This window comes from Cibotium barometz, chromosome 60 (assembly GCF_041138505.1).
Source record: "Cibotium barometz isolate CiBa-2024 chromosome 60, ASM4113850v1, whole genome shotgun sequence".
NCBI lineage: Eukaryota > Viridiplantae > Streptophyta > Polypodiopsida > Cyatheales > Cibotiaceae > Cibotium > Cibotium barometz.
In genome coordinates, this window is record NC_141105.1 from 17,044,452 (window position 1) to 17,188,630 (window position 144,179).

Below are 144,179 nucleotides of genomic sequence, written 5' to 3' on the forward strand. Positions count from 1 at the left end.
ACCACCATGAAATATTTCTTCAATATGCTTGTCAATCTCATAGTCTTTTTGTAACATGAATCGTGGAAGTGTGGCGGTATCCATGTAAATATTTTGAAAAAGTGCAATCATCAAGTTCAGTGATGGATTCTTTATGAGAGGCCTGCACACGTCGTCAAAAGAGATGCGGAATCTTAGGGAAATAAAAAAAACTAAGGAGATATTTAATGCAAAATCATGTTAGTTAGACAAAAGATTATCTTATTCCTTTCTTTAATGCCTTGCAAAATAGAAAAGGCAAAAAGGATTAATATTCTTAGAAAATTTCATCCCTTGGACATTCCCAATATGAAGTAGGAGTGCATAATCATGGACTTCATTATGGAGTTGCCTTTAGCTTAATGATGGATATGATTCTATCTTAGTTGTGATATATCGATTGACAAAGGTCGGTCATGTCACGGTGATTCCAGTAAAGGAGAATTAATTAACTCTCAATGTTGCTAAAGTTTTTCTGAAGGAAATATTAAAACTTTATGGATTTCCTAAAAGGATTACCAGTGATTGAAATGTGAAGTTTATATCCCACTTTTGGACTTCTTTCTTTGAAAGCTATGAAAAACTCTCTAGATCTCACTATTATCTCTATCATCCAAAGACTGATGGCCAAACCAAGAGAGTAATCTGAGATATTCTTCAAGGAGCTTGTGGACGAGATCCCAAAAGATGGATGACCTATCTTCATTTGATTGAGTTTGCTTTGTTTTTGACATCTTCGATGTACTTGCATACCTTGTGCGAGGGTTATGTCTTTATGTTTAGGTAAGTGCACAAATGTTTTATGTGAAATGCTCAGCTAAGAAGTGATGAGTTGCTGACTCGAGCAAAAAAAAAAACGACGACTTTATAAAGCAACATGAGTTAAAAACAAGGGAAGAGAAGCACGGTTGGTATGGAGATGCAAATAAACCATCATTTTGATGTGCTTTAGGAGCAGTTGCTTCCCTGAGTTCTTACTTACTTTACTTGTGAAATTATGAAATAAGATTGTGACTGCATGTGGAAGGATTCAACAGCACAGATGCCATTGACATAGTTCAGTGCTGCTGAAAATGAGAGATAATTTTGTTGTTATTGAAATTGGACGCACTCGTGAGCAAGGTGATCATCATTAACGATGAGTTTCTTGCTTCTTTCTTGTAAGTGAACTCATGGTCGGTTGACGAGTTTGTTGGGTGAGGCTTCTTCTTGTTGTTTTCTCTTTTTTTCTTTCTCCTATATTTCTTGTCTCTCACTTTGCCTTCTTTCATTATTTTTTTGCTGTCTCTTTGCCTTTCTTTCTTTCCTTGTTCCGCTCCCTTCTTGATCTTATCTTTCCTCTTTTTTCTTCTCCTTCTTTTTCTCCTTCTCCTTCTTCTTCTCTTTCTCCTTCTTCTTCTCCTTATCCTTCTCTTTCTTTTTCTTCTTCTTCTTCTTCTTCTTCTTTTTGTCTTTGTTTTTCTTTACCCCTCTTTCTTCTTCTCCTCCTCCTCCTCCTTCTTTCTCTTATTATTCTTGTTCCCCTACTTCTTCTTTCTCTTCTTCTCCTTCTTCTTCTTCCCCTACTTCTCCTCCTCCTCCTCCTCCTCCTCCCTCCTTCCCCTCCATCTTCTTCTATGTATTTTTTTTCCTTTTTCTCCTCTCCTTCTACAATTTTTTTATTTTTCTATGGGGTTCATGTGGTTGTGATGAGGGGGAGCATTAACGCATGGATGGGACATGTATGTGCCAATTGTGCAGGCATATAGAGAGAGGCACAACTATGGTGTGACTAGAGGCACAAGCAAAGAGGAAAAGGTGCAATTGTTCAAAGGCTAGAGAGATGAAATGTCACTACAAGAGAATAAAGGCCATAGCCATGAAATAGTGAGAGAGTATATAAGTAATGATAACATTGGCATCAAGTATGATGTAGCTTTTTTACGATTATACATGGGGCTATCAGTGTGGAGTGAATAGTCTCTCAAATAGTTTCATTGATTGGAGATTCTCTCTCCCAGTCTATGATGCATTATAGCACCTCTCATTGTATGACCTACCTACCTTGCTTTTCCTTTATCTTATTCATCTTCTTCCTTCCTTGCTCTTCCACAAGCATAGACTCGCAATCACAAGCATAGTGTTCTCTTCCACAAGCGTAGTTTTCTCTTCCACAAGCATAGTGCTCTCAATCTCACAAGGTATGTGTCTTTGCCCTTTTATGTTTTTTAATCAAGATGTCTATATTTTCTATGTTCTTCTTAATTCCTCCTCTCCAATCCCTCTTTCTCTATTGTTTTAGTATTTGTTTTATCATGTGTTTGGTTTTGTGATAATGTAAAGACTCTTTAGGATATACTTAGTATTTCTTCTATTGTGTGTTTGGTTTTGTGCTAACATAAAGACTCTTTAGGATATACTCTCTTTAGCTAGCTCTTGAGGTAAGCCCCAACCCTAAACCCAATGATTTTATTTTATGGTTTTGTACTTTTTTTTTTGTTCTATCTTTAGGGTTTTTTTCCCAAAGCTTTGTGCATGAGCTCTTTAGGCATGCATAGAGTATATTGCATACATAGAGTACAAAGAGATACCTTTTATGCATGAGCTATGAATAAAAGAGAGCTTAAATTAGTTCTCTTATACACATAATGAGAGCTACATATGAGCTCTCATGAGCTACATATAAGAGCTATATATGAGCTCTCATGAGCTATGCATAAAGAGATCTCTATGTGTATAACCTCTCAACAATTTATGCATGAGGTTGCTCCTCTCATAAGCTCTCTTATGAATAACTCATCTTTTTTGTATAACTCATGTTTCTTTGATGTGTAAATCTTCCATCTATCTTGTGCGGTCTCTATTGTCCCTTTCCCTTCTCTTTTAGTAAGCTGTATTCCCAACACTCATTTTTTTAATATCGCAACCTCTAGTGCTATGGGAATTTTTCACATGCATGATTTGACCTCTCTATAAGCTCTATGCATAGAGTGCTCTAAGTATACACAGAGCACTCTATGAGATCTATGGATGCATAGAGTTCTCTATGCATGCAAAAGGCTTTCTATGAGATCTATGCATGCATAGAGTTCTCTCTATGTATGAATTCGGCTCTCTTCTTTATTAGCTTTATGCATGCATAGAGGGCTGTAACTTATGAATAGACCACTCTTTGCATACATAGAGAGCACTCTATTCATGTATAAAGTGCTCTCTATGCATGCATGGAGAGTCCTATACGCTCATAGAGATCCCTATGCATGCATAGGGATCTCTATAATAGATCCCTATTCATGCATAGGGATCTCTATGAGCTCTATGCATGCATAGATTTCTCTACATACATAGGGCTCTCTATGAGCTCTACAAATGGATATAGCTCTCTATGCATGTATCCAGAGTCCTATGCATGCATATAGCTCCATGTATAGAGATCCCTATGCATAGAGCTCATAAAGAGCCCTATCCATGCATATAGCTCCATGTATAGAGATCCCTATGCATGGATAGGGCTCTTTATGAGCTCTATGCATGCATAGAGGACTATACCTTATGGATAGATCTCTCTGATACATATTTTGTTTTCATATAACTATTATTTTCTTGATGTGTAGGTCTTCCATCTATCTTGTTTGCCATCTATTCTCCCTCTCAATTCTAAACTCTAAATCTAACTCTCTTTCTTTTAATGCCGCATCCTCGGGTGCTATGGGAGTAATTTTTAATCCACATGCATGAGAGCTCTCTCTATGAGCTCTAGCATGCGTAAGGCTCGCTATTGGAGTGGATAGATGTCTCTATATCCATGCATAGTGCTCTCTTTATTTTAATGCTCCACCCTCAGGTGCTATGGGATTAATTTTTAATCCACATGCATGAGAGCTCTCTGTATGAGCTCTAGCATGCATAAGGCTCACTATTGGAGTGGATAGATGTCTCTATATCCATGCATAGTGCTCTCTGTGCATGTGTAGGGCTCTCTATGAGCGCTATGCATGCATAAAGGGCTCTACCTTATGGATAGACCTATTTATCCATGTATAGAGTGCTCTCTATGATGCAGAGAGTGCTCTGTATGCATGTGTAGTGAGCACTCTATAAGCTCTATGCATGCATAGAGCTTTTAGGGGGATCTTTTTATGCAAATAAGCATATAAAAATGATGTTCTCTTAGTGTGTTCTCTTCTCTTTTTATAGGTCATCACTTCTCTTTTGTTAGTTCTAGTAAATGTTTTTTCACATGCATAAGAGCTCTCATCCAAATGTATTGAGCCCTTTTATCTCTATGCATAAGGCAAAGCTGCAGAGCCCTTATGCAAATGCATAGAGGGATCTCTACCAAATAAATGAGAGCTCTATGCATTGCATAAGGGCTCTTACCTTATGTAAAGAGCTTATTTGAGCTCTATGAATAAAGATAAGTTCCTCATGCAAATGCATTGAGCTCTGTACATGAAAATTCTGTGACCTCTATGCATAAAGATAGAGCCCTTAGCAAGTGCATTGGTCTCTTTATGAGCTCTATACATAAATAGAGTGCTCTTTGCCTGGATATAACTCTCTATGCATGCATAAATGGTCTCTTACCTTCTTATGCATATAGATCTCTTTGAGCTCTATGCATAAGGTTGCAAAAAAATGCATAAAGGGCTCTACCAAATGCATGAGAGATCTATGCATTTCCATAATGGCTCTTACTTTATGCATAGATATCTCTTTGAGCTGTATACATGCATAGGGATCTCTTTTTGAGCTCTATTCATAAGGTAGAGAACTTATACAAATGCATTGAGATCTATGCATACATAGGCCTCTCTATGAGCTCTATGCATGGATATGGCTCTCTATGCATGTATCGAGCTCTCTTTGATCTCTATGCATGCATAGAGGGCTCCTAAAAATGCATGAAATCTTTATGTATTTTCATAAAACCTTCTTACCTTATTCATAGAGATCTCTTTGAGCTCCATGCATAAGGTAAAGCCCTTATTCGTAGAGAGGGATCTACCAAATTCATGAGAGCTTCATGTTTTTTTGTTGCATTAGGGCTCTTACCTTATGCATAGAGCTCTCTTTAAGCTCTATGCATAAGGTAGATCAATGCATTCTACTCTATGCTGCATTCTACTCTATGCAGCATGCATAGGACACTCTATGAGCTCTATTCATGCATAAAGGGCTATGAATGAGGCTCTTACCTTCTGCATAGACCTCTATGGTAAGAGCCCTTATGCATAGAGCTCTTTTTAAGCTCTATGCATGAGGGCTCTTACCATAGAGCTCTATTTCAATTCTATCCATAAGGTAGAGCAATGCATTATGCTTTATGAATCATGTATAAGACTCTCTATGAGTTGAACGCATATGTAGACGGCTATGCATGAGAGCTCTATACATTTGTATAGGGACTCTTACCTTATGCTTGAGAGCTCTATGTATTTTCATAAAAGCTCTTAACGTATGAGCTCTATTCATGCATAAAGGGCTATGAATGAGGCTCTTACCTTCTGCATAGAGCTCTATGGTAAGAGCCCTTATGCATAGATCTCTTTTTAAGCTCTATGCATGAGGGCTCTTACCATAGAGCTCTATTTCAATTCTATCCATAAGGTAGAGCAATGCATTATGCTTTATGAATCATGTATAAGACTCTCTATGAGTTGAATGCATATGTAGATGGCTATGCATGAGAGCTCTATACATTTGTATAGAGACTCTTACCTTATGCTTGAGAGCTCTATGTATTTTCATAAAAGCTCTTAACGTATGCATATAGCTCTCTTTGAGCTCTATACATAACATAGAGCCCGTATACAAATACATAGAGGGCTCTACAATTCATGAGAGCTCTATGTATTTCTATTAGGGCTCTTATCTTATGTAGAGAGATCTCTTTGAGCTCTATGCATAAGGTTGTTAACACATTTTGGGGTTAACAGGCATTACCATTTTTATAGAGATTTCTCTTTTGAACTCTATACATAAGGTTGTTAACCTATTTTTGGGTTAATAGGAGCTATGATTCTACATCAAATAGCAAATATGGAGACACCAAAAGCATGTGTGATCAAACTATGAAGCAGGGATGTCCAAATATATAACTTAATGGGCGCTCAAAATTGGTTTAACATAATACTTACAACAATTCTTACTCCAAGAGAATGTATGGCAAGAAGCTAGAATGGATTCGTTGTTGTGAATGTACGTCACACATTTATTATGAGATTCATCATTGTATAAGAAATAGGCCACTTATGAGCCTTGGGTGCTCATTGGACATGTCAAAATGGTTTAACAGAATACTTAAACAAAAAAATTTAGTGAAAGAGTTTATATCGGATAAAGTCTTAAAAATCACTATTTCTCTCACAACTCATTAGTAGCTAATGTGCATTCAATGAGAAGATGCCTAGTGGGTTGGGTAATATCCATATTTCATTGTCATTTATGACATGTTTAAGAGGGGTGTAAGAGGGTGTCATGAAGTGTTAGCTTTTTTTCCTCCCACTGTTCTTGTTGGAAAAATCTCTTCTACAAACTAATTTGAAATTCAAAACCATCCCCTCTACACAAACTAAATTCAAAAACCATTATTAAAAATCTCTCTCTCTCTCTCTCTCTCTCTCTCTCTCTCTCTCTCTCTCTCTCTCTCTCTCTCTCTCAAATTTACGCCTAATTTTCTCTATCTAGAAGGTTATTCATGCTGTGAAAAACTCCAAGATAATCATGCCATGAAAAAATTAAAAAAAATACTTAGATATTCATGCCTTGAAAAACTCTAAATTTCTCATGTGTGAAAAACCAGAAAGATACTCATGCCATAAAAAATAAAAAAATGAGATATTCACGCTGTGAAAAATTGTGAGTTTATAATCAATATCAATGATAGGGTTATTTTTCATCTCTTCCAGATCTTAGTCTAGAGGCACTGGCCTATTGTGAACCTTATGCATTCTCGTATATTAAAATGATTAGACAAAGTTTAGACTTCTAATTATATATTTGTAGGAAACTATTTTATGAACTACTTTACAAAGAAGACCATCAACCTCCTTGCTATCCCATGAATACCTAAGCACTCAAGAAAAATATCCTTATCTAAGTTTTTACATATTAGCATAGTTTTTTGTGGCACAAATGCTAGCACTAGAAAAGAAGTCAACAAACACATTGATTGGCATAGGCTAGTCACTCAAGAATCAAATCTTGATTTCATGCTCCTCTATACCTCTTGGCAAACTTTGCACCTGAATCTCCCGCTTATTTGCTGACGAGGGTAATTACCAATCTGGACTTTGGAAATCTAACAATGGTATTTTTCCAGATGGCATAACATTATGTTCTATTATAAGTGACGCAAAAAGTACAGACATAGAAAAAAATACTTGATTGTGTCAACAATTTTGATGTCCCTTTATATCCTATTGCTGCGTGATGATGTCCCTTTATATTGTTGCTCTCCTATTATTGCATGAATCACGTCAAACACTCCAGCTATGGACTCCATAGGTTGCCATTCCAAATAGATTGATGGATCAACATCTATGAAATTCAAAAAAAGCAACAATAAGAAAAAATACATTAAACATCAAAATATAATTGAAATTGCTCAATTGCTATCTTATAAAGTCATTACAATTACGACGATGATAGGTAGGCCTTCTGGCCTTTGTTGAAGTCAAAGTTCCTTGTGCATATAAAGACATGCTATACTAAAACCTCCTTGATTATCTTCTTGCCTTTGCCTTCACATACCCTTTCTAGCTTCAAATAAACTCATTATGTGGCTACACTATCTTCTTTATGCGACTTTCTTAATAAAACCCAACTTCTTTATGTGCCTTTCTTAATAAAACCCAACTTCCTTTGCAAATTATCAAAGGAATCCATTGGTTTTGCACATTCAATATGTTAGCAACATAAATGGTGTGTATCTCTATGGATGGCCTTTTGGCTCATGTTACCATTAGAAAAGAAACTCAAAAAACCTTGCGTCTGTTGCCAAAAGTAGACTCGGTCTCTTTGAAATTAGATGGCGGATTGGTTGAGGAGGGTGGGGACTGAACCACCACGGGCTGAGGGGGGGGAGCTTTGTTAGCTAGGTGAGGAAGAATGATTTGAGGGTTCTTGATAGGACAGTTTCTGATGAGATGACCCTGTTTTCCACAGTGGAAACAGGAGTTAGGAAGGTGCTTGTAGAGAATAGGTTGGGTGAGCGAGAACTCCCCACAGCCAATGGAGATTTCTTTCGGGAGGGGGAGAGACAAGTCGAGCTCAACGAGGACTTGGGGGTGCCATGCAGGATTGTAGTCAGTAAAAGCTTTGGTGCCTAAAACTTGACCTATGGGCGCTAGAATGGATTTGATCCACGGGGTAAGGTGAATGGGTAAGTTAGGGAGCTCTACCCACACTGGGTACACTGAAGATTTTGGGCCATCTGGGTTGAAGTCTTTGGTCCACCTCATAAAGCAGAATGGGAGGTGCCTGAACATCCATTGCCCCGAGTTGATGACTTTCATAGCCATGCTGGCCTCTTTGAACATAAATATGTAGTATCCTTTGGCCAAGGCTTGCGTGAGTGTGACCTCGACCCCTATAGATGACCAGCTGTCTCGGATCCAAGCTTTCAATTCTTCCTTAGACGGACGCGGGCCAAAGAGCAGGCCGACCAGACATCTTTCAGAGTACTCTTCAACTTTGTTCCTGACCTGCTCAATAGGGAGGCTTACTTGAACAGACAGGGGCTGGGGGTTACCTTTTTCAGCTGTGGAGTTAGATTCTTCCTGTTGGCCGCCGTTAGTGTTTTGACTAGCTACCTTTGGGGGGTCGGGGGTTTCTTTGGGCTGAACACCGCTTTTTGTGGATTGGAGCTGCTCTTTAGCTTCCTTGAGTTCTTGCATGAGACGTGAGTTTTCTTCCATTATTGAGTCTATTAAAGCGTCGTCTCCCCAAGGTTTGTCTAGGAGTTGTTGGTTCCACTGGTTTGTTCTAGGACCTTGCAGAGATGAAGAGGGAGAAGCACCGGTAAAGTGACTGCTGAGCATTTGAATGGGTTTTGCAGGTGATGGGAGCTGGGGACGAACAAGGGACGGGCTCCTCCTCTCAGTGCCCATGCACTTGGGAGGGCATCCGCCCGCAGAGAAGGAAAGACGACGATGCAACTTGAAGGTCGAGAAGCAGGAAGCAGGAAGCGGGAAGCTCTCGAGTTCTCCTATAAGCATCCAAAATATCCGAGGCTTCGTGCTTGGTTCATGTGTTCACTCCTCTATTCAAGGGTAGTTGGACTAGTGTTCCTATGGCTAGTACGAACAATGCGGTGGCTTAGGGATTGTAAGGCCTCATGGTGTAGAATAAAACTGCTTTTGTTGATAAAAGGATCATGTACTCCCAAATAGAATTGTGTTTTCCAATACCCATAGGAGTTGTGTTTTCCAAATAGAATTATGTTTTCCTCTACCCATAGAATTATCTTCTCCTATACGTCCCATAGGAGTTGTGTTCTCCATATAGAATCATGTACTTCCAAATAGAATTGTGTTTTCCTATACCCAGAGGAGTTATTTGAAAGTTCTCATAACTTGAAAAATAGACCGCCACTCACAAGGAAGTTCTTATATCAGAAGCTAGAGAAAGAAACAAAGATTTAAAACACCATAAAGCTTACACCCAATGTTGGAGGTCATCTATTCAAAATCCTTACAAGAAAATAGATGATCACAGTTATTGAATCTAGTCCTTCTTAAGAAATACATTGAACATTTTTAACTTTATAAAATGCATGACCTATATTTTTACCTTTGCAAAAGGATATATTTCTTCAAGGTGAAATCAAAGATGAGAATTCGGCAACCTTTTGTTTAATTTGTTAGAAAATCGTATCAAATACCAAATAAAAACCTCAGAGTGTTCTTCTCTCTCTCTCTCTCTCTCTCTCTCTCTCTCTCTCTTTCACACACACACAAATGCACACATGTACATACACACACACACACACACATACATACACACATATGCATGCACATATGTACATACACACACACACACACACACACTCATACGCACATGCACATACACATGCACACAAATGCACACATGTGCATACACATATGCTATGATGCTACTCTAGTTTTTCAAACTAAAAATAACATGACAAGGACCGTTCCAGGTGGTGGCCATGGGTGGTGCGATGCAGTTTTTATGGAGTTATTTACGGTTGTCAAACAGGTCCCATGTGAAGAAGTATTGGCCCTACAAAGAGCAGAGAGAAAGTTGGGATTAGTTTGAGCATAGCGCCTTTTTTTAATTATAGGTCTTTTTTTAATTTCTAAAATTCTAGCCCAATGCCTTTGTCAGCCCAACAAAAATCTCCCTCATCATTATATTGGTAGAAAATCAATGTCCTCATCATTTGTTTTCTCCCTAGTGTGAAGCATCTTGATAGACCCTATAGAAATGTTAGAAACCGATTCTTCAAACAGTCTAAAAAGTCCCTTATAGCCTCCTTGTCAGATCCAAAAATTTGAACCCAATGCATGAAAAGAGAAATACAAATGTCCCAAAACAAAGGTATCCTAGTCTTTACTAGTGGTTTTGTGGGCTATAATATGGCATACCATGTAGTAGCCAAGTTGTAGGTCTCGACCCACCTTGTCCACAACCATGCATTCCCCATACAGTCTATAATCACAATCACTTTGACTAACTACACATTGTTATCAACACCAGTGTGGGGAGGGATTCACTAGGGCATGGGTTGTTATGCTTAGGGGGTAGTTTAAGATCAAGGTATTGCTTGTGTGTGTGTGTGTGTGTGTGTGTGTGTGTGTGTGTGAACCACTTGCTAGAGAGTGGTACTGTCTTGTATGTGTATGAACCACCTCTTAGAGGGGTATCAAATAATATCTAGATGTTTTTGTGTGCATGTTGACATAACTAGTGATGTCATTGGGACAACCTTAGTAACCTATAAAGTGCATGTACTTTATTGAAGAAATCAATTGACAATCACATCATTGATTTATGTACTTCGGTCTCTCTCTAGCATTATATTCTCACTGTACATTATATCTATGTATATGTCTGCTCTCCATAGCTATAGGCTATCACCTTCAAGCCACCATAGTTGCAACTTACCACTGTTTTAACATGGTATTAGAGCTAGCTCCATCCTGCATATGCTGATGCCAACTGTAGATCCTCCTTCCCATAGTTGCCACCAAAAAACGATGTTACGCTAACACGCATCGACTATGTAGACACTTAACCTACTACTACCTGCCTGTCTAAGTCATCATCTGTAGAGTAGAGAGCAGCTAGTTGCTCAACCTGTGCCTATCCAAGTCACACCTGCAAAGTGGCTAGCTACTCAATCTGTGCCTATCTAAATTAGCACGTGCAGAGCAACTAGCTGCTCAACCTCTGCATAAGGTATTGTTGTACCGCCTCTCAGAGTTCTATGCCACCATAGCTGCCCAAGTTGCTATAGCACATACACCTCCTCCGAGCCATCAGGTGACTGCCCTGATCAATGCTGCCTAGACTTGAACTGCAACTGTCTAGTGAGCAGCACGAGTCACCAACTAAAGCATGGGAAAAGCTTGATTCTCTCTCTAGTGACAATGCTAAAAACTCAAATCTATCTTTGAAAATCATTTTCTTTGAGTTACAACTAAAGACACTCAACAAAATGAGGAGTCTCCTATCTTAACTAGCTACAATTTAGTCTCTAGTAATGAAGATGATGTAATGGAAGTGCTTCTCAAAAGCAAGCCTGAGGAGTATGCAACAACCTGGTTGACCACCTTAAAGAACATTCCTAATCGTACCTTGGAGGGAATCATTTGTCCTTTATAGAAAGAAGAAAGAAAGAAGAAGTAAAGGTCAACAAAAGTCATCATAGACAGCAAGCCACTGGGTTAACATGATGTCTTTAGCAAAGTCAGTCTTTAGATTATGGACTAGATTCTGATAGCTAGGAGTAGCCAAACTATCTTTGGTTGGTGAGTTAGGTAAGGTTTACTAACCTTATACAGTTTTCTACTACCTAGAGTTTCTTAGGTAGATTATTACGATGTCCTAGTGGATTTAGGAGATCAAGCATATTACACAGAGAAAAATAAGTAGGAGCATTTGACAGAGTGATGACAATTGTATTTTTATTGATTACATGAAAAGAAGGAAGTATAACTACCCACCAGTGCATGAGACATGAAGAGGCTGTCCTGGTGGATTTAGGAGATCAAGCATATTACACAGAGACAAATAAGTAGGAGCATTTGACAGAGTGATGACAATTGTATTTTGATTGATTATATGAAGAAGGAAGTATAACTACCCAGTGCATGAGACATGAAGAGGCTGTTCATACCGGGGGTGTGGCAGTAGAAAAGTGGGCATCTTGCGCCATTTATCCACCACCCACGACAACACCAACAGTGGAAGAGTACAGATCCTTCCATATAGGAAGCCAACTATTGTATTAATGATTGGGCTTTTTAAGTCCATTGTATTTGTTGTTTTTCTTTGTGTGACCTAATCTCTTATATGTCCTTACCCTTGGGACCCCAGAACTGACATGTGAAACTATAGCCATGTGATTTATCGTTGACCAAAAGAGCTGGGATGAGAAACCATGAGCCTAGACTTATCCTTGACATAGTATGAGGCAATCCCTTGAGAGAGGGCTTGTTGGGATCAAGTTATTACTTGTGTGTTTGTGTGAACCACCTCCTAGAGAGTGGCAGTGTCTTGTCTATGTATGAAACCACCTCTTAGAGGCGTATCAAATAATATCTAGATATTTGTGTGTGCGTGACATAAGTAATGTTGTCATTGTTGGGGAAACCTTTGTAACCAACAAAGGCACACGTATTTCATTGAAGAAATCAATCAAGAGCCACTTTATTGAGTTGTGTACTTCAATCTCTCTAGCTTTATCTTTTCTCTCTAAACTCTCTCTATCTATATATATCTACTCAATAGCTATGTCTACCCACTAGCTGCTCACTCTTGTTTTAAGATAAATGATCTAATCAATAACCAATAGTTGTTGTTGTAGGAAGAAGTCACCATTGAATTGGTTGGAATGTTCTTAATAGGATACATGTTATTGTATGAGGAAGTTGACATTGAAGTGCTTGGAATGGTCAATAAGCTAATGCATGTGAGCCAATGTGTGCCAGACAAGGTGGGTCCTTTATTGGATTACCCTTAGTTTGAGCACTAGGCTTGAGGGACTAGGGTGATAAGGTTTGAGGAGCCCTTGAAATTTTCAGTAAAGTACCACATGGATGATAACACTATGAAGCATACTGAACCAAGTCCCTATAGTTCACACAATGGGAAGAAGGATTTAGAAAGATAGGAGGGCATTTTGGATCTCCTTGACAAATAGGTATGAACAAAGGATTTCCATGGTGCACATGATTTGCCCTTGAGCCCATTTCCTTTGAGTTAAAAGGAATTCAAAGGTGGGAAAAAAACTAGAAATACTCAAGAGATAACCTCAAGAGTGGGAGACCTAATTATGTGTAAGAGATATGTTTTTTCTAGTTTTGTTCTAAGTTAGTTCTAAGTTGTGTGCTAATTACCCATATAGTATACCCTAATTTACTCCTTAAATTGATATAGTTAATTCTTAATTATCTTAATTAACTCCAAACTAATCTCAATTATTATTAGAAGTATTTCTAATTTAATTTATAATCAAATTTAATGTATTTCCTAATTGATCTAAACTAATTAATAAAGTAATGAATTCATAATTTAATTTCTAATTAAATTCATTATATTTCTTAATCAATCTAATATAGTTACTAAAATAGTCTGTAAATGGATTCCTAGTTTAATTTCTAATTAAATTAAATGTATTTCCTAATTGATCTAATCTAATTACTAAAGTATTCTCTAAATGAATTAGTTTTAAAATTCTAACTAAGTGTTAATTTGATCCTATTTATATCTAAATTAATCCTACTTTTTTTTTCATTTTAAGTTCTTAAATATTCTCCAATTGATTGTTACTTATTTAAATTAAACTCCTTCTTCTTTTTCTAATTATTCATAACTTAATGCCTACTTTTTCCCTTAGATTTCTAAGCTATTGTTTATCTAGTCTCATATTTAATAATAATAATAATATTATTATTATTATTATATTTTAATTTAACTTTAAATTAATATTTTATTAATTTTTTAATGATTTCATTTAGTTTGAAAATTATTATTATTTTAAACTACTTTTTGCCTATTTGAAAAGGATTTCTAGTGTTTTTGTAATTATTATAAATTTTTATTTCTATTTTTGAAAACTTTTTTTTAAGACTACTCTTTTGGATTATTTTTGTGAATTATGTATTTAATGCTAGTTTAAATTTAAGTTGAGTTCACTCTACATTATATTAAACTTAAATTGATTAAGCTAAACCTAAATTAGATTAATCTTATTCATTTTAAATTAATATCTTTTTTATTATTCTCAATTAAGTTAGATATAATTCTAAATTATTTATGTCTAACCTAAGTAAGTACATATTAAGACTATTTTTTCCTAATCTAATAGTAATATACCTAAGTTATTCACAATTGTTAACACTCATTTTTTACTCAATTTATATTTACACTAATAATTTTAATTTAACCTAGATTTATTCTAATATAACCTAAATAACCTAGATGATTACTAATTTAATCTATTCAATACCAATTAACACTTAATTAATTAATTTATATTAATTAACACCCAAAGGCAAGTATGTATGCTTAAGATTTTGAGCTACCTATATCGAATATGATTTTTTATATGGAATCTATGATGGTGATGGTTATTAAAAATATTTTCAAAATGTATGTTAAATAAAAATAGTGATGTTTATTAGTGTGTTGATAGTTTAAAAACACAAAATAGAGAGAATCGTGTGTATTCATTGAGCAGCAAAACATAGACTCATAGTGAGCTTTCAAGTTTAAAAAATGAGACAAAAAAATGAGGAGGTAGACAAAAGCTCACAAGGTACACTCAAAAGCTCGTGAAAAAAGCTTGCGGAAAAAACATTCCCCTCCTCAACCTAAAAAATGTGCATACTTTCATAGCCCATATGAGTTTATTTTTATCGCAACCTCCATCATGCTATCTAGGGCCTCTTACTGATATTCCCGCTACTCTCAAGTGATTTTGGAGTAGTTTATGGAGCTAGGAGAATAATTCCCGCTCTCCCAAATTCAAGCCAAGTGTATTGTAAGTAATTTTTTGGCTTTTCTTTGAATTTATAGCAATTAATCTCAATTAAGATTTCCTTAGGGTTTAACTATGATGCTAATGTGCTATGGAGTAGTGGCGTATAGTGCCTCTATAGGCTTTTTCTTAGAGTTTTTTATTCTTCTCCTAGACATCTCTTTTCCACAAATTAACTTAAGAGAATTCCATTAATTAAGATTAGCAATTAGCCTTAATTATTAGGGTAATTAGAGAAGTGAAATTGTGTGATTAAGCTATACTTTAATCAATTCCATGCTGCTAGAGTTAGGTTGTTTGCAACCTAAATTGACACCTAGGCCTCATTACCCATCCCAACACCTTCCAAACAAGCCAAACAACATATTATTCGGAGCTACCATTAAGTAGTTACATCCTATTTTGTGGAGCAGCCCTGTTTTCGTAGTTTGTACACCAAAAGTGATCTCAAAGACTAAACTTAATGGGTATGTAGTACTCCCCAAGAGGATCCTAACAAGCTAAAGAATACCCAAATCGGACTCTTAAGTGGGGAATTATGACCCATTTGTGGTGAAAGCCTCTTTTATATTAAAAAAATATCCAAAACAGAGAATACAAGGGCCTAGAATAAACCTAAAATAATCACTTATTCCTCATCTCACTACCTTTCTCTAAAGAGTCGTAGCTTGTTCAAATCTGATAACCCTAGCTCCACTTATTGCTATTTTCTTGAAAACAGCACTTCTATGGTGGCTAGCAAGGAAGTCTCTTCTTTCCATGGATGAAGTTGAAGGTGAAGGATTGTATGAGCAAGACCTAGGTGCTATGGATGCATTGGGAAAGCATGATGATGCCCTGGGGACAAGCGTCAAGAGAGGTTGAAGAGGAAACCATGATGGGTAGTGCTCAAAAATCCACTTCTCATGGGGCCAATCCTCTCCCAACCATTTCCAATGACATGTTTGTGGATAAATTCCATGCTCTTACTCAAATCATTCATTCCAAAGAGAAAATTGAATACACAAGAAGGATGTCCATCTACTTATAAATAGGGAAAGAAAGCAATGAAGGAACCTCATTGGAAGCCACCATGAAGACACACTACATGTGAGCTTTATGGTAGATGTAAGAAGACCTCATAGGGAAGTACCAAAAATCTTTCCAATTTAGCCCAATTATTCACACATGCATGGGAGACCTCATATTGTTTCCAATGAATCCATGAGCATGGGTTTTGGTGATGTTATGAGGATTCCAATGCCACCCAACCCAATTCAGCCCATACATGTGGATTAAGATGCTATAGGGAGTGATGTGTTACAATTTAATGAATATATTCACATGCAAAGAGTGGCTTATGCTTGTTGGGTGGAGATTCCCCCTTGCATCAAAAAGGAATACAAGGATTTTGCTCAATTCCTATCTTCTTATAACCAATGGCAAAAGCACAAGTCTCCCACAATGTTCAAAGACGATCCCTCTTCCAACACTCCAAAGGATATGAAAGACAAGGTCACCCTATTCAAATTCAAGGAAATGGTTTGGTTCATCCCTTAATGAATTGGAGTGGACTATGAAGATGAACACTTATTTTCAGCTTTACTCAAAGAGTGAAGATGATAAGATGATAAGATGAAATTTGCCTCATTGCATATGGAGACTATACACGACGCCAATGGTGGAGACACTTGGTGAAAGGAGGGAACACACCTCACCCTTGGGGTTTGGTTCATCCCTTAATGAGTTGGAGTCAACTATGAAGATGAACACTTATTTTTGGCTTTACTCAAAGAGTGAAGATGATAAGATGCAATTTGCCTCATTGCATATGGAAGACTATGCACACCAATGGTGGAGACACTTGGTGAAAGGAGGGAACACACCTCACTCTTGGAAAGAGTCGAAAAGAGAGATGAATATGGGATTTGTTTTGCCCTTAATTATTGATAGGTACATGGAACAATGGTATATGATCTTGCTTAGAATGGTGAAATGGTCAAAGACTATATCAAGAGATTCATAAAGCTTTTAATGTATATGGAGGGGCTTAATGATGGCATGAGATTGAGGAAGTTGATTCATGGGTTGGATCCTCTTATAAAAGCAAATGTGAGTGCTCAAACACTTCCCACTTTAAAGAAAGCAATAAGACTTGCAGAGCTATATGAGCCAAAGTACAAGAGGTATCCGTAATTTTCAGCCAATACGAGCTTCCAAAAACCATCCACTACCACATGGAATAATGGGAAGACCTCTTTTCCTATAACACCCTCTTCCATACCCAAATTTCCGACAGTGTATGGGGATGGACAGCCAAGGGTTAGCAACTTTCATCCTTAATTTGATGGTCAAAAGAAGCCCCTTAATCAAGATAAGAAGCCCACCTTTACTCCCAACAAGTCAAAATAAGCCCCTTAATCAAGACAAGAAGCCGACATTTACTCCTAGCAAGTCAAGGCAATTGGACTTCTCAAGGATTCAAGAGTTGAGGAGCAAAGGGCTATACTTCACATGTGGGGAAAAGTGGAGCAAGGAGCATGTTTGCAAGGGCAAGAAAGCTAATGTGAGAATGATTATTATAGAAGAGAATTGCATAGCTGAAAATGATGATGGGGTAGAGGATTCTTATATGGATTGTCAGGAGGAAGTGGTAGAAATCCTTCCTCTGTTGTGGATGATCATGAGTTTCCATTCGATCTCGATGCCAAAACAAACCATGTGTATTCTATAACTCATGATTTGCTTGCGGGGTGGTAAGAGAGCCATTACTTTAAGATTCCAAGACTCCAAGGCACTATCAATGGAATGGTGGCCCATGTTTTGGTGGATTTAGGGAGTACACATAGCTTTATCAACTCGAAATCTATCCAAATTTTTTAAGTTACAACCCATAGAGCTTTTACATGCTATGGAGGTTCAAGTGGAAAATGGGGAGAATAAGGTTGCTTCTATGTTTTCCCATCCACTTCCATAAGCCTCGCACCCGCCGACTACTTGATGCAAGCCAATCTCATTATCCTAGAGTTAGGACCAATTGATGTCATATTGGGATGTTATTGAATCAACACTTGGGTGAGTTCTCATTGGATGTTGATCACAAGTATATCAGGTTTAGGCATGATGGACAGCTTGTAACCCTCAATGGCATTGGATTTTCCAAGCTTTCCCTCATCACTTCCAAGCCATTAAAGAGGGAAATGAAGCATTTCAGTTCTATCTATATGTTGCAACTCATAAAGGATGCTGAAAATTAGGGTGGACAGCCCCTTGACAAGGATATGGCTCAAGTTTTGGAGGAGTACAAAGATGTATTTTAGCCCCCTAAAGTAACAACCACCAAAGTGGGAAGTGGATTATGCGATGGACCTTGAGCCAAGTGCAAAACCTATCAATAAGCCACCCTATAGACTCTAAGTTTGAGAGAGAGGAGGTTGCCAGGCAAGTGCAAGTGCTCATGGACATGGGATTTTTGCAACCAAGCCAATCTTCTTTTGCTTCTCCCATTCTATTGGTTAAGAAGAAGGATGGCAAGTGGAAGAGTTTCTCCCTTTGGTTGAAGAGGGGGGAATACAATACATTCCTGAAAAAATGTTGGGGAGAAGGCATAAAGTTTTAAGGAACCAAACCGTTGAGGAATTCATTATTAAGTAGAAAGGGATGCCTAAAAATGAGTCTATGTGGAAGCCCTTACCTTCTGTGCATGAGCATGGGCTTATTCTTGATGATATTGAGTCATTTGTGGGCATTTTCAGAAATTTGTGGCTTGCTAGAATTTCTAATAAACTTTGCTTTTGGCGGTATTCACACCTACATTTGGGGAGTTTTCAATGATTGGATGGTTTGGCATGATGCCTAGCTGGTACACATGGAGTTTTCAGCCCATTACATGTTCATATACGGATCAAATTTATGATGATGTATGGGGATCAGTACATGTTTAGGGCATGAGTATGTCTATGACTTCTACTTAGAGGTTATTTTGGAGTCTGTGCAAGAAATTACAACCAAGGAAGAGGCCAAAGATGATAGCATATGAAGCTTTGAAGAGGCCAAAGGCCATATCCAAGGAAGAGGTCAATGGAGAGATTGAAGCTAAGGAGGTGGACTACATTTTTAAGAGATTAGTGAATTTGGGGACAAAATCTTATAGGACAAGATGGACTATAATAAAGGGTTATTTTAATGCCCTAAAGTTGTAAATATTAAGATTATGAGTAGTTTTGGGGTAGGATTATAAATAGGTGGCCCATGGAAGAGAACTTTCGGATCATTTTACATTTGACCTTGTGCCACTTCTTGGAGTACTTCTATACTACCACACTTAGGCTTTCATGGGAGCTAGCTCATGACCATTCATGTGAGGGTTATCACATGGCTTCCTTGGTATAACTTAGACCCTCACTTTCATATAATACATAATGGATATACACATGATATGTCTATGGTGTTCTTGATTTACATGTGCGTGAGTATTTTAAGTTTTTATTTTATGGTTCCCACCTTTACAGGTAGTTAGCATCATGTGCAACAAGCAACGTTGGAATAGTGGTAGCTATCTCTAGCATAGTAGTAGTAACACTTATGCACTGGCATAGTGGTAACTAGCACTTGTGTCAAAGTGCTAGCATCACTAGTATTGCACTTACAACCACTAACACTGGTATTTCACAAGATACTTCTGCTGACCATTTGCATTACTGGAAAAGTGGTAGTTAGCATCATGTATAACAATCAGCATTGGGAATAGTGGTAACTACCATTGGCATAGTAGTATTAACACTCACCACTGGCATAGTGGTAACTAGCACTTCTCCCAAGGTGGTCACTAGCACTCACAACCACTACCACTAGTAATTCACAGCCTATCACTATTCCAATGGTCATTGTTACATATAATGCTAACTACCACTTTTGCATGTATGCAGATGCTTAAGTGGTAGTAGCCTACAAACTACTAGTGGTAGTGGTTGTGAGTGATACTAGTGATGATGCGAGTGACCACTTTGACAAAAGTGCTAGTTACCACCACCACTGTGCCAGTGGAGAGAGTTACTACATTTATGCCACTGGTATTTTACCACTATTCTAGTGTTGATTATTGTACATGATGCTAACCACTTTTCTTGTAATGTAGATAGCCACCTTCTCTACTAATTTTTCTCGTAACGTAGATGGCCACCTTCTCTACTAACTTTGGCAAAATCTCAAGTGGTAGGGGAAGCTCTACAAGTGTGAGTTCAGAATGAGATTGGCATGTGCATGTGCACACACATGTACCTCTTGCACATGTACATTCATTCATTTCCATGCGCGTACATGTATTCCTATTTACACCACTCACACGAGTCCCAACCATTCGCATTTTCACATCATGCCCATGTGCACCGACTCTTACACATACACACACTCACACATTCCCTTTGCCAAGTGCACACAATGCAAACGTGCACTCACCTTTACACATCGTACCCACACACTTTTTGCACACATGCGCCCACACCTCTACTCATCGTTGTGCACCCTTTTCATGTGCACAATGATGCACCCACACTCTACTCGTCATCGTGCACCCCTTTTCATGTGCACAATGATGCGCCCACACCTCTACTCATCATTGTGCACCCCTTTTCATGTGCACCCTACTCCATTGCACCTGCATATGCATGCACACCTCACATTTTCACCTTTTGCACACATACATGTATACACTTATTCAAATCCACATTTGCATGTGCACCCACACCCACATTTTTACTTGCATATGCATCCCACACACACACACACACCCACACACACACACGTGTGTGCATGCACTCACCTTTGCACATGCACTCTGTTGGAATTCATCTTCATACGCTGGCTGCCATGTGCGTGGACCTCTCGTTGAATATCCCATAAGCGAATGCGGCCTCCTCCAAGCACAATATAAATAGAAATAAGGGGGGCTCCTTCCCATTATCCCTCCACCTTTATGGTGGGTATAGGGATGAAGGGAGGGGGAGCCCCCGGCCGGTTGGGCCTCGTGCGTCATCGTGTGTTTGCCGGCTGCGCCTGTTTCAACATGGTATCAGAGCCTGTCTCGCCATCCTCTTCGCCGTCTGCTGCTGTTGCTGCCCTGTGTGTACAAGCCTGGCCATGGACAAGCCAAAAAGTGTGCGCCTCTGAGCCTAAGCCCGCCAGTAGAACCTCTGAGCCAAGCCGTGTGTAGTCATGGGTCAAGCCGAAAATTGTGAGCCTCTGAACCCTAAACTCCTCGTGCCTCTAAGCCAAGTCCTGGTGTAGAGCCTCTGTCGTGATGGATGAGTGTCACCAGCATTCGATGACGGGAGGGTGTTGGAATTCATCTTCATACGCTGGCTGCCATGTGCGTGGACCTCTCGTTGAATATCCCATAAGCGAATGCGGCCTCCTCCAAGCACAATATAAATAGAAATAAGGGGGGCTCCTTCCCATTATCCCTCCACCTTTATGGTGGGTATAGGGATGAAGGGAGGGGGAGCCCCCGGCCGGTTGGGCCTCGTGCGTCATCGTGTGTTTGCCGGCTGCGCCTGTTTCAACACACTCACCTTTTCAGGTGCATACCACTCTTCGCTCACACATGTGCACACACCCATTCACGTGTGAGTGCATGATCATTCGCTCACACATGTGCACACACCCATGTTCCCCCATATGCACCTCTTCCGCATGTATCCACATATTTGTAAATGCACGTGTGTGCACACACCTTTGCACTTCATGCACACTCATACATGCACCATTTCATACACATGCTACCTCTTCTTCCCGCCCTTGTGCTCCTCGTTCCTGCCGCACCCAAATGTGGTTGCCCTGCTTGACATTTCTTCCATTCCCAACCTATGTCAGCATTTTTCATTTGGAGAGAAGAACTTGGTGAGAGTGGCTAATAGAGCATGTGAGGGGCGGAGAAGACCAGATCCACCACTTATGCCACCTTTGGGGAAGGTTGTTTGTGAGAGTTTGGACTCTCTCTCTCTCTCTCTCTCTCTCTCTCGCAACATTGCAAGCTTGAGAGAGGAGAGAGGGAAACAAAAGTGTGTGTGGGTGTGTGTCAAAGAAGTATTGGAGGGGTGGTTGAAAAAAGAAGAGAAACAAGCTTGTGAAGAAGCTCGTTTGAGAGCTTGAGAGAAAGAGAGATTTGGTCTCACAAACCCCACGAGTGAGTGAGAGAGAGAGAGAGAGAGAGAGAGAGAGAGAGAGAGAGAGAGAGAGAAAAGAGGTACCGGCCTTTCCAACTTCATCACCACCCACACTGCTATAAACACCTTATGGGGTTCACCTAAAATTATGTAAGTATAGCATGTGAGTTCAGATAAAAGGGTTTTTTAATTCAAAGTTTTAAGGTGAATTCACAGAAGTACATTCAGAGAAGGGGTTTTTTAATCGATTTTGAAAGAAAAACCCAAAATTCTATTAAGAAAAAGGGGTCATTTTATTCATGAAAAATTCACGGGTAAAGGGTTTTTCAAATACCCCTTGAACGCACATGATACATAGGGTTTCTTTAGTAGTGCACCCCCCAAGATAACCACATGCATTCGGCCTCTGCACCAACCTACCCCCAACCTCTTGCAACAACGCCTTCACTGGAACCCCAAAGAATGGCAACCAGCATCTCCAAAAGTTCCATCGACATATGAATACCATGAATCGGCACCACTACTGGGTCGGCGGGCCACCCCCAGCTTCTCCAACAACCACTTGACACTTCACATCAAGAAACTAGCATCCAACCACATTGTGGCACGCCTATAAAAGCACCTAGCCAAGCACCATCATGTCGGCACATTCAAAGCACTATCTTGTTGGCACCACACTTGTAACATAGTAAATGTCCCCATCAACTCCCATTTAAGCTTGTTCAAGAATATCAATGTACTTGTCCTCACACACACACTCTTACGATATCATCCTTCCCATTTTTATATAAAGCTACCCCAAGGTAAGTGTGTAAGGGGTGCTGCCTTTGTGCTGCCTTTACTAGTTGAGGACATTGATTTCTCCAATGAGTATGAAGGGCTCAAGAGTTTAGCAATCTCACAGCTCCATCTTGGAACTAACCTGATTTGGAATAGAGAAACATCTAGAAGATTTTCCTCAATTCCCGTTGTGGTGGATATCCACTCAAGATTCTTGATGTATCATTAGCTCTTACATGTGTTGAAACTTTTCTCGCTAAGACTCGAGAAGAAGAAACAACCAACTTGTGATACGATGCACAGTAGATAGATTAAGGCTTGATTGTGGTCAACATAAAATACAAACTTGTTTTCCAAAACTTAATTGTAAAACTTCTGCACAACATAAACCTTTGAAAAACCTTCTCTAATTCTCATATGGCTCGTTCAATTGTCTATTACATAGCAAACTAGGAAATCCATATTCTTTTCTCTTGATTGACTTAACATGCATCCTCCTATGTCATAAGCCAATGCGTCAGTGTGCACATGGAAGACAATTTACCATCTTGGTGCTCTCAGGTTTAGAGAGCTGAGATCAAGCATAGTCCATGCTACCACCATCTCTTGAACATTGCACAAATGAGGGATATGCTCTCTTCTCAACTTTGAGTTCACACATAAAGGTCATCCATGAAGACCTCTAATAACTCATGTAGGAAATCCTTGTATATGTAGTGGACATCACTCGTTGAAACATAGTTGGCATGTTTATAAGTGCAAACAATATTACTTGAGCATCCTCTATAGCAAAGGAAGATTTATGTTGGTCTTTGGGATCTATTGATACTTGGTTATATCTTAAGAATACATCTAAGAATCTATAATCTTCTTTTTCTTCTACCCTTTCAACCACATGTTTGGTATAAGGCAATGGATAATGATCCCTCACTATGGTTGGATTTACCTTTTTCAAGTTCACGTATACGCTAATCTTGCCAATCTTTTTTAGTACTATAACCATCGGTGATACCCAATCACTGTGCTCAATTTTATATAAGAAACCTATTGAAATAAGTCTATCGCCTTCTTTCCCTTGATCGTATTGGAATAGGTTTCATTAACTGGCCTTGCACTATCCAATCGAATAGTATGCTGGCAAACTACTAGAGGGACTCCCTTCAAATCTAGTTATCTCCAAGAGAATACATCTTTGTACTCTTTAAGTAACTCCATTCATTTAATCTTGATCAGATCCTCGTGTGTTAGAGATCCAAATCTTTTTGGGCACTTCCTTTGGTAGTGCTAGGGCAACTTGTTCGGCGTCTTCAGGTCCATCATAAGACAAACAACCTTGTCTCTTTAGGTTTCTCTCTTTTTGGTGGTTGCACATACAACTTCCTATTCTCAATCTTATAGTTTTTATAATGTGAAGGGACTCGAGTTCTCTTTTTGTGGTCACTATCATTGAAACTAGCTTCTTTCCTGATTTGTCCCACATATAGCTTTGTTTTTTCTTCTCTGTCCTAACTTGGAAGTCTTTTTATAGTTCATTAAGTAGACTGACCCTCTTTGAGAAATTTAATAATAACTGGATGCTCAAGAGAATGAGATCTTATGATTCATCAAAGTTCTGAGGTACGAGATACAATAAAGGAAGAAAGGAGTAAGCTCTAATATCTCGACATTGATGACTAGAGAAAGGTTAAGGTGGAGGTTTGTGAAAGGCTAATGAGTCTTTTCCAAGTGCTAACCCTCTCTGAGCAATTTAATAATACGCGGATGCTCAAGAGAATGAGATCTTATGATCCATCAAAGTTCTGGAGGTACGAGATACAATAAAGGAAGAAAAGAGTAAGCTCTAATATCTCGACATTGATGACTAGAGAAAGGCTAAGGTGGAGGTCTATGGCATCGAAGGCTACTAAAGTTCAATTTAGTACCAAAGTTATCAACAAACAATCCCCTCCAGAAATGGATTGTAAGCTTGGCATCATGGTCTGACACTATGGTCCTGGGACTTCCACCAATTGAGTGCTTATTATTATTAGTAATTCATTATCATTTTCTTAATCTTATTTATAAAGCTTAATTATTTCATCTACAGCATTCCCATGTCTATAGGCTAAAGCGTCTAGGCTCACACTTTTTTATATGAGCTAGGCTCAGGTACTCTATTTTTATAAAATATGCCTACTTAGGACAGAGACTTTTATGTATATAAAAGGCCTATAATAGGGTCGATGCAATTATTATGGGAAATAATTGTACTTTATAATTTCCTAGTAATTACAAAGGATAATAAAAGGCCTATAATAGGGTCGATGTGCAATTATTATAGAAAATAATTGTACTTTATAATTCCCTAATAATTACAAAGGATAATAATTTTCCTTGAAAATTATAGCTAGTACACATTGTATAAAGAGAAAATCCTCAAGGAACATGCGTAGGTATGTCCTTGCAAGTCTTTAAGGTAGTAATAATTGGTTGGTACAATATTAGGTATACCTACCTCTGTCTCCGAACTCACGGCTCACATATCTAGGCTCATGATTCAATATTGGGTATATCTACCTCTCACATCTATGGGCTCATATCTTCAAACTCATGGATCATGTGTCCATGCTCTTTAAGGTAGTAATAATTGGTTGGTACAATATTAAGTCTCATGTTTGGTTGACTCAGATCTGGTTCTCTCACGTCTAGTTGACTCACGTTTGGTTGACTTGTATCTCGTTACCTCTCACATCTAGTTGACTCTCATGTCCGGTTGACTCATATCTATGGACTCATATCTCTAGACTCATGGCTCACATATCCAGGCTCATGACTCCCAACTCATATCTCTAGGCTCACATGACTTGACTCACGTGTTTGATTTGTATCTTTTTTTACACGACTATGGGCTCACATCTCCCAACACGAACGGTTGTTTGGTCTAGTTTTTGGACTTTTTGAGGTTTTTTAGACTTGATGGGAGGTGATTAAGGATCTTAATCCTAGTTAATGGTTGTTTTAGAAGAAATTAAGTTTTTAAATTATTTTTCATTATATTTTCATGCTTCTCATACCAAATCAAACAATGCGTTAAAAAATATAAAATGCATGAATAAAAATTAATTGTCCCACTCTAATCCACACGTGATTGAGCTTAATTAGTTTTCAAAGTGAATTCTACTCCTAATCACAATTACTAAGCTACTCCTTGGCTCCACTCCTAATCACAATTGCTAAGCTACTCCTCGGCTGAATGTAACAAGATCAAAGCCTTATAGGCTACAAAATCGTATAAATCACCAAGAAACCAAGGTTTTTTCCTTCCAATTTATAAAAATAGAATGCCCTAATGTAAATAAACAAAATCAAGAGCAATAAATTGACACATCCAAGTCACCAAAACTATATGTTTTTGGAGTGTGACCTTCTAATCAACATTGGGTAATATTGGGTGATCCCAATAGCTTAGAATGGACGAATGAACAAAGTTAAGCCCTAGGCTAGTCCCCGTCACAATGCCAAATATGTTCAAGTAAAGAGCTTAATTTGTTGAAGCATGTGTCATTGGGCCTTGCCTTATAGCCACAAAAATTTCAACTTCACTATCTATGTGGATACGTTAACTCATCCCCGTATCCTCACTCTGTGTGTCACACTGAATGTTTATTGCTTATGGGGTAAAGGGAGGTCTTCTTGTGCCTAGATGGAGGTAAATAGAGATGTTCCTTATTACGATGGTTCTCTCTCACAAAAGGTGCTGGAAGAAGAAGAAGATAATGCAGCGAGGAAGCCTACAAACAAACATATCTAGCATGCATCCATCAAGAAAGCAAGCTTTAAGAGCATAAAGGCAAGCAAGAGTAGAGAAATAGGGGGACTATTGCAAGGAAATGAATGTGTATTGCTTATTGTCCAAAATGACTTGTATACATGTGACTAGTTTTCACACTATATCGTTAAACTTAAAAATGGTCTAGCCTCTATTATTAATCTTAAGCAAGTATGTACACGAAGCTCTTAGACTTTCCCTATTTGACACTAATCATAAAGCAAGTCCGCTTTCAAATGTTCCAACACCGTCTTACAAAAGGTTTAAGTGGGTAAGATGGAAAAGTACCTTACAATAGGTCGGGTTTTATACATTAAAAAGTACTTTAAAAACATACATATTAAAAATCATCTTGTCAACTATGGAATATCATCCAACTAATAAATAAAAGATTATCTAGTCTTATCCACTACTCTTCCTTTGCATGAGATGATCACATTGCAAACCACAGCATCCACACATAATGTATCAAAGATGTATCAAAGGGACTTAAGACAGTAAAACTCAAGCATCAAGCATAAGAGCCAAAGAAGCCGACACAACAAATAAGAAGATTCTACAAGAAGAAAAGAGCCAAGAGTCAAGCCAAGGAGAAAATACCAAGAGCTAAGAAGCACTCTTAACAAGAAGATGGACAAGACAAAGAGCTAGGATCACAAGGACGAAGCTGCAAGAAGAAACATGGACAAGACAAAGAGCTAGGATCGTAAGGATAAAGCTACATGAAGGTAATCACACAAGGTCTTCATCAAGAAAAGAAAAGGATACCATAAGCACCTCACTTCTGTAAAAGCAAGCAATCTACAAAATCTCACTATCCAAGCCTATATGTCAGCCTACAAGTTGCTAGAAAATAATATCCTTACCATTATCATCAATCAACTGCCTTAGCCACATAGACTATTCTAAGCTATCTCACCCTTATAGGATGCCTTTCCTCATTTCTTAATGGTTATACTTGAGGAAGAATAAACCATTGGCAAATGGAGGAACAGAGTAGTGGCAAGATGTATTTGTCAATCACAATTCTATCTACTCCTAATCCTGATCCTACCACTAGCTTGTCCTCTCATCCATTTCACACTCTCTAGAACCTATGCGTGATGTAAATTTATTTTTAAAAAAAGTTTAAAGAAGATCACTCTCTTTTTAGGAATCTCTTGGTTGTTTTCCATCTTGACGATGTAATAAAATATCATGATAACCAACAATCTTGACTAGGAGCCTTTCTAGGCAACAACACTTTCTCACACCTACAATCATGGGGATGTCACCTTGACTAGGCATAATAATCAAGTATTGCATTGATGTCCTCACATATTATCATTTTTATTTCTATGGATTGTCTCTCAACATTTTGATAAATGGCTCCTGTATATGGATTATAGAAATGCATCATCGACATAAATGGTTTTTAAGTTATTGAATACAGGCCATTCATAACATCCAATCGATTCTACAATTCATGCTCAGTATCAAACACATAATTATGTAAATTGTAATCACCTGCCACCTGCCTAGCTTTCCGAAAGGTCCCCGTGGAGGTCCTTTGTCCCGAATACTTCTAGACATCAAAGCATAAGGGACTTGTTTAGTTTCCTCTGACTGACGAACACAAGAACTATCAACATCAGTACTTGAGAGTTCCTGCCAACAACTGCTGCCATCTACTGGCAAGCTATCCACCATCTGGTCCCGGAAAGCCTGCACCTGCAGCGTATCCACACTTAAGTGGCCATTACTAGACTGCCACTCATCACAAACCTGAGGACCTGGGAGAGAGAGTGCTGAAAGCTTGTAAACTCCATTCTCCACTCCGCCTTCCCACACTACCTGGCCTGTTGCTTTGTCCCGGAGAGCAACAAAATGCTCATCAAACTCCACCCGTACGCCAGTCTTGCAAACTTGATGCACTGACAACAGATGAAAACCAAGTGCCGGAACATACAACACCCGGGAGGAATGCTTCCCCCCTCTGCGATCGGGAACTATCTCCATCCTACCCTCACTGTGAACTGGGATAGTGGATGTATCCCCAGTAAGAATGTGACCAGAAAACCTACAGAGATCCTGTAAACCAGAGCGGGAAGAAGGAGTCATGTGCCTGGAAGCACCACTGTCTAGAATCCACTCCCGAGTATCCGTTGTTGCGGAGAGTCCTCCAATCTCCTCCCTGTCTGAAGAAAATGAAACATCGGTGTCCACCACCTCCAGGTGCACACAAGCCGGAGTCTGCATGATTGCTGCTGAGGAATCTTCACCCTTCTCGGTCTTCCGCTTGGGACATTGCCTCCAATAGTGACCTTTCTCGCCACAATCATTACAGGGCCTCTCTGCCTTTAGTTTCTCGCGGTCAGTAATAACGGACTTCTTCTTAGAAGACTTCTCCGACGAAGCCTTCCCTTTGCCCGTGTTACGGCCTTTCGACTGTTGGCCAGTTAAGGCCTCCGAAACTCCACCCTAAGGAGGGTTCATGAATTATTCCTCCTGGTCCAAGACCATGGGCACAAGCTCCTCCCACGTGATGGTGCTGAGCCTGCCACTAGTAATCAAAGACGAGTAAAATGCAGAGTACGAAGAAGGCAAATGTGATAGCAATGTTATGGCCATGTCCTCCGATGATATCTCCTTCCCAGCTTGAAGAACTTCCTGCTAAAGAGCCTGCAGCTTGTTAATATGCTCCCACATTGTCGACGACTTTGCAGGGCTCATAACCCGCATCTGTACTTCCAAGGAAATCCTCTTCATCATGGGGCAATACCCTGTTGTAAAGAGAGGCGAAATGCTGCCATATACCTCTGGCCAAAGCATCATATGCTTTACATGATTGATTACTTGCGGTGTGCAATTGAGAAAGATAAACGAACAGACCCTGGCGTTGACACGATCCCACATCTGTGTATGAGCCTCCTGGTACTTTCGGATCGACGGTAACTCCCCTTCCTCTACTTTCGACCGTGGAACACCAACGACGAAATCTGCGAGGTCGTAAGACTCCAGAACAGATTCCATCATAACCTTCTATATGCCGTAGTTGCTCCTGTCCAAACTGACGATCCACCGGGAAATGTGGGGAGTGTCGGGATCTTCACTACCTCTCAGCCATCTCAAACAGATCTGCCATTGCGTGGATGTACTCTGAAAAGGGTGGGTAGGTGGGAACAAAGAAGAACTAACACCTACAAGTGGCTGTCCACCAAATCAGCCCACCGTCCTCTTGCTTCTCCTCTTCCCGAACAGTCTCGTACGGTCCACTAATCAGCCACACAATAGTCCCCCTCTTGCTCACACAAATCCCAAGAACTATCTAGAGCCTAGGCTCTGATACCATGTCAGAATATGCAACGGAGATGATGACCAGATTTGGGAACACAAGAGCAAAACGCATGCAAAAAAATACAGCACAAGAGAGAGATAGAGGCGTGTCACTCTGCTCTATATACACAAGAAGATCCCAGAGTATGATACAAAATGGTATGGGGGCTAGGGGCCCTATTTATATGCCCCCCATCAGCAATCGGCCTGCTATAGGGTAGCCGATTGGACACAAGAACCTCCACGACTGAATAATCACAGTCGACCACAGCAGCAAAGTGGGTCGACCAGTATCAGAAGAGTCCCACAACTTATGCAGTGCAGACGGCCATGTCACAGATGCAATCGGCCAGGTTCAGGGTCCTCCTGCCACTACTAGACTGCCTCCCATGCCACAGAAAAATAGGAAAAAAATGGGGAAAAAATACAAAGAGTGGGGAAAAATGAGAAAACACCTCATAAGGGCGAGCACACCCACAACAAAGGCCCTAGTGTATAAAAATAGACAGGAGATGACTTCTAACAGCTTTTGCTGGTCTGTGTGTAGTTTTTTTTCTGACATACATGTTTTACACACGATGCGTATTGTGCTGTGTGATCAACCTCTTCTAAGGCAAAGGCCTTCGAAGAACCTTGCTAGTCTGTGACTTGACCCTTAATTACTAATTAAGCTAATAACCATCTCTCTCTCTCTCTCTTTCTTTTCTTTTGAATTTGTTACAGTCATTGTTGCCAGATTCTAATTTGTATCAAGGGCACAATCTTGAAGTGATATTAGGAATGTAATGCACAATCTCGAATCTTGATGAGTGCCTTAACCCTTCACTCATAAAGATAATAATTACCATGGATGCATGTAAGCACCTGTTAAACGTGTTTATTAATAGCCAAATATTGGATTTTTTTCTCTGGCCATAACTATTGCAAGCCTTTGTGATCACAATTGAGGAGGGGATTTGGTCTTGATAAATTTTTCCAAGACCTAATATGTGGAGTGTTGTAAAACAGTACTTTTAAAGTTAAACATTGTTGAGTCAATAGCGTAGAGAACTTGAGCCAAGGTGTTATGTGTTTCTACATTAGAGATGTTGAGAAGGAAATGTGAAGCCAATGATGTTGCCAAAAGTGGGAAATAAAAATGGTTAGATTGCAAGCCACAAAAAATCATCACATAAACAAGTTAAGATCACTCAATTAATTTGGTTTCCAATATAACACCTCCATTACTCTTATGATAGTTTCAAGTGTCACCCACACTACTCTTCCTATTGGATGTGGTATTGATGTTTTGGTTGCATCCATCCTCTTCTCAAGATTAGGTATGCATCCATCATTCCTACATTCATGACATAAAACATGCCTTCTCGAGACTAGGTATTCATTCATCATTCCTACATTCATGACATAAAACTTGCCTTCCACAAAGTTCTTAATGTGGAAAGCAACATTTAGATATCTGTTAATTTTAACAATGCTAGCTTATGTGTAGTATCCCATCCCAAAGTGGGCCCATAAAGAATGTGGAAAGTAGTAAATAGGGCCTCGCATGGGGTTAAGACTTACCAACACACATTGGTACCAAAAATGCCCATAGAGAATGTGGAAAGTAGTCAATAGGGCATAGCATGGGGTTGAGACTTACCAACACACATTGGTATCAAAAATGCCATCGGTCTCGTAGAAATACGTATTAAAGGGCTTGTGAGAAAGCCATCAATCGATCAACGCATGATCTCAAAGGGCTTCCAAAATCTAGTATCCAAAATTTCTTTGAAAGTGACCACTCTGTGGTCATCGTGTTAATATTTGACCATGCCATAAAGGTCTATCTACTAGCAAAAGAGGTGGGACCTTCATTTAGATCAAAGATTGGCCGCGCTTTGCTTGTCCACCATTGGTCACCTCCTCAAGGAGGAGGAGGATGAACTGAAAGAATTGGCATGTGGTGATGATATTGGGGTCGAGGACCTTGGGGTAGTAGAGGTCATCAAAGTTAATTTGGAGGAGAATCTTCGTGGATGAGGGCCATCCTCTTTACCTTCCATGCACATGAACTTGTGGCACCGGCATGTACTTGGGGTTAATACAAACTTCTCTAGGTGCAGTCATGTATTCTTGCCACATTTAGTGATCATTAAGGAGATAGGGCATGCGCCACTCCGGTTGGACTCCTATGTGACCTACTAGGGCGATTGCATAGTCCCTGGGATTAATAAAAGTGTGAGCCTCCTTTGGTGTCCCGAGGGTGCTCGATCTTTGATTGGGCAAATAGGTGATCCATGTGTTAATTCACCAAATGGATTTCAACCATATCGAAGGGTGCATCTAGGTGTATTTGAGGAAGTTATTTTGGAACGTGTGATCTCACATGGTTAGCAGGTATGTGAGATGATATTCATGCACATGCAAGGATATCCCGGGATATTACACTCTTCGACCCTTTATTATATTCAACTTTTCCCACCAAAAACTTGAGGTTCTTCTCCTTTTCTCATTGATTGTGTTGACACTTTCTCCTAAAAAACAAGCTTAGATCACTCAATTAATTTGGTTTCCAATAGCACCTGCATTACTCTTACAATAGTTTCAAGTGTCACCCACACTACTCTTCCTATTGGATGTGGCATTGATGTTTTGGTTGCATCCATCCTCTTCTCACAATTAGGTATGCATCCATCATTCCTACATTCCTACATCCATCTATCCAGTGATTAAGTGATGGTTGTAAATTTGTATCTTGGATGTGAAGAATTTTATTTTGGACAGCCTTATGAGCCTTTATTTATGACAACCTTATCAACCTTTATTTGTGGTGGCAACATCAATGGGATAAACAACAAGAGGAGTTTATTGTAATATTAGACACAGATTATCTTCTATTTTATGCTTCAAATCTAAGCTTATTGTAATAATAGACATAGTTTATCTTCTGTTTTATGCTTCAAATCTAAGCTTGGCCCATGATTATGGAAATTTTAGATTTTTCAAAGGAATAAAAATTTATGATAGAAGTATTTTCACCCTACATGAGTATTTAGCTAGGCTAAATCATCTCACTCTCTATATCTTCAAGATTGTCTTTTTTAACTTTTTTGACCCTAAAATTGATAACTTTTTATCCTAGCCTAGATTTTATAAAGGAATACAGAATTCCTGGTGAAGTTTTTTCACCCTAGATGAGTATTTAGCCAAGCTAAATCATCTGAATTTGTATCTTCCTTGCACAAAGCTTCTAATTGTAGGGCAGCATCGTCATTTTCAGTTTTTTTGGATTGAGAATTTTGGGTTCTAGTCTAGATTTTGTAAAGGAACTTTTGGATTGAGAACTTTGGGCTCTACTCTAGATTTTGTGAAGGAATTCAGAATTTGTGGTGGAAGCCTTTTTGCCTTAGATGAGTCTTTAGCCGCCAGACTAAATCATTTGATTATGTATCTTACAAAAAGTTTGTAATTATAGAGCAGCATCGTCATTTCCATCTTTTTGAGTCCCATGGATTAAGAATTTTCCCCACCACGTAATAATCTTTTTAAAGAAATGAAGTATATATTTTCTTATGAAGTGATTATTGTTGAAGTATTAAATAAGATGAGTCTTTTATTTCACAAGAATCATGAGGCGTGGGCATCATGATCATATTATTATACCCAAAGAACCCTTGGATAATGATGTTAAAGAAGCTCTCCACATTTCCCAGTCACGTCCCTTCCAAGGTGAAGGTAACAACCTCAATGAGGTAGTGTTAAGCTATTGGATTGACTCTATGGACAAGTATTTTGATATTGCAAGTACAAGGATAAAAGTAAGACATCCCTTGTAGGTAGGTTAAAGATTACAGGTGTAGCTAGAAGTAATTAGAGAAACTATCTTGAATCCAATCATCTTAATCGGGACCACAGTTATGATGGGAAGATATAAGAACTACCTTCATCAAAGATTTTACTATCTCAAGTTTCAAGAAGAAAAGATGAATGAGTTCCTAGAGCTTTCTCAAAATCAAAAACCTATCCCAAGCATATCACCAGTCATATGCGAGCTGGTTAGATATGCCCCAACAATGGATAATGAGTCTCTTCTTTATCAATTTATCAAAATATTGGACCCTCCATTGGATAGATTGGTGAAGAATGCAAAGCCCTTGTCTATTGAAGCAATGGCATAAGATTTTATACAAGTCTTTCCCAAAGAAATGGTCCAATAGAAAACCTTTTTACCTCCTCCCCTAAAGAGAGCTCCTTCAAATTTAAGTATGCCTAAGTCTAAGGGGAGCAAGGGTCCAAATCGAAGTCATATGTTTGAAGCTAGTGGATCTAGAGGTCATGACTTTTCCCCTTGAATGCTAACTGATTTTATAATTCTAACTTAAAAAAGAATGCAAGTGTTTTAGATGCTAGCAACATGATATTTTATGAATGATTGCCCCAACTCTCTAGTTGTTGTCTCCTATCTAGTTAATTATGCTCTAGGATCACATTTTTAGAAGCTGCAGTCTCAAGGACCTCCCCCTCAAAGTTAGAGAAATTAGAGGAGGCCCATTCTAGCCCAACAGCCAACCACTTCCAATGCTATGAGATGAGGAAGAAGGGCTCAGAGGAAAAATGCATGCCGTGATTAAGAACCAAGAACAAAACCACTAGTTCTCTATGATTCAAGCCCCTACCAATTTCCAAGGTAAATATTTTATACTTTTGGTCAATTCAAGTAGCACTCATTCTTTTATTTTAGGAGGATTCATATGTAAGTTAATAATAAACTAGAAGCAATGTAAACCAATGGACTGGAAAAGTTATTTTCACGCACCATGAGATGGACGTAATTCAATGTTCCTTGGATGCTCCTGATCATGAGAAGCATGTATGTAAAGTCTTGGATACTAGAAAGCACAAGATTTTCACCAAGAAGAGCAAGTGTATCTTCTTTATCATGACCAAATTGAATATTTAGGGTTTAGATTGTCAAAAGATAGTATATTGGCCGATCCTGAAAAGGTGCAAGATGAAATCCATATTCCTTTCTCTTGATTGACTTAACATGCATCCTCCTATGGAATAAGCCAATGCGTTAATGTGCACATGGAAGACAATATACCATCTTGGTGCTCTCAAGTTTAGAGAGCTGAGATCAAACCTTACTTTAGTTTGTGGAACACTTCCACGCATTCCTATGTCCAATACCCAATGAGTCTCATAAACCCTTGGTTAACCTTTCATATTTTTTATCTTTTGAGTTCTACAATAACTCGGTCTAAGCTTCAAAATCAATTATGATCCCATTTTTGGACCACATGTCCTAGGATTCTACCATGCCTAACCATGAATTTATACTTTTGTGGATTCAAGCATAGTCCATGCTACCACCATCTCTTGAACATTGCGCAGATAAGAAATATGCTCTCTTCTCAACTTTGAGTTCACACATAAAGGTCATCCATGAAGACCTCTAATATTTTATGTAGGAAATCCTTATATGCAGTGGACATCACTCGTTGAAACATAGTTGGCATGTTTATAAGTGCAAACACTATTACTTAAGCATCCTCTATAGCAAAGGAAGATTTATATTGGTCGTTGGGATTGATTGATACTTGGTTATATCTTAAGAATATACATCTAAGAATCTATAATCTTCTTTTTCTTCTACCCTTTCAATAACATGTTTGGTATAAGGCAATGGATAATGATCCCTCACTATGGTTGGATTTACCTTTTTCAAGTTCACGTTTACGCTAATCTTGCCAATCTTTTTTAGTACTATAACCATCGGTGATACGCAATCACTATGCTCAGTTTTATATATGAATCCTATTGAAATAAGTCTATCGCCTTCTATCCCTTGATGGTATTGGAATAGGTTTCATTAACTAGCCTTGCACCATCCACCAATGGAATAGTATGCTGGCAGACTACTAGAGGGACTCCCTTGAGATCTAGGTAACTCCAAGAGAATACATCTTTGTACTCTTTAAGTAACTCCATTCATTCAATCTTGATAAGATCCTTATGTGTTAGAGATCCAAATCTTTTTGGGCTCTTTCTCTAGTAGTGCTAGGGCAACTTGTTTAGCGTCTTCAGGTCTCTCATAAGACAAACAACCTTGTCTCTTTTGGTTTCTCTCTTTTGGGTGGTTGTACATACAACTTCCTATTCTCAATCTTGTAGTTTCTGTAATGTGAAGGGACTCGAGTTCTCTTTTTGTGGTCACTATCATTGGAACTAGCTTCTTTCCTGATTTGTCCCTCATATATAGCTTTGTTTTGTCTTCTCTGTCCTAACTTGGAAGTCTTTTTAGAGTTCATTGAGGCTGACCCTCTCTAAGCAATTTAATACTAAGTGGATGCTCACAAGACAATGATATCTTATGATCCATCAAAGTTTTGAGGTACGAGATACAATAAAGGAAGAAAAGAGTAAGCTCTAATATCTCGACATTGATGACTAGAGAAAGGCTAAGGTGGAGGTCTTTAAAAGGCTAATGAGTCTTTTTCGAGTGCTAACCCTCTCTTTGAGAAATTTAATAATACGTGGATGCTCAAGAGAATGAGATCTTATGATCCATATAAGTTCTGAGGTACGAGATACAATACAGGAAGAAAAGAGTAAGCTCTAATATCTCGACATTGATGACTAGAGAAAGGCTAAGGTGGAGGTCTATAACATCAAAGGCTACTAAAGTTCAATTTAGTACCAAAGTTATCAACAAACAATCCCCTCTAGAAATGGCTTGTAAGCTTGGCATCATGGTCTGACACTATGGTCCTTGAACTTCCACCAAACAAGTGCTTATTATTATTAGTAATACAGCATTCCCATGTCTATAGGCTCGAGCCTCTAGGCTCACACCTTTTTATATGAGCTAGGCTCAAGTACTCTATTTTAATAAAATATGCCTACTTAGGGCACAAACTTTTATGTATATAAAAGGCCTATAATAGGGTCGATGTGCAATTATTATGAAAAAAATATATATTTTATAATTCCCTAATAATTACAAAGGACAATAATTTTCCTTGAAAATTATAGCTAGTTCACATTGTATAAAGAGAAAATCCTCAAGGAACATGTGTATGCATGTCCTTGCAAGTCTTTAAGGTAGTAATAATTGGTTGGTACAATATTAGGTATACCTGTCTCTATCTCCGAACTCACGGCTCACATATCTAGGCTCATGACTCAATATTAGGTATATCTACCTCTCACATCTATGGGCTCATATCCTCAAACTCACGGATCATGTGTCCAGGCTCTTTAAGGTAGTAATAATTGGTTGGTACAATATTAAGTCTCATGTTTGGTTGACTCAGATCTGGTTGACTCTCACGTCTAGTTGACTCACGTTTGGTTGACTTGTATCTGGTTACCTCTCACATCTAGTTGACTCTCATGTCCGGTTGACTCATGTCTATGGACTCACGGCTCACATATCCAGGCTCATGACTCCCGGCTCATATCTCTAGGCTCACATGTCTTGACTCACGTGTTTGATTTGTATCTTTTCTTACAAGACTATGGGCTCACATCTCCCAACACGAAAGGTTATTTGACCTAGTTTTTGAAACTTTTTAAGGTTTTTTAGACTTGATGGGAGGTGATTAAGGTTCTTAATTCTAGTTAATGGTTGTTATACAAGAAATTAAGTTTTTTAAATCATTTTTCATTAGATTTTCATGCTTCTCATACCAAATCAAACAATGCATTAAAAAATATAAAATGCATGAACAAAAATTAATTGTCCCACTCTACTCCACACGTGATTGAGCTTAATTCTTATGTTTTGAGAGTAAAATCTACTCCTAATCATAATTACTAAGCTACTCCTTGGCTCCACTCCTAATCACAATTGCTAAGCTACTCCTCGGCTCAATGTAACAAGATCAAAGCCTTATAGGTTACAAAATCCTATAAATCACCAAGACACCAAGGTTTTTTTCTTCCAATTTATTAAAATAGAATGCCCTAATGTAAATAAAAAAAATCAAGAGCAATAAATTGACACATCTAAGTCACCAAAACTATATGTTTTTGGAGTGTGACCTTCTAATCAACATTGGGTAATATTGGATGATCCCAATTCCTTAGAATGGACGAATGAACAAAGCTAAGCCCTAGGCTAGTCCACACCACAATGCCAAATATGTTCAAGTCAAGAGCTTAATTTGTTGAAGCATGTGTCATTGGGCCTTGCCTTATAGCCACAAAATTTCAACTTCGCTATGTGGATGCACTCACTCATCCCCGTATCCTCACTCTGTGTGTCACACTGAAATGTTCGTTGCTTATGGGGTGAAGGGAGGTCTTCCTGTGCCTAGATGGAGGTAAATAGAGATGTTCCTTCACAATGGTTCTCCTTCACAAAAGGTGGGGGAAGAAGAAGAAGCTAATGCAATAAGGAAGCCTACAAACAAACATATCTAGCATGCATCCATCAAGAAATTTAGATTTAAGAGCATAAAGGCAAGCAAGAGTAGAGAAGCAAGGGGACTATTACAAGGAAATGAATGTGTATTGCTTATTGTCCAAAATGACTTGTATACAAGTGACTAGTTTTCACACTATATCGTCAAACTTAAAAATGGTCTAGCCTCTATTATTAATCTTAAGCAAGTATGTACACAAAGCTCTTAAACTTTTCCTATTTGACACTAATCATAAAGCAAGGCCGCTTTGTATGTTCCAACACCGTCTTACAAAAGGTTCAAGTGGGTAGGATGAAAAAGTACCTTACAATAGGTCGGGTGTTTTATACATTAAAAAGTACTTTATAAACATACATATTAAAAATCATGCTCTAAACTATGGAATAGCATCCAACTAATAAATAATAGATTATCTAGTCTTATCCACTACTCTTCCTTTGCATGAGATGATCACATTACAAACGAAAACATCCACACATAATGTATCAAATGGACTTAACAAAGTAAAAATCAAGCATTAAGCATAAGAGCCAAAGAAGCCGACACAACAAATACGAAGATGCTACAAGAAGAAAAGAGCCAAGAGTCTAGCCAAGGAGAAAATACCAAGAGCTAAGAAGCAGTCTCAACAAGAAGAGGACAAGACAAAGAGCTAGGACCACAAGGATGAAGTTGTAAGAAGAAACATGGACAAGACAAAGAGTTAGGATCATAAGGACAAAGCTACATGAAGGTAATCACACAAGGTCTTCAACAAGAAAAGCAAAGGACACCATAAGCACCTCACTTCTGTGACCGCAAGCAATCTACAAAATCTCACTATCCAAGCCTATATGTCAGCATACACAAGTGGCTAGAAAATAATATCCTTACCATTATCATCAATCAACTCCCTTAGCCACATAGACTATTCTAAGCTATCTCACCCTTATAGGATGCCTTTCCTCATTTCTTAATGGTTATACTTGAGGAACAATAAACCATTGCCAAATGGAGGAACAGGGGTAAGATGTATTTGTCAATCACAATTCTATCTACTCCTAATCCTGATCCTACCACTAGCTTGTCCTCTCATCCATTTCACACTCTCTAGAACATATGAGTGATGTAAATTTCTTTTAAAAAAAAGTTTAAAGGAGCTCGCTCTCTTATTAGGAATCTCTTGGTTGTTTTCCATCTTGACTATGTAATAAAATATCATGATGACCAACAATCTTGACTAGGAGCCTTCTAGGTAACACTTTGTCACACCTAGAATCATGGGGATGTCACCTTGTCTAGGCATAATAATAAAGTATTGCCTTGATGTGCTCCTATCCACACATATTATCATTTTTATTTCTATGGATTGTCTCTCAACATTCTTATAAATTGCTCCTGCATATGGATTATAGAAATGCATCATCGACATAAATGGTTTTAAAGTTATTGAATTCAAGCCATTCATAACATCCAATTGTTTCTACAATTCATGCTCTGTATCAAACAAATAATTATGTAAATTGAAGAAAATTTTTGCATATACCATACGATGACACTATCGTATATCCTAAAATTGTAGATGGCACTACCGTGAGAGAGACGGTTTCATCGACATTTACACCCAATGAGACAAAAGCCAACACATTATAGTCTCCAATATTCTTCCTGAAAGTTTTACGTCAGTGTAGTCATAGTTGAATAGACCAACTATCACAGTGCACCATGCATACCTCGTATACACGAGGATATTCATAAAGGATAGACAAAATCCCTCATGCACATAACTTAAGCACCCTTAACATCACTCCTTGTCATCACTTAACATGTTCTTCTTCTAAAACTTTTGGTAAATAGATGATACCTCTACATCTTGGTGAAGATTTGTCATATCTCTATCCTCAAGAAGATTTTTTCTTGTCACCTAAACATGTGCTACCTCTTTACTCTAAACAAATGCCACTTTAATATCTTGGTTCCAATTTGGCATTTCTCTATTTTCATGAAGATTATCATTGGGGACACCCTTTAAGTGCATACTACTTCCAATGCTCGCATGCTCACCACAATGGCTACTCCTCATAACGGTGGCCTTACAAAATAGAGCATACATCACCCGCAGAAACAACATGAGGATAGAGCACTAAGCAAATTCTTTTCCAACACCCCCTCTCAATGTCCACCCATAGGTGAACTATCTCTTCAGTCAAATCTTGTAGCAACAAAACCCTTAGTTCAAGATTCCCAAGATAATTTGAACATAGACTAAAAGTTAGTAAAGCCACAAAAATGGCATTTTCATGAGCAAGAAGAGGAAGAACTTGGCTCCCATTGTGAGTCAAGCGATCACTTGATTGATTAAATGCTTGCAACACAAGGAATCAATTATATTCTCCTAGATCACATGATCGTATTGCATGCACATAGCATCTTGACCAAGAACCTCAAACCAAAAGCAAACCACGTGATGCGGCAAGCTCGATTTCCATCTATCTAAGAAGAAAATGCCTATCTCAAGCTCAACCAAGTGACAGTCAATCTAGTCGATCAATTTCCTATAGAGTGGAACCTACACTTATCACATGATGCCATGCAACTTGACTAATACCCTGCCGCCTTCTAATGCTTGATGTGTATAGCCTTTCAGAATCTCCTTCAAAAGATTTTTACAGATGACCTTGGTGTACACTTAAAGTGGAAGGAGCATCTTGCTCATCTTCTTAGACCAGCCTTGGAGTATGCCAACTCTATCGCATCTCATTTGAGCCCACTAAAGTATGGATGCGCATACATAAGACCCATACTAAGAAGCATGAAATCCTTCCATGGTCAACATGCTACAAGACCATAGGGCATTTCTAGTGCCTCTACAAATGGGTTTCGTCCTCTTCACTGAATCATAGAGCATGTGTGCCAAAGATGTGTGGCACTTCGATGCGTAGTCTCAAGAGAGGGCAAAGGAGGCACAAGAGGCATTGTCAAACACTTAGCATATCCTTTCAATGATTTACGGCAAACACACTGGCAAAACCAAAGCAAACCTTGCAAAAAATTCCCATCACAAACTTCAAATAGTTAGTTACATCCTAATAGCCCACATGACTTGTCTGTGGACATCTCCCTCAAATACCGGTAGCCTCATGACCTTGGGATGCTAATAGCCCACACGACTTTGGGATGCTCTAGAGGAATGAGAGATATTTAAAGCACACATCTGCACGTATAGAAGATTCCTCTTGTTTAAGCTCCACCAAAAACTTGAATTGCAACTTCCATTAACGGCTCTTGTAGGCTACGGGGAACAGTCTGGCAAAAGCCTGATGGAGAGGGAGAGAGAGGAGGCATTCCTTATAGGCTTCACTAAGGAAACCCCACAGCACTGAACATTGCCTACATGAGCAAATCCCTACATAAGGATAGCCTAAAACACGAAAGGAGACCCTACAGTTCCAGATTGCCTAAAATAGGCACGTGCGGATTGAAAGGAGTGCAAATATAGACACTTTTGTGTGCTAAAAAGGGTAAAGTTTCAGAAATCACACACAAAGAAACACAAAGCCACACAAAACAAAAAAACAAAAGGTTGTCCTTTCAAAATCAAGGAGCAAAAGATTAAAGGAGTTATAGTGCCCCATATTGGAGTGGGATGATTAGTTGAGGAATGCTTTATTAAGATCCGAATCAAATAAAGCCACATACTCGATTACACGAGGTGTACTTGGAGTGATGCTCTTACACAACGAGTCAGCAATCTGTTGGAGACTATCTGCCTCACACTTGAGTCTCTCAAAACCATGCACAAGGCTTTAGATCCTATAAATTCGAGATTCTCATTGTGAGTCATAGTTTGCAGGTCCACATTGAGCATGTAAAAAGGGCCAAACTTTTGAGAGACCTTTTTTCTGAAAACAAAACCACATTATCTTTTTAATCTGGCACAGGATTATGCACACATTATGCCAGGAATCTAATGGTTTAATTTTTATGTAGAAGGAGCAGGCTAAGGCCCTTGCTCGCTCTGCACATACTTTCCAGTCATTGAAACCTTTGTTTAAGTTGAGACATAGTTGCTACTTTGGGTCACAATCTTACTTATGAGGGTAGTTTATGAGGAACCAATGCTGATATTGTAAGATTAGTGTCCATGCACACAAACACAAACCACCCATTGCCCAAGAGAAACGTTTTGTTTAGAAGGCTTTTGTGAGTGAAGGCTTACTAGCTATTAACGACACACGATGATTAAAACCCCAAAATTTTTATACCTTATTAAGTTCTTAAAAAAGCAAAGAAATAAATACAAAAGCAATTGCCTTGATCAGAGGAAAGGGAAGATTCGATTTGGCCACTATTATTTTCCAATGCAAAATTTACTAAAAATATGAGAAAGCACTTCATCTGAGACGTCATCCCCACTTATCTCACCAAGCGCAATAGCTGCCTCTTTTAAATCAGTTGTCCAAAAATCCATTGGTATATTTTGCTCAATGGAAAGTCTAAGCCTTTCCAAGGCTTTGCTTGCCCTTAAAAGTTGCTCAGCTTGTCTCTGCACAAAAAACCAGTGGCTTGTTAGAATCAAAAATGATGGGAGCATTAATGTAACTAGAAAAGATATAAGAGACAAAAAATTAACATAAAATCATGTGAATACCTACTCTCAAAAAAAAAAAAGTGGATCCTGGGCCTATCCTCATCATAGTGCCAATCATATTAATTCCAATAAGCACATAACATTAATACCTTTTTAAACTGTGAACAACTCTTTCAACGCACAAATTAAGAGATAAATTGCCACTCAAGAATTCAAAATGTATCTAATAACTTGTGTCCCATCCCACTAGAGCCCTTGTCCATCCGTATGGCTACAGCTTGGACTGGGCTTCTATTACTGTTTATGGTTCTCTCCCTGCCTCTCCTTCATCTGTGCCAGTAATAGTGAGCACTCCACTCACTTGTACTGGCTTTCGGTCAATTATGTAGTATGTGATCAATTCTAAGGTCACACCGCATTCACCTGAAAATGTGAGCAATGTTCAAGTCAGTGGCTACTGTGAGGCAATAGTGCTCAACTTACACCCTAAAATGCAAACACCCTTGCAAGTGGCATCTCCCATAATTGTGTCCTCCCAACCTGCAAGAGCACAGCGATCAAGCTTCATATAGCATGGTGTGGCTCCTGCCTGAGAATCAGCTTCTCCTGTGTGCTACAACGGCTGACCTATGGAGAATCTCCATTACAGGCACCTTGCATTGTTGCATTCTAACAAGCCTCTAACTCGTTTTTCAAACAAACGTCTTAACAGAGGGCTCCATACATTTCCCTTGTTAGAAAATCTGCTAAGCCCTCCATGTCACTTTGACCTGTGCCACAAGGAAACTTGTAGGGCGTGAGAGGTGTCAATAAGTTGCTCTGTAATGTGGCAAGGTGTAACATGCAAGGCTTCCTGCTGAGATTCCGTCACTCTTGCCTGCTTCAGATTCTGCACAAGCCTACATCACACGATGGAACTGCTCACACTGGTACCTATCATGGGACTGTTAATGCTTATCAAGCAATTACTTTCTTCTGGCTGGAAAGAACCCTAAGCAGCGAAGTATTGTGTCATGGACCTTTTGCATCCCAAAAGTCCTCTCCCAACATATTTGCAATCTACTGAGTAGTCATTCTCAATCCCAATAAAGGCTTTGGCCTGTAGATCATTATATTCTCGCAAAAGGTGAGAAGCTAATGATCTAGAACAACGTGGTGCAGTGCACAGGAGCACCAATGCAAATACATGAGTTGCACACAGTAAGTGAACCAAGCCCATCAAGGATGAGAAGCCACCCGGCAGCCTGCTCATCCCCACTTTTCACCTCCTGCAGCAACTTAATTTAAGTGATTGGCTATAGAGAAAGCCAGACAGGTAACATCCCAGATGTGCCCTTACTAGACCACCTCATGTGAAGAGGGATTAAAGATGCTTGAAAAAAGACCGAGATATTAGCATGCAATGTCAAAGAAACATTCAGGCTCTTAAGGCATGAGAAAAATATCATGTCAGCAAAGTATCCAAGCAGGGAGTCCAAAAGAGAATAGAATAACGGTGTTAAATATCGGACCTGATTAACAGCCCACATTTGGCCACTGGATATCACGTCCCCTGTGCCAATTAAACCAAGCAATGCTGCTTCGAGATCCTCAAATCCTAATCGGTGTATGGCACATGTCGGAACCACTTTGTCGAAAGACCTTGCAAACTCTGACTCTTGAATTGAGGTGACTGAGGCTTGATCAATTTTGTTGATGACAAGTATCGAAGAAGCCAGCCCAGAGCATGTTTCCTGTGTTTGTAATAACCTCTGGAAAATTTGAGAGTCTCCATGTGTCCAACCATCTTGCGCATTGACTACCATTATGATCACATCTGCCCCTGTCGCAGCAATGACTGACCTTTCAACTCCTGTTTGCAGACACAATCAAATTCTGATATTTTTGAAACCTCTGTAAGGTAAGACTTTACATTACTCAAAAAAAGCAACCATGGCATGGACATCAGTTCTCACCTATGCTCTCAACCACATCATCGGTTTCACGAATTCCGGCAGTATCTAAAAGCCTTACAGGAAACCCGCCCACCACAATACCTGCTTCGACTACATCTCTTGTTGTTCCAGCCACGTCAGTGACTATGGCTCTCTCAGTCTGTAAAAGCATACAAAAAGAGAACCTCAAACAATAAGCATGCTCTTAAAAGTAGTACATACATTCCCCGTAGCTGTATCTTCTATCTCAGTTACGTGCAACCATACCTATGTTTTAAGATGATACATGTTTAGGTGTATATGTGTTTGAATTAGTAATGTACACAATGTGTGATATGTATGATGTGCATATGCATGCATATAAATGTTTATGTACATATATGTATAGTCATACATGCAGTTGTATGTAAGCATACGTATGTATGCAGGTGTGTCATGCAGCATGACTTTAGACACAGTATGTACTTGTTAATAATATATCATAAATGTGTCCACCAAAAAACAACTCTCACCTACTTGGCTCCAAGCATTGAGCAAACTTGACTTCCCCACATTTGGTCTCCCAACTATGGCCACCTGCACTAGAAAGAAAACTGCCTCAAGAGCGTATCAAAAGTAGCCACCATGATGTCGAGCTATATCAATGCCACACCTCCGAATGATGTAGAGTGCCATACCTGTATGCCTACTTGCAGAAGCTTTCCACGTTTTTCGGTTTTTAGAGCTTGCTGCACTCTTTGCCACAATTTCTCTACTCTTTGGATTAACAAGCTTATGTCCAGATCAGGTAGTTCGTCGTCGAAATCAAGTCGAGCATCCATCTCTGCCAGCATCTCAATACACTCCATTCGCAAAGACTGCACTAATGAAGATAGACCGCCCTACAAAACAATCTCTTTCAGAAACCAAGCACACATGCCCCAATACAATGCCATTGCATCAGAAGACGATAATGAGTGGCCAACATTGCAAGTAGCATAACAGAAAACAGCCTTAAAAGGCTAGATACAAACTCGCCTCCATGTACCAAGCGAGGATCGAGGAACAAAAAAGGGGGGAAGGATGCATTTCTCCTCCGGCTGGCCGCTCTATGAGGAGAAGGCTATCTTATACTGTATACAAGAGATGGGGGAAGGAATAACCACACATGTGGTCTATAGTGCCAAGTGGGCTCACCACCACTATCTGTGATAAAAGTACAAGGTCGCCATAGCCTCAAGAAGGCTTCCCAACGCTTCCACATACGGTCAGAACCACCCTGAAAGTTCCCCCACTGGCCATGGAGGGTATGAATGATGTCAAGAGTCCAGTGACCAGTAGATGGGACTGGGACTGGGACTGGCACTATCGAAAAGCGTAGGTGAGAGACCTGAAGAGCTAGCCCCCCACCTTCGTCCTCATAAGCCAGAAAGTTGTGGATCAACTGCTAAAGCTGTCCAATGCAAGCCCGTGAGAAGGCCCAACAACAAGTAATATACCACATGGTGGCAAGAAGAACCTCGTTCACCACCACAACTTGGCCAGCTAAGGAAAGCCTCACTGAACTCCAATATAGAAGCTTCTTCCGAATGCTCAAAAGAAGAGGAGCTAAATGCTGCTCTCGGTAGATATCGATGCCCACCTGGCATCCAAGATAACAGACTAGAGTGCCTCTCAAGATCCACTGGAAAGGCTCAACTAGATGCCAAGTCGAGTCAAGCCAAGAGCCAACCCAAAATCCACACCAACTTGTGCCAGTTGATCTGTGCTCCAGATGCGGGACAAAAGATCTCCATCGCCTGAACAAATCTCTGAAGGTTCCCCACGTCTCCAGGTAAGTATGTTGTTGTGTCATCTGCGAACTTTGAGTCCGGCATCTCCTCTTGTGCACGGATGGGGAGACGCAATCCTTAAAGCCCAGACTCCTGAAGTGAGAGAAAATTGTTCATGGCCTCAGCAACAAGTAGAAAGGCATATGGTGCTAAAGGACAAACCTGTCGAACCGAGCAAGAAAGAGAAACTTGTCACCTCTGGCTCCCTGAATGAGAACCTGACTGTGAGAGGCCAAGCAAAGTCCAGAAACACCACGGATCCACTTCTCCGAAAATCCCATCCGGCACATCGTCCCCTCTAGAAAGCCCCAATCAACTCTATCGTAGACTTTCCAAAAATCTAGGAGGAGCACAATGAGATCCTGCACGCACATCCTAGCTGAAGTTGTCGCCTCCCCGAAAGTGACGATGTTCTCCAAAATGCTCCGATCCCAAACAAAACTTGTCTGAGTATCATGAATCAAGTCGGGGAGGAATAAAGAGAATGTGGGGGAGAGGGAGAGCTTCAAACCCTAGCAAGCAAACACACACACACAAGAGAGAGCAAGACACAAGAGAGAGATGGATGGCTGAATTTTCTTTAGGCATATGCTCACTTATGGTAGTGCTATGTGTGAACAGGGCTTAACCAAGGGCACTTTTTCCCATGTGGTTTTTCCCCTTGGACATCAAGTGTGAAAGGACACTCTAACATATAATATTTTGTACTTCTATATTATATGGATGTGGCACACATGCAAGGGTTGACTTGCATTTTGTGGACACCACACTTTTGGCTCTCTCTCTCTCTCTCTCTCATTTCTGTGTGAGCTTCTCTACCCTGCACCTAACCCTAATGTGCAGGTTTGCATGTGTGAGTGTGTGAGTCCAACACCCAACAATTGGTATCAGAGCTGGGAGCTGGGAGCTCGCCCTGAAATTCTGCTGCTGGAAGAAACCTGCGAAATTCCGTCGACGCTGTGTTTTTCCGTCGCCTACGGAATTCCGTCGCCGTCCGTCCGTGGATTCCGTCCGGACGTTCTGCCGTTGCTCCACCACCACCGCCCAGTTCGCGGCTGGCTCTTCCATCTCCAGTCGGCGCCCAGTTCCGTCGCCACCCAGGCGCGCCTCAGCTCCATCAGAGCCGCCGCCATCTCGACTCGCCGTTTCGTTTCGGCCGACCACGTCCGTCGACGCCCCTCCGTTCCGGCCGTCGACTCCCTCGCTCCTCTGTTTAGGCCGTCTCTGCTCCTTCTCGACCCCCGGTTGCCGTTCTTGCTCCGGCCGACCGCCGTCCGTCCTCCGCCATCGACTCCAGGCACCCGCGAACCTGCGCGCTCGCCCTTCGCCTCTGCTCGCTAGTCCAAGGCCGCCGGCAGACCCTGCCCGACTCCAGTGTCATGCGCCCTGCTCGTACTGCTTCCCTATGCGTGTTTGCGCCTCACTGGCACCCGACACTTGCACAGCCCCCGCCTCTGGTTGGTCCGACGCCTGCTCAACGCCCACGCTCTGCAGGCCTCCTCGACAACTGCAGCTCTCCTCGACACCTGCAACTCTGCACGGTTCCACCTGGCTGCCAGCTACACGCACCAGCCTTCAGCTCCGTGTGTTCCTCAACGTTGATTCTCCAGCTACAATGACTCCCTCCAACGGCTGTTCTGCACGACTTGGCCAGGCTGCTGGCCCGTTACCTCTATTCGACTGTCTGCTCCCCGCCTAGCACCTGCTTCCTCACACGTGCTGCCAAAGGTATTCTCTGTACAAATTTTTGGTCAAACACAAATACAAAAATTGCAGCCATTCCAGTGCAGGTCATATGCAGATTTTGCAGACACTTCTGTGCAAGTCAGATTGAAAGGAAAATTGCAGGTCCAATTTGGGGGATTTCTCAATTTCAGGACAAGGTGAAAAAATTGGGCATTTTGCTTTGCCTGCAATTTGGGGGTTTTCAAAATTGAGGTCAAAATCAGCAAATTGAACCTCTTTCACTTGCAAAAATTTGGGGCTTTGTGAAAATTGGCCGATTAGATGACAATTTGGTGCAGGTTTACACTTGCTTTGGTTTGCAGGCATACATTTGCACAGGACATTTATGCATACAGATGATGGCATTGTTATGCAGCAAACTAAGTACATAAAAAGTTTGCTAAAAAGGTTTCACAGATGAATGTAAGCCGATTTCTACTCCGGTAGAACCAGGTGTACGGCTTACTATGCATGATATTGGAGAGCCTTTTGAGGCCGGCATTTACAGCCAGGCAGTGGGATGCCTCATTTACTTGTGTAACACGAGGCCAGACATATCTTTTGGGGTGTCTTTGTTGAGCAAATTCATGCACAGCCCAGGCACAAAGCATTGGCAAGCAGTCAAACGCATTTTTCATTATCTTAAGGGTACCTTGGATCTTGGTTTGTTCTTGCAGCTTTATGCATACAGTGATTCAGATTGGGCTGGTGATTATGATACTCGGCAATCCACCAGTGGAAATTGTTTTTTTCTTGGCAATTCATGCATATCTTGGTTGAGTAAAAAGCAACCCACTGTTGCTACATCTACTTGTGAGGCTGAGTACAGGGCAGTCTTTACAGCTACAGTAGATTGTGTATGGTTGAGGAGACTATTGGCTGATCTTCGTGAGTGTCAGCAGCAGCAAACACCCACCACCATTCTCACTGATAGCCAGAGTGCTATGGCCGTGGCACGAAATCCAGTATTTCATGCACGTACCAAGCACATAGAGATTCATTATCACTATGTCAGAGAGAGGCTACATGCAGGGGAGATCAGTTTATCTTATTGCCCTACTTCTTCTTCTCTACTCAACCAAAATAATATAAAGATAAGAGTACACACTATATGGGTTAGTACTCAACTACTACAACATACAAGAGCCGGTCCATAATGTGAACGCGACTAAATGAGCTGGCTCTATAACTATGCCAGTCTCTAGTAATCCAAAATGGCTATCACACAGCCTGCCATCCCACTGGCTACATATCACTCATAATATCACCAACCATGCCAATGGTGTAGATACGGAAGCTATCACCCAGGTGGGTCATCAATGTCCGTCGTAGCACTAGTTGAGCTCGATATCTCAACACTTCTCCTCGAGCTCAACTCCACACACTGCACTCCAAGTAAGCTCCTAAACCTGTGGAGCTTCTCTGTGCCCAATGCCTTCGTGAAGATGTTAGCCACCTGGTCCTCTGTGCTGACATATACCAGATCTACATCTCCTGCTAGAACCTTCTCCCTCACAAAGTGATAATGCACCTCAATGTGCTTCGTTCTAGCATGATATACTGGGTTACTGGCCAACTGTATGCTGCTCATGTTATCACAATATATGACAACTACCCTATCCACGGGCTCTCCCATGTCACCAAGTAGCTTCTGAAACCAAGCTACCTCACAAGCTGCCATAGCAGCACCCCTGTACTCTACCTCTGTACTCGACAAGGCAACTGTTGGCTGCTTCTTACTACTCCAACTCACAGCAGCACTCCCAAATGAGAACATAAAACCACTAGTAGATCTCCTGTCTGCAATACTACCAACCCAATCAGCATCTGACCCATGTAGCTGTATCTCTGTACCAACCTCATAGAAAAGTCCATAGTCAACTGTGAACTTTATGTACCTGAGAATCCGTCTAGCCGCATCCAAGTGTGGCTTCCTAGGGGCCTGCATAAACTGACTCACAAGTCCAACAACATAGCCCAAATCTGGCCTTGTAATGGTCATGTAGATCAAACTACCCAATATGCGCCTGTATGTAGTGGGGTCCTCCAAAAGCTCACCTGTATTTGCGGAAAGCTTTGTGTTCTGTTCCAATGGCACAAAAATAGGCTTACAACCTGTCATACCATACTTGGACAGCATGTCTAAGCCATACTGCCTCTGCAATAGCAAAATGCCATGAGGTGATCTCACCACCTCTCTGCCCAAGAAATACCGCAGCTCACCCAAATCCTTTATCTCAAACTTCTGCTTCAAAAGCGTCCTGACATCATGTATGTCTGCATCACTATCACCAGTGATAATCAAGTCATCCACATAGATGACTAATAGCATGATCCCTCTATTTGTCTTTTTAACATATAGTGAAAAATCTACATTGGATATCTGAAATCCAATGGTAACAAGATACTCCCCAATCTTATTTGACCATGCTCTGGGTGCCTGCTTCAAGCCATACAAGACTTTGCGTAACCTGCACACAAAATCTGGATGTGCATCACTCTCATAACCTGGCGGTTGCATCATGTACACTTCTTGCAAATCACCATGCAAGAAAGTATTCTTTACATCCATTTGATGTAAAGACCAACCCTTCGCTGCAGCCATAGCAATGACAGCTCTCACGGTTATCATTCTTGCAACCGGCTGAATGTTTCCTCATAGTCTATGCCATAAGTCTCCGCAGCCCTTGGCAACCAATCTTGCCTTATACCTGTTCACTGAACCATCAGCATTGTGCTTGACTTTATACACCTACTCACATCCCATTGCCTTCTTTTCCTTAGGCAAAGGCACTAACTCCCATGTTGCATTTGCATCCAATGCTGCCATCTCCTCATCCATAGCATCTTCCCATTTCTTATTTCCAATTGCCTGCTCAAAGCAAGTGGGCTCAACCTCCTGTATTGCTTTTACCATGTAAGCATAATGATGGGCTGTATATCCATCATATCTCAACCTGTCAACAGGATATCTAACCCTCGTAGACTTGCGTACACCTGGATCACTGCCAGGTGTCCTCAAAACAGCCCTGGTTCTCCTAACACCAGGAGTAACCACAGACGGAATGCCAAGTTCCTCATCAAGGCTCTGCTCAGAGCCACTAGAGTCACCATCCACATATGAGTGACCTGCTGACAGATCAGGCACAAAAGGTTGATCTACCTTTTCCTTTCCTTTCCGTGATACATGTGTACCTGCATCATTTCTCAACCTGCCTAACCATGGACTAGCATTGGATCCACTGCTCGAGGACTCCCCAGGTCCACTCAGCACCTATGATTGCTGCTTTTATCTCAAGCATGTTCACATCCAGAGTGAACATCCTGCCATTTCTGTTACCCTTTGTAACTAAGCGACACTTATTTTTAAAGTCTTCCACAAAACATCCTTGAGGATACCTCACTTGCAGACCCTGCTCAACCATATGTCCAACAGAAACCGGGTTCTTTGTAATATTCGGAACATGAAGTACATCAGCCAAGTACTTCATTTTGCCATCCTGCATAGACAATGGTACTTTACAACATGCGTAATGGGATGCGCAGTATCATCACCTGTTTCTACATAACTTGGTTTTTCCATTTTCTGCATATCTCTAAACCACTTAGCATGACTGGTCATGTGGTTAGAGACGCCAGAATCCACATACCATATATCCAGAGTCACATGGGGACGGGGGACGGGGACGGGGGACGGGGACGGGGACGGGGAAGTGCCGTCCCGGGGACGGGGTCGGGAACGGCAAAAAAAAACCTCTTTTTTAAAAGCAATTTAGGAGTTGTATGCATGACATACATATAGAGAGACACTTTGAACAAAATTTTACACCGAATAGACAAAAAAACAAGAGTCATTTTGAGCAAAATGCGCTAATAAAACATCGATGGCACACTGATTATGTGATTGATAGTCTGATAGATACAAAGAGATAAGTACATGCCTCATGGGCAGTGAGGGTTACAAAAAAGAGTGGGTACAAAATAGAGATACTAGATCGATCATAGATGATAGATCACAATAGATCATGCAATTCCATGCCCTTGAGGCTTGAACCACCGCCCACTCCACGACTAGTGTAGTGGACCTCATCCCACCATGACCATGTGTGCACCGCCGGCCTCCTTCGTGAAGAGCCCGCAACGGAAGATGTGGCGGCGGCGCCTTCACCTTGAGATGCCATGAATGATGATTATTAAAACAAGTTCCCTTGAAACAGAAGTTCAAAAAGATTTTCAGAAGGTGCATTAGAAATTAAGTATAATCTGTTCAGGAAAGGACAATGTAGAAGAGAATGAAGTTTCAGATGAAGACATGATAAGACTCTTAGAAGAGTTCAAGGATGTGTTTCAAATTTGAGAAGTCTTCAGCTAGTAGTGACAGTGATGAGGATTAGGATCACAATCACAATCACGATGAGGATGAGGATGAGGATGAGGATGAGGATGAGATCTGATCTCATTGGATTCTACATAGGCTTCACTATTCAGTATTTATGTATTGGCATTGGTGTTCTCATTTTTCATTGATGTAGCCTCTTTGACTTGAGAGCCTTGACTCTTCATTTATGGCTCTAGTGACTATTTTCCTATTTTTCATCTATGAATCATGATTCATGAACATAAATTTTTGTCTTATGAAGATGTGTTTGAATGTTCATGTCATGATTTCTTATAGAGAATGACTTGTGTTACAACTGATGTGTAGCTGTGATTTATTTATAGTTCAAGTTTGAAGATGGTCATGACTTCTCTTGCAGATAATACAGCTCATCTACAACTCATATGATGTGTTAATTTGACATCTTGTGCAATGTGCATCAATATTTAGATGACTACCATGAGCTTATAACTTGCACTTTCATATAAGGTGAATTTGGGCATGTTCTTGGATTCATCTAGGTATACATACATACATACATACATACATACATACATACATGCATGCATGCATGCATGTATGTATGTATGTATGTATTTAGAGTCTATGTACAAAGATATATGTCTATCTTTGAGTTTTTTTACGAAACCTCTCAGACAGCATTTCATGCATGGACCGAAACCTCCCGAAACCTCTGAAATTGAAACTCCCCGTTTCAAAACTCCATGGCTACCATGCTCCCGCCTGGGTCCAAAAGGAAGCTATGGCATGATATCTGTACTCCACCCTCCACTTCTCTATGGATCTGAGCGCCGTACGGGCAGCAGCCAATTGACCCTTAATCCACGGGCTATCTAGGGAACTCTCCTGAAGTCGCTGAAGAGAAGTAAGGCCTTGGCGAATGCTCCTCTCTTGCACACGAAATCCAGCCAATCTACTTTATGCTGCCTCCTGCAGTAAATTGCTAATCTCACCTAGGCCCGCATCCAAGGTGTCTACGGATGACCCTGAGAGAAAATCCAGCCCCTCCCATGTCTTCTCTATCATGTTGCATATCTCGGAGTTCTAGATACAGCTGTTAGGATCCGAGTGCTCAAATGTTTGTCCTTCCTCCAGGGGTCCTCCAGAGAAAATAACAAGAGTGTGATCAGAGAAAGTAGTGCCTGCCAAAATACCGATCATGCCCCCCCCCCCCCCCCCCCCCCCCCCCCCGCGCCGCGGGCCCCGCGTGACCACAAGCCTACTCATCCACATAGAAACTATCAAGTCTAGAAAGACTGGGACGGGTGCTCCTCTTGTCAGACCTCAAGAAGCATCGACTCCCGGGGCTGCGTCAAAACTCTAGTAAATGCCAAGGGTCTTGCCCCCTACAAGCCAGGATCAACTCCTCCCAAACAGAGTACTCTGAGCCCGAAACTATAGCCATGCCTCCTCCGAGTCTATCTTATGCTTCCTCTATCATGTTGTAGTCCCCACCCATACACCAAAAGTCAATCGATGGAAGGGACTAGCGAACTGTACTCCAGAAGGTGGCTTTTCCTGTAGCGGCGTTCAGAGCATATACATTTAAAAAGGCCACACAAGCCTCTCCAATCTTGATGGTCACCCATCGAGCCTAATCAGTGTCAATGGTGCCTGAGCCAACTACTACTGGCAAGTGTTGCTCACTGACAAAAATACAAACTCCCCTCACGTCCCAGAGGGGCCAAAAGAGGGAGACCAGAAAGTGTGACCCTTGCTTGGTAGAATCTTCCCGTAGCCGACAGGTATGCCCATCTTAAAGATGGTGCTCTTGGAGGAAGAGATATCAATGGGTCCCCCAACTGCTGCTCTATGAAGCTCTCCTCTGAGGACGCCGCACCTCTGAAAGCATTGGGACTCCCCCAAACCTTAGATTTTCCATGAGGCAATCCACATATCTAATCTCTATGGGAAGCGGAACTATCGGAACTGCCCTCTCCACACAAAGAGTCTCGGGCGTGGGTTTCAATGGGGAGTAATCACAGTCAATCCTAGGACAAGACGTGCCAAGTGGGCGCATATCTTGCCCTCCATGTGGAGCCACTCTATCCGAGCCTAAGAATAAGCATAATCTAGACTCCCCTTGTCGCAATGCAGGTATATGTGATACTGCTACTGAGATATGAATGAACACAAAGAGCAACACCTCCAAGCTGGAGGACACACCTCCCCGTCCTGATCTCTGTGGCTCAAGCCTCCCAACTCCCCTTGTCGCAATGCAGGTATCTGTAGTAGTGCTACTGAGATATGAATGAACACAAAGAGCAACACCTCCAAGCTGGAGGACACACCTCCCCGTCTTGATCTCTGTGGCTCGAGCCTCCCAACTCCATCCAATCCAAGGGCCAAAGATGGGTAAGCACATCGATGATGCGTAGATCATGCAAATGATCAGAGAGCTCGACTGCCTGCCCCTGGATGGCGGCAAACACCGACTTAGTATCCCATTCTGTCCCCACTGCTGCATTCAAGGTGAAGGAGAAGATCATCGCACCAATCTCTAGTGTCGAGGGCCTAGAGTAACGAAACACCACACAAATCCGAATGGGAGCCACCGTCTCCGCGAAACTACGAGTTTCTTTGATAGGAAGACATCAGAAGAAACTGTAATCTACTGGCTACCCTAGAACCCTTGGGGGGGGGGGGGGTGTTACGTGTGCTGGCAACTTTGGCAGGAGAGCCGTCATCGGAGAGGCGAAGATGGTCATCTCACCCAGCTCTGAGAAACGATGAATCAAGCGACGGACTGAACTCACCAGCAGCACTGCCTCCGTTCTGGGTCTTCCGCGGTCGAAGGACAGCGGGATGCTCCAGAGAGGTGGAGAGAGGGAGGAGAGGGGGCTCCGAAGGAGATGGGTCAAGGGAGAGCTAAAGACGGAGGGGGGGGGGTAGCTGAGGGGTGGGAGAAGGAAGAGGAGGGGAAGAATCCTCCTGAGAGGAAGGGTCCGCGAAAGGCTCGGTAGGGCCATAGGGCCTCACTAGAATCTGGGAACCGGGAGAGCAATCTCGACGAGGTAAAGGCCTCCAAACAGGAGGGGCCAGAGGTGGGTTCCTCAGGTAATTGGGGGAAGGAGGGGGGAGGAGGAGGGCCATCACCATCGGGTGGCTACCGAGATAAATGCTCGAAACGGTTCTCTGAAGAAACCATATCCTCCTGTGCTCTACCAACTTGGCACCATGCAGATCTAGAAGTCGGTCGGCGGCTCCATCTCGGGCCAACGGTCTACCACTCTCCAGTATCAATATCGGCCGTGGCCGAATCCTGGTGCTCTGCTACCTGGCAGCCATCTTCCCTCCCACCCCTCTGAAGAGGATTTGAGCTCGGACTAGGGAGGGGGACCACTTGGGGTGGTCTCCTGGACCATAGAGGTTGAGTACTTTCGGTACGGTGCGGTATGGTACATTTACGGTCCTAGTACGTAAAGTACGCATCAAGATAAGTACTTTAAGTACGCTTGCCTTTTTAACTAATATATATATATATATATATAGACTAAAATAAGGAATACCTAGCATCCATACAAAAATAGCATGAAAGAAAATGGTAATGCTAAAATGAAAACTAATCTATTAACTACTGAGCAATGACCACTGACTAAAATATTAAAAAACAGGCCAAATAAGTGTTGTACATTGAACCTCATATTTGGTACGCAAACCTTATCCGTATGAGGTACGGTATGTATGGAGTGGTACGGAAAGTACAGAAGGTACACATCGGTACGCAATGCAACTATGTCCTGGACTGACGATGGCAAGGACGAGCTCTAGCAAGATGCCCCATCTGCCTACATATGAAGCATTGGTCTGGGAGGCCACAGTACACTACTCTCTAAAGAATAGGAGCTCCTTGGAGGCAAAGAAGAGATATAGCATGTGACGTCTCTGGAGAGGCTACGCAGATACAAAGGGATAGAATCCCAGCCACCCGAGCAAGAGCCAAAGTGGCGGTGGAGGGGGATTCCATCACTCTCCCGATAGCACAACCTATCACCGGGAGGAGAGGAAGATATTCCTTCCTAAGTCCTGGGAAGCAGACTGTCATGGGAAAGCCTGGAACGCCAGCCAGAGGGTCGAATGCTGGGTCGAAGCCATCCTGCCACCTTACCTCGCAAAGAAGGCCTCGGCTGTACGCAATGCGATGGGGTAAGTGCATGACTCTGTCAGACGCCGTTGGCGAGTCAAACTCAACCTAGTAGTAGCCACACCCATAGGATGAATATCAGTAAATCTTTCCAGGTGCACCAAGGAGGCTAGCCTATAACAGATCCCTGAGCTGTTCGCCAGGCACCTACCAACAATCTTGCATACCAAGATGGAGGCCTCTAAGGATGCGACTGACGAAGCGAGGAGCTGGGGGTCAGCTTTTGAAAAGGAGAGGCAAGGGATGGCGGCCTCGGTCAGGGATGACGGAGCAGCTGCCATGGAGTTGTCCTAAGGGTTCAAGACTAGAAGAGGCCGAGACTTGCCTATAGGAAGAGCTGCCAGAGAACTGAAAACCTGCCTTAAGAAAACACTGAAGGGGGGGAGGTAAGAAGGGGAAACGGGTAGCAGGAAGGTGAGAAGAAGGCTCGAAAGGAGGAAAAGGAGGGGAGGCGGGCCAAGCACTTGCAGAAATTGCAGCAGTCCAAATTTGTATCTATGTACATATGTAGCAGCATTCACAGGTAGGAACAAAAAAAAAAGGATACCTGCAATCCAGCTAAAGCAGTCTCGGCAGCTGAAACAGTCTTTGCAGATACCAGCTGGGCAACATTCTCTGCCTGTGAAAGATCTAGCCGACCATTAAGAAAAGCCCGAAGAGTGAACTCTCCTGCAGCACAAATATCTTAACATAATGAATGGTCCTTTCAGCTCAAGTGCATTCAGCTTCCAGCTTTCTATTGCCATGTAATACAAATGTCACAAATTCATGTAACATTCGTCTCTTCTTCATTTTGACTATTTCAAATTTTATGATAACAAACCAATGCCACCAAGGGCTTATCTCTCTTGCTAACAATTGCATACCAGGTTGTGCAAGTCTGGCTCCAGCCTCAAGGCAAAGTTGAAGCACCCGACGTGAGCATATGCCGCCACCATGACATTGGAACTCTATAACATCCTCCCTTGTGTAGGATCTTGGAGCTAACATGGGAATGACTAGAACCTGCATTTCATTTGCTTTCAACTTTATTTTTGAAAAAATATTGCAAGAAACAAGAAAGAGCCCCCACCTCACACACCCCCCTGGCTACCCCCCGCACAGATGGGAACTGTTTGTGCACTAACAGGCTTGTGAGAAAGTACAAGAAAAGACTGGATTGTGCACAAAAGACACTGGGATTTGACTTAAGCCGAAGCATACTGGAGTGAGTAAAACAAAGCTCCGAGATATGTGCACAAGAACTGGAGTACCTGTGGCTGCCTAATCCAAAAAGATGTCCCTGAGAGAAAGCCCCAAAACAAGAAACCAATACCTCAAAGTCTTTTCAGTGATGAACAAAATCCTGGACAGCTGGCAACAGTGGTGAAGCAGAGCTGCCGAGTAGCGCAGAGCACAGGGGCAGGGATGGAAGAGTGAGCAGCACCAACAACCGGCAGGACAAAAGTCAGGCTGCCAGTTCTGGACGTGAAGTGGCGGAGAGGAGCAGCCGGATCTGGCGTATCTGTCATAACATCAGCCGTCTGTGGGCGGGGCAGCCGGATCTGGGCGAAAACAGACTGAGCACCGGCAGAAAAGCTGGGTAGCTGGGGCAGCGGCTGTGTGCACTGCACTAGTGCCACAGTGGAGCTGGGCAGCGGTGGTGCGCTGTCCACTAGCTCCGCCCAAAATGGTGGTGGAAATGGGCGGTGGCTGGCTGCGGCCCTGAACAAACGGTGCTGAGATGGCTCTCGTACCAATTGTTGGGTATTAGGTTTCATCACAAGATTAAACAAGAGTGATTAGCAAGAGGGAGCACAAAATAACTCAAAGATTAGGCACACTTAATCATTATGATAATGGTCCTTTTATAGGAGAGACCCCCCTTTACAAGGTGCATATGCTGCCACCACGTACGCCACATGTCAAACTATGATGTCAAGTGTCCTTAAGAGGTGTCACCTACATACATCATTGCTTACATAAGATCCTCTCAAGAGGTTGTTCGCACACAAAAGAACCCACACACTAGCGGCTGTTCACACACACTAGAACCGGCTCCTCATAGAGAGATTCAAAGAAGTGTGAAAACTCTCATAGGACGCAAGTAAGGAATTGAGAATAGTGGTGACCAATTTTCTGTTAACAACTACCTCATTAATATTTAGCAGTTGTTCCTTAAGGTCTGTTACCTTGGTAAGGTGATCCGATATGGAATCTCCCTTGTTCATGGTCAGTTTGTCCACCTTCCACATTAGGTACACGACTCGTGCTTCATTACAAGATTCGAACATGTTCTCGAGGACCAAAATCTCAACTTTCAAAACTTGTTAAGAGCTTCTAAAATATTGTAAAAAGAGTGTACTTTAAGGATTCATTTTTTCACACAGATAGAGCCATAATTAGCTTAGTTCAAGTTTTCCCTTCATGAGATTGTGAAGGGTAGAACGATAAGAATTCCGACACAATATATGGAGTGCTTTTCTTGTAGCTTTTTATAGATTTAAGTACAATCTCGATGCAAGAAAGGGCCCAAAAGATTGGGATACAGAGGATCAAGCTGCATATGCACAGGATGATGTTCTTGGAAGAGATGTGTTGTTGCTCTTCGACTTCGATTTTGTGTATTCAGGGATTGCTTGACACATCCTCTATCTTTCTCTCTCTAGGTTTTGGCAACCGCGATTTGATGGTATATCTGTCATGGAAACAAGACATTGGTTTTTGAGAAGAAACATGACTTTGGTATCGAGGAAACAGGCCTATGGTTTATGGGATAAAGGTCTTTGGTTTATCGGATACAGGTCTTTGGTTTCATGTGGAAAACATGTCTTTGGAATTCATGTGAACAGGTTCTAGTTTTCTGGAGGTTACATGCAAGCTGTGATTATAGGAAGGACATGTGGTTTGGTACAGCCCTACTACTGTTTGGGAAAGGGTTTGTGGGAGGTGTCGTACAGGTGTACCTTCTCTATGGAATGCTTTGCTCTAATAGTGAGAGTTCTTATTTGGAAGTCCTGGGTGAAAAGCTTCGAGGGATCCTATTGGTAGAGGATTCTACAAGTCGTACTTTGTACTCAAATTTTGTTCAAGTAAAGAAATACCGCAAGGGGCGTTTTGGGGCCAATCGGTGTCCTTGTACTAGTTGTAGGAGCACTCTAGCTCCCCCTGTTTGTTTCCTTTTCCAGGTCCCCATGGGTGATGAAGCGTTTTGTGTGCGAGTGTTTGTTTCACCGCCCGTCAAGTTTCTGAAGGCCTGTTTCATCTTGGCTCTCTTGCCCTTGGTCGTGGCTCTGCATATCTCTGAATGCGCATGGATGACTCTTGATATGCATTTTTTATAGCAAGTCGTGTTCAAGTTGGCCAGCTCTTTCAGGCTATAAAAAGTCTATCAAAAATGTTATAAAATATATTCATATTGTGCCCAATATTGTCCCAACCATTGGTGCATGTCCTGGGCACTATAGGGCTGTCAAAACTGTTCCGAATTCCCCATATCCGGCCTCTAAGTTTGGCCCTTAGGCAATACGTGGCACCGGATTAAAGTGTGCGCGTGACAGACTCAACACGAAGCACTTTGTCATAGAGCAAGTGGTTATGCCCAACCAAAAGACTTACATATTGTAAATGGGGAGGGTGAGACCCTTGCTAGGTTTCCCAACAACATAGAGCCTAGGGGGCTTAGACTAGAGTTCCGGACGGGAAAAAGTCTCAACAAGGGGCACGCATATGAAACCTTGGATCGGGTGTACATATAATATTCTGAAAGCGTGACCATCAGTACAAACCATTGCGGTATGAGGGGGTGTGAGGAGGCCTCGTGTTGCCATATACGCAAGTTGAACCAGCTTGAATATTATTTCAGTAATAAAATGGTTTTGTGGGGAGGCCGATAGTAAATCCTGATGCATCATCCAACGCTTGGCATCCCCACCTGTTACGACCCTGTGTTTTTCTCTGGACAACAAGCAGGTGTGCATGGGCACGGGATGGACAGTGTGAATATGCATCAGTTGGATATGAAATAGAAACTCATAAGTGTGGCCAGCCTAAGTGTGAAAGGGGACAAAAGAAAGTTTTTGAGTTTATAAGGTTTTTAAACCTTTGATGACTTAAAAACTATTACTGTAGGCATGCATTTTTCTATTATTGCTTTTGGCGTTTTTGAAAAGCGATCGCCTCTTTATTAAAGTGGAGGGTGGCGCATGGAGCAACGTGCGCATCCCCTTGAGAGATCACCGTGTGGAGTTGGCACTGCTGCGGGTACGCTTGGTGCAGGTGCTGCTGTGCATGGACTACAGGCAGGCAGCGGGCACTACTGCGCATGTTCTACAGGCGGCTGGCACTGTTACGCATGGTCTACAGGCGGTGAGCACTGCTGCCTATAGGCTACAAGGTGCTGCTGCTGCGCATGGGCTGCAGGCTGTTGCACACAGGGAGGCCAGGCGGCTGCTACACACATGGGCTACAGGGTGCTGCTGCGCGCATAGGCTACAGGCAGGCGGGCTACAGGCAGCTAACGGGTGCCACGTGGGCTACAACTAGTCAGGGCGATCAGGCGGGTATCACGTGGAGGCTTTCCTCGCCAGGTAGTTGCACGTATGGCACGTATGGGTTTCAGCCAGCAACGGGCGCAAGGCGGGAGACTCTCTACAGCCAGTCAGGCATCCATAAGGACTACAGGTGGCCACAGAGACGCAAGGGCTGAACAGCACGCTTGACTCTATCTCTCTCTTGGAAGGCGGTGAGCTGAAGGAGGTGCCGAGGGGCTAATAGCCAAGGTGTCTCTCTCTCTCTCTCTCTTCGCAAGCAGGTTTTGTTTATGAGATTAGGATGCAGAGGATCAAGCTACATATGCACAGGATGAATTCAGGGATTGCTTGACACGTCCTCTATCTCTCTCTCTCTAGGTTTTTGGCACCATGATTGGATGCTGCATATGTGGGGTTATCTGTCATGGAAACAAGACATTGGTTTTTCAAGAAGAAACAGGACTTTGGTATCGAGGAAACAAGCCTAAGGTTATGGGATACAGGTCTATGGTTTATCAGATACAGGTCTGTGGTTTCATGTGGAAAGCATGTCTTTGGATTCATGTGAACGGGTTCTAGTTTTCTCGAGGTTACATGCAAGCTGTGACTATAGGAAGGACACATGGTTTGGTACAGCCCTACTGTTGTTTGGGAAAGGGTTGTGGGATCCATCATAGAGATGGAGAAGACCTTTTCAAGCAGGGAGGTGTTGTCCAAGTGTGCCTTCTCTATGGAATGCTTTGTTGTGATCACGAGTGTTCTTATTTGGAAGTACTGGGTGAAAGCTATAAAGGATCCTATTGATAAGAGGATTCGACAAGTTATACTTTGTACTCAAATTTTGTTCAAGTAAAGAAATACCGCAAGGGGCGCCACTGCGTTTTGGGGCCGATCGGTGTCCACTCTAGCTCCCCTTGTTTGTTTCCTTTTCCAGGTTCCCATGGGAGATGAAGTGTTTTGTGTGCGAGTGTTTGTTTCACCGCCCCGTCAGATTTCTGAAGGCCGGTTTCACCACCCCCACCCCCTTCGCTTTCGCGGAGCATCCTTAAAAATGGTGTTTTCTAAAGAAAGCTTTAAAGCTTTCAACCCTAATTTTGATTTGTATTTGATTTTAGTTTTATCTTACTCTTGAATAAAATGTTTTTTTGTAAGCCTAACATTTGTATGTCCATACAAGTGTATCGTTTGACTTGAGTTCTTTTTTAAAACACTGAAAAGTCTCGTCTTATAAATGTTATGGTTTTATATTTCCCAATCTAGGGAAGGAAATATCTTTTATGTTCAAGGAGTTATCTTATCTAAGACTTACGGACATTGTTTTTGTATGGAATCATATGCTTTTATCCAATATGGGGTAATATTTTATTGATGGCCAACATGTCTATAATTATGGAGATCCATGATATTTTGTAAGGGAGAGCCCAGCAAAAGAACAACCAAGGTATCCAATGAGCATAAGTATTTCTTCCAATTCTTGCATAAGACTACGAGGAATTTTCTAACTTGAGCCCATCTCTCCTCCGTTGTCTTTGACAATTTGCTAACCAGGAAACCACCTGGTAGAGTCTTTTAATTTGAACTCAAATTGTACATATGTGGTAGTGATCGTGTGAATGGAGGCTTAGCAGGGGCACTTTTCCCTCGACACATTATAGAGGTTTTTTTCCCCTTGGATATTTGGTGTATCCAGACACCTATACTTTTACATTTCAGGTTTGTACTTAGGATACGTGTGGTTGTAGACATCTTGTCATTTCCTTCTAGTATATCCACACTTCCAAGCTCGCTATTGCTTCCTACTCTATGTTCTTGCTGTTTTCTGTGTATTTCTGTGTTCCCTACTCTGTGTTCTTGCTGTTTTTTATGTATTTCTGCTGAACATTAGGGTTTTTCAGAACCCAACAGTGGTATCAGATTTCCAAGTTGATTTTTGTGCCGTCTGTACAGCTTGTACCCGACCATACATCCTCGCTTCGCCTCATACCTGTCCATACGCCTATGTGAGCCCATACCCAACCATACATCCTCGCTAGGTCACGAAAATGTTCTTATACTCTCGCGCAACGCCCGTATAGTCGCCGTGCTTTCTGTCCATACTGTTCATACCATCAGTACCTACTCGCATTTGTACCTGCAACACTTGCAAAATAAATTTGGGGCTTTCTGCAATTACAGCACAAATCGGAGCATTCAACCTTCAAGGTAACAAAATTTCTCATCAATTATGCTTTCAATTGTCAATCTCTCTCGCTACAGGACTTTTTTGCAATTTACTACTACAAGGCAATTTGCAATGTGTTGCATTTCCCAAGGAGAAGTTGACAAAAAGCATTTCAAAAATTGTATGCATGTAGTTAGAAATGGCACAAAAAGTTGGAGATGTATTTAATGTATTGGCATAGGAAGACACGCTTGACGGGAGTAATTACTCCATGTGGAGCTTTATGATCAAAAACTTGCTTGTGGCCAAAGGGCCTATAGGGTTTTGTGAGGGGGGGATGATATCCATCCTATAGACATTGCACCTGGCATGCCTCAAAGAGGTGATGAGCGAGGTGGTCAACAGGCCCAAGCCCAACTTGCAACACCTGTTGTGCCCTCACAAGAGCAAAGAAGATGGGATGCGAGAGATGCACAAGCCATGTCCTTAATTGCTTTGTCAGTCAAGAGGTCAATTATACCTCATATCCCGTCATCTTGCAAGATGTCCGAGCATGCTTGGGATACTTTGGAGGCGGTGAACCAAGTGCAAGAAACTAGGGTTGGCCACTCAAGGCATGGGTGTGGGTCACTATCCTCACATCTCATATGGGAGAAGTTCACCATGAAAGCTTGGGCAGGAGAGCTCCAAGAAAGATAATAGTCAAGATGATCATAAAAGTGTACAATGCCCATGAGCCCTATGTATCATATAGCCCAAGGCCCCCAAAGGCACATATGTAAATGACCCTAAGTCCAAGTGCCTAGGCCCCATCCCCCATGTGCATGTGACACCAAATCTACTTCGTTACAAACCATCTCCTCCTACAATGATTTCATCCTCAAAATCGAAGGGTGGTCGTGCATAAACATATACAAGAGGCTATATACAAAAGCCAAAAATGCACTCATGGCCTAGATGTATCCGCTATCAAAACATGTATACGACGCCCGCCCAGATCGAATGGAAAGGATAGGAGGGTGTCGTCAATGGTGAGGCTGGTGATAATGATGCCTGGATTGAATGGAAATCCAAGACATGCCTTACCCATGACCATATCAATCCTGCATCCTCCTGTATCAAATGGATGATATAATGCACCACATCCATCAATGAGATACATCCAATATCCCCCTGGGTCAAAAAAATAATGCATCCATGCATAGGATCTTGCGAGTACATAATAGCCCTATAGCACCACCCACTCGGAGCATAGGTGAATACATCATGTCCAAGAGTGAATGCCTGATATACTCCATAGCATGCTCCATCAAATGTGAATCCATGTCCTCACTGCATCCATCACCATGCATAGGTCCATAGGCATGATCCACATCACAAATGACTACCTGAGCATAATCCATATGTACCAAGACATAATCCTCATCATTGTCCATATAACCCTCGTAGAGATCACAATCATAGACTCTCCACTCATCTCCCAAGAAAGGGTCATAGACTAGGTTCCCATAGAACCTCCATGAAGTATCCAATAGCTACTCACTACTAGATGCATGAACAGCCTCATCATCGATGTCATCCATATCATCAATGTCATCCACATGCTCACTAGCATCATAAAACTCATCCTCATCATATGTAGCATGTGTATACATACTACCATCATCCACATCAACATAGATGCTCTCCTCATCACAAATAATGATGGTAGATAAATCATCAACACTTGCATAAGCATCATCATCAAGATGCCTAATGTCAACATGACTAATAATGCATGTCTTCACCATATGTGTAATCTTCATCCTCATGTGCATGGCATATATCAGATTCATCCTCATAGGCATGTGCATCATCACATGAATCATCATCCCTTGTGTCAAACACAAATGCATGCATATCCAAAATATCCTCAATGATCAAGTCTTTATGATCTCATGGCATCATATCATAAACTGAAAGTATATCCATCAAAGCACTTATGGAAGTAATCGAAGCATTCCCATTTTCAACTTGTGTATTCCCATTGGCCAAAAATACATTAGTTAGCCCTTGTTGATTTCTTGATGAAAATCAAAGGTAGAAACATGAAAATCAGTCCATAGGGAACCAAGAACACTCACCAATGTATCAATACAATGAGAATGAAGAAACATTGAAGATCTTGAAGAGCCATTCCACATTGCAATACATTTTATCATTCCAATGCCTCCAACATTGAAAGTCTCTTTGTGAAGGTCAAGACAAGGCTGATGAAAACCCTAAGTGAATGCCTCAGCTCAACCCCGATTGAAACCCTATTTCTCTCAAGATCAAGCAAGAAGGAAGAAGAAGATTAAACGTTTTGAAATAACTCACTAATCATGATTAACAGTTTCCCCCAATTTTACTCCCCTCATTCAAATTTGGAGCGGCTACCCCAGATTTCGATCCACAGTGACTCATAGCCCCCTAAAAGCTTAGAACAAACCAAAAATCAAAGAGATTTCCATCATCCCAAAATCACCATAGCCATTTTCTTGATCAAGAAAATCAAGAAAATGCAAAAATTTTAAAAATTTCAGAAAATTGGATCAAAGACATGGGCTTTAATACCAATGCAAGAAACTAGGGTTGGCCACTCAAGGCATGGAGTAACAACATGGGTGTGGGTCACCATCCTCACATCTCATATGGGAGAAGTTCACCATGAAAGCTTGGACATGAGAGCTCCAAGAAAGATAATAGTCAAAATGATCATAAAAGTATAATTCATTCATCATTTTGCTCAAGTATTGGATCATTGCTAGCTGCTCCAAGTCTCTCCTCTGCTTTCGCTTGCTGCCCTCAACCATTGTCTCAGCCATGATCAGGCATTTGTGGCACATAACAAATGCCAAGGCAAAACATGTGGCTATCAGCCAAGGGCTGATTCTGAAGAAGAAAGAATCTGGTATGGTTGTTGGTGACTCCTCTACTACTCCTGCACATAAAGATGATGCATCAGCAAATTATGTGCAAGATGATTGGGCTTTTCTTGTATGCAATTACGATGAATCTCAAGAGCATGTCTCTTAGTGTGGATGAGAAAGAGGTGGTGTGGTATTTTGAAAGCGGGGCCTCTAGACACATCACCTCCACGAGGGATTTGTTCACAAAGCTAGAGGATGCCCCAAAAAGTAAGGAGGTCTCATGTGCAAATAATCATTATTATCTTGTGAAAGGCATTGGTGAGCAACTGATGGTACAGATTTATGGTTGCCAGATGTACTTTACGTACTTGGGATCAAGAAGAATTTGTTGTCAGTGTCCTCTTTTGCTCAAAGAGGGTTTGTTGTCAATTTCAAGGATGACAGATGCATAGTGAGAGACCGAGAAAAGCACTGTGAGTCACTTTTGGGACACTATACCATGGACTCTATCATCTTGATAGTTTTGAAAAGAGAGCACATGATGCTTGTGTGGTTACTACATCTACTCACTACCATGCAAGAGGCGGAGTTGTGGCATGCCGGGTTTGGGCATGTGTGTTATGGTAGTATGATACTCTTGCAGAAGCAACAAATGGTGCATGACATGCCACATGTTGAACTACCTCCCAGACATGTATGTGAGGAATGCATTCTTGGCAAAATACATTGTAATGCTTTCCCAAAGGATGATTCAGTGTGAGAGCTGATCGGAAATTACAGCTCATACATAGTAATGTATATGGAACCATGAGAGCTGATTGGAAATTACAGCTCATAAACAATGATGTATGTGGTTCTATGAGGACACTGTCACTTGGAAAGCATTCGTACTTTGTAACATTCATAGATGATTACTCCACATTTGCCTAGGTATACCCTTTGAAAGGAAAATAGGAGGTTTATGTGTGTTTTCAACATTACATTGCGAGGGCAGAAAATGAAACAGGTTGCAAAGTGCATACCCTCCACACAGATCGTAAGGGGGGGGGGGGAGTATATGTCTGATGCTTTCAAAGCATACTTGGCTGAAAAAGGCATTAAGCACCACTGTAGCATGCCATACACACCACAACAAAATGTGCAGAAAGGAAGAATAGGTCTTTGATGGAGATGGCCACATGTATAGTCAAAGACAAGGGTTTGCTTCATAAATTCTAGATGGAGGCAATCATGTGTGCTACATCTGTTTTGAACAAATGCTCTACAAAAACATTGAAACCCATCACTCAATATGAGGCCTGGTATGATAAAAAGCCTAAAGTTGATTATTTCAAGGTTTTTGGTTGTCTTGCATATGCCCATCTGCCGCAACATATGAGGTGCAAACTTAATGACAAAGCAACAAAATGTATTTTTGTGGGGTACAGCAGTAGTAGCAAAGGCTACTATCTCTATAATCGGAGGATTTTTGAGAGTAGAGATGTGGTGTTTGCTGAAAATGTAAATCAGCCTATGGCTGAATTTGGTAGACAATTGTACGGCATGTTTGAAAGGCTACTTCCACTTGCAATTGATGGTACAACAGTACAACCTACAGTGGAACATGTGTTGCAGCCAAATAGACATCGTGTGGATGCTGAAGTTCAGCAAAATGAACAGCCTATTATGCATGATGATGTTAAAGGTGAGAGAAGAGTGTGTTGGAAGGTCGTGGCCTGGCCGCCTGCATCCCACATGCATAGAGTCCCAAGCAATGGGATCATCTATAAGTATTAGAAGACTAGGGCCATTCTCATCCCTCCACCAATTTTCATGGCTTGGAAGGGATTAGAGTGGTGGAGGTTAAGCGGACAGTGGCGTGAACACTACTGGGATGGGTAACCTCCCGCGAAGTGGCCCCCAATTTCCAACATGATATCTGGGCTAGAGAGGACATATTGGGATGTTGTTAGCAGAGTTGGTTGACTTGTTGATTCCTTATGATGGAGTTGAACGAAGACCGAATGCGTGTATGAGCACATGGACAAGCTTGCTGACATGCTGAGTGTAATCGAGGGCCAAAAAGAAGGCTGTGTGGGTAAATCCTCACGATACCAACCGTGACATCACCGACAATGCGAGAAGCCTCTGAGCCCCGTATCATCAAAGCCTCTGGTACCCAACGTCTTGGCTGCCGAGGGAGGGTATTGGAAGGTCGTGACCTGGCCACCTGCACCTCCCGAGAAGTGGCCCCCAATTTCCAACAGAGCGAACAGCTCTACAAGAGGCCAAATCAGTCCCTAGATGGTTGGTCCGAACTTTGTAAGAGAGCAAACTCTCAACTTCTCTTAGCAGCACGACACAGGTTGGTTTTAGGAATGAACCACATCATGCGGATGTGCTTGGTTGGGTAGCTCGTGTGATGTTAATGAGCCAAGCTCTACAGGAGGCCAAATCAGTCCCTGGATGGTTGGTCCGCACTTTGCAAGAGAGCAAACTCTAAACTCCTCTTAGCAGCACGACACAGGCTGGTTTTAGAAATGAACCACATCATGCAGATGTTGCTTGGTTGAGTAGCTCATGTGATGTTGATGAACCAAGCTCATTTGAAGAAGCTCAAGAACATGGGCATTGGATGGAAGCTATGTAGGATGAGATGAATGCCATGCATGAAAATGGCACTTGGGATTTGGTGGATTTGCCTCCTAGCAAGAAGGCAGTTGGCACTAAGTGGGTGTACAAAGTGAAGAGGAAAGCTCATGGTACTGTTGACAGAGACAAGGCAAGGCTTGTGGCCAAAGGATATGCATAGTAAAAGGGCATAGACTCTTATGAAACTTTGCACCTACTTCCAAAATGACCACCATTAGATGCGTGATTACATTGGGCTGCCCATCATGTATATATATATATATATACCTAGATGAATCCAAGAACATGCCCAAATTCACCTTTTAGGAACATGCATGTTATATACTCATGGTAGTCAACCCACAAGAATATATAACTATCAACTCCATTATGCATAGTATGGACTAGATACTACGACATCCCCACTAACATCATCAGTGCCCAATAGTGGGTGTAGAACTCTGTATGAAGATATGCTCTCACACACGCACTCCACACACACACACACACACACATAAGAGCATATATTCACCATTAGTTGGATATGAAGACGGCCTTCCTTGATGAGGATTTGCACGAAGAAGTGTATGTATCTCAGCCCATTGGATTTGAGGCAAGAGGTCAAGAGAGAAACAATTATGTAGTTCATGTTTGGCCTGGTGATCGTCATGGGGATCAAGATGCCCACAATTTTCATGTACGTAGTGACATTGTATGGCCTTAAACAAGCTCCGCGAGCTTGGTATGAGAAGATACAAGCTTATTTGACCTAGTACTCCCTATAGACAGCCAAGTTAGATATATGGTCTATGTCATAGTAGAGGTTTATGCCATAGTCACAAGGGACGGGGGACGGTGACGGGGGACGGGGACGGGGACGGGACGGGGGACGGCCATAAGTAGGGAACGGGGACGGGGGAGGGAACGGCACTCAAAAAATAATTTTTTTTTAAAAATTTCTACTCTGCACTTATTCTACTTTGGAAGCACATCAAAATGAGCACAAATTTACACTAAAATGCTAAGATTTTGAGTCAAAGATAATAATTAAGTAGATACAAAATGAGTCATGACTCAAGAGTCAGGACTCAGGAGCCTTAAGGAGGCAAAATACAAGGACGGACTCAAATGAGTCAATGACAAAAAAGTGCTGAAGACTAGAGGCTAGAGGCTAGAGCTAAGTAGTAAGGCCCATGAATCATGATCCATGAATGATCATCCACGTGAAGTGCTCGCCTCATGGTCATGGGTAGCTTGTGCGGCTGCCAAAGAAGCATCAAGCTCATCCTCAGTCTCATCCTCACTGGCATGCTGCTCCTGCACCTCATCCTCCCGTTGCTCTTCTTGTTGACTCATCTCCCACTCGGTGAAGGAATCTGCCTTCTTGGTCATGCTCTTGCAAAGCATTCGCAAGTTCGCGCTGACGAAGACAAGGTCATTGACACGCTCTACCCCGAGTCGGTTCCTCTTCCTAGAGGCAATGTGGCTGTAGGTACTCCAAAGTTGCTCCAAGCAAGAGGAGCTGACGGCCTGGCTAAGTATGCGGATGGCAAGCTGCTGCAGCTCCGGTCCATCTGAACCAAAGTCCTCCCACCATAGAGCAGCACCAACTTTGGAGCGGTCAACCTGTGCATCATGACAGCCATAGGAGCCATGAAACGACCTGTACATCGAAAGCTGGTCCCTGATCTTGCGCCTAACCGATGCATTAGGCACAAGACGATCCAAGATGATCCTCCATCCAGCGCTCACCTCCCGGTCGCTCTCCTGCTTGTTGCCTTGGAATTCTGGGTCCACCACATAAGCTGCTGCATGCAATGGAGAGTAGTAGGAATTCCACCTTCCTAGACACAAGGCATGGATCTCCTCGTATCTGTCTTCGTCAGGCACGAAGTCTTTCAACTTCTCTATCATGCGATCCATGGCCTCGTAGACCTTGCCTATGCATGGCTGCATAGCGTCTACAATCCTCAACAGGTGGACTATGGGCCTCACCATAGCATCTGTGGTCTTCACACGCTCCCACCAAGAGGCGTCATCCGCCCGTAGCCTACACTCTTGGCCAGTGTTTGTATGGGACTCTTGCATGGCGACAAACTCGTCGCTAAGGAAAAGCCCCCTCAAAGCACCACTACAATCCTTCAACCGGCCCAACATGAGAAAGTTGTAGGCGAACCGGGTGTCGGAATATTTGAGAAGAGAGAGACAGGACCTCTTGTTGAACTCATGCCGAAGTCTTTGGTGGTTGAGGACAAAGGAGACCATGGTGTTGGCCTCCTCAATGAGCGGGCTGATCCATGGTAATGCCCCGATGTCCTTGAGGAGGTTGTTTAGGCAATGAGCCATACAAAAGGACACCGTGACATGTCCATACATACCTTGGAGAATAGCTCCCGCCGCCCTATTGGAAGGCTCCCCATCCGCAACAAAGCCGACTACATGCTCGGGGCCAACGATCTCCATGGTGGTAGCCCACTCCGCCGCAAGCACATCCGCGCTCTTCCCAGTGCCGGATGCATCATGAGATGAGATGAAGTACATCTCTCCACGGGAATATGCAACCATGCCGTGAATACTCCTCTTGCGGGTGTCACTCCATCCATCCACAATGAGGGAGACTCCGTTCCTCTCCCATTGCCGCTTTGTGTTGTCGGCCGCTTGCTCTACAATGCGCTTCTCCTTGTCGAGCAATGTAGTGCGCAAGCTCTCGGATGAGGGGGGCGTATAGTTTGAGCCATACTCCCCAATCTTCTTAACCATTACCTTGAAGTATTCCGACCTATTCAAGAAAGTAATTTACTAATGAGAAGGAGACTAGGATGATGAAAACATGAATGATGAATTGGCAATGATCGATTGCACTTACCTAGCCGCTTGAAAGGCAATGTGGTCGTGGAAGAAGAAGCGGGCCACCGCCATATCCACCTCCTCCTTCAACTTGGGGTTCCAATTCTCCCCAAGTGTAGATTGTCGACGTGGGCCACGTAATGATTGAGAGGCCGTGGAGATGGAGGGTGCCGGTGTCGTGGATGGAGTAACATTCCGACTTGATGGCGAAGGTGATGGTGTGCATGATCCCGATCCACCACATGACTCCATGGTAGAGGCTTGAGTTCCTCTCCCCATCGTCGCGGGATCCACGGCCACTCGTGGTGTCCTTCTTGTCGCTTCGACCGCTTCGTAGACGCTAAGCTTGTCAAGAAGTTCCCGTCTCTCCTCGGGCGTGACATTCGTGCAAAACCTCACCTCATGCCCACTCTCATGCAAGAGGTGGGCTCGCACTTTGTCGGCGCCACCCGTTCGCCGGTACGGGCAAAGCTTGCATACCCATGGCCGAGAACCGCCTCCATGAACGGATGTGGTGTAGTTTACCTCCTCCCACCATGTCCATCCCGTTGTCCTTCTACGAGAAGCCCCGGCACGTGAGGAGGATGCCATGGTTGAAGATGGCTTGCCGCTTGACTCTTGAGCCTTGAGGAGTGAGAGAGAGAGAGAGAGAGAGAGAGAGAGAGAGAGAGCCTTGAGGAATGAGAGAGAGAGAGAGAGAGAGAGAGCCTAGAGGCTTGGAAGTTGGAAGAGTCAAGACTCAAGAGGCTTGAGGGAGAGGTGAGAGCCTAAGCCCTAGAGCTTGGAACTTGGAAGTTGGAAGAGACTCGGGAGAACTTGAGAAGATTCAAGAAGCTTGAGCAATGAGCAATGAACTTGTGTGTGGCAGCTTGTAGCCTTGTAGAGGTGGGCTCTTATATAGATAGGCAAGAGAGAGAGAGGGCCAAGGCCCAACAGCCATAAACGGCTAGTAGAGCCCAAGCCCAACAGCCATAAACGGCTACAGTGGGGCAGGCACGCGGCACGCAGGCGCAACGGCTAGAAACGGGCGCAACGGCCAGAAACGGGCAGGCGCAACGGCTATCTGCCGTCCCCCGACAGTCGTCCCCCGTCCCTACGCCGTCCCCTGCGCCGTCCCCGGTTTGAAACGCCAGACAGGGGACGTCCGTCCATCCCCGTCCGTCCCCGTCCCTGCGCCGTCCCGTATCGGCATCCCCACGTTCCTAGGCGCCGTCCCCGCCGTCCCCTGTGACTATGGTTTATGCATAGATTGTAACATGCGGGGGATTGATCGTAGTAAAACAACCTTAGGCTAATACTAAACTTCACTTAATGATATATATACCTAGATGAATCCAAGAAATGCCCAAATTCACGTTTTAGGAACGTGCATGTTATATACTCATGGTAGTCAACCCACAAGACTATATAACTATCAACTCCATTATGCATAGTATGGACTAGATACTACGAACTCCCCACTAACGTCATCAGTGCCCAATAGTGGGTGTAGAACTCTGTATCAAGATATGCTCTCACACACGCACTCCACACACACACACACACACACACACACATAAGAGCACATATTCACTTAATGATACTTAAGAGATAGACAATGGAGGAAAGCTGGCATCCAAGGGTGGACCTCAGCATTGGAGAAGGAAGCAGTCATTCACCATCAGCATTCAGCATATCTCTCTCATTCTGAGAAGGATATTTAGCACAGATCTTTTCATAGATCTCAATTGTAACCATTGCATTTATAGTTGCATTGCATTGCATTGATACCATTGTCTATCTCTTAAGCATCATTAAGTGAAGTTTAGTATTAGCCTAAGGTTGTTTTACTACGATCAATCCCCCGCATGTCACATTGGTATCAAAGTGTTACAGGGTAACCAACCTTAGATCATTTACATTCCATAAGGTCATTCAGTAAGTTAGCATGTTAGTCGCTTCTACTTAGTTAAATCCAATTCTCAAGATCTTGTAGGCCACCCTTAGGGTTTTCCCCTTAGGCATGCATCAGTAACCCATCCATCTGCATTCTTGCATAGTATATAGGGTTGCACAAGGCTTACATCAGCATAGTAGTCATCCTAGCAATCAGTCTAGCATTTTGCAGCTGCAAGGCATACAGGTTTTACCCACGAGTTCTCTGCGGAAGAATGGCATCCATCATCGAAGGGGTAAATGGAGTTTTGGGCTTCAACTTGCAACAGGGGGTTCTCTTCCACAGAAGAAGACGGAAGTTTTCTCCAACATCGCCTCAGGAGGTTCAGAGGTTCAAGAACGACGGAGATGGTGTGTGAAAGGATTACCTGATGCTATTAAATGCTTTGATGACTCATGTGCTGAGGATGGGCTTGAAACAGTCCCATACATGCTGTGATAAATGCTTGAATGCCTAAATAAATGGATAAATGCCTGCTAAATACCTATGGATGCTCTGATACGCCATGTCACTTGTACACCTTCTGGGTGTGCACGTGACATAGATGCATGATATCTTGTGATAACAAGCCATGTTGCATTCAAATCTGTAAAGATTGTATCTGGAGAATCTAGTGTTTTCCTGCAAGAAGAAGCCCTCGTACCTGTACATGTTAAATACTCCTTGGTTGATGAGGGAAAGGGGGGAGAAGGAAGAGGAGGCTCAGCCCATTCCGGCCCTCGTGTGGTGTCATTGTATTTTAAAATTTTATGCTTGTGGATTTGGCCTACAAGAACTTCAAATTGTGTAAAAAGATTGCAACCTTCGTACAAAATAGGTTTTTTTGAGGCATTGGTTCAGATCTTTCATGTGTACACAGTAATACAAGAGATAGACAAGGGAAACTCACCTCATCAATTAATGCACCAGAAGCATCAACAAGTGTTCCATACTCAACCATATGACTAACTGGATTCCACAATGTCCTGGGTTTCCGAAGCTTTGACCGCCTAGCTGGAACAAAGAAGGTTTTAGCTATGTGTAATGCAGAAGGGCCTGATAGTCTGATTATTTCCACTGCCCCATGCTGGCCACCAATGGGAGTGACAATGGCAACGATCGTATCACCAGCTGTGCAAGGTAGATGAGTGTTACGTTTAACTGATGACCTTCCATCATTTTCAAATCTTGTCCTTGAATCCTCAAAGGAAACAGAAGTTTGCACTGCACATTTACACAAATAGATCTCTGTCAAGATTTCAAAAAATCAGTAGGTTGCAAAGAACTTCTCACTTGTTCTTGTACTCTCAAACACAAGTTTTCGTAATCTAAACTGGGCCTATTATTCTTAAACACATGGCATTTTCAATTCAGAACATGAAACAAAATGTGTTTTGCTTTTTAAATACAGTAGCTCTTTCTTTTACTTCAAAATTATTTGATCCCTTTAATGAAATCACTAAGAGAAAAAAATAACAAAACAAGACTACATGTAACAAGAGCAACTTTTGCACATATCCAACCAATAAAGGTGAGTGTTAAATAAAACCCAAGCAAAAGGACTCGACAGTTCCATGACACACACACAAGCACAGATGTTTTCTGTTTCGTGGTCTACCACCTTCGTCTCCCAAGACTGGATGACACTAGTATAAAGGTATAACTTGAAGAGATTGAACAACCATTCTTGGGGTGTGGTGTGTGACTTTGAAGCATTGGACCGGACTGCAGAAGAGGGTATCTGAGACCACTCATGTTAGCTAGGTTCTTGACTACGCTCGTACTTAAAATTTATGCTTAGGACACATGCCCAGGATCAGCTTTGCCTTAAATAGACCCCGGAAGTGGCCTCGTTGTTGTTAAACTAGGTGGCCAGTGATCGAGAATTGACAAAGTTATTTTACAGATGCAATTTCCTGCTACATGTCTCATGCCCAATACTCTTGTGGAAGCAATCGACCTTTTAAAGCAGCAAGCACATATAGACAGCACGAGACTGAAAGGAAGTACTCGACCATCACAACACAACAGCAATTGGTCCCAATGGCAAATAGGTCACATGAATTAATCCTCAGATGCATGTGTCATACTACATAACAACATGTACAATGTATAAATACGGAGAAACAGGGTAGAAACATCATTGTGAGCCCTCGTTAATAGAGACAGGCCCTAGGGTCATCTAGGATTTAGACAAGGTAGCTTAGACACACGCCAAGGATGGGTTAAACAGTGCCCAAGAGAAACAGGCCTACAAGGTCCCGGATCTGACAAAGTATGAACCCGAGGCACGCAAGATGTACAAGATGGTACCCTCGTGCGGGTGTGCAAGAAAAGCATGCAAAGAAGGTTCCTAGCATAGATGCACTCGGAACAAGGTAGAAAGGAACTATAACATCATATGTGGAGTTACATCCACTAATGAACGATTCAGGAAACTATAACATCATATGTGGATTCAGGAAACGCAACCTAGTCTTTGGCACTTAGTCTTAGACGGAGAAGTTCCAAACTTCTCCTCTCTCTCATGTACAATTTCGACGCTGCCTCATGCATCACTATGCATCAATATCACTTGGCCATCACGAGAGAGAGTGTGAGGAATCACCCTATGGGTAACATGTCATGCTCAGACAACCAAGAAAGTTCCTCATCTTATTGTCACTCACAGACTAGCACTACCCCTCATAGTTACCATAGATTAACTATGCCCAAGCATATAGCGTTCTAGATCAGAAACCCGCGATGCCTCAAGAGATCCTACATGAGAATACACTATGGCATCCCATACCACTAGAGCACACGGCACATAAAACCCCCATTAAGCATTTGATCATAGGTGGAATGGCCAACTTTGGCCAACTTTCCCCCCTATATCGTGGCCTTGAAAGTTGAAGCAACCGAATTTCCCCTTGAACACCAAGGTCGAACCTTAGGTCAACCCGAGGGTCAATCTAATTCATGCAAAATCAAGGATAAAAGATACCACCACACCCCAATCTTTGACATGGGCTCCTATAGTCAACATCATTGGTGTCTATAAGCCTTCCATAAACCTTGGCCCAGGCATCTCTGGGTATGACAAACTCCACAAGACTGCCTGCCTCGGCACCCTGTCCTGGGTTATGCCAACTCTTGACAAGACTGCCTGCTACCAACCACCTAGTGGCTATCCAGATAACACCAAGAGTTCATGGTAAATCTTGGTATCCTTTCCACATCTTTTAAAAAAGCCATGTCTACTAATGTAGAAAACATGCAAGACAATAAATTCCATTACAGTTCAGCAAAATACCTCTAAAAATTTAAGTAGGGGTTGTACAAAAGTACCAAAAATAAAAGTATCACAATATAGGGTCTAGAAGTCACAATTATTGAGCCACTGCTGGACCCACCAAAAGCGCGTGGATTCTGACATAAATCCCATGTAGCAATAGCCTCCTCACACTCTTGCATACCCACGTGGACATCTACTGGTGAAAGCTTGGAGCACCCATCAACTTGGGGTTCGACACTACCCTCCCACTAGATAATGCGCTCGTCATTGGTGATCTCATCGTCATCATCCCGTATGGACCCTCGACAAAGTTTTCATAACCACTCTCTAGCATATCTACTAGTGGAGGATATGGTCCAAACCAACCCGATGGCTTTATGTGCTCAAAGTCTATTGACTTCATGGAATTATTGTCCATTGATTTCACACATATACTACCCTCGGAATCCATGAAGTTGCGCCAAACTTGCGATAATTCACATGCCCAAACCTGGCATGCCACAATTCTGTCTCTTGCATGGCAGGAGTAAAAGTGGTAACCACATGAGCATCATGCTCTCTCCTGTCAAACCTGTCAAGCTGATGTAACCCATGATACAATGTGCCGGAAGTGACAAATGCAAAGCCACCTTAACAGTCTTTCATTGTGCATCTGTCGTCCTCAAAGTTCACTACATATCCTCTTTTAGCAAAAGAGGAGACAGACAACAAGTTCTTTTTAATCCCTGGCACATACAATACATCTGAAAGACATAAGTCTGCACCATTTGCTGTTGTGAGGATCAGCTCACCAACACCTTAAACTTGTTTGCACATGTTACCCGTTTGCCTTCAGGGGCAGCCATAAGCTTCTTAAATAAATTTCTTTGTGAGGTAATGTCTAGAAGCACCACTGTTAAAGTACCATGTGTCGTGTCTTTCATTGACACTCAGAGACATATGCTCTAATGATGCATCATAACTGCAAGGAAAGTCCACTCATCGTGCACAAGATTTACTGATGCATCATCTTTCCCTGCAGGTGATGAAGAACAATCAACAGCCATGCTACTTTCCTTTTTCTTCTCCTTTGCAAGCCTTTTTATGCACTCATTCAAGTAGTGACATTTGTTTTTTTTTCTTGGGCTTGCCTGCATCATTTTTAGCCTTTTGTGAAGGCTGTCCTAAATCAGCCTTTAGCCTTTTGTGAAGGCTGTCCTAAATCAGCCTTTGGTTGAAAACCGTGTTTGGCTTTTCCCTTGCCCTTGTCTTGGGCAACAAATGCCCCATTACTGCCATGCATGTTGGAAGATTTGTTCTTCTGATTTTGCTCCTCCTATAGTAACAAACCAACCAGCTCTTCAAACAAGGTTGGTTCCGGGGTTCCCTGCATAGATAGAGTGAGCAATGTGTGGAAGTTCAAGTAGGTTTCTGGCAAAGATGATAGTGTCTTGGAAACCAGCTCCTTTTTAGAAATGACCTCATCAATATTGAGCAATTGCTCCGGAAGATCCTGGATCTTCGTAAGATGATCAACCATTCTATCACCATCAGTCATGTCTAAGTTCTCAAGCTCTTTCTTGAGAAATGCAACCTTGGCCTCATTCTTTGCATGATACATGGTTTCAAGTACATCCCAAGCTTGCCGTGAGGTCTTGCAAGACCGGATATGCGGTATGATTGATCGCTTTACCAACGAAGCAATCAAAGCCATCGCTTCGGCATCGTGAGTATCCCATCTCTTCTGCTCTTGAGAGGGAGGAGTAGGTACTGCAGCTTGTTGAGCACCACGGCGAGGCGTGTTAGGAGCTATGTCAAAAGGGCGTACATCTTCACCTGAAACATAACCCCATAATCCTTTGGCCACAAGAAGATTTCTGACCATGAAACTCCAGAGGGAGTAATTATTGCCATCCAATTTGTCCTCTTGGGACAAAACAGTGAATATATCGGTCGTACTTCTAGCCATTTGCTGAAATCTCTTAACTAAGAGAGATGCAAACACATGCAACCAAATATGTTGTAAAAAGAACCCGTAGGCAAAATCCCAAAGGCACCGGAGTGCAATGCCAACAAAAAGTCCTGTGCAAATGTTTTGCCTCAAATACAAGGCTGCAGATAATTGCAATGCTGAAAATCCCCAAATTTCTGAGCAGCAATGCGCTGATTGTCATGTGCACGCTAGGGGCAAGCAGATTGGTGAGCTAGAGTGTGATATGTTGTGGGTGGACATGTGCTTTTTGGTCCGCTATTGATAGTGTGTGCTTTTTGGGTGTTCCTTCCCTATTTATTGGGGGGAGGGGTACCAGTTGGGCACACACCGACAGATGGAGCACAGGAGTGCAGAGTGCGTGGAGCGGGAGCACCATCGCGCAGGAGGCCGTTGTCCTTGGGGGACAACCCCGGGTGGTAGAGGACACCGGATGAGGATGATGGCAGGGCACTCACGAGGGCATGACGCTCTAGCTCGTGGCTCGGTGGGGACGACCAAGATTGTGAGCCTTGCTCATGGTTGTCATGGTTGGGTGGCGAGTACGCCTGCACCCATATTTGTTTCTCTTCTGTTGTTTCCTAGAGTTTCGGTTGGGGTTTTTGTGTTTGCTGTTGTTGTAGGACTTCCAAGTTCTCGGAGTCGACTAGGGTCTTAACACTGATTTATGTGTCGATTGCACATAATTCACAAAAGCCCCAAAAATCTGTGTACCAATGAGCTTTAATTGTGTGATTAAGCACTGATTTTAGGAAAGCCCCAAATTTCTCTGTCTTATAATTGTAATTGTGCAATTAAGCACAAATTTTGAAAAATCCCCAAATTTTCTCGGAATCTTGCACCCAAATGTTGCCCTACACTGCTGCTTGCACTTTATTTTTGCAGTGAAGCAAGAAATTCACAAAAGCCTCATGATTTGAACCAATAATCAGTTACCTATGTGGCTGGAACCCTGAATTTGCAGAGAGGCAGGTGGTGTTGTACAAGCTAGCTTGCTTACTGTAGGCAGCGGACTGAAGATGGGCAATAGGCGGCTTGACGTGCATGGGTGGGCGGCGGCGCACGTGCGAGAACACAACGAATTGCAGGGCTTGTCGTTGGTAGGAGCTGTTGACGTGGGTCACCAGCTGTAGTGACGCGGAGGTTGCAGTGAGCGATGGTAGGACTCTCCAGGTGGAACCGGCGGGAGCTACAGTTGGCAATGGTGCAACGATGCAACAAAGCAGACGGCGGGCAGCAGTGGTGGATGTGGAAGCTGCTAACTGCAAACTGAAGACGCCGACTGCGACGGAGTCCGACTGTCGGGGACGGCAAGGGCCGGACGGAACTTGGACGGCGACGAAAAGGAGGCCAAAATTTTTCACAAATATGGCGAGTGCCACATCAGCCTTAAGTGTGGCTGAGCGCCGCCCAAGGCCGCCTCCTGTGGTGTGAGTGCCGCTTGCGAGTTGGGCGGCGGTGGAGCCCTCGGCACTAGCACCGCTTAGGGTGTAGGTGCAAACGGGCGGAAGGTGGCGAGCGAGCGGCGAATTGGAAGCGCTAGAAAGTGAACGGAGTGGCTGGCGACGGATGCCTTAGCGTGTACAGAAGCACAACAGGTTCAGCAGCCGCCTGTGGGGAAACATCCGCAAGAGAAATAGTCGCCGGCAGCACAGAGAAGATGGTGATTGATGTTCACACAAAGAGGGATAGCATAGAATTTGTGGAGCTTGGGGGTTGACTCCACAATATCAAAATACAATAAATGTGGTGTCCTTTCACACCTAATATCCAAGGGGAAAAACCCAAAGGGAGAAAAGTGCCCTTGGCTAGCCCATGTTCACATGTAGCACTACTCATAGCAAATGTGTGGCACTACTCATAGCATATGTGGCACAACTCATAGCATATATGCCAATAACCACGGGGTTGAGATACATACACCTCTTCATGTATATCACCATTCAAAAAGGTTGTTTTTATATCCGACTGATGCACTTGCCAACCATGATGAGCAGCCAATGCACTTGATGGTACTCATGCGTGAAGTGGGAGCAAAGGTCTCCTCATATTCTGTGCCTTTCTGCTGTACATAGCCTTTGCCACTAGTTTGGCTACCATCAAACTTCCTTTTGATCTTATAGACCCACTTCGTGCCAAAAGGCAAGTCAACCAGATCCCAAGTGTCATTCGTTAAAATGGAACCATATTCTTGCTTCATGGCGTGCATCCAATTTTGATCCTCGTGTGCTTCATCGAATGAAATTGGCTATCGCATAAGCTGCTCATAAGTGCATAATCAACATAATGCTGAGATGCATGGCGAGAACTAGCACGTGTTCGACTTGCCAAAGGAGCCTGAATAGGACTGCAGGAGGGCTGCGTTAAACTGCAGGGAAGACTGAAAGCACAAACGCAAGCTCTAGAAGGGCTGGGACCAGTCTAGGCTGAAGGCGGGGAATGCTCCTAATGCTGAGAATGAAGACGTCTAGCTTTCTGACGACTGAATGAAGAACTAAGCCCTATACAAGCCTATTTATACTAGATAGGAGTTGGTCAAGTTGGCTAGTCATAATTTAATAAATTTTATGTTTATAAATGGCATTAAATGCTAAATAAATACCATAAAATATTGAAAAAATACCAGATAAATCCTAGTAAATTTCCTAAGGCTTCTGAGATGTTCTAAATGATGCACAGGCATATGAATGCATGTTATGCAAAATGCAGAGTGCTTTTCTGATGCAAACCCTAAGGCTTCTACGGACTCTACATGCATGAATGATTCTCTCCAAGTGGGTTAAGGGACTTGACTAACTGACTAACACGCTAAGGCTGAGGAATGACCTACGTAGCTCGTGCCTGACTAATCCTGGACTCAAGATATACAATGGGGTCACGGCATACGACAAATATCGTCCTACTGGGTTCTAACTGTTGCACTACTGATGATGAGCCAGTTTGTCACCATGCACTGAGTGCAGGGTGCATGTGACAACATGTCATGTGCACAGTGTGTATCTACCGTGTGCTACATGCACGCAAGACTAGCTTCGAGGTTTGTGGAAGCTTGGAGCTAGGCAGGGCGAGCTGAGTTAAGGTTAGACTAATGGGCAGGCACCCAAGTATGGACGGGCGGGCGTCCAAGTGTGTACGCCCGATGATCGGCCAAGAGCCTATAAAAGGGTGGCCAAGGTTAGTCATTAGTCATGTGGAGTCTGGCATGTTTTGGTGAGAGCTCTATGGCGTGGAGCCTGGATCTAGTGCAGACGTGCACCTCCTTTACGCAGCCGAGGCCGGCAGCAATCTCGAGGCCCACGAGCTTTGCAAGAAGAAGGCTGAAGATGTGTTTTGCAGTCGTATGAACTGTTGAGAGAGAAAAAAGAAAAAAGCATGTTTGCTTTTGTTGGAACGAGAGAGAGAGCGAGAGAAGCGATCAATGGGCTAAGCGTGGTCGCATGCTGGTCATGGACTACCGGAAGTTGTAGGCAGCCAGGCCTACGCAGGCAGCCAGGCTGGCCGACCAGGCTCATGTAGGCACGTAGGCTGGCGGGCGCCTGGACCTACGCAGCCAGGCGGCCAGGCCTGTGCAGGCGGCCAAGCCCGTGCATTGGGGTTTGGTATTGGACTGTGATGACTGCTTGGGCTTGCCTCCGCTCATCTTCATTTCTTCATTCTGAGCGAGAGTGAGAGCCCGGTCATATGTACTAGGCTCGAAGTTACGAACAGTGAACCGAATGTTAGGATCCAATCCACAAATGAATTGCTCCATCTTGGCCTGCGCAGATAACCCTAACTGCTGTGCTAAAGTGATAACCTTACCGCAAAACTGAAGCACTTGGGATCTGTCTTGTCTGAGTCCATAGAACTCATCTGCCAGACCGGTTATGTACTGGGGCGGGAGAAATCTGGTCTTCAGGTCATGGACAAAGATGTCCCAGTCAAAGGTTGTGACACCTATGGTCTGGTCTGTATGAATACTAGACCAATGTTGCCACCAAGTGACTGCCTCACCAGTAAGATGGGGAGCCGCTAAGTGGACTTTATCTTGTGGGTCTGTGATCCTAGCTAGCAGAAAATGAGCATTAAACTGATGAATAAATTGATTAACTGCTGACTGATCACACTTACCATCATACTTACTGAAGTTTGGTTGCCTGCGAATGACGGTGGTTGATGCTACTGCGGACTGCGGGCTAATGACACCTATGGCTGGGGATACTGAGGAGAGATGCTGATACCTCAAGTGTATGGCCTCCTTTTCCCGTTGGTGCTCGAGTAACATACGTTCTCGATCAAGCTCACGTTGGTGTTCCCGAGCGGCGAGTTCAGCCTGACTCCGGTCTTCGTCGATCCTGCGTTGGGCTTCCCCATAGTCCCGTCTTTCTGTTTTTTCTTGTTGTTTTCTTGCTTCTGCTTCTACTTGTTCTTCTCTCCTCCGGGCCTCATCCTCTCTCCTTTGTTGTTCCATCTAAAAGAAGCGGGAGATGTAGTTGGGTGCTGCTGGAGGCGGAGGAGAACGTGCTGCTGCTGCTTAGTTGGGGACGCTCCATGAGCAGCTGGTTCTGAGCTCTAAGAAGAGCTATGGTGTCTGCTGTAGACAAAAGAACATGGACTTCTTCGGGGGAGACGTCTTCCGGCTGAGTACTCTCTTCTGTAGACATGATGCTGAAGTCGGTGGTTGTGCCGGAACGCAATCTGACCAGGATGCCCCCGCGCTAGGATACGGTGTGTGTGGACAAGCTAAATCTAATACCAATGTAATATGCAGTGGAAGTCTTCGTATTGGAGGATCCTGTCACACAAATGCTCACACCGTCTTCTGTATCCTGAGTTTTGCGAGTTTAGCAATCCACTTTAATACTTCAGACTTTAGAGAGATATGAGAGAGAGAGAGATGAGAACAGTACACCAGATTGGATCCCAAATTACCCATTGAAGGGCCCCCTATCCCGTTACCGAGATAGTATTTTCTTTATTGCTTCAGAGAGAATGACTGTGGACTGTAGATAAGCCAACACAAGATCTCGGAGGATCAGAAGCCTGGCTGAACTGTACACGGCTGTAGAAACACCTCAATGAACTGATCTCGAGCCTATGCACTCTTCCCAAGGGCATGAGGAAGGGCTGCACACCTGAGGCTGAGAAAGGATTGCGGTGGACTGTTCTAAGCTATGTAAATATGCTGAAAATGCTTATGAATGATATGTGACCTTCACTAGATGACTGTAGCATGTATGGATGATGCACAGAAGGCAGAGACAGTGCTGTAGGGCTGAATACGCAAGGTAAACTGCTGTACAACTGCAAACGCAGGACTGAACTGGCCTGAATACCTGCTGGTGGTGATCTATGCTCAAAACGCAGAGGTACCTGCTGTACTGGGGCCTGGCAGGGTGCTGTATGTATGCTGCGTTAGGGTACAGATGGCTACGCCTGATGGCTGTAGGGACTGTGGAGCTGCTGGCTGCTGAATAGGACTGCAGGAGGGCTGCGTTAAACTGCAGGGAAGGCTGAAAGCACAAACACAAGCTCTAGAAGGGATGGGACCAGTCTAGGCTGAAGGCGGGGAATGCTCCTAATGCTGAGGATGAAGGCGCCTAGCTTTCTGAAGACTGAATGAAGAACTAAGCCCTATGCAAGCCTATTTATACTAGATAGGGGTTGGTCAAGTTGGCTGGTCATAATTTAATAAACTTTATGTTTATAAATGGCATTAAATGCTAAATAAATACCATAAAATATTGAAAAAATACCAAATAAATCCTAGTAAATTTCCTAAGGCTTCTGAGATGTTCTAAATGATGCACAGGCATATGAACACAGGCCCGAGATGCTTACTTGCCCAAAGCATTGCCGGAGGATCGCCATGGGAAGTTCCTTGAGGAGCTCATAAGCTACAATGACCAAAGGGGAGGAGCCGCGTTTGCATCTACTACCTGTTGGAAGAGGGAATCCCTTGTGAAGCCCCTCTTTTGGTGGGATTTGGGTATGCGCTCTCAAGCCTCCAAAAGGTGGCTTTGAGAATCCTAGCTCAGGATTGCTCTTCAGGTGCATGTGAGAGGAACTGGAGTTCCTACTCACTTGTACACACGAAGTTACGTAATCGCTTGAGCACGCAACAGTTAGAGCGGCTAATGTATTGCCGCGCTAACTTGCGCATGCTGCGCGCAATGCAAAAGATGGAATCGGCGAGACAGGTATAAGTTACAACTTATAAGTTATAAGTTATAAGCATTCAAATTTCAAACTTCAATGTTTATTGAAATTTGGAACCAAATTCTAATACATTGCTTGTCACTTGATCATCGTACAATGTAGGTGAATGTGGATGCATTCAAGCTCACAGGGGGCACTCTTCAGAGTGTAAACAAAGTGCAGGATGAGGAGGAGGAGAGGATCTATGCAGAGATCTATCGAGAGCTCGAGTCGTTTGATCGACGACCTACTCGCACTCGTCGTGGGCGTGGAGGTAGTGGCAGAGGAGTGCAAGTAGGAAGCCGTGGATGCACGGTTCGTGGTGCTCCCAGGGACATAGTGCATACCTATGTGCGGCGTGGATCGGGTAGCTCCACACTCGCTCTTGCAGATGAGGATGCTCCCTTTGGCTTCTCACATGAGCTTAGAGAGCCCGAGTTCGATGATGAGGGCAACCTTCTTAGCGATGGCGACTTCGGCGAGGCCACTGATGTGTCCTCTTCTCATGAGGATGATTTCAGCGAGAGCTCTGATAGTGATGCCTTTGTCTAGTCTATCCTTGGGCCTTGGCTCTAGCCTCTCTTTTTGTACTCGCGCCTAGCGCGCATGATCGCATCGCACCTCTATACTTTATGTACTTTTGTTTGTCACTTCAAACTTGTTTAGTTGTTTTTAATGATATTTTGGTTTGAAACAACTTCTCTAGACTCTACCCTTCCAAATTGAAAATGTCTATGTTTGTAGGTGTTCTTTAATTTAAAAAACCGTATTTTATCGTACCGTATCCCAAAATTTCATATCGTACCGAATATTCCCGTACGGTATCGTACCGTACGGTATCGTATTTTCGTACCGTGACAACTATGATTCTAAGCTATGTAAATATGCTGAAAATGCTTATGAATGATATGTGACCTTCACTAGATGACTGTAGCATGTATGGATGATGCACAGAAGGCAGAGGCACTGCTGTAGGGCTGAATACGCAAGGTAAACTGCTGTACAACTGCAAACGCAGGACTGAACTGGCCTGAATACCTGCTGGTGGTGATCTATGCTCAAAACGCAGAGGTACCTGCTGTACTGGGGCCTGGCAGGGTGCTGTATGTAGGCGCCTATGGGCTGTATGCTGCGTTAGGGTACAGATGGCTGCGCCTGATGGCTGTAGGGACTGTGGAGCTGCTGGCTGCTGAATAGGACTGCAGGAGGGCTGCGTTAAACTGCAGGGATGGCTGAAAGCACAAACACAAGCTCTAGAAGGGCTGGGACCAGTCTAGGCTGAAGGCGGGGAATGCTCCTAATGCTGAGGATGAAGGCGCCTAGCTTTCTGAAGACTGAATGAAGAACTAAGCCCTATGCAAGCCTATTTATACTAGATAGGGGTTGGTCAAGTTGGCTGGTCATAATTTAATAAACTTTATGTTTATAAATGGCATTAAATGCTAAATAAATACCATAAAATATTGAAAAAATACCAGATAAATCCTAGTAAATTTCCTAAGGCTTCTGAGATGTTCTAAATGATGCACAGGCATATGAATGCATGTTATGCAAAATGCAGAGTGCTTTCTGATGCAAACCCTAAGGCTTCTACTGACTTTACATGCACGAATGATTCTCTCCAAGTGGGTTAAGGGACTTGACTAACTGACTAACCCGCTAAGGCTGAGGAATGACCTACTTAGCTCGTGCCTGACTTATCCTGGACTGAGGATATACAATGGGGTCACGGCATACGACAAATATCATCCTACTGGGTTCTAATAATGTATAATCGTTGCACTGCTGATGATGAGCCAGTTTGTCACCATACACTGAGTGCAGAGTGCATGTGACAACATGTCCACAGTGTGTATCCACCGTGTGCTACACGCACGCAAAACTAGCTTCGAGGTTTGGGGAAGCTTGGAGCTAGACAGGCTGATTGGCGAGCTGAGTTAGGGTGTCATGTGCACAGTGTGTATCACACAAGACTAGCTTCGAGGTTTGGGGAAGCTTGGAGCTAGGCAAGCTGATTGACAAGCTGAGTTAGGGATAGACCAACGGGCGGGCACCCAAGTATGGACGGGCGGGCGCCCAAGTGTGGACGCCCGATGACTGGCTGAGAGCTTATAAAAGGGTGGCCAAGATTAGTCATTAGTCACATAGAGTCTGCCGTGATTTTTTGAGAGTTTATGGTCTCGAGCCTGGATCTAGTGCAGACGTGCACCTACTTTACGCAACCGAGGCCGGCAGCAATCTCGAGGCTCGCGAGGGTAGCTTCGTGGCGGTATGGGACGTCGCGAGGAGGAGATTGGTCGGTACGTCAACCTAGCTAGCTCAGCTCATGGCTCGGTGGGGATAGCCAAGACTATGGGCTTGCCCACGGCTGTCATGGTTGGGAGGTGAGTCAAGCATGCACCCCTCTGTTGTTTGTTTGTTTGTAGGTTTCGAGTCTCGTATCAGGAGCGGTCCAGGAGGAGATCCGGTGGGGATTTGACAATGGTATCAGAGCAAGCCGGTAGGTAGAGAAGATGAGGTCGAAGAAAGGTATGTGTTCAAAAAGCTTGCTGTTTTTTCTGTGCATACTGCTGTTTTTCAGATTCAGTATGTTATTTTTTCATCATAGAAACCCGTGATGATAGTGATTGTGGTCTAGAAAGGGTTGTTTGCTTTGCAAAGAAGAGGAAAGATGTTTTTGAACTGTGTAAACAGTTTCAGGTGAGAGAAAACAGAAAAAAAAGCATGTTCGTTTGTTTTGGTTGAACTCAAAAGAGAGAGAGAGAGAGAGAGAGAAGTGATGGATTGGCTATGCGGGGTAGCATGCGCGTGCTGGTCGTGTGCTGTTGGAGGGCGGTCGCGTGCTGGTCGTATGGTTGTTGGAGGCGCACGCATGAAGTAGGCCAAGCCTACGAGTCGGCCAGGCCTACGTAGGCAGGCGCCCAGGCCAGGCCTACGTAGGCAAGCGCCCAGGCCTACGCCAGCTTGAAGCCAGACCTACGCAAGGGCCATGCCTACGCAGGCAGGCTGGCGCAGACAACCACGCACACTTACATGAAGGGGGCGCCGGCAGCACGTAAGACGACAGCAGCAAGGTGGGCGACTTCAGGCTCACGCACGCAGCCGGCGGCGCTAATCCAGGAGGGAAGAGAAAAAAAAACAGTGAAAGAATTCGCCGATTTGGGCTTGCTTTCGTTTTTTTTTTAGATTAAACTTTTTTTTTTTAAAGAGTTAAAGGTCCCCTCGAAGGTTTAAAGGTGTTTGTTTTTTTATATAAAGGAAGCAGAGTATATATATCCATATATATATATATATATATAAACACAAAAGCGAAAGCTCAAGTAGCTTTTGGGGACAATTATATAAACCCCTTAAATGGGCTTCTTGCCACACATCTCTCAAGTTTTCAAGCTCTCAAGCTCTCAAGTTCCCTCGCACTTTTATTGTGCAAAGATCGAATTCTCTCTCCACTTGCCCTCTTCTCACGACGTCGACGCAAGAATCGGAGTTGGAGCCCCTTGTCGAACGCGAAGGCTTGCCGGCTACGGAAGATACCGATGCCGATCTTTTTGACGATTGTGTGTCAAAATCAGATTTCCAAGAGTTCAAAGTTGCTCTCGAAGCTGCTTCTTTGCAACGTCAGGCACAAATTGCCGCCCAGATGCAAGCCTTGCAGAACTCCATCTTTCTCTTCACCACTACCCTCTCTACTCTTTCGGGTATGGATACCTTGGCCTCTGCTTTAGGCCCCAACATTACTCCGGAACCGTTCGGGGGCGAGCAAAAGCAGCGTACCAAGGAGATCGTCGACACTTGGCTACATAAGTGACAGGTCCATTTTCAGTTTCATCCATATGATGAGGGAAAAAAGATCCAGTTAGCAGCAGGTTTCCTCTCAGGCAAAGCTTTGGTTTGGTGGAAGGAACTCAATTCTAAGCCAACAACTTGGGCACAATTCGAAAACGTCTTCAAGAAAGAATTTCTCAAGAAAGAGGATGATTATGATGTTGTTCCCCGGTTTACAGCTTTGACCATGACCTCGCAGCACCTCACTTATGAGGTCTATCTCCAGAAGTTTAGGGACTTGCAGATGAAAGCTACAAAGATGGATCCCACTACTCTGTTGGGGTTCTTCGTAGCTAATTTACGAGACTCGTACCGTTTACAAGTTAAAAATAACAAATGCAAAACATTAGACGAGGCCATTCATTCAGCTCGTATCTATGATGATACAATGGTCTCTTCCAAGTCGAAACCCGTTACCGAGCAGGGAAACAAGCATAAAAGAAAGTTCTCTGCACCTATGGCTAACACGAATGAAGGAAAGCCTTCGGACCAACCTTCGAAGAATTCAAGTTCGACACCAGCGAAGAAGAAACGACTCCTTAAGGCTTTAAAGCTCAAGAAGGAAGGACGTTGTTTTATCTGTGAAGAAAAAGGACACATGCGTAACGAGTGCCCGAAGCAAAAGGGTGCAAAGACCAACGCAGGACCCAAGCCAAAGGCAGCTAACCAGTTGTCTTTGACAGGTACGTCAGTTACTATACTTTCTCGCCCTTAGACCCTGGCAGCTCACACAACTTTGTTAACTACAAACTTGTGCAGAAATTGAGTCTTGATACGACACCCAGCGATCATACCTATGAGATACGCCTACCTGCGAGAAGGCAAGTATGGGATCGAAAGGTGGAGATGCTTCCAATCCAGATTCAGGACTACAAAGATACTCTGGAATGCTATGTTATGCACCTAGAAAATGTAGACTTGTTATTAGGGATTGAGTGGTTTAAGACTCTTGAAGTCCAGATAGATTGGTCTAGTCATATTTTTTCTTTTCAGCATAGGAACATCCAGTATAGTATTTTAGGTGATTGTATTCATCCCTCTCAGGGACCTCTTGTAAATACAGTTGATTTGGAAATATAATGGATTCTTCTTTGTATACCACTTTCCATTGTGTATTGATTTCACTTTCTTCCTTCCTCATCCCTTCCATGGATGTAAATGAATTAAGTGTGTTTGAAAGCAAAGAATTACAGAAGATACTTGATTCGTTTCAAGATGTATTTCCTAGGGAACTGCCATCGGGTTTACAACCTGAAAGGACAGTAGATCATCGTATTGACTTGATCCGTGGTGCCCATCCTGTCAGTATTCCACCTTACAGGATGAGCCAAGCTGAGGAAGATGAGTTGGCTAAACAACTCGAAGATTATTTGAGAATGGGCCAGATCCCTCCAAGTAAATCACCTTAGGAGAAAGTAGGACAACACATGGAGAATGTGTATAGATTACAAGAGATTGAACAAGCTGACAATTAAGAACCCTTATCGTCTCCCTAGATCACATGACATGATTGACCGAGTCAAATCAGCCTATCACTTGGAATAACGATTTGGATATGGCCTTCAGACTTTTGAAAGATAAAGTCAAGGAAGCACCTATCTTAGCATTACCCGATCCTAGTCGGCCTTATGTTCTTGAAACTGATGCCAGTGACTATGCCATCGGGGCTGCTCTATTTCACGATGGTAGATCGGTTGCTTTTGAAAGTAAAAAGCTAGACGACGCTCAATCTCGTTGGCCAACCCTTGAGAAGGAGCTTTATGCTGTGATTCATGCTCTCAATGTTTGGAGACATTATTTATATGGCTCCAAGTTTGTAGTATTGACTGATCATCAGTCAATCAAGTATGTGTGTGATGCGGATGATTTGAGAGAAAGGAAAGTTCGTTGGGCTGAGTTAATGCAAGATTTTGATTTTGAGATTCGTTATCGAAAAGGGTCCATGAATAGTGTTGTAGATGCGCTTAGTTGAATTAGAGAGGTGAATACTTTGTCGTTCACCGAGATTTCTACTGACTTATTTCAGTCATTGAGAGGGCTTTGCAGGACTGATAGTTATTTTGGTCCATTTTGGCAGAAGATCCACGACGGGAGCTCATTGATTGACCAAGACTCGATGACTGAACAGCCTACCATTCAGCATGCAGGAGGCCAGTGGATGATTCGGAATGGTTTACTATTCCGTAATGACAAAATTTGTGTACCACAAATCTCGAACATTAGGTCCAAGATTCTTAAGGAGTGTCACGACACCCCTTCTGCTGATCATCTGGGGTACACAGGACACTATCGTTAGTGAAACACACTTTTTATTGACCAAAGATGAAAGGGTATGTAGAAGATTTTGTTCTCAAGTGTCGAATTTGTCAGGCAAATAAAACTGAACGCTTTAGACAGGCTGGGTTGTTGCATCCTTTGCAAATCCCAGGTAATAAATGGAAAAGTATTTCCATGGATTTTATTACCGGATTGCCAAGAACACATCAAGGCCACAATTCAATTTGGGTTGTGGTAGATCGCTTGACAAAAATGGCTAGATTTTTACCGACCCGGAAGACTATTACAGCTACGCAATTAGCAAGGCAGTTTATCGAGCAATTGTTTAGACTGTACGGGTTCCCGCAGGACGTAGTGAGTGATAGGGACTCAAGTTTACGAGTGATTTTTGAAAACTTGTTTTTGAAAAGTTGGAAACAACTTTGAATTTGAGTTCTTCAGATCATCCTCAATCTGATGGCCAGACTGAAATAGTGAATTAGATTTTGGAAGATATGCTTCGAGCATATGTATCCAAAAGACAGAGTTCATGGGAGGATTATCTTCCTATGTTAGAATTTGCATATAACAGTACTAAGCATACGAGTACAGGTTTTAGTCCTTTCATGCTTATGTACGGTTTTCAACCTAGATCACCTATTACAGTAGGATTCTCAGGACTTCAGCATGATGCAGCACGTAAATTTTTGCAAGATATGCAAGAAATGTTACAAGCTGTGAAGGAATCTATTAGAAGTGCTCAAGACCGAGACAGATTTTATTCTAATAGACATCGTTCACCCAGAGAGTTCTCTGAAGGAACGATGGTGTATTTGCGAGTTCCGAAAGATTCCGAGACTTTACGGACATGTCGATCTCCGAAATTATCCCCTAGATATTGTGGACCATTTCGTATTACACGACAGATTGGTTCAGTTGCATATGAATTGGATTTGCCTTCTCATGTGAAAGTTCATCTTGTATTTCATGTCAGTAGACTTAAGGAAGTACTGGGTGGAACACACCAATTAGTTACTCCTCAAGAAATCATAGATGTCGAGGACATGACATTTGTTCCGCATGAACCTGAAAAGATTCTTGGATTTTGTGAAAGAAGATTACGTAGTACGCTTATCACGGAATACAAAATCAAGTGGAAGGATCGTGTTGAGGAGGCGCTACATGGGAGAAATTGACTACTCTTCAGAGAGATTACCCTGTCTTTTTAGTGAGCTCTTAGAGGAAGGGGAGTATGTCATGTGCACAGTGTGTATCTACCGTGTGCTACACGCACACAAGACTAGCTTCGAGGTTTGGGGAAGCTTGGAGCTAGGCAGGCTGATTGACGAGCTGAGTTAGGGATAGACTAACGGGCGGGCACCCAAGTATGGACGGGCGGGCACCCAAGTGTGGACGCCCGATGACCGGCCAAGAGCCTATAAAAGAGTGGCCAAGGTTAGTCATTAGCTTCGAGGTTTGGGGAAGCTTGGAGCTAGGCAGGCTGATTGACGAGCTGAGTTAGGGATAGACTAACGGGCGGGCACCCAAGTATGGACGGGCGGGCACCCAAGTGTGGACGCCCGATGACCGGCCAAGAGCCTATAAAAGAGTGGCCAAGGTTAGTCATTAGTCATATAGAGTCTTGCGTGATTTGTGAGAGCTCTATGGTCTGGAGCCTAGATCTAGTGCAGACATGCACCTGCTTTACACAACCGAGGTCGGCGGCAATCTCGAGGCCCGCGAGGGTAGCTTCGTGGCGGTATGGGACGTCGCGAGGTAGAGATTGGTCGGTACATCAACCTAGTTAGCTCAGCTCGTGGCTCGGTGGGGACAGCCAAGACTGTGGGCTTGCCCATGGCTGTTATGGTTGGCAGAGGTGAGTTAGGCCTGCACCCCTTTGTTGTTTGTTTGTTTGCACGTTTCGAGTCTCGTACCAGGAGCATTCCACGAGGAGATCCGGTGGGGATTTGACATAGGGTTGGACTAACGGGCGGGCACCCAAGTATGGACGGGTGGGCGTCCAAGTGTGGACGCCCGATGATCGGCCAAGAGCCTATAAAAGGGTGGCCAAGGTTAGTCATTAGTCATATGGAGTCTCGCATATTTTGGTGTGAGCTCTATGGTCTAGAGTCTGGATCTAGTGCAGACGTGCACCTGCTTTACGCAGTCGAGGCCGACAGCAATCTCGAGGCCCGCGAGGGTTGCTTCGTGGCGGTATGGGACGTCGTGAGGTAGAGATTGATCGGTACGTCAACCTAGTTAGCTCAGCTAGTGGCTCGGTGGGGACAGCCAAGTTTGTGGGCTTGCCCACGGCTGTCATGGTTGGGTGGTGAGTCAGGCCTACACCCCCTTCTTGTTTGTTTGTTTGTTTGCAGGTTTTGAGTCTCGTACTGGGGTTTGACAGTGGTATCAGAGCGTGCCTCGTGAACGAGCAAGTCGGTAGGTAGAGAAGATGAGGTCGAAGAAGAGATATGAGTTCAAGAAGCTTACTGTTTTTTTTTCTATGGATACTTCTGTTTTTCAAATTAGTATGTGTTTTTTTCATCAAAGAAACCCATGATGAGGGTGTAGGTGGTTAGCAGGGTTGTTTGCTTTGCAAGAAGAAGACTGAAGATGTGTTTTGCAGTCATATAAATTGTTGAGAGAGAAAAAAGAAAAAAGAATGTTCGCTTTTGTTGGAACGAGAGAGAGCGAGAGAAGCGATCGATGGGCTAAGCGTGGTCGCGTGCTGGTCGTGGGCTACCGGAAGTTGCAGGCGCAGGCGTGTAGGCAGCCACACCTACGCAGGCGGCCAGGCTGGCAGCTGGCCAGGCTTATGTAGGCGGCCATGCTGGCAAGCGCCTGGGCCTATGCAGGCAGGCGCCCAAGCCTGCGCAGGCGGCCAAGCTGGCGGGCGCCAGGGCCTACGCAGCCAGGCGGCCAGGCTTACACAGGCGGCCAAGCCCAGGCGTTGGGGTTTGGTATTGGACGGTGATGACTGCTTGGTATTGGACTGTGATGGCTGCTTGGGCTTGCCTCCGCTCATCTTCATTTCTTCATTCTGAGCGAGAGTGAGAGCCCGGTCATATGTACTAGGTTCGAAGTTACGAACAGTGAACCGAATGTTAGGATCCAATCCACGAATGAATTGCTCCATCTTGGCCTGCGCAGATAACCCTAACTACTGTGCTAAAGTGATAACCTTACCGCAAAACTGAAGCACTGGGGATCCGTCTTGTCTGAGTCGTCCTTCACTTTCAAGATCAGGATGGGGATTAGGGCTAATAGTCACAGTCTTATTTGTTATCTTTCTTAGTTTGTTTTTCTTTGAAGAGGCATTCAGAGAGAATGTTTTTAGTATCACTCTTATCTAATCCTTCTTTGCTAGGCATGTCTTCATAAGAGGTGGCACTCATCATATACATGGAAATCTCTTCAACCTTGGAATTTAAAATTTTGGGTCCCACTCTATGTTGGACCACATTGAGGGTAGCCAAGAGGTGAGGTGAATGGGATTTGAAACCAAAGTGATTTCCTTTTTCTATTCATATATTTCTATCTCCATATTTTTAAGGTCAATGTCTAGACCTTCATTGATAAATATTTCTTTTTCCTCAAAGATTCGTCACACAGTCAAAATAATTAGCTTAGAATTTTCCATAGAACTCATATACCAGATCGGTCATGTACTGAGGCGGGAGAAATCTGGTCTTCAGGTCATGGACAAAGATGTCCTAGTCAAAGGTTGTGACACCTATGGTCTGGTCTGTATGAATACTAGACCAATGTTGCCACCAAGTGACTGCCTCACCAGTAAGATGGGGAGCCGCTAAGTGGAATTTATCTTGTGGGTCTGTGATCCTAGCTAGTGGAAAATGAGCATTAAACTGATGAATAAATTGATTAACAGCTGAATGATCACACTTACCATCCTACTTACTGAAGTTTAGTTGACTGCGAATGATGGTGGTTGATGCTGCTGCGGACTGCGGGCTGGTGACACCTATGGCTGGGGATACTGAGGAGAGATGCTGATACCTCAAGTGTATGGCCTCCTTTTCCCGTTGGTGCTCGAGTAACATACGTTCTCGATCAAGCTCACGTTGGTGTTCCCGAGCGGCGAGTTCAGCCTGACTCCGGTCTTCGTCGATCCTGCGTTGGGGTTCCTCATAGTCCCGTCTTTCTGTTTTTTCTTGTTGTTTTCTTGCTTCTGCTTCTGCTTGTTCTTCTCTCCTTCGGGCCTCATCCTCTCTCCTTTGTTGTTCCATCTGGAAGAAGCGGGAGATGTAGTTGGGTGCTGCTGGAGGCAGAGGAGGACGTGCTGCTGCTGCCTAGTTGGAGACGCTCCATGAGCAGCTGGTTCTGAGCTCTAAGAAGAGCTATGGTGTCTGCTGTAGACAAAAGAACATGGTCTTCTTCGGGGGAGACGTCTTCCGGCTGATCAGTACTCTCTTCTGTAGACATGATGCTGAAGTCGGTGGTCGTGCCGGAACACAATCTGACCATCCAAGGATGCCCCCACGCTAGGATACGGTGTGTGTGGACAAGCTGAATCTAATACCAATGTAATATGCAGCGAAAGTCTTTGTATTGGAGGATCCTGTCACACAAATGCTCACACCGTCTTCTGTATCCTGAGTTTTGCGAGTTCAGCAATCCACTTAAATACTTTAGACTTTAGAGAGATATGAGAGAGAGAGAGATGAGAACAGTACACCTGATTGGATCCCAAATTACCCACACTGAAGGGCCCCCTATCCCGTTACCGAGATAGTATTTTCTTTATTACTGCAGAGAGAATGATTGTGGACTGTAGATAAGCCAAACGCAAGATCTCGGAGGATCGGAAGCCTGGCTGAACTGTACACGGCTGTACAAACACCCCAATAAACTGATCTCGAGCCTATGCACTCTTCCCAAGGGCATGAGGAAGGGTTGCACACCTGAGGCTGAGAAAGGATTGCGGTGGACTGTTCTAAGCTATGTAAATATGCTGAAAATGCTTATGCATGATATGTTACCTTTACTAGATGACTGTATCATGTATGGATGATGTACAAACACCCCAATGAACTGATCTCGAGCCTATGCACTCTTCCCGACGGCATGAGGAAGGGTTGCACACCTGAGGCTGAGAAAGGATTGCGGTGGACTGTTCTAAGCTATGTAAATATGCTGAAAATGCTTATGCATGATATGTTACCTTTACTAGATGACTGTATCATGTATGGATGATGCACAGAAGGCAGAGGCACTGCTGTAGGGCTGAAGAGGCAAGGTAAACTGCTGTACAACTGCAAACGCAGGACTGAACTGACCTGAAAACCTGCTGGTGGTGATCTATGCTCAAAATGCAGAGGTACCTGCTGTACTGGGGCCTGGCAGGGTGCTGTATGTAGGCGCCTATGGGCTGTATGCTGCGTTAGGGTACAGATGGCTACGCCTGATGGTTGTAGGGACTGTGGAGCTGCTGGCTGCTGAATAGGACTGCAGGAGGGCTGCGTTAAACTGCAGGGAAGGCTGAGAGCACAAACACAAGCTCTAGAAGGGCTGGGACCAGTCTAGGCTGAAGGTAGGGAATGCTCCTAATGCTGAGGATGAAGGCGCCTAGCTTTCTAAAGACTGAATGAAGAACTAAGCCCTATGCAAGCCTATTTATACTAGATAGGGGTTGGTCAAGTTGGCTGGTCATAATTTAATAAACTTTATGTTTATAAATGGCATTAAATGCTAAATAAATACCATAAAATATTGAAAAAATACCAGATAAATCCTAGTAAATTTCCTAAGGCTTCTGAGATGTTCTAAATGATGCACAGGCATATGAATGCATGTTATGCAAAATGCAGAGTGCTTTCTGATGCAAACCCTAAGGCTTCTACTGACTTTACATGCACGAATGATTCTCTCCAAGTGGGTTAAGGGACTTGACTAACTGACTAACCCGCTAAGGCTGAGGAATGACCTACTTAGCTCGTGCCTGACTTATCCTGGACTGAGGATATACAATGGGGTCACGGCATACGACAAATATCATCCTATTGGGTTCTAATAATGTATAATCGTTGCACTGCTGATGATGAGCCAGTTTGTCACCATACACTGAGTGCAGAGTGCATGTGACAACATGTCATGTGCACAGTGTGTATCTACCGTGTGCTACACGCACGCAAGACTAGCTTCGAGGTTTGGGGAAGCTTGGAGCTAGGCAGGGTGATTGGCGAGCTGAATTAGGGTTAGACTAATGGGCGGGCACCCAAGTATGGACGGGCGGGCATCCAAGTGTGGACGCCCGATGATCGGCCAAGAGCCTATAAAAGGGTGGCCAAGGTTAGTCATTAGTCATATGGAGTCTCGCATGTTTTGGTGAGAGCTCTATGGTCTGGAGCCTGGATCTAGTGCAAACGTGCACCTGCTTTACGCAGCCGAGGCGGGCCGGCAGCAATCTGGAGGCCCGCGAGGGTAGCTTCGTTGCGGTATGGGACGTCGCGAGGTAGAGATTGGTTGGTACGTCAACCTAGTTAGCTCAGCTCGTGGCTCGGTGGGCATAGTCAAGTCTGTGGGCTTGCCCACGGCTGTTATGGTTGGGTGGTGAGTCAGGCCTGCAACCCCTTCTTGTTTGTTTGTTTGTTTGCAGGTTTTGAGTCTCATACCAGGAGCGTTTTACGAGATCTATGGGGTTTGACAGTGGTATCAGAGCATGCCTCGTGAACCAGCAAGTTGGTAGGTAGAGAAGATGAGGTCGAAGAAGAGGTATGAGTTCAAGAAGCTTACAGTTTTTTGTCTATGCATACTTCTGTTTTTTAGATTAGTATGTGTTTTTTTCATCAAAGAAACCCGTGATGAGGGTGTAGGTGGTTAGCAGGGTTGTTTGCTTTGCAAGAAGAAGGCTGAAGATGTGTTTTGCAGTCGTATGAACTGTTGAGAGGAAAAAAGAAAAAAGCATGTTTGCGTTTGTTGGAACGAGAGAGAGAGCGAGAGAAGCGATCGATGGACTAAGCGTGGTCGCGTGCTGGTCGTGGGCTACCGGAAGTTGTAAACGCAAGCGTGTAGGCAGCGAGGCCTACGCAGGCGGCCAGGCTGGCAGCCGGCCATGCTTATGTAGGCGGCCAGGCTGGCGGACGCCTGGGCCTACGCAGTCAAGCGGCCAGGCCTGCACAGGCGGCCAAGCCCAGGCGTAGGTTGGCGCAGGCCACCGCGGACACCTGAGCGAAGGTGACGCCGGCAGGAAAGCTTGCGAGACGGCAACCAGGTGGGCGACGGCAGCAACGCACGCACCGGCAGCGCTAAATCCAGAAGGGGAGAAAAGAAAGAAACCAGTAAAAGCATTCACGCCAACTTCAGTTTGCTTTTGTTTTTTTTTAGATTAAACTTTTTTTTGAAAAAAAAACACAAAAGCAAAAGCTCAAGTTGCTTTTGGGGAAGATTATATAAACCCCTTAAGTGGGCTTCTTGCCACACATCTCTCAAGTTTTCAAGCTCTCAAGCTCTCAAGTTCTCCCGCACTTTTCTTGTGCGAGATCGAATTCTCTCTCCACTTGCTCTCTTCACGATGTCAACCCAAGAATCCGAGTTGGTGCCCCTTGTTGATCACGAAGGCTTGTAGGCTACGGAAGATACCGATGCCGATCTTTTTGACGATTATGTGTCCAAATCTGATTTGCAAGAGTTCAAAGTAGCTCTCGAAGCTTCTTCTTCGGAAGATACCGATGCCGATCTTTTTGACGATTATGTGTCCAAATCTGATTTGCAAGAGTTCAAAGTAGCTCTCGAAGCTCTCGAAGCTTCTTCTTCGGAACTTCAGACACAAATCGCTCCGCAGATGCAAGCTTTGCAGAACTCCATCTCTCTTTTAACCACTACTCTATCTACTCTTTCGGGTATGGATACCTTGGCCTCTGCTTTAGGCCCCAACATTATTCCGGAACAGTTCGGGGGCGAGCAAAAGCAACGTACCAAGGAGATCCTGGACACTTGGCTACATAAGTGGCAAGTCTATTTTCAGTTTCATCCATATGATGATGGAAAAAAGATCCAGTTAGCAGCAGGTTTCCTCTCAGGCAAAGCTTTGCTTTGGTGGAAGGAACTCAACCCTAAGCCAACGACTTGGGCACAATTCGAAGACGTCTTCAAGAAGGAATTCCTGAAGAAAGAGGATGATTATGATGATGTTGCCTGGTTTACAGCTTTGACCATGACCTCGCAGCACCTCACTTATGAGGTTTACCTCCATAACTTTAGGGATTTGCAGATGAAAGCTACAAAGATGGATCCCACTACTCTTTTGGGGTTCTTCGTAGTCGGTTTACCAGACTCATACCGTTAATAGGTTAAAAATAACAAAGGCAAAACTTTGAATGAGGCCATTCATTCAGCTCGTATCTATGATGATACAATGGTCTCTTCCAAGTCTATCCGTAACTGAGCAGGGGAACAAGCATAAAAGAAAGTTCTCCGCACCAATGGCTAACACGACTGAAGGAAAGTCTTCGGACCACCCTTCGAAGACTTCAAGTTCGACACCAGCGAAGAAGAAACGACTCCTTAAAGCTTTGAAGCTCAAGAAGGAGAGACGTTGTTTCATCTGCGAAGAAAAAGGACACATGCGTAACGAGTGCCCAAAGCAAAAGGGTGCAAAGACCAATGCAGGACCCAAGCCAAAGGCAGCTAACCAGTTGTCTTTGATAGGTACGTCAGTTACTGTACTTTCTCGCCCTAGTTCATGTTCTGATTGTTTGTTCAACTCTAAAGTTTTTGGCTTGCATGATCTTCTCCGAGTTTATGGAGAAGTGATTGGCCATAGAAACCACATTCTTCTAGACCCTAGCAGCTCACACAATTTTGTTAACTATAAACTTGTGCAAAAATTGAGTCTTGATACGACACCCAACGATCATACCCATGAGGTACGCCTACCTACGGGAAGGCAAGTATGGGATCGAAAGGTGGAGATGCTACCAATCCGGACTCAGGACTACAAAGATATACCCTGGAATGCTATGTTATGCACCTAGAACATGTAGACTTGTTATTAGGGATTGAGTGGTTTAAGACTCTTCAAGTCCAGATAGATTGGTCTAGTCATATTTTTTCTTTTCAGCATAGGAATACCCAGTATAGTAGTTTAGGTGATTGTATACATCCCTCTCAGGGACCTCTTGTAAATACAGTTGATTTTGGAAATATAATGGATTCTTCTTTGTATATTGCTTTCCATTGTGTATTGATTTCACTTTCTTCATTTCTCATACCTTCCATGGATGTCAATGAATTAAGTGTATTTGAAAGCAAAGAATTACAGAAGATACTTGATTCGTTTCAAGATGTATTTCCTAAGGAACTGCCATCGGGTTTGCCACCTGAAAGGGCATTAGATCATCGTATTGACTTGATCCCTGGTGCTCATCTTGTTAGTATTCCACCTTACAGGATGAGCCAAGCTGAGGAAGATGAGTTGGCGAAACAACTCAATGATTATTTGAGAATGGGCCAGATCCGTCCAAGTAAATCACCTTGGGGTGCACCTGTGTTGCTTAAAAGAAAGGCTAAACCTGGAGAATGTGTATAGATTACAAGAGATTGAACAAGCTGACAATTAAGAACCGTTATTCTCTCCCTAGATCAGATGACCTGATTGACCGGTTAGCAAGAGTGAAATATTTCACGAAGATAGATTTACGTACTGGCTATTATCAGATACGTATTCATGAAAGGCATGTCGAAAGAATCGCCTTTCGGACTAGGTATGGCCATTACGAGTTTCTCGTTTTACCTTTTGGGTTAACCAATGCTCCAGCCACTTTCCAAGCAAATGATGAACGATCTTTTTCGTGAACATTTGGGGAAATTTGTGGTGGTGTTCCTGGATGATATTTTGATATATAGTCGTACTCTTGAGAATCATGTTCGACACCTCACGATTGTCTTATCTATTTTAAGACGAATCGACTATATGCTAAGTTAAGTAAATGTGAGTTTTTTATGACAGACATCATTTACTTGGGACACAAGATCACTAGAGATGGATTGAGCATTGACTATGACCGAGTTTAGAAGGTTCTGGACTGACCTATACCGCGAACAATGAAACAACTTCGTTCTTTTCTCGGTTTTGTTGTTTTTCTTCAGAAATCTGTGCGGGAGTACTCTCAGCTCACACTACCGATGACCGACGAGTTGAAAGGTCGTGGACATAAGTCAAATCAACCTATCACTTGGAATAACGATTTGGATATGGCCTTCAGACTTTTGAAAGATAAAGTCAAGGAAGCACCTATCTTAGCATTACCCGATCCTAGTCGGCCTTATGTTCTTGAAACTGATGCCAGTGACTATGCCATCGGGGCTGCTCTATTTCAAGATGGTAGACCGGTTGCTTTTGAAAGTAAAAAGCTAGACGACACTCAATCTCGTTGGCCAACCCTTGAGAAGGAGCTTTATGCTGTGATTCATGCTCTCAATGTTTGGAGACATTATTTATATGGCTCCAAGTTTGTAGTATTGACTGATCATCAGTCAATCAAGTATGTGTGTGATGCGGATGATTTGAGAGAAAGGAAAGTTCGTTGGGCTGAGTTAATGCAAGATTTTGATTTTGAGATTCGTTATCGGAAAGGGTCCATGAATAGTGTTGCAGATGTGCTTAGTCGAATTAGAGAGGTGAATACGTTGTCGTTCACCGAGATTTCTACTGACTTATTTCAGTCGTTGAGAGGGCTTTGCAGGACTGATAGTTATTTTGGTCCATTTTGGCAGAAGATCCAGGACGGGAGCTCATTGATTGACCAAGACTCGATGACTAAACAGCCTACCATTCAGGCTGCAGGAGACCAGTGGATGATTCGGAATGGTTTACTATTCCGTAATGACAAAATTTGTGTACCACAGATCTCGGACATTAGGTCCAAGATTCTTAAGGAGTGTCACGATGCCCCTTCTGCTGGACATCTTGGGGTACACAGGACACTATCGTTAGTGAAACACACTTTTTATTGGCCAAAGATGAAAGGGTATGTAGAAGATTATGTTCTCAAGTGTCAAGTTTGTCAAGCTAATAAAGCTGAATGCTTTAGACAAACTGGGTTATTGCATCCTTTGCGAATCCCAGGTAATAAATGGGAAAGTATTTCCATGGATTTTATTACCGGGTTGCCAAGAACACATCAATGCCACGATTCAATTTGGGTTGTGGTAGATCGCTTGAACAAAAATGGCTAGATTTTTACCGACCCGGAAGACTATTACAGCTACGCAATTAGCACGGCAGTTCATCGAGCAATTGTTTAGACTGTACGGGTTGCCGCAAGACATAGTCAGTGATAGGGACTCTAAGTTTACGAGTGATTTTTGGAAACTTGGCTTTGAGAAGTTGGAAACAACTTTGAATTTGAGTTCTTCAGATCGTCCTCAATCTGATGGCCAAACTGAAAGAGTGAATCAGATTTTGAAGAATATGTTTCAAGCATATGTATCCAAAAGATAGAGTTCATGGGAGGATTATCTTCCTATGTTAGAATTTGCATATAACAGTACTAAGCATACGAGTACAGGTTTTAGTCCTTTCATGCTTATGTATGGTTTTCAACCTCGATCACCAGTTAGAGTGGGATTCTCAGGACTTCAGCACGTAATTTTTTGCAAGATATGCAAGAAATGTTACAAGTTGCGAAGGAATCTATTAGAAGTGCTCAAGATCGAGACAGATTTTATTCTAATAGACATCGTTCACCCAGAGAGTACTCTGAAGGAATGATGGTATATTTGCGAGTTCCGAAAGATTCCGAGACTTTACGGACAGGTCGATCTCCGAAATTTTATCCCCTAAATACTGTGGACCATTTCGTATTACACGACAGATTGGTTCAGTTGCATATGAATTGGATTTGCCTTCTCATGTTAAAATTCATCTTGTATTTCATGTCAGTAGACTTAAGGAAGTACTGGGTGGAACAGACCAGTTAGTTACTCCTCAAGAAATCATAGATGTCGAGGACATGACATTCGTTCCACAAGAACCTGAAAAGATTCTTGGATTTGGTGAAAGAAGATTGCGTAATACGCTTATCACGGAATACAAGATTAAGTGGAAGGATCATGTTGAGAAGGACGCTACATGGGAGACATTGACTACTCTTCAGAGAGATTACCCTGGCTTTTTAGTGAGCTCAGGAGTGAGCTCTTAGAGGAAGGGGAGTATGTCATGTGCACAGTGTGTATCTACCGTGTGCTACACGCACGCAAGACTAGCTTCAAGGTTTGGGGAAGCTTGGAGCTAGGTAGACTGATTGGCGAGCTGAGTTAGGGTTAGACTAACGGGCGAACACCCAAGTATGGATGGGCGGGCGCCCAAGTGTGGACGCCCGGTGACTGGCCAAGAGCCTATAAAAGGGTGGCCAAGGTTAGTCATTAGTCATATGGAGTCTCGCATGTTTTGGTGAGAGCTCTATGGTCTGGAGCCTGGATCTAGTGCAGACGTGCACCTGCTTTACGCAGCCGAGGCCGGCAGCAATCTGGAGGCCCGCGAGGGTAGCTTCGTGGCGGTATGGGACGTCGCGAGGTAGAGATTGGTTGGTACGTCAACCTAGTTAGCTCAGCTCGTGGCTCGGTGGGCATAGTCAAGTCTGTGGGCTTGCCCACGGCTGTTATGGTTGGGTGGTGAGTCAGGCCTGCAACCCCTTCTTGTTTGTTTGTTTGTTTGCAGGTTTTGAGTCTCGTACCAAGAGCGTTCTACGAGGAGATCTATGGGATTTGACACAACAGTGCAAAGTGCACGTGAGATTTCCTTCTACTTAGCTTAGCGATAGGTTCATGGCTTCCAAGTAATCCGGCAACAACTGGGGGTACTCTTGAAAGAACTCTTTGCAAACTGCTTCGTGGGTATCTCGATCTTGGAACTTCGTATAGAGCTGACGGAGTCTTAGACTGGAACCATGCTTTCAACGATGAAGAAGGATCTGCTCAGGCTCAATGACTTCGGATGTGTCTACCACGTATGGTTGTTGTTCGTCTGAAACATCAAACACTTCTGGTCCAACATACGGTTTTATCCAAGAAACATGGAAAACATCATGCATCGTTTAACTGTTAGGCAACTTCAACTTCATGGAGACATCACTTCTCTTTTTAACTATAGGAAAGGGTCCAAAACTACGGAAAGAAAGCTTGGGACAGCGTTTGTCCAATCTTTGTTTCATGATGCGCAAATAGACCCTATTCCCTTCCTTGAAGTGGACATCTCATCTAGACTTATGTGGCTGTCTGTGAACTGAATTATGGCCAGGCTCAGCATTGAGGGCCAAACTCTATTGAGTACCAAACTGTATTGAGTACCAAACTCTACGGAATCGACATGCAGATTGGTCATGCTATCTAAGTCATTTCTAGAGATTTTGAGAATGGTAGACTCCTGAATGGTCTGGATGCTGGTCTTTCTACTAAGAACATCTGCTACTGGGTTATGCTAACCAGGGATGTACTTGATCATTCCTCCAAGTTGGTGGAAAAGCTAACATTGTCTAGTGTCCTGATCACTCCACTAGGCACTTGGCATCGTCGGGAGCCACTTAAGTGTTTGGTGGTGTGGGGTGACTGTGAAAACGCGTCCATAAGGAACAGGTTTCAAATGTTTTGAGTATTGACTGCTGTTCTAGCTTGCCCTTGAAAGTCTTGGAAAGACGATAGGGAAACTTGCTAGGAGGTTTTGCCCTAGGGACCAAATCGATACCATGATCCTCAAGACGAGAGGGTGGGAAACTGGGTGGGAGATCATCCTTAAGCAAAATGTCTAAACAAGAAAGGAGATCTGCCAAGTGAGGGACTGAAGAAGAAGATGAGACAGCAGTTATCGATGAGATAGAAGCTATCTGAGCATAAATCAATGCTCCTTCCCCTCCCTTGCGAATAGCTCGTTGGACTTGGAGATGAGAAATCATAGGAATGCCAAGAATGCTCTTATCCCTACGAATCATGACAGGCTGTAACTTGGTTGAACACAATGCTAATCAATACACTTTAATACACTAAGATTTGATGGACACTTGCTCAAATACAAGAAGTAAATTGCTGAATTGACAAGAGACACACAATGAGCCGGAACGGCCGACCCCTCCCTCAAATAAAGTATATTGATCTTGGGAGAATGAAGTACATAGTGTCATGGGCATTTCTGACCAGATTTCCATACCAATGCATATGAATACAGTACTGCAAACACGTGGTTGTCGATGAAGACTTGCAATCCACATTACCCTCTCAAGTGTCCATGTTCCCTACCATCTACTTGATAGAATGTGGAGCGGAAGAAGGGAAAGTGGAAACACGAGAGAGAGAGAGAGAGAGAGAGAGAGAGAGAGAGAGAGAGAGAGAGATATTAACATCTACGAGAGGCCAAAGTCGGCCTATGAGACAAAAAATAATACAATTGTGTTCTTCCGGTCATCGGAAGAAAAGAAAGAAAAGAAAAAGTGTACATGTGTCTGGATACAACTGTGAATCATCATGGATCGGTGGAGCCCATATACAAACAATATAAGGGGGGGTGGGGATGTGGATGGAGTGCTAAGGCAAGATGCATCTCTATATGCTGAAGGGGTAGTACAAGCATGCTATGCAGATCTATGTCTAACTCCATCCAGTGCCATAAGAGGGATATAAGATATCATACATCGCCGATGCTGAGGCTGTGAATGGCGTGAACATGTACCCTGAGTCTGAATGAAAGCGAGCTAGTCTCTCTGTGTCTCCATCTGGTGTCTCATTCGGATAGCTGCTATCTCTCGGTGACGGAGTCGGGGTGCTCTATGTCCAGTCTGTCTAGGTCTCCTCCTGGCTCTCAATTCCTCTCTGTGCGGTCACCCCACGTGGTACATCAGCTGCTGGCACTGGCATAGCTCTCTGGAAGAAATCTGTGAGCTGGGACTGTCTCCCACCCCTAGTGGGAGCGGGTGTCTGGAGGAGTCTCTCTCGAGAACTATGAAGCTCTAGTAGTAGTCTGCCAAGCTGTCGCTGGTCAGAGGCCTCCATCAACTGATGTAGTGAAGAGTGCTCCTCAAACAATCCTGCATATCTATCTCTGACCCCCTGGTGGGCTCTACATCTACATACAAAGTGATCCTCAGTCTCCACCTCCTCGCAGCACAATCTGCATATCCGCTCAGCTTTGGGAACCCGTGCTGCTCTCCCAGCCTCTATCTCTAGCTGATGTGATGAGACTCGTAGCAATCCAATAGCAATGCAAGAGCTGTGTGGCATGTATACATCCATGTACTGCGGTCGATGTATAAACCCATCCCCTGAGATGCTCATAAAGTGGTCTCTGTAATACAGCATTTTCGGTGGTAGTGGGCTCTCTGGTGCTATCCATGTCTCCTGTATGTAGTGCTCCCATATGTACTGTCTCATCACTCTGTTCCTCTCATTGAGAGAGAGGTAACCCCGTGGAGCAGACTGATCATACTGAAAAGGTGGCAACCGCTCAATGTCTATCCCATGATGTGAGAACCACTGTAGCATCTCTGCATACCAAGATCCAGTGTGTCTAGCCTCGGCCAGCTGTCTGGATGCCTCAAAAGCTCGGCGGGATAATCTCTCCGTGGGCATCTCCCTCATCCTGTATATAAAGGAGATCGTCTGGAACAATGCCTCCACTGCCATAGGTGGTGCAGCAAACTCAGCTCGAACAATGTCGTGCGGGACGGATGGTTTGCTGCGTATCATCCTCGAGAGGATCAAGATCTATGGTCTCTCCAGCTGTACCCATGTGGAGGCTGCAAGCCCTCGTGCCCAAACCGCTGCTGCATACATCAAGGCTGGTGTCACTAATGTATCAAAGAGCCACCCCTTCGTGCGGGGTTCCTGAAAATGTGCTTGATGACACTGACGCTCAAGGCCAGCAAGAGCTGCATACCCCCGGGTCACTATGTCTTGAACTGCCTGAGCCATGGAGAAGCGTCCAGCTGAGCTAGTAAATGTGATGCCAAGGTAAACATAAGAGCTCACCACCTCGACCCGCCCTCCTGCTAATGTGAGAGTAGTGTGGCTCCTGACTGCGGGTGAAGTGTGGAAGATCATAACCTTGGTTTTCCCAAGGTTCACTGTGAGCCCCTGTTGTGCGCAGAAGTCATCAAGAGCCACAAGGTGTCTTTGAAGCCCAACCTGCATGTCGGATACCAAGACGATGTCATCAGCATAAAGCATAACATGGACAATAATACCTGATAGCTCAACCCCAGAGCCTCCTCCCTGTGTGATGTAATCGACCACCTCATCAACATAGAGCCCAAAGAGCGTGGGGGAGAGTGGGCACCCCTGCTTCACACGAATGGTGCTAGCAACTGTGTCGGACAAGCCTCCTGGGCATCGGACTCTCCCAAAGACCTGCTCATATAGCCTGTATATGCCCATCATGTCTGAAGGTATGCCTAGTGTCTGTAGTCGCCGAAAGAGGCGCTCTCTGGGCACATTATCAAATGCCTTCCGGAAATCCACAAAGCAACAATAGAGCCGTTGCCTCCGTGCCTTGGCCTGATCAATCAGGCACCTCAATGTAAAAATGTGGTCGATGGTCGAGAAGGCTGGACGGAAGCCTGCCGCCTGGCCTGCTGCTCTCAATCCCCCAACCTCTGCATAAGTGCTCAGCTCTGCCTCCAAAACTGCCCCGTATAGTTTGGCCAATATATGGCCAATCATGATGGTCCTGTAGTTCCCGGGGTCTAGTACATCTCCCGCTTTATGGATCGGCACAATAGTGTGCATCGTCCACTCAGCCGGAAACCCCTCTGACAGAGCTCTGTTGAAGAGATGAGCAAGAAATGGTGCCAATGTATCAATAGCATAGATGCTCTCCCTGTAATCCTCTATGATCTGTCGCCCGTCCATGTTGGAGTCGGCATATGGCCCTCCTAACCATAGGTGGGGTGAAGAAGGTGGAGACTGTGGAGCATGGCTCTGTGGGCTGTGGTATAGGGAGCTGTGCAGGCACATCATAAAGTCTCTCTGCATATGTCTGCCAGGTCTAAGGATCGGCAATAGGTGTGGGAGGACGGGGCTCTCTGAGTCTCCTCCAAGCAACAGCAGCAGCATCTCTGCTCATGAGCATGTGATATGTGTCCCAGTACTGAGCCTCCTCATAAGCTCACCGCTTACGGCGGGTGAGAATATGCATCCTCCTGCCTGCCTGCCTGCCTGCCTCTGGGTGATCTCCCCGCGCGCGCCCTCTGCACTCGTAGACTGCGGTAAAGGTTTCTGCACTCATCATCATACCATCGGTTCTGGGGCATGCTCCCAGATGTAGGTGGCCGTCCTATCTGTATGTGGTATGGGAAACTCCTCGCGGCTGCGGAGTGCAGTACATGTGAGAGCTGGGAGGTGAGCATGGCCATGGGTGCCGATGGATCTAAGGCAAATAGCTGATCATGAACATGATAGTCGTACACCTCGGCAAGGTCCTGAGTGAAGTGAAAAATAGTGCGTGGTGGCTGTATGATGGGTGGGTGGGTCTCCAGTAAGCTCCTAAAAGTGAGGGATAGGTATGTATGATCCGCCCCAATGGGGCATGGTGGCACGGTGAAGTGAGACACCATATCTGTTGCCTCCCGGGATCCCATCACATAATCCACTGTACTACTGCCGCCTCCCACTGGAAAGCAAGTCAGCCCACCTGAATCTGGCCACTGAGTCATCCCAAACTCCAGCAAATGTTGCCCATATCCAGTGCTGTCAGCTCCTCCATCAGCAGAGATCCGAGTTGTCCCTGTATCCTCTGTAGCTAGCGGCTCTAGTCTCAAGGGATCCTCAAAGTGATAGATCTCGCACTGCCTGCGCTGAGTCCGTGCATTGAAGTCCCCCATCAAGAAGACTTCTCCCAATGTCGAATAGTGTAAGATCTCCTCAGATAAGACAGAGTATGGAGACTCACTAGCCTCTCCTCCACCCGGCTCCTCGGTGGTGGCAAACCGCGACCCTTTCGAAGGAAAGTAGCAAAGGGCAATATAAATCCATCTGGTCTCCGAGAGGCGTAAGCTAATCCACATGTATCTCGCCTCCGAGTCTCGTGCTACAACTCGAACATGCTCATGTAACCCATGTCTGAAAAGCACTGCAATACCTCCTGAACCTCGGGAGGTGGCCTGTCTCATCCCCTGTCGGTGAGCTGACTCCCACTGATAACCCTCAACTCGTGGTAAGCCCCTCTCCGGGCTCTCATGTGTCTCTGTCATCAAGATGATATCCTGGCCCTCCATCACCTCCTCAAGTCTCCCTGGGTGTGTCCATAGGACTCCATTACAGTTCCAGATTGCTATGTGTATCTCTTTGTCTTCATGTTGTTTCCTCCGTGTCTCATAGGCCAGATGGCGCTACTCAACCCTCTTCCCATCAATGTAGATGTGACCATCCCTATAATGTGACCATCAATGTAGATGTGACCATCCCTATAATGTGCCTTCTTCCCTTCTTTGCGTGCCGCCTTGATCTTCAGCATGCATAATCTTCTGTGCTCCAGTTGCATCCATGTGAGGTCATCATCGAAGTAGATGGGGTCCCCTGGCAAGCTCCTCAAGATAGCCCGTCTTCTCATAAAGCTCATCCTACTCTCCTCGTCCGGGAACTGTAGCACTAAGGCCTTGCCTTTGGTGGAGTCCTTTCTGATTGTTAAAAATCACCTTAGCAAGCTTGGAAATGGAGTTGGGAAGGAGAATGTGCAGAAAATGCAGCCCAACAGCCCTCATGAAGGAGACACCAATCTCTAGAGATTTGAAAATGAAACATAGAGAGGAAATTAACCATCCTCGTATGCTTCTCTGACAACTTAGTTTGGGTAAGAAAATACCTCAAACTCTGGTGATCTATCTTCACAGTGAAATCAGCCCCAAGAAGATAATGTTTCCATATAGTAAGTGCATGAATTACAGCCAAGAGCTCTTTCTCATAAATGCCAAGAGATAGGTCTCCATCATGCAATCTACGGCTCTCATAAGCCACGGCATGTCTCTCTTGATTAAGGACAGCTCCTATGCAATTTCCAGATGCATCACATTCATGATTCCACACAAAGGCTTTTGCAAATCCGGAATGATCAACACTGGACCATGAGTAGTTGCATCTTTCAATTTGAGGAATGCATCCCTCTCTACATTAGTCCATTTGAACACGGCCTTCTTCTTTGTCAAATCATGCAAAGGAGAAGCAATCCATGCAAAGTGCCAAATAAACCTGCAGTAGTAAGAGCATAATCCAAGAAACTACGGATCTTATGCATCGAACTCAATTCGGGCCAATTCCGAATTGCATCAATCTTTGCAGGATCCATCCGCACTCCATATTTGGACACAATATGTCCAAGATAATGTATCTCTGTCAAGAAGAACTCACTCTTCTTTGCATTTATGAAGAGTTTATGCTTACGGAGTTCTTCAAAAACAATGGCCAAATGAGCTCTATGCTCTTCTTCGGTCTTCAAGAAGACTACGATGTCATCAAAGAAGACACCTGTAAATTTCTTATACTCACGGAATATGCGATCCATCATTCTATTGAATGTAGTCGGGGCATTTGTAAGACCAAAAGGCATAACAAGATACTCATAAAGCCCAAATGCTGTCCTGAAAGCAGTTTTGTGTACATCCTCTGGCACTACACGCACTTGATGATATCCACTCTTGAGATCAATTCGGCTAAAGCATGCCGATCCATCCAACTTGTCAAGGATGTCGTCTATGCGTGGAATCGGAAACCGATTCTTGATGGTAAGCTTATTCAAAGCTCTATAATCCACACACATACGAAAGGATTCATCCTTCTTTTGAACTAAAAGAACGGGTGAACAATATGGGGAAGAGCTTGGCTGAACCAAACCCTTCTCAAGAAGCTCATTCACTTGCTTCATGACCTCCTCTTTTTGGGATGCACTTACAAGATAGGCTGGCCTATTAGGTGATGCGCTACCCGGCACAAGATCTTCGGGTAGTACGGGTGGCAACTCATTTGGTAACTCATCAACAAAACAATCATTGTGTTCTTGTAAGAATTTCAGCCTATCATTACTAAGAGTGTTTACATGTATATTATTTTCCTCAACATGATCTCGTACAAAAATCAAGTACACAAAAACACTCTTTTTCATTACTTTCTTAATTTATACATGAGATACAAGGAGAATGGTATCATCCTCTTCACTAGCATCAATTACATGCTCTTGGCCTTTATGCATGAAGGTGATCCTGTTGGTCATGTAAGCCTTGCACGGATCAATACGTGTATGCCAAGGCTTTCTGAGCAATATATCACAGCCATTCAAAGGCACCACAAGAAAATCCTCATGATCCACATAGCCTTGAATGTGTATGCGCAACTTGCCAAAAATAGGTATGACCTGCACTTCTCTACCAACAAAGGCAGCCTGTTGTGCCCGTTGAGAGATGTGGGTGCGGAGACTAGGTGTAAACCTGTCCACCTCCAAATGATAGGGCACTAAGGTACAACTCATATTGGTAGCCAACTAGGGAGAAAGGGCGTCCTCAGAATTGCCCATGTCAAAAAGGATTATGAACTGGCGGTCCTTAGCATAGCCCTAAGCTCGGATCAAGCTTTTTTGTGTGGTTGTAGCTTCACCCTCCTGCTTAGCATCAAGCACCACGGATGGCATGGGATGCATAGAAGGTAAGATCTGAACCGCATTGGTAGTAGTAGGCGGGTCTGGAGGAGGGAGGGATACTGTGGCAACTGTAGAAGAAGGCTATTTGGAAGCTTGCTCCGCTTGCCATTTTTGACAATCCTTCTTACTATGCCCAATGGTATGACATAAAAAATGTCTGTTATTTGACTGGTACTTCCTTTGCTCCTCTAGAGGAAGATATCCTCCAGTGATGCCTGCTTTAGCCTTTTTCTCAGGGGTTTTCTTAGGCTTGGATTCCTTATCTCCTAAACTAGAGCTAGGATTGTTGTCTGTCTTAACGTCTTTAGAAGACGGAGTAGCTTTCCTTTGTTGGGGTTTGGTACTAGACTACGGTTGTTTAGGCTTGCCTCCGTTCGTTCTCATTTCTTCATTTTGAGCCAGAGTCAAAGCTCGGTCATATGTGTTGGGTTCAAAGTTGCGAACTGTGAACCGGATGTTAGGATCTAATCCACGAATGAATTGATCCATCTTGGCCTGCTCAGATAACACTAACTATTGTGCTAAAGTTATAACCTTACTGAAAAACTGAAGCACGGGTGACCCGTTTTGTCTGAGTCCATAGAACTCATATGCGAGGTTGGTTAGATACTGGGGAGGGAGAAATCAGGTCGTAAGGTCATGGATAAAAGTATCCCAGCGAAAAGCTGTGACACCTGGTCGGGTTTGTATGAAGACTAGGCTAATGCTGCTACCAAGTGACTGCCTCACTCAATATGAATAAACTGATTAACAACTAAATGATCACACTTACCATCATACTTACTGAAATTCGGTTGAGTTCGAATGACGGTAGTCCATGTCGTGGGATTCTTGCTAGTGACACCTATGGGTGGGAAAACTGAAGAGCGGTGCTGGTACTTTAGATGTATGGCCTCCTTTTCCCTTTGGTGTTCAAGTAACATGCGCTCTCGATCGAGCTCTCGTTGGTGCTTGCGAGCAGCGAGTTCAGCCTAACGCCGGTCTTCGTCGATCCTGCGTTGGGCTTCCTCATAGTCTCGTCTGTCTGCTTTTTCTTCCCACCGTCTGGCTTCATTCTCTCATCTTTGTTGTTCCATCTAAAAGAAGAGGGTGACAAAGTCGGGGGTAACTGGAGGAGTGGGTTTTGCTGCTGTTGCCTCCAAGAGTTGGAGACGCTCCATAAGAAGTTGGTTCTGTGCTCGGAGTAGAGCGATGGCATCTGTAGTAGGCGGAAGAGCAAGGTCTCCTTTGGGAGAGACGTCTTCCTATTAATGTGTACTCTCCTCTGTAGATATGTTACTGAAGTCGGTGGTCGTGCTGGAGCGAAGTTTGACCATCCAAGGATGCTCTCATGCTAGGATGTGTTGTGTGTGGACAAGTTGAATCTGATACCAATGTAACATGCAGCAGAATTATGCGTAATGAAGGATCCTATCACACAAAGTCTCACACCGCCTTCTTTATCCTGAGTTTCGTGAGTCTTTAGCAATCCACTTTTAGCACTTCAAACTTTAAGAGATGAGAGATAGATCGGTACACCTTATTGGGTTCCAAATTACTCACTGAAGGGCCCCTCCTGTTGCTAGGAGTATTTGCTTTATTATCTTTAAAGAGAATGACTGAGGGACTGACTTTGGACTATAGATAAGCCAAACGCAAGATCTTTGAAAGACCAAGAGTCGGGTTGAACTCTACACGGCTGTAGTAGAAGCACCAATGATGACCGATCTCAATGCACTCTTCCAATGGAATGTAGGAAGGCTGCAAATTTGAGGCTGAGAGATGGGCAGCTTTGGGACTGTTCTAGGCTGAGTGTATGTGCTGAAAATGAATGAATGCATGCGTTTTACCTTCAAGCCTATGCACTCTTCCAAAGGAATGTAGGAAGGCTGCAAATCTGAGGCTGAGAGATGGACAGCTTTGGGACTGTTCTAGGCTGAGTGCATGTGCTGAAAATGAATGAACGCAAATCTGAGGCTGAGAGATGGGCAGCTTTGGGACTGTTCTGGGCTGAGTGTATGTGCTGAAAATGAATGAGGGGCTGTAGCAAAATGATGAATGAATGAATGCTGAAAACTGTGTATATGCTGAAAACGCTGGGTTCTGAAGTGGCTGAATGCTGAATGGTGCTGCGTTTTGATGATGAGGAGCTGGATGCTCAATCATTGATGCTCCTTGTGCTGAAGGATGAAATGCTTGAAGGCTGATGGTTGAATGATTATGGAATGAGCAAGTGATGCTATTTATATGCTTTTCATGAGCAGGTCGGCCGGCCTAGCTGACTGCTTCATGTCTTGTATTAAATGAATATTGTTGATAATAATATGGCAAAATGCTAGATAAATGATATAAAAATATGGAAAAAATACTGGATGATATTCTGAGTGTTTTGCAATGATCTAGATGGTCTATATGCATATGGGATGAATGTTATGCAAAATGCAAACATGATCTGATGCAAACCCTAAGGCTTCTACTGACTTCTACATGCATGAATGATTCTCTCCAACTGGTTTAAGGGACTTTGAATGACTGATTGATGACTGAAAGGCTGAGGAATGACCTACGTAGCTCATAGCTGACATATCCTGGACTGAGGATTACAATGGGGTCACGGCGTATGACAAATATCAAATCCTAAAGGGTTCTACTGCTGTACAGTGTTGCAATGATGATGAGCCATCTTGTCACCATGCACTACAATGCAGAGTGCATGTGACAATGTGGGATTTTGTGTCTCTTCAGGAGCCCTCTTGTCCACCTTTACAAGATTTTCGACCCGCAAAACCTCATCTTTTGATACTGCATTTTCCTTGAAAAGTACGCAGTTTGATGCTATTGCAAAGACATAAAATGATACAGGATATGCCTCATGTAGAACTGCCACCAAATAGATTATGAGGAGACCTTCGCTCCCACTTCACGCATGACTACCATCAAGTGCACTGGCTGCTCATCATGGTTGGCAAGTAAATCAGTCGGATATAAAAACAATCTTTTTGAATGGGGATTTACATGAAGAGGTGTATGTATCTCAACCCCGTGGTTTTGTTCAAAAGGACAAGAGCATCAAGTATGCAGGGTAAAAAAGGCTTTGTACGGTCTTAAACAAGAAGATTCATGCCTACTTACTTGCTCATGGTTTTTACAATCGTCTAACATAGAGCGCCCTCTACGTCAAGAACAACAAAGAGGATTTGTTGGTCATCACTCTATATGTTGATGACGTGCTGCTTACAAGACCACATGAGGACATTATTTTAGCTTTCAAAGCTGATTACAAGAGTCATTTGAGATGACAGATTTTGGTCTATTGCACTACTACTTGGGTGTTGAGTTTGTCCAACCTCATGATGGCGTTTTTGTTATGCAATCTAAATACATACAAAGATTGCTTATGAGATTTGGTCTTGAGAATTGTAAGCATGTTGCTACACCTACTAAGACAGGTGCTAAGCTCACCAGGTGATCCATTTGATGCGACTTTATATGCATGCTGTTGGATGCCTTATCTACTTGTGCAATACCAGGCCAAATATTCAGTATGTGATCTCTTTATTGAGCATATTCATGCACAGCCCAGATACGAAACATTCGCATCATGTGAAGAGAGTATTCAAACACTTGAAAGCCAGTCCATTCCTTGGATTGTACTATGCCGCGGGGGGGGGGGGGGGGGTGATTATGAGTTGCATGCTTTCAACAATAATAACTAGGCTGGTTGTTTTGACACCCACATGTCCACTAGCGAATTTTGCTTCTTTCTTGGTTATATATACCTTCATAAGGTCAGAAAAATCTAAACTTACGAATTAAGAGATTTAAGAAAGAAATAATAGTGAAGAAGGACAAAGACCAAAACCAAGCATCTGAAAGATCAAAAATAAATAAACTAACAAACCTAGCTACTAAGGAGAGGAAATCAAAAGATAATATCAAACGAAGACTTTTAATTAAGACATTAACAAAAACAAAAAAAACCAAAATAAATAAATAAAACAAAACAAACCAAAACAATAAACTAAAAACAAAAACAAAAAAAAAACAAAAAACAAAAAACAAAAAGCAAAAACAAGAAACAAGAAAACAAAACAAAATAATTACATGAATGAAAGACAATGACCACATCTAGTTGTAGAGCTGTGTATAGGGCAACATTCACAACTACCATGGAGTGTATGGCTCAATAGCCTTTTGGCAGATCTTAGTGTTGGACAGCAATCCTCCACTCCTTTCTACACTAATTCTCAGAGCACATTGGCAATCCAGTGTTTCATGCTTACCCAAAGCACATTGAGGTGCATTACCATTATGTCAGGGAGAGGCTCCATGCAGGAGAGATCAGCTTGGTGTATGTCTCTACACATGACAATGTCGCAAATTTGTTCATGAAGACTATTCCTCATGAAAAGTTTGAAGCCTTTCGCAAAGATTTGGGCTTCTTGCCTTTTGGGGATTGATCCGCCATATCCGTGTACCTATTCACATCATCACTCCAAGGGGGATTTGTAGACATCTATGTCATGGGACGTGGTGTGTGAACACTCTATAACTAGCCGAGGGACTTTTCCACTCACTAGGAGGTTTTTGCCTGTGCACAGAAACACACTCTATCTCAATTATTGAAGTATGTGTGTGTAGTGACTTCTTTTGGGGATTGATTCGCCATATCTTTGTACCTGTTCACATCATCACTCCAAGGGGGATTTGTAGACATCTATGTCATGGGACGTGGTGTGTGAACACTCTATGACCAGCCGAGGGACTTTTCCACTCACTAGGAGGTTTTTTCCCGTGCACAGGAACACACTCTATCTCACTTTTAGGAGTGTGTGTGTGAAGTGACTTTTATGCTTTAGGTCACTCTCACCTATCATTTTGTACTAGCATTGTGGTACACTCGATCAACATAGGGTATTGTGCCTCCTCCTTGCTCACGACTGTGTGAGCACGCACGTGTGAGCGGCTACAAACCCTAACCCTAATCCTAACATACATGTGAGGTAACACCCTCTTTTGCGGTCATATGATGCTTGAAGTGTGCCCACTGCCCAGCCCTGGCCCAAGCCTTGTCCAACCGGTCTTGGGCTGCCCACATAAGAAAGGGGTTCATACCCTTCTCAAATCACTACTCCATCGCCTCTCCACCTCACCTATGCATTGTAGCTCTAGGTCTCCTCCACCTTCTAGAGATCTTCACAAAACAGCTCCTTTTCAAGATCATAGATTGATTAGGGCTATCCTTTTGTTCCAATGTGTCAAAAGTGGTTCAATGTCCATTACCTCCACATGACTGCCATGGAAGTCCTTCCGAGGATAGTTGTGTCAATAAAGCATATACATCATACATGAGGCCCCTGTTGAACCAATGATAGTGCCCAACATCAAACCCAGGACAATGCCCAAGTGTCAAAATAAGGATAGTGCCAAGTGTCAAAATAATGACAGTGCCATGTGTCGAAATAAGAATAGTGCCAAAGTAGCAAACCAAGGACAGTACCAAGTGTCAAAACAAGAACCTAGCGAAGTGCCAAGTAATTAAGGAGAGAGCCAACTGTCCAACCAAGGAAACTGCCAAGTGTTGACAACAGAGTTGCTCACATAGATGTAATATGCGCATGAAACCAAAAATAACACGATGTTTTTACTTGAACACCCATAAGTTCTTCTGAACAATTTTTGCTATGACATTGTCACTGAATGCATGTGAACCCTCATGGGCATGCTGAGATTGTCCAACTCCAAAATAAAAGGAATGCTTTCCATCTTACCCAAGCTACGTTCTTCAAATGTAGAAGAAATCGCCGTGATCAAAGTCCGTAAAGCTCCTCTCTCATTGCACTGCACTTGCAGTCGGTTGGTTTTGCTAATATGACTCTTACTGTGATTCCGCCAAACCCTAACCCTGACATTGCCAAACACCTCATAAATAAACTACTCCCACAAACCCAAACCCTAGCATCATCAGTAGAAATTATACCCTGACCCTAGCATCACTAGAAATGAACCCAGAAACGAGATATTCCACCCAATCCTAGCCTAGTATCATCGGAAACAGTCCATAAACGAGACATTCCCCAAAACCCTAGCCTAGAATTGTCAGAGAGAACCCAAAAACAAACATTCCATAAAAAACTAACCCTAGCATCATCAGAAACAACCCTTCAAGGAAAAAAACAAACATTCCATAAAAAACTAACCCTAGCATTATCAGACAATAACCCTAACGCCAAACCCTACACCCTGCCATTAGACACGAGCCATCCGGTAAACCCTAAGCCTAGCATCAAAAACAATTAAAGACCCATTTTGGTAAACCCTGAACCTACCGTCCGAAACAAACCACGTTCAGCTCTCGCTTCAGTGATTGATGATAACATACCCTGGCAAACGACGAGCGATCATTGGAATATCGAAAATTCGGCACGCCATAGTCTCGCAGCAGGCATAAACAGATATTATTCAAGCAGTGAATTTTTATACAATAATTATTCATGTAAAGTTACCTATCTATCTATCCATTATTACATTACATATTAACCATGGACAACGCATGCACAAGGAGAGAGAGAAAACAGAAATCCTGGATTTAGTTTTTTTTGGGATCAATAATATTTATTTATATTAACTGTTCCAAATCTTACATACACCAAACCCAGAAACTCTACTATCTACTCTTTTTTAATCTCATTCAGGATTTTTTAACATGAGGCAAGATCTCCAACTTACACTATGCAAGGTAAGATTAACTAGCAACATCAAGTGAGACCATCAACCTGCAACATAAGGCCAGACCATTACTTGTGCAACAAGGTAAGACCATAAACTCACACTATGAGGTAAGACCACCATTGTGCACCACAAGGTGAAGGAAAACTTGCCACATCTACCTCATGGAAAACATCCAAGTGATTCCTAATAAGAGAGTAAGCTTCTTTAGAAACATTTTTTTAAGAAAACTGCATCACCCATAGGTTATAGAGAGTGTGAAGTGGATGAGGTAAGACCATAAACTCACACTATGAGGTAAGACCACCATTGTGCACCACAAGGTGAAGGAAAACTTGCCACATCTACCTCATGGAAAACATCCAAGTGATTCCTAATAAGAGAGTAAGCTTCTTTAGAAACATTTTTTTAAGAAAACTGCATCACCCATAGGTTATAGAGAGTGTGAAGTGGATGAGAGGACAATAGGGTCAAGATTAGGAGTAGGACAATAGGGCCACTACTCTCTTCCTCCATTTCGCAAAACGGTTTGTGCTTCTGCAAGTATAACCATTAAGAAATGAGGTAAGGCGTCCTCTAGGGGTGATAGCTTAGAAGAGTCTATGTGGCTAAGGCAGTTGATTGATGATAATGGTAAGAATATTATTTTCTAGCCACTTGCTGATGATAATGGTAAGGATATCATTTTCTAGCCACTTCCTTATCACTCTAGTACCTTCCTTGGGTGGTAAATGGTCATGCTTTCTTTCTCACTCCCATAATACCTTCAAATAGAGATTGTATAGTTTTGCTCAAAGGTTCTTTATTCTTCAAGTGAGCTCCCTATTCTCAAGAGGAAGCTCTACATAATATGAAATCTTGGGGGCTGCTATCTCATCTAGGACAAATTGATTGTGTTGGCATGTCCAAGACTTGAATTGACATTGAATGCTTTGCCCAATTGGCCTACTTATGTTAAAGCTTAACTTGTAAATTAACCACAATTCATTGAATTTTTCAAGTGGATAATTTGGATATAATCTTGCCACTTCTTTTAGAATTTATGTATTCTCAACTCTCTTTGGTGCTCCTTTTTTTCCATTTGCAAAAGCCGCTTTCCCTTGTTCTCCTTACTTGTTAGAGATCAGAGTAATGGTAGTTTGTGTTAGCCATATTCTTGCTGTTAACCCCATAATTTGTGTAATTTTTGACACACTTCTAGGTGCTACATCGATAACATTTTAGCAAATTTGCTCCACACATTTGCCATTTGATGTGATTTTCATTGTAAAAGACGTGGCAAATAATAGTGGGTTTGTACAATTCATTGCCATGACCTTAGTGTGTGTGTGTGTTCTCGCTTTTGGAAGGGTGTTAGGAAGTTTTTCCGAATTTTATATGTCGCATAGTAAAGGTCTCTATAACCTTAGTATAAAAATGTAATCAAATTTTTTAAATATTAATAAAAGATCAAGAAAAGAAGGTGGTTAGGAGGGTTGGTTGAAAGGGGATTGCATGGTTGATTTAGATACCTCCTCTTTCCACTTTTTCCTCTCTCTTGGTTCTTTGCACAATGATTGGCTCTATGGTTATGCACTTTTCTTGGTTTATCAATGGAGGGAGAGACTGAGGAAGAGAGCGAATTAGATGATGATGATGATTATTTCTCTTCTTTCACACAACTGTTGAGTGTGATTGGGTTGAATTTTCTTGTTTGAGAGCATCTCTTGACAAGTTTTGAGGCCATGGAAGGTGTACTTGGGTATTGTGGTAGGGGACTATTCATTGGTGCAATGGCTGAGAACTAGGGATCGGAATCTGCAAGAGGAGTAAGGAATATTGTTACACAAATAGTGAAAGAGGAAAAGGAGAAAGAAATAATTGGACTAACATGGTCAAGGGTAGGTTGCAAAGAAACTTGTGACGATTGGAGATGAGCTAAAATTGGAGAATTTTAGGGCTGCATTCAAAATTGGAGGATCTGCAGCAACAGTGAATGAGGAAGAAGACAAGATGAATATTGCTATTATGGTGTCATCGTTAAAGTTAATCAAGAAGATAAAAAGAATCTTCAAACAAAAGATCAGAGCCAAGAAAAGCGTGGAGCCCATTGGAAAGAATCCTATCACTAAGAAGAAACCCACATACGAGGAGGGCAATAAGAAGAAGGAAGGAAGGTGAGATAGCTTCAAGGCTACACATGATGGGAGGAGCTAGTCATGCTAGATTTTTGGGCAGATCTTGATGGCGGGGTCCTCATCATGGCAACATTGGTCCACACGCTCCTTTGAATGGCAATGGCATTAACATAGTATAAATGTGATGACACCTTTTCTAAAGTAGAAATGGGGAAAGATAAGGTTAATAACCTTATTGTTTTTGAATATATAAAGACCCTACCTTATTTTTCTTATGTGAAGGGGCTTTCCAAAGCTTATGTTCACATGCCAACATGTGGAAATTTCAATACACATGCTCCCTTGCTAAGAAGCCAAACCCACCAACACATAGGAATGATAATAAATAGTCGGGCCATTTACATAGTTTATGTTTTTGTTACCCACGTCGATAAAAAATACCTCTTTAAAATTTGGGAGACACACATAATCTGGGTGGAGAGTTTCAAGTCTATCTTATGTGAGGGTCATTTCTTTTATAGTGGGATTTTGTGCATGGCTTTACCCTTGGCCCAATGTGCTTCAATGATGGTGGTGCATTTGTCCCTTTTTGCTGAAATCGTGGGTATCTTTGTTGGTGTGTAGGGAGGATTTCTCTTCTAAGTGAAGTGGACGCTAGTACTGATTGAGGTGGTCCAATGTGAAGAGAAGTGAATTGTAGGTGCTTGTGATTTCATCCTTGACATGTTCGAGATGGAGGTTCTCTTTTCAATGCTTAGGAGAACATTCATAAGCTAAGTGGAGAAGGATATTAAATCCATAATTTGTGTAATTTTTGGCACACTTTTTGGGTGCTACATCCATAACATTTTAGTAATTAGGCTACATACATTTGTCATTTGATGTGCTTTTCATTGTAAAGTCCATCGTAGAAGGCATGGAAAATAATAGCTGCTCCACACTATGCCATGACCTTAGTGTGTGTGTGTGTGTGTGTGTGTTCTCACTTTTGGAATCTAGGATGTTCTTTCCAATTTTAAATGTTGCAAAGTAAAGGTCTCTATGACCTTAGTCTAACGACTCTTAAAGGTAATCCACCTAGGATGCTAGTGTCATCTCTCACTTTTTCCAACATGAATACCCAGGCTCATTTATAACATGGTGGAATAAATACACATGAATCAATACCCATGTTAATAAGTATATGAGATTAGGACATATAGGACAAAGTCCATGGGACATGAATAAATGTTGTGGACATAGGGTTTAGGGCCAAGGTTAAAGGATGGACATCAATGATGAAGAAGTGTGAAATGGAGCTCTAGTATAAAAGATAACTATAAGATTAATCATTTAACTAATCACTTTTACTAATCAAAGATTAATATAATGTAATCAAAGTTTTAAAATATTAATAAAAGATCAAGAAAAGGAGGTGGTTAGGAGGGTTGGCTGGAGGAGAGTGCAAGATTGATTTAGGCACCTCCTCTTTTCACTTTTTCCTCTCTCTTGGTTTTTTGCAACAATTGGCTCTCTATTTATTCACTTTTCTTAGTTGTATCAATGGAGGAACTTAGGGAGAGAGTGCTCAAGACTGTAAGATCCCTCCTACTCATGCAAAGAGAAAATGTTAAATAAAAGAAAATTGGCCTAAAAATAAGTAAATGGTGGTTAGAGGAAGAAAAAATAAGTAAATGGTGGTTAGAGGAAGAAAAAATGTGTAAATAAATGTGCACATGGGGAAATTGCTCATAGATGAGTAAAAATATTTGAAAAATTAAAATTTGATGGGAACCTTGAATTTTTATAAGGTTCACATGCCTAGAAGAATTATAAAAGGGTGCACTTGTGCATGTGCACAGAGATGTGTATATGTATACCCATGTGTGAAAGAACTTAGGTCCCAAAAAAAGTCTGAGTCTGTAATTGAATCCGAAATGTGGGGTTCACCCTAGGACCAAGAGCATGGGCAAAAATATTATTATCACATTGGAGAAAACAAATTAAAATGGGTTGACCTAAGTGTATATCCTCTTGGGAAAAATAAATTAAATAATCTAAGGTTTTAAGGTTTAAGTGAAAACCATGTGTATATGTATACCCATGTGTGAAAGAACTTAGGTCCCAAAAAAAGTCTGAGTCTGTAATTGAATCCGAAATGTGGGGTTCACCCTAGGACCAAGAGCATGGGCAAAAATATTATTATCACATTGGAGAAAATAAATTAAAATGGGTTGACCTAAGTGTATATCCTCTTGGGAAAAATAAATTAAATAATCTAAGGTTTTAAGGTTTAAGTGAAAACCATGGTTTGAGGAAACTAAGTGGATTGAGGAGGTGGTAAGAGGAAAATGGTAAGTGGAATTGTACTCGTGGTTTTTTGCTATATGGTTTTGGTAAACCGTAGGATGGCTAGTGGTCTCTAGTTGCACTAGTGCATGGTGGTCTCTTGCTTTAGTAAGCCCTATAGGATGAAGGAGCCATCACTTTTATAAAGAGGTCCTCTCTCTCATTTTTCCTACATGCCTAGTGGAATCTCAGCAATTGCTTTGAAAACATTCCCTTTATACTCTTGTGCAGTACTTATATGACACACTTACACCTGGTAGTACTACCCAAACTAGTCAAATTAGGATATTTAAGCCAACTTTGGAGACTGTAGGACATGGATTTTTGAAGGATTTAGGAGTGCTTTTCTTCTTCATGCAATGCAACGTAGCAAGCCAAAGTTATTATACAAGTAGGTCTTCCTTTTATATTTTAAAATTTAAAAAATAGGTAAGTACATGTTCCTTTATTGGTATTTTAAATCATTGTATTTGTGAATTACTATTTATTTAAATCTTTGGTTCATTGAAAATAGAAAAGCATAGGAAAATGATTTTTTAATTCATACCTACACACTCTTTGGCCCAGATATTGCTAAAATTGAATATATCTCTTAAATGTAATAAATAAATAACCTTTAATAAATGGAAGATGACCTTGATGAAAATGAACCCTTACATTTGCATTTTTGCAGTTCTCTAGTTTTCTGCCATTTTCAAAAAATAGAAATTGTATTTAAACAATAGTGCTTGTACCATAGCATTAGACAACCTTGATATCCATAGCTATAAATTAACCTTTCTATAATTAAACAATCATCCTTAAGTTTTATTTGACAATCCTTAGTATCTTATAAGTGGGATTTGACCTTAAGATTTATTTGACAATCCTTAGCACTTTATGAGTGGGGTTTGACCTTAGAATATATCCCTTGAACTTTGGCATATGTGAAAAAATGGGCATTAAACCTTAGATTAAGTTTGGCAGTTTTTTTGACTAGGAGGTCTTGAACCAATATAACTAGATTTTTAAATCTCAATCAAGGTAAGAAAAATCATAGTCATGGTAACCCTTGAGACCATAAATGATTAAATTAAGCTAAAAGAAAGTGGCAATCTAGATTTAGCCTAGGATTATCCTAATTAGCCTTGATTAGGGAAAGTAAGAAAGATTAGCACTAAGAAGCAGGAAAGTAAAGTATAATGAGTATCATAAGATGTCAAAAGGTATCAAAAGGTCCTAATCTCCTAGAGCACATGCCTTTTATAGTCCCAAGGCTCATGTGCCCTAATCCCACATGTAAATGACCCTAAGCCCATGTGCCTAGGCCTATCCCATGTGTATGTGCATCCTAAGAACACTTTGTTACAAACCATCCCCTCCTAACATGATTTCGTCCTTGAAATCGAAGGGTGATCGTGCCCAAATAAAATCCATATACAAGTGGCGATGTACAAAAGCCAAAAATCACATCCATGAGACTGAATGTCGACGTGGCAGAAGACCCATACATGAATCATATGACCCCCAGGGTCAAATGGAAAGGATAAAGGGCTCTCGTCATGAGATGAGGGTATCTATGCAACCGCTTGGATCGAAAGGAAATTTGAGGTATGAAAAATCCAAGGCAATAGTCCCAGGATAATCTGGTGCAAGTGGAGAGGATAAGGAACCACTATCGAAGATGAAGCTAGTCGAGTATCCTCCAGGATCAAAGGGATATGACGAAATGGTAGTAGCTCCTAGGTCAAAAGGAAAGCTCAACTCTGAAGCCAACGTAATGATAGCTCCTAGATCAAAAGGAAAGCTCAACTCCAAAGAGATAGTAGCTCCAGGGTCGAAAGGAAAACTCATAAACCCATCCTCATGAGCGAACACAGTGTGAATCTGGCACGAAAGGTTTCCACCAAAGAAACTCGAAACTCCTGGCACAAAAAAACTCAATATGTGTGTGTCCCTCTAAGGTAGAAGCTGGATCATCATAAAAATCACCATCACTAAGCACTGACAAATTGTCTACACAAGAGAGATAAGTAGTATCAACCGACTCACTATCAATGGAATATCCAAGGCCACTAAGTTCATCACCAAAGGTATAGACAATCTCCATCAATGGTGTCCCTACATGACCTAAGTTCCAAGATAAACCAATCTCCAATAATACTGGATCTAAGAAAATACCTAGAACAAATATAAATCTCTCGAGGTCAATGTCATATGATATGCTAAAAATATGTTCAATATGGATACTCCTACGATGTCTCACCTCTACAAACTCATCACTACTCTCATGCACTATCCCTGACTGCTCAATCACAACAACTTGATCCACACGAATGCTTCCAGGAATGCTATGGAAACTAGGAGTAGTGGTTATATTCAAAATCTCTCCACATGTAACAAATCTAGAGGCAACACATCTAATACTAGAACCTCGGGTCTATGCTCCTCATGATCTATGATGTACTTAACAACATGTGAAGTGTCATCCCCATGTGTAACTAGGGATGTATGACTAGCTGAATGATCATGACTAGTCAAATGTCCATCAAGATGTGAAGTATCATCATCCCGAATCTCACACACTGCAATGGATGCATCACTAGTCAAGAGCTGATCCCCATGATAGTTTAATGCATCACTATGATCCGTTGGAAGGTAGGTGGACATAGGCGTATCAGCAAATTGTACTCTGCAGCATAAACTCTGCAATTTGAATACTCTGCATAGTCTGCACCACCAGTCTTTGAAAACTGCAATGAAATTTCTGCAAAACTACTTTAACAACCAAACTTCTTATAAATTTGCTCCAAGAACTCCAAGATTTTGGAAAATAGGACAGAGATAGAGGGAAGATGTTAGAGAATTCTTGGAGCCAAGAGGGTTCTGTCTCCTTACTAGGTTCAATGCCTTTGTTGAGCTTTATGATGAGTGGAATAGTATTGAATTTGCAACTCTCCCCAGAGCCGGAAGACTCTGAGAACTGGATGCACATCCTTGCTACCATGGACATACTTCCAAAATGCACAAGTACCAGATTCGCCATGGCTAACGGGCAGGAGATCACATCCCTCTACATGCTCAGTGTCGCGTGTATTCTTGATATTACAATCCACGAACCTGTGAGAATTAGAGAGGAAAGACTATTACAAGAAAAAAACTCTTGTAAAACTCATAAATCCGATGACTTCGCAAAAAAGAAGGCATACATCTTCTCGTTAGAATCAAAAGAACATTGGTTGAGATATGTGGAAGCCGTTAACACACATTCCTACTTCTGCCAAGTCTAGAAAAAGGAGCTCAATGAGTTCCCCATTCTAGTTAACACCGTGATCACAAAGGAGGAAGAATTAACCAATTTTGGAGCTCAATGAGTTCCCCATTCTAGTTAACACCGTGATCACAAAGGAGGAAGAATTAACCAATTTTGGAGCCTGAACCCCAAAAGCTTTACTACTTTGCGTGCAAAGCACAAAATAAAAAAATGGCGTTAGCTGAGAGAGAAGCCAAAATGCTAATGGAGGAAGAAAGTGCTAAAGCTAAGGAGACCAAACAAGTCCCCAAACACTTCAGGGCCTACAAGGTAGGCAACCATTTTGTACAATATGAGAAGCCCCAAAGAACCCATGATGGGAAGCCAGGAACATTTTATGATAGTCCAACCATGGTCAAGGTAATTAACCTGGCAAGGCTAGGGGAAGATCCAAAACCCATCTACATAGGGGAAGACCTTTCTGCAAAAGAAGAGAAAGACCTTACTGCTCTCCTCATAGAATGTCAAGATTGTTTCACGTGAAAGTATATAGATATGAAGGGTGTACCTCCTGAAGTGGCAAACATACCATCTCCATGGTCGAGGGAGCAAGACCAGTAAAGCATAGAGCATACCCTATGAGCCCCAAATACTCCAAGATGGTCCGGGAAGAAATCGATTGGCTCATAGAGATGCCGGATTCATCTACAAGATAGACTTCTTGAATGGAGATATGGGTTTGACGTGGATACTTGCTCTGTTTTAAGACCTTTGCTTTTCTTGGCATTGGCGGTTCCATGTCACATATCATTGCCTATTTTCCCTTATTCAAGGGACTCCATAATGGCACGATGATGGTGTCCTTGCCATCATTGAGTTGTACATCCTGTGCATCCCATTGGATGTGACAGTTTACTGGCACAAATCTAGGATCATCCGAGAATGAAAAAAAAGGTCATGGGCTAGGGTGTTGTCCAGAGGGAAATCACCAATGCGTTTCTCCATCCAATCAGCGGTCCTATTGGGGGCAAGGCTTCTTCCCTTGAGCCTTGAGGTGCTCTACCCGCCTCTCCTTGTGGGTGCATCTAGGAGGGGTTATAGGTGCCTTTGATGACTCCTCTTGAGAGACCTTTTGCGAGGTTGTCGAGAAAACTCAGGTTCCCCTAGACCTATGACCTCTATCTCTTCCTTTTGAGACACTATTGTAGGAAGAGGAGGCCAGAGTGAGCAAAGATTTTGTCCAATCCCTTACTCTTGCTTCTTTTGAGAGCTCTTCTTCTTGGGAACAGCTCTTGAATAGGGTATGGGTCCATCTCCACTATGTCCACCATGTTGCACTGGAACCCCTCATAGGAATTTAACCAATTCCATAGAGGTTCTGCCGCCTCTCCCTCTGAACTGAATGGATCCCAGGCCTTATCCACCGATAAGCCTTGCCATTCCCCCTATTCTTCCTCATCATTGGGTCCTTCCTCCTCCCGAATGGGAATCATGTCATGTAGAGCAGTGCCCTGAACACTCTCATCGGGGCCTTTTTCCAAGGGGGCAAGGTCACTGTCCCCTCGGGGTTAGGGATATGCAAGTTGTCTCAACCCCAATCATGGATCACTTGAGCTACCCTCAACCAAGGCCTTCCAATGAGAAAGCTGTAGGCCCCTCGAGCTGGTGGGAGGTCTAACACCACAAAAGTCATTTCACATACTAATCCTTCAAAACCGATCGGAACTTGCCTGACTAGTCCCACGGGCATCACTTCTCTTTGGTTTGCCACTCGGATGATGAAGGGAGCTGGATCAGTAATTAGGAGACCCAAGACTTTCCTAGTAGCTTCAGGCATGATGTTAACACCAGAACCGCCATCCACAATGGCTCCTGTAATTTGAGTTCCTCCCACGGAGACTGTCACCCTTGGGCTTCGGTGATCGGCCACTCCTGGGATAGTGAAGCATACCCTTGCACTTGCTGCCTCCTGGGCTGTCGCCCACTACTACTAGATGTGGTTTCACCCCTAGTTGCCTTCGGATCCATCCAATGCTGGACTAAGCCTAACAGTTGCTCTCCTATTTCTTGGCTCAAACCACATAACTAAGGGTGATTTCCACCTTTACTCCTGCCAACTTTTCCTCCCAACTTAAATTACAAACCTTGGGTTGGGTAGACTTTGAAGGTGTGGTGGTTGGGGGAATGACCAAGGTAGGCGCTGCTTCCTTCTCCATGGGTGGTGTTTGAAGGAATTCCTTCATGGCCTCCTTATAAGCATGGTCCACAATGGATGGGTAGATTGCACCATCAGAGAGAGGAGTTGGTGTCTTTGGGGCTCCTTGGGACCGGGTGACGACTGCCACTATTGGAGTGCCAGCAGTGTGGGAGCTGTGGGAGGTGGCACCACTGCCACTATTGGAGTGTCAACCTTGGGAGATGGCACCACAACTTCCAACATGTTAACCAATGGGGTTCTAGGACAATCCCGGGTGTAGTGGTCTCAGGTCTTTGGGCAATGGAGGCATGGGTGCATTAAGCTTGTGTGTGGCCGCTCCCCCCACAACGGTAGCATATAAGAGGTCAGATGGGGTTGTTGGGAGGACGGCAATCGGGGAACCTTTAGTTAGGCCGAGCCCCATACATGTTGTTAGCGGCCGGAGGTATCGGAGGGGCTGCTCTGCTGCATCACAGACCACCGGAGGTGGGTTTTGATAGACTTGAGGTTTTTGTGGGACCGGCACGGGTGGGAGGTACTATTGATAGGTTGGGAGAGTGCTTGCTTGATATGGAATTTGCATAGGTAGGGGATTGTGTGTTAGGGTTGCTCTGGAATGAATGGGTTTTGGTGTATGCTACCGTGATTACTTGAGCTCCCTACTGAGATGAAGTGGCCTAGGGTGGTGGAGGGGTTTGTACAAAAGTAGCCATGGGGGAGGGAAGGGTATGTGGGGTAGTTAAGTAGGAGGGACCAATAGGGGCAGGGTTAATATAAGCCACGGATTGGGGGGCTGATTGAGAGTTCAAGAAGGGTGTTGGGTTTGGTTGGAGGTTAGGAGCCCGGGAAGAAGTTGAAGCACCACTAGTTGGGGTCACCATGTAGTCTTCAGCAAAGGGATTAAGCAGGGAGGCACCTTGCTTAAGTTGTTGTTGCATAAGGCGAAGTCCCTTGAGATAGTAACACTCCTTGTCCTCATGGCCCACCTTTGAACAAAATGAGAAATATTTCTTGGAGGGACAATCATTTGGAAGATGGCCTTGCGAGCTACATACCGGGCACCGTGGACTCGTCTTAGGATCTTTGACTTTGAGCTGCTCGATCTCCTTGAGCGCTGCCACGACCATGTCCTCTTGTTGTGACCTTTTGAAATCTTCAAGCTCCTTCTTGAGCTTGGCTAGCTTGTCCATGGAAGCAGATGTAGAAGCTACTGTTGTGGCTAGAGGAACGATTTGAGGAGCCGAAGACATGCGGGGGATAAGTGGGGACCAAGAGGTACTGCGCTGCGCTATGAGGCGAGCATTCTCCAGTTGTGTAGCTCTGTCTTAGAAGTCTTGTAGGGTGCCTTGGGGTGGAAAAGTCTCTCTCATCTTCATCGCCATTTGATTAGGGAGTGCTCAAAGCACCCACTGTTATAGCATGTAGTTTCCAGGATCTTGGGGTAGTCGAGCGACCAAAACTTTAGCTCTTGACAAGTTGGGCCACTGACTCCCCTACCTTCATGGAGAGTTGGTTGAGCTTTTGAGTGATGAGGTCGAAGTAGTTCCCTCGCCAAAAGGTAGCCAAAAACTGTAGCCCTGAGGGTGGCCCAATCCGGGAAGTGGTTGATGGGAAATTGACTGTATCACCGGTCGGCACTTTCTTCTAGCGTTGTCGGGAACAAGACCAAGCGTGCATCATCTCGGTTGAGACCTGTTGAGTCACACATAGTGAGGAACCACCACAAATGGTCTTCCGCATCCTTAGTGATGGTACCTTTTAAGGTTGGTAGCTTAACTTGCACACGGTTAAGGACAGTAGCCAATGGCTCTGGCCCTGGAGCTGCCATAGGGTTAGAAGAGGAAGATGCTGAGGGAAGAGTAAGGGAACGAGGAAGAACCCTACGACTAGTTCGAAGAGGAGAATGAAGGGGTGAATCACCTCCAAAAGCTCTAGTCTTCGGGGACATGCACAACACTCCTCTCACCCCCACGATCAAAAATCACCAAAAAAGAAAAAATAAATAAAATTTTTTGAGACTATCCTTGACCTCTAGGAGAGTCCCATCGTGATCACCGAATTTTGTCTAAGCTGTGGATGACTCCGCTGGTCCTTGCTAGGGAACTCAAAGACAACCAACACAACACTATGGTTGGGGGAGAAGGGAGCGTGGATCCTCTCAGGGAAGTATACCCGCTAAGGATGAGTCAACTTCACTGGCTAGACATGCAAGACCTATGCTCTACACTGTTACCATGCTTTCCAACCACCACCTAGCACCGCAGTACCCCTACAGGCCTCTCACTCACACCACACACACCACTCACACCTCACTCACACCTCACTCACACCACTCACTCACCTCACTCACACAAAGATATAGACCAATTACCAACAAAGCGCAACAATACAATCACAATACCAAAAAGGAATGCTACAAGGGAGACTCCGCTCCCATAGAAGGACTGTGCTAGAACTCAAGGTGATACACACAAGAGAGTGTCCTCCTCTATGAGAGTATGTCCCCCAGACGGTTTGTATGCTTCCGAGAGAATGCTCCCCTTAACTCCTCCTTGCGTGTCCTCCTCCTCGGGTGGTGCTCAAGAGGATCTCGAAGAGGTTCTCTCCCTACCTTGGGAAAGGGAGAGGTGTGTTGCCTCCATGAGTGCCATTGGAGTTGGCCATGCACGTATGAGATGTCAAAGGGGACCAGCGGTTAGAGGGGTCGAAGAGCACTGGCGGTCGGAGGGCACCGGCGGCGGCGGTGACGGCGGTCGGAGCAGTCAGAGGGCACTGGTCGAAGGGCACTGGCAGTGACGGTGGTCGGAGTCATCGGAGGGTACCGGCGGTCGGAGTGGTTAGAGCACACTGATAGTGACGGCAGTTGGAGTCATTAGACAGCACCGACGGCGGTGATGGCGGTCGGAGTCATCGGAGGGCACCGGCGGTTGGAGTGATCAGTGGAGTGTGGAGGACCTGGCTTCCCGTCCACAGTATTCAATCCTAGGGAATGAATGGATTGAAAAATCTTGATCTGCTTAAACGTTCTTGCCATGAGGCTAGTTTGAGTCCCTTCCTTGAACTCTTTTGGGATTGGAGTAGGCACATCCAATCTCCTTTCCTTTAACAACTCATTTCTTGGATACACTATATCCCTAGCCTGGTTAGCCCTTAATTTGGCTTTGTGATTGCATTGACACTCCTCAACCAGGGCCTTAGCATTTGGATATTGTCTAATCCCCTTAGGGGTTGCTAGTCTCTCCTTGTAGTTTCTTGGACATGCACATCCTATTTCGGCACTTGGTTACCTTCTTCCTTTGATTGGGTGAATCCGGTGTCAATGGTATCTTCTTCGGATCCATCCTAAATTATGACCATGGTATCTCCCTTGCTCACCTTTTTCACTCTTCTCCTTCTCCTAGTCTTAGAGGTTGTAACACCTCCTGGGTTTTTCCCTTTGTCCACTTGTTTCTCTTGTGCTTGTGTGAGGACATTTAATGGCGTGATATTCCCAGGCTACACACTCATAGTTCTGATAGTGGCATGGTTAGAAGTAGAAGCGAAAGTATTGGCCGCGATATGGGTAGTCTTTGATCAAATGATCGATCCCACACTTAACACATGACAATGTTGGCATGGCATTGGTATGTGATGCCATTGGTTGGGCTTGGCCAGCATTAGCCACATTCTTAAGAGGACACTCCCCCGCCACTCTCGATGAGGTCCATTACAATGAAAACACTGTATGGGTCCCCTTCTCATAGTAGAGTTTATGTCTTTTCCTTTCCATTGTACCGTGGTTTTTGAAACACTCGTACTGGCGTGCTGTTTGTAATACATAATACTCTAGTGTGATCTTTGTGGGCTCCTCGTAGTAGTCATTATTGACTGCTACCTCGCGCATGATTTCTCCCTCATCTAAGGGCTCCTTAATCAACACCTGGTTGATTTTGGCCTGTGGTGGTAGAACATGTGGCGACAAAGGTGACATGTCTTGCATTCAGAACATCCCTCTTGGTAGGTAGGTATTTGGCTGCCCTGTAGTCACATTGGTTTGTACTGGTGGTGCTGGTAAGGCTAGTGGCACTATGGGTGTTGGTAGTTGTGCTAAGGGCTAGACTCTTGGATATCTACACATGGCAGTGTCATGGTTCCCCAATCTCTAGCAGTGAGAACAATAGAGTAATTGTCTTGGTCTTAAGTGAGGGCATTCGATGCTCATGTGATTTTGTCTGCATATTGAGAACCAAATCAATTCTCACCGGGGGTAGAGATGAGCATTCTTTGATGCTTTTCTCCCATCCTTGACCTTTAATTTCTCCAAGATGGCATTACTTAGTTCTTCCACTGTCATATTGCCAACTTGCTTGCTTGCTCTTGGTTCCTATGTCTTGGATGACTGGAGACTCACGATATTGCCACTACTAAAGTTGCCTTGGCATCTTCTGGTTTCGGTGGCAACTCAAGCATATTGTCCTCATATTCAATTGCCAGCTTACAGAGCAAGTATCTAGAGTAGCTAGTCGAGCTAACACTAAATAATCATACATCTTATGATCTTAGACCCCTCTACAGAGCAAGTACCTAGAGTAGCTAGTCGAGCTAACACTAAATAATCATACATCTTATGATCTTAGACCCCTCTACGGAGCAAGTACCTAGAGTAGCTAGTTGAGCTAACACTAAATAATCATACATCTTACGATCTTAGACCCCTCTCGACGAGAAGCAAGGCAATAACTGATCATCAGTTAGTCTTTCTCTCAACTTGCATCTTGATTTCAGTGCTTAAGCCAAGAAACATAATCCCGCATGGACTCATTTTCCTTTTACTTGATATTGTGGAGCTGAGCCACAGGGCTCCATCTGTCACCACTTCGAGCAAAGCTCAATATGAACACATTTTTAAGCCGAGTGAATTTGACTTTATCCTCTGGCTTTAAGGTTTGATACCATTGGTGAGCCTTCCTTTATAAGGTTAGAGAAAAAGCATGTATCATGGTTACATCAGACTAGCCCACAAGTTTCTCATTGGCCCACAAGTTTCACAAGTAGACTCAAAGACCTCCTCTACATGTTGGATTGGGTCCCCATCTCCCAATAATTTTTACACAAGCTTTGAAATGATATGTGGCTTCAAATGGGATGATCTGGATTCCAGGGCAGTGCCAAGTTCCCTAACCATACCTTGACCCATTTTCGTGACCATATGTAGTAGATTCGCCCTTGTGACTGCATTTAGATCTGCATTGGGATCTACAATTGTCCTTCGAGGAGCTACCTCCCTCTGCCTAAACCACGTTCTCTTCCTAGATAGGTGCTATGCAAGAACGTGGGATCATTGATCATTTCTTGTATATCTTCTCTTGTATAGAGACGATCCTCAACTCTTGTAGGTATCCTAGGTAGATTGTCCTCCTCTTCTTGTGTCTCAAGGCTTTTGTCAGCCTCCTTTGATTCCTGGTTGATGGGTTCTAGAGTTGGAATCCCTCCTTCTATTATTCTCATCCACATGCTATCAGTGGCATTTTTAGATGTTTTTGGTTCTTTGCCACGTGATTGAAATGGATTCAAATTCTCCATTTCCCTCTGTTCCTCCCTCGTTCTTCGTGTGTCGGGCTCTTGTTTTCTTAAGCTCAATAGCCACAATTGTCACTCTCTCTTTAAGTCTGTTTCCATTTCCTCCGATGTGGGGAAGAAGACTTGACCCTTCCTGGTGGCGCTTTCCTTATCCCTTCTAACCCTAGGGGTCATCCCATTAATCCTCACTATGCTAGCATTCCTAGGGCTAGAAGGTTGGGCTAGTAAATCTAGTCTTAGACTGTGTCTTGTGCTTGTTAATGGGCCCGTGCCCATAGATTGCGCTTCATCTTCTGTGTCGTGTTGGAGACCAAAAAATCCCCTGGCCAGATTCCAGTGGATCTCACAAGAGGAGTGTTTTTCTTCCTCTCCAACGTCAGAGAATGTTAGCCCTTCTTCCAATGGATTCTTCACTACTTGTTTCTATGGTGGTCAGATTCCTCCAAGCCGCAACACTCAATTGAGTACTCGCCGAGCAGCTTGAGCCAACACTTTTTTGGCAGGAAGATCCTGGGTGATTTGATGCACTATTGTCGGGGGTAAGGTTGTCTCCAATGAGTTTCCTGGACCTTAAGTGCATGAGAATGTGTTTTAATAGGCAAAATCACTACATCAACCATTTCACCTAGTTTTTTGCCTAGTTGTCTTTTCTGGTCAGGAAATAGTAGGCAATGGTTCACGTTGTGAAGTAGCAGACTGCAGCTCACGTCGTGAACTGTGTTTCATGCTGTAGCAACTTGTATTTCACGTTTTAAATTTTTTACTCAGAATTATTTTAATTCGATTCTTCAGATGGAATCTAATAGTGAAATTAGGGTACTTATCTTACCGCTAGTTTGACAACCCTTAATCCATGAACTAGCAGTTTGTGAAAGGTTATTTCGTGAACTGCTAACACGTGAAGGGTTAAATCGTGAATTTTACCCCGTGAAGTAGTAGGTTATGGTTCATGCCATGAAACAAAGTGTTGTTCACGTCGGTGAAGTGCTTCGTTTGCTATTTCACGAGATAGGATTTTTCTATTTCGTTGTGTGTGAGACATGTCAAGATAAGACACCCTAATTTTAGTAAGGCAATCCCAAGATTCTCGGCGCTAATTGCAGAAAGTGTTTCATGTCGTGAAGTAGCAAGTTATGGTTCACGCCGTGAACGGTTTCGTGCACTTTCACGTGTTTATAGTCACGTCAACAAAATGATGGTTAGAGAGTGATTTCCCTATCCAAATGATCCACAAAGGTTGTGCCAAGGATTAGGAATGCAAAGCAAGACATGAACACAACCAATGGCTCCTTGTTTTTGTAGGTTTTGTGATTTTTAGAAAAAACAACACAATGCATGTCACCAAATTGCTAGCTCACTCTATAGGAATTGGTGACGAAAAACAACAAAATTGAAAGTAAAACTAAGTGTAGATTTCCTCTAAGTACTCACCCACACTTCCAACACATGATTTTCCACAACTACTGTAATTCCTTCTCTACCATTCAAACCTTATCTACACAGTTTCTTCACAATGTACCTTCCAAATGCAAAGGCAATAGTGAATCTTGCATAATGGGAGCTGGAGCTCTAAGAGGATGGAAGAAACAATGGTGTTTCCCTAGTAGCGGCACCAAAAATGTTATGGGCTACCACACCTCCCAAGAGGGAACTCCACACGACCGCAAATCGAAGGAAGCAATAGACAACAACAATCGTTGGGTACTTACTGATGCTTTGAGCTCACATCCCTTGAGGCTTTCTAAGCTCGCTTTTGGAAGCTCCACTCCTCCAACTCTTGCTCCACGACGCTGTCAACTGCGGAGTCGCTCTCACCACAATGCAAGGTAATCTACCTCTCACTCTCCCACACACATGCATAGAAGAGGAACATGCACTAGAGTACACACGCACTCTCTCTCTCTCTCTCTCTCTCTCTCTCTCACACACACACACACACACACACACACACACACACACACACACACACAAAGCAAGAGTTCTAATAGCATAAAGGGGGATTGTGTTCTTTCATTATTATGAGAAATTTCTTTTTTTACATCTAGCCCTTATTCACACTTGGGCACCCAAAACTTACTAAGACCGTGGGTTGCCAGTATCTCAAAATATACAACTTTTATAGCGCCTTTACATAAAACTTATTAATGTCCTCAATTGAAGGAGCATCTTTGTTAATCAAAATAGGATTAACATACTTGTGATCGTAATTGAATTTGATGAGTTAATAATGGTAGAAAGAGAACCAAGGCACCATAAGAGAGTCTTATACATAGGTAATACAATTTTACATGAACACCAAAAGAAGAAAATTAGTCATCAAGAGAAACATATAATCCTTGAGATAAGAGGAAAAGAAGGCATAGAAAAAGGTGGAACTACATAAGCACTTGGAAGCACAAAGGCCAAATGTCAATGACAAAGGTAATCAATAGTCTTTGATTTTGAAATCTTGGATGTAGCTAAGAGAATAACAAATTTTCAAAGGCCAATAATCTCACTAAAGTCCATAGAAAACCCTTACATGAAACACACTTGGGTGCAAAATCTAATTCAATTAAAAGCCCTTGAGACAAAGGTTTAACGCTTATTAATAGCTTAACAAAGGTTTCCCAAATATAAGATTGGGGGTCCAACTTAATAAATTGCAATCATGTTAGTTGTACATTGTAGTCCTCACAATAAACTATTTGCATTAGAAAAAAGGTGAGAGGACCACTTTGAAACTCAAATTTCTTTCCCTTTTTAATTTTTAATGCTATAATCCCCCCCTTTTCTCACATGCAAGATTCAATCTCGTCATATCTTGATGTGCTTAATATTTTTGGGTAAATTTTGCATTTAGGCTATCTATAGTAAATTTTTGTTTGATTTACACAAATACTCAATGAGATATAACTAATTTCTCATGTTTCCTCTATACTTCTCTTTCTTCTCTTCTTTTCTACATAGACATCCCATATTTATGTTCTACATCATTGAAGTACTTTCCTATAGATCTGAGAAGTTTGAAAACACTACTTGTAAAAGATAATTCATTTAAATTAGAAATATAAGGTTTTACAGGTTTTTAAACTGATGTTAGTCTTTGTTTGTATTCTCATGGAAAACAAGAACTTGTTTGTTCTATTTGTTTTGAATTTTGGGTAAGATTTCAAAGATCATTCAAGTAAGGGTCCCCCTTTCTACTACATGTTTTGATTATTTTGTATAATTTGATCAATATCTTTTATTAAGAGCCCCTTGATGTTTACTTTATTGTTATTTTTAGGTCTAAAAATCTCGAAGCACTTTTTTCAAAGGTGAACATGACTATTTAGGATTTCATTGTTAATATTTTCTTGCATTAAGAAGCTTGGTTGTTTTTCTTTGATAAAAAACAATCTCTTACATTGTTTTCTTTTTTTTGTTCTGAATTTTGATAAATTTTCCAAAGGGAAAACAAGTTTGACAAAGATTTCTAGTAGCATATAAGTGTTTGTTATGCTTTATGTTTTTGCCCATTTATCAATTATCCTGTTCATGTGTCCTGCAAGCTTCTCAACTACCACCACATGAGCTAGAGGAAGATCCAGCTGTGGCAATCTAGTTGTGGCATAATATCCCTCTAACGAGTCCTTATAGACCTCTTGAAGTGGGTCATCCTGTAAGACCTTTGTCACAGAAATTTGTCGTACAAACTCCCATTGGCATTCAGCCCCTTGATCCATTTTACTCTTGCCTTTCCTATCCCTTTCCAAATTTAGATCTACAAGAAGTAAATCATCTATGGATGGTTTTGAGGACTGGGCATTGGATGGTCCAGGCATGTCCGGCTCGATGAGCCAATCATCTCTAGACACCCTTGCTCTGGAAAGTTCTGATAAGTCTAAGAACTCGGTTTTAGAGAGCTCCCCTAATTTGTCTACCTTTTCTGGATGGTAGGTGACTTTGTAGCGAACACCATCTCCACCCATGTACATGTTACCCTGGTCATTGACTAGAGGTGCTCTATCAAGTTCTGAGAAAATGTATACGATCTTAACAAGATACCGTTGTTGTGGGTCCCTAAAGATCTCAGCTCCTTGAGCATTTGTGTAGACATATTGGAGTCTCACATTGAGTGTTAATCCCATGGTGTCGGCTTCAAATGGATTAAAGGATCTTGAGGGTGTCCTATATGGGGCTACGGGATGACTATTTGTCGGCCCTAGATTGTCCATGGACAATGAACTAGTTGTTCTAGAGGAAAGAGTATCGGATTGGGATTCAGAAAGGGTTTCAGCAATATCTGCCAAATTGCCTACCGATTGGGTCCCACTTTCCTGCGTAGGTACTCTAGAAGGTGCCCTAGGCCCTATGGCAGAATCTACAAGACGTCCCGACCGCAAGTGCATAAGGTCAAATTTTTTTGGTTTGTTATGTGTTTTTGTTTTGTTTTGTTTTTTTTAAAATAAATAAATATATATATATATATATATATATATATATATTTTTAACCTACCTAATCACTAAATGCAACTAAAATGAATATGTGTGGCGTAACTATCTATCCTATTTTTTTTCTTATTATTTTTTTAAATGATTTTTTAAAAAAATGATTTTATGATTTTATGATTTTTACTCTTTTCTTCTTTTTTTTTAAAAAAACACAAAAATTATGAATCACACTAAAAAAAATACTAATTATGCACAAAGTTACAAAAATCAAAAAATGCAGGTTAAACTTATTATGCAAAGAATTAAAAAAATAAAGAATTACAATTTATGCAAAAAAGTAGACTCCTAAAAAACACTTAAGTTATAATTTTTTTATTATTTTTTATTATTTTTTTTTAAAAAAAATTCTTTTGTTTTCTTTTGTTTTTTTTCTCCTTTTGTTGGTTTTTTTTTAACTAATAAATTTCGTGCCAAATATAAAAAATATGAATTTACTAATTATGCATCATTTACAAAACTTCTAAAAAGAATAAAAATAAAAAATGCAAGCTACTTTAATTATGCAAGACTTTACAGAAATTGAAAAAATGAACAATGGTTTCAAAATACAAAAGTAAAAATTGTTTTTTTTTCTCTTTTTATTTTTTTAAAAAAATAAAAAATAAAATTATTATTTTATGGTTTTTTTTCTTTCTTTCTTTCTTTTCTTCTTCTTTTTTCTTTCTTTTTTTTTCTATCTCTTTTTTCTTTTTTTCTTTTTTTTAAATATTTAATTATTTTTTCCCTTTTTTTCTTTTTTCTTTCTTTTTTTAAAAAAAATATTTTTTTTGTTTTTTATATTTATTATTATTATTTGTTATTTAAAAAATAAAAAAACATGAAAAATTAATAAAAAATAAAGAAAATAAAGAAAATAAAAAAATTGCACCTACCTTATCCCTCCGCCGCTCGCCGGATTTCTCGGCGCCGCACCCTGTCGTCTTCACGTGCTTCTTCTGCTGCTTCTCCTCCGCATCTGCCACGCCAACTGCTACAGCCCCCGATTCTTTCCACAGCTCGCTCGCCTTCACGCCTCCCACGCTTCCTTCTTCGTCGAGGGGGCAGGCTCAGTAGACGCCTTTTGCTGCCCCTTCTCCAGCTGCCAGCCGCCCCGCCTTCGCAATCGCCTTTTGTTGCTGCGCCTCCAGCTGCTACCGGCCAGTAGCTGAAGCTCGTGCTTAGCCCTCTCTACGCGGCCAGCCCTTCCACACACTTTGCTTCTCAGTTTTGCAGCCACCTGGGCTGCCAACTGCCTCACAGCTGTGGGCTCGTCACCGGCCACCGCATTCGCCTCTAACGCCTTCAACTGCTATTGCTTCGACGCCTTCTTCTTCGCTCTCTGCAGTCGCCCCAGCTGCACCGGCCTACACCACCTCCTTGCGGTCCAGCCTTCGGCCACCTCTCCCGCGGGTCGCCTCAACTGCCAGCTTCGGCCACTTCAGCTTTGCCTTCTTTCCTCACGAAGTCCCCTTCTCTGCATGGTTTCGCCAGCCGCCTCAGCTTCGCCTTTGCTACAATCACCTAACCCCGCCAGCCACCACAACCGCGCAATGGCCACCACTTTACTCCACCTTTTCAGTCGCCTTTCGGCCCTTAGCTGCAGTCGACGTCGGCGGCCGCTCCACCTTCTACACGGTTGCCACCCTTCCTTCCTTAGCTCTAAGGCAAACTCGAGCCGCCCTTCACACCTTCGCTGCAGGCACTTCACATGGGCGCCCTCCACTGTCTTCGAACCAGTCAGAAGCCAACAGCCACCACTGTCTTTTGTGTTTTAAATACACACACATATATATATATATAACAAAAATAAAAAAAATACAATTTGCAACCTCTCTAAACGCTTTATTTTCTCCTTTCTCCCTTCTCTTTCCCTCTCTCCTCTCTTCCTTAAGCGGGCTTCACGCTTGGGAGCCTATGGAGCTTGCATAAGCTATGGAAAAGCTTAGCAATGCACCTCTTTTCCTTTTTTTATTTTTTATTTTACTAATCACATGTTAGCGAAAAGCATGAAAGAATGAAATGACAAAAAACAATGAAGGTAAGCATAATGAACGATACTTGAAAAAGCATAAAAGCAATAAAATATAAAAAACAATGCGGGAGAAACCTCAACCGCTCAATGGTTTTTTTTTCTTATCCTAACCTTATCTACTCACACCGGGATCGCACACCCGAACTTAACCTAATCACTCAATGGTTTTGCAACCAAAAGAGGAAATAGTGGTGATTTCCACACACTCTCAACCGGATTTGAGTCTTTTCCCCGGGGCAGCGGCGCCAATGGAGAGACGGAAAAACTCTCTCACTTGTAGCAAGAGTAGTATGATCCACACTTAGCTCAATCCAATGGGATTTGCATCCCTTTCGGAGCTAGGGATTCAACCCGTACCGGTGCACAAAAGCTTATCCATTTGATGGAGAGATTGCTAAGAAAACTACTACTATTGACATAGACTCAACACACACTCAAGCTCAATCTTGCTATTGCTCACTCAACTCCACATTCCACTCATCCATACATCCAAACAAGAAGAAAGCTTAGCTATTGCTCACCCAAGATCAAAGCATTCTTCATTCTCAAATACTCATTTCCCTAGCATGCACACAATCCTTGAAGCTCTCAATAAGAAACATGCACACAAGAGAATTGACATGAGAAGAGAGACAAATATCAACTCATTGCATTGAATTAACAAAAGAATAGAACTTACAACAATGTAGATGGGGAGAGAGAAGAGCTTGCACCTCTATGGAAGAAGAGGGAGAGCTAGTCTCAAGAGAGCTCAAACATGAGTTTGCCCAATGTGTCCATGCTCTCAAATGGGCCACCTTTTATACAAAAATTCTAGAACTCCCAAAAGTTCCCATGTGGGATTATTGTCAAGCCCACTCCCACACTCATCTACAACTTGGAACTCCTTTCAAGAGCCCTAAGTATCTTTTTGTTGTATCCTTGCATTGATCTTCACTCGTCACGCAACAGATGCCTGACCCTCACCTTAATCCTTAAGGTTAGTCCTAACCCATGCTCCACTAGAGCTTGTTCCCATGCTCCCATGCTCACAAGCCTAATGTGGGTTAGCCTCCTAGTATATGCACACATAATGTGCATATAACTTAGCACATATAATGTACATATAACAGGTTGGGATGGGTTTGCTTGCGCGGGCGGAGGACATTGCTCTGCAGGGAGGGTGGCTGCATGGGAACAGTGGAGGCTTGCCAAGTGGAAAGTAAAAGTTCTTTTAGAAGCGAAAATAATGTACCCTTATTAATACTAATCTATATAACAATATTTTTTAAAATTTTGGAGAAGGGAGAAAAGTCACTCTGAGGACCCCTTATATCCTCTACAAAGCCATGGCAAGGTAATTATTGGGTGTTCAGCCGAGGCTGAGGATCGAAAATCCGCATTAACTAAAATACAATGCCCCTTCCAATCCTTGAGGTAAAATACTTTGTAAAATTATTTAAGCTAGAAGTTAACTCACTATTCTTCATAAGAAAGTGTCTCAAATATTAATCTACTAAGTGAGTTTTGTAAGGTTTTACCTTTTTCTTTGTTTTTTCTTCGAAAATTATATCTTGTAATGTCTAATGTTATCTTAAATATATTTTGCCAGATGGAGGTTAGGAGTATAGGCTTCCAAGGAGAGATAATCAAGTTATCCGAAGGTTGTTTTTTTTTGGGAAGAATATTTAATATATGTTAGTTGCTGCCAATAATTACATCTAGCTTTCTTTTTATAACTTCAGGCAGCCCAACTGGGCATACTCCTTATTCCAAGATATCCACTAGCCTTTTACCACCTACCTAAGGCTCCTACCTGTTCCAAGTCTCTCTCATTGGAGTTCAGTAGTTTGCAAAGGAGGTTCTATCTTTCATCTTCCCATACAAAGGAGGGCTGACTCCAAGATACATAATAACCAAGTTGCATACAAGCTATCATCATTGATTCGGTAGTAAATCCTTTGGGTGGAAGCTTTTCCAAAACACTTTTACCAGCCCACACCTTCATCTCGTAGGTCTAGTACTACTCGATGGATTTTGTATAACTGCCACAAAAGTACATACAGGGTGCTTCTCCATAAGATACCACCTCTTGGTCTTGGGTCCAAACTGGGCAACCTGGTCTTCATCTCCTTGATAATAAATTCCTGCATACAAGTTTTTGGTTAGGGCTTCCTAGTCTGTACCAAGGTTTGCTGTAAAGCAAGTCATCTGATATCATTGCACAGAGATTGAATTACCTAGAGTGTTCGCATCATTCAGCTTGTCAGCAAAGTATACAGATTTACAGAGATAAACACACTTATACATAGTTTCAATGCTATTCAACCCAGTTTCCTCACCCTTATAAAACACTAAGTTATTTCTAGAAATCTAGATCTCCCAAAGGCAACCATATCTGATAATGTCGCCCAAAGATTGTTTTAATGCTTTGTTTAGGTGTTTTTGTTATTATGCAGATCATGACGTAAATGCTTTACTTAAAGAAAATATATTTTTTTGCTCCTTGCCAAGTGTCTTCAATTGTATTTTTTTAATTATATTTGGAAATCATAATTGTATTGTGATTTCAATTTCAAATTAATGAAATTGTATTATTTGTTGATCGCACGAATACAACGAAACTTCAAAAATATATTTTTATTAATATAGAAACTATTACATCATGACATAGAAGCAAGTACAAAAACCCTGAACTCTGCGCCTCTTAGTACTAGGCTTAGTAGGGTCAGTAGGAGGTTTAAGCGAAGGAATTACAACAAAATTTCCTTCGAGCCCTCGAGCTGGATAGGATGAAGATCAATCCTCCCATTAGCAAGGCCTAGGCCAACTAGTGAATGAATCTTCCCTCCACGCTGAGCTTCGAACAAATACAGGAGCTTGGAGCACTTCACAAGCACCACCTTCTCTAAGCTTGATTTCACAGGCATGGACTTGAATGCAGCACCCTTTGTTAAAGCGTTAGGGATGGGGCGTGCCACTAGTCATAAGAAAGTGTCTCCAATTCTTTAACATTGATAGCACAAGTCTCTTTTTTATACATTGGGAAACAAAACTCCACATTACTAGCTTTTGCTTCACAAAGCAATAGAAGCATTGGTTTTTGCATACTATTTATTGACATTAGTTTAAACCACAAACGGCTTACTAGGATGTACATTATATGCAAAGGGAGGGAATCCCTGCCATACGCGGCGCTAGAACCAAAGCGGCCGTTTGGGGGGGATTCCATCACT

The 144,179-nt window shown here is 42.8% G+C and overlaps 1 protein-coding gene across 8 annotated transcripts; it reads right to left on the reverse strand.

The window, feature by feature from the left end:
- Positions 1-42,237: 42,237 nt before the first annotated feature.
- Positions 42,238-118,857, reverse strand: LOC147605060 (tRNA modification GTPase). 8 transcript variants are annotated; one of them, XM_086793976.1, is made up of 10 exons: positions 118,645-118,857; positions 118,087-118,220; positions 75,114-75,451; positions 58,135-58,273; positions 57,816-57,937; positions 45,867-46,046; positions 45,706-45,765; positions 45,211-45,349; positions 44,767-45,107; positions 42,904-43,210 (listed from the first exon to the last, which is right to left on the reverse strand). In XM_086793976.1, exons 1-10 carry the CDS (start codon positions 118,809-118,811, stop codon positions 43,016-43,018), a joined length of 1,815 nt encoding a protein of 604 aa, XP_086650102.1. In that variant the 5' UTR covers positions 118,812-118,857; the 3' UTR covers positions 42,904-43,015. The 8 variants fall into 8 exon arrangements, with proteins under 8 accessions (XP_086650106.1, XP_086650107.1, XP_086650102.1 ...); XM_086793974.1 differs by having other exon boundaries at positions 45,867-46,070; positions 118,645-118,855; XM_086793978.1 differs by having other exon boundaries at positions 45,867-46,070; positions 75,114-75,427; positions 118,698-118,853.
- Positions 118,858-144,179: the final 25,322 nt, after the last annotated feature.

Bases quoted from the DNA above. Each gene is read 5' to 3' on its own strand.
- LOC147605060 (XM_086793974.1), bottom strand. From the start codon at position 118,811: ATGAATAATTATTGTATAAAAATTCACTGCTTGAATAATATCTGTTTA. The intron at 57,938-58,134 runs GTATGCAATTGT...TTTGTGCTGCAG, and splicing joins AGCCAGACTTGCACAACCTG to GAGAGTTCACTCTTCGGGCT. The intron at 45,350-45,705 runs GTAGGTGAGAGT...ATGCTTTTACAG, and splicing joins TGCTCAATGCTTGGAGCCAA to ACTGAGAGAGCCATAGTCAC.